This window comes from Tachypleus tridentatus, chromosome 13, assembly GCF_004210375.1.
Source record: "Tachypleus tridentatus isolate NWPU-2018 chromosome 13, ASM421037v1, whole genome shotgun sequence".
Taxonomy (NCBI): Eukaryota; Metazoa; Arthropoda; class Merostomata; order Xiphosura; family Limulidae; genus Tachypleus; species Tachypleus tridentatus.
Window position 1 is genome coordinate 26,414,706 of NC_134837.1, and position 110,224 is coordinate 26,524,929.

At 33.1% G+C, this 110,224-nt stretch overlaps 1 protein-coding gene across 1 annotated transcript; it reads right to left on the reverse strand.

Annotated features, from left to right (window-relative positions):
- Positions 1–3,462: 3,462 nt before the first annotated feature.
- LOC143239441 (uncharacterized) lies at positions 3,463–97,501 on the reverse strand. Its single transcript, XM_076480499.1, is given in 32 exon segments — positions 3,463–4,659; positions 5,605–5,764; positions 8,407–8,505; positions 11,896–12,109; positions 12,472–12,570; positions 16,756–16,824; positions 17,615–17,831; positions 20,169–20,257; positions 22,432–22,509; positions 23,227–23,304; positions 24,262–24,405; positions 26,010–26,106; positions 32,403–32,529; positions 33,904–33,989; positions 34,538–34,827; positions 35,703–35,792; positions 36,608–36,676; positions 37,456–37,606; positions 37,855–37,952; positions 39,478–39,543; positions 40,279–40,331; positions 40,334–40,393; positions 43,885–44,012; positions 45,071–45,112; positions 45,688–45,829; positions 48,356–48,462; positions 51,028–51,148; positions 52,399–52,618; positions 52,878–52,952; positions 54,797–54,884; positions 56,659–56,723; positions 93,038–97,501. Coding segments are annotated over 32 exon segments (7,512 nt in total). The 5' UTR covers positions 96,827–97,501; the 3' UTR covers positions 3,463–4,358.
- Between the last annotated feature and the right edge of the window lie 12,723 nt (positions 97,502–110,224).

Consider the following 110,224-nt stretch of genomic DNA (forward strand, 5'->3'; position numbering starts at 1 on the left):
AAAGCTACATGAGGGTTATCTGCACTAGTTGTCCCTGATTTAGCAACATAAGACTAGAGGGAAGGCAGGTAGTTGTTGCCACCCACTACCAACTCTTTTACTAATGAATAGTAGGGTTGACTGTAATATTATAACACTCCATGGCTGAAAGGGTGACCACGTTTGGGGTGACAGACCATTTGAACTGACTCGAGTTACTGTGTGACATGTTATAGTTTCCCATAATAATGGCATAGACCAGGGGTTCCCAACCTTTTGGCACTCGCGACTTGAAAATGTAATTGATGAAATAAAATTAATGTTATCCCAAGCTACTTCTAACAAGGCTACACGACTCCCCTGCTAAGGCTTTGTGACCCCTTGGGTGGTCGCGACCCACCGGTTGGGAACCCCTGGCATAGACAAACTGGTGCACTGCTTCTAGTGTAGCAGGTTTATTTTATTCAGACAACCTGATTCAACATATGATTTTTCACTTGATTGCTATTACTACAGATTTAATTACAGACATATCTAAAACAAAACTGGTGAAATTATACTAACTAGTGTGATCCACCACAAATTTATTAATCAGTTTTTTCCCTAATTGTTAAGTTTACATTCTATGTTATAGATGTTAATAAGTGGAGTTCTGAAAAGAAATATTGCTGTGATGATAGTAGCCAGGATACAATCCAGTCTTTTTGTGAGAAAGGGGATTTCCTTCATTAGAACTTGAATCAAACCTTTGATTTCTTTCAAGAGGGTCAGCCAAATCATGTTGACTTTTTGCTGTGTTAACTGTAGTACAAATTTCAGTCTTCTTATCTGGCATGATCTATTACAAATAGATTGATAATAGTCTTTTATGCTGCTGAACTTTCAACATTTGTTGGTCTCTTTGTTTCTCTAATGTATTGGAGTCCACATTCACAAAGGATGTTATAAGTAGTTTACGTTTTACATTGGGGCTTCAGCTTGTTTGGTGTGTACTGTGACCAAATTGTGTTATGGCTTCTGAATGCTGATGTGGGATAATTTTAAAATTTTCCATTTCCTTGATGCTTTTTAACAACTTTTATTTTTCCTCTGATCTTATCTCAGGAAATTTTATGCTGGGAGGTAGTTTTTATTGTGGTTACATCTTATTTATTTCTTTGACAAGGATTCGAACCTGAGATCTCTTGCATGCCAGTGAGTATTATACCAACAAGTAATGAATTGTTTAAAATGAGTAACAAACTAACACAGTCTTATATTATCATAAATAAGGCCCTGTAATGATACCAAATTATTTTATGGTTGTTTCATTTATTTCCTCATCTTGGATTTGAACCCAAGACCTCTCACACCAGGGTACTGGCTACCAACAATGCTGAAGGGTTAATCTCCAAGTGTGTGCTATTGGGACACTTTTTAAAATCTCAAACTAATATAAATACATAGGCAGTAATATAAGCCCTAAGTAATGTATAATTACAGCTAAGTGGTCAGTTTATCATTAGTAAAATATATTTTTAAAAAAAGAACATTACAATGGACAATGCACTAGTATATTGTTTTCAACATGATAGTACCTTCTGCTTTTGTTACCATAAGTTTATTAACATATAATTATGAAATAGTTCCAAATGCCCTCTGTTACTCCTTGCAATTCAACTGGAAGTTGACTTTCCCAATTTCTGAATAATCTCATACAGACTTAATAATATTCATATTTGGGCAAGTCAAGCCAATTTTAGAAATGTTCCATTAATTTTTTTTTCCCTCTTAAAAATACTGTTTTGCAGAAAGATAAATCCCTGCCCTGAGGGAATGATAAAATGGATAAAGAGTGTATCTATCTCAAGATTGGGTGAAAATTTTTTTGTTGGCATCCATTAACACTGGCTGATAATACAGTCTCTCATTTGTACCAGCCCATCATGTTTTACTGTAGATGCCATACGTTGACAGTGATATTTATTTATTTGTCATCAACAACTTGAATTTGGATCATCTGTAAAATGAATCTTTTGTTTGACATTTGATGTCCATTTCAACTTTTTTGGTTTAGTTCTTCTGTAGGTAAGGTTTAAATGTGTAATTAGAGCATAATCATTTGTAACATTTTTTACTAGATTTGTGTATTATGAAAGGAATGTGCTTTGAGTTTTTTACATCACTTTTGATTTGTTTGGGCTTTTTAATTCTACTGTTTCTCTTATCAACGGTACTAGTTTTATAAACCATAAAGTGTTTACGCAGCTCATTTTTGAAATATGAAATTTTGCCTCAATATGTTGCATGATTTCAACAGTTACAACTTACATAGTTACTGAAGTATTTAAATGTATTATAAAACATCAATGGAAACTGTTGTGAAAACGTTTTATTGTGCAACATATATAGAAAAAAAGGGATAACTTATAAACTTTGGTCACTTAAACCAGCATTAGATTAACATTAGCAGAATAAAACAGACCTAAAACTGGTGATGTAACCAAGAGAAGCAGAAAATTCTCACCTTTTCTGTGACAGCTTTCCATATTCTAGTATTACACAGCACCACATCTACACCACCATTTGTGATCTCATTAAAAAACAACAAATTGTGCTTTAAATCAAAACAGTCATAAATGCCATAAAGTTTAAAAAAACAAAAATTAATCCATCAGTGATATCAGTTTGGCTGCCTAGACTATAATCTCCAAGACTATTCATATATCATGATACAATAGTTATTTCTGTTAAGTCTTGGTACTGGAATTTTGGAAAGTGACTGTGGATGACCAGTGATAATTATCACTAATGTTTTATTTATGGATAAAATCTCAGTCAACATATTAATATTCTATGCTAGAGGTACATCCAATACACCACTGAACCCAGTGAGGCTAGATGGATGTAATGAAATGTTTTTTAACTATTTTACTCTATTTTTTATTCATAAATAAAATATTATTTGACAGAGTTCTTCTATGAAAAATATATGTCAACTTGGTTTTCATACCACAGTCTTCAAAGACATTTAGACATCCTGATATTCTAGCTTCCTTTGTGACAATGTTGTTATAACAAATTTGAAATGTGGCATCAGTGCCTTTCAACTGGACTTTTATTAAAGGAAAACATTTAGACACTCTGATGTGCTGGCTTCTTCTGCCACAATCAAGTATCAGAAGTCTCAAATGTCTTAGTGAATGTGCAACGTTGAGATAAAATCAGAATAAAAACTATATTTGTAATAAGTAAACTCAGTGCACAATAAGTCAACTTGAGGTTAAACATTTTCTCCAGGAATTTAATCACAAAATGTGTTAATTACGATTTGGCAGAGTTACTCCTTTAATAATAAGAATAAAAAAACAAGATGGTTTTTATAATGTGACTCTTATGATAGTTATGAACATTTTCATTTCCTAATATGGTAACTATTTCAGCTAAAGTCTTCCTTTTTTTTTTTTTTATAAATGTGGAATGTACAAGCAGTTAAACCATTAATTTTCAACTTAGCTTCTAAACCAGATTCTTAATCTACATATTATCACTCACATCAGGAATTTAGAATTTGAAAACAGTAAGAGAAAACAAGTAAATATTTAAACAATTATTACCAGCAAATTCCCAGTAATACTTATAAACATTTCATTCTCCACTTATAATAACAACCATATAAAGATCCTTAATTATATTATATCGAAAATGCAACTCATTTAAAAAATTCAGAAGGAGTTGAAACCTTGAAATAACTACATAATAAACATACATATTTGACTTTACAGGAATGTGCATTTGAGACAAAAAATATAGACTTATAAACCACGTGACTAGATCTAATTTTCAGAAAAATTGAGATCATTAATAAAGAAGTTATGGGAGTTCAGATTGGCACAAATAGTACAATTTTGTGACTAGGTTCACATTCTTGACTAGATCTTTTACACCACTACAACAACATACTTTGTTATAAAAAATAGACTTTCAACTTTCAGATATTCACAGCATGCAAGAAAAGACCCGTGATGATGAAGGTCTAGACTAGAAAGTGACTTTCAGAAATATGAATTATTTGCAACACCTCAAAAGCCACATACTACACTGGATATGTAGCATGTTGGAAAAAAGCCCACTTTTAAACAAAAAGCAACTTTGAAAACTTTAAATATTAGTATACATCTTTTACAACCTTCAGATCAAGATATAAAAGCTTGAAAAACATTATTACTTTATCTATCTACACCATATTACCTTCACCAACATGCACTCCCAAACATACTAGGTGAGCAAATCTGGAAGCTCTGCTTCAGTCACTGAACCAAAATTATAGTAACCCAAAACCCAAGCTTAAAGTATGTAGGACCAAGAATCCTAGGTTAGAACCCAGACTTCTCAGCCATTTAATTCTTTAGTGCTTGTTGCAAGTTTTCGTCATTTCGAATCTCGGACTTCAGCTTGACAAATTCCCTGGCTACTTCATCATTGGTCCGCTGTGAAAGTATTCGCAAAATTGTCCAGCCTGTTTCATCCATGTGTATGCGACGAGCGAGAGGGAGCCAACATGCACAGCTTCCTTGTTCTATAATGTCTCGGAGCTGCATAACAGCCACACCCACTAGTCTGTCGTCTCGAGCGAAGCAGTAGTCTTTGACACAAACATGTAGCTCGAACGATGAAGGCTCTTCTTCATTTCCAATAATACTGAAATAAACATTCAACTCATAGATAACAGCTTTATTTACCTTACATGACACGTTTTATTGGTGAATCAAGTATGAAAAGAGAAGGAGTAATCAGTCTGAAACTGATTCTAAAGATCAGTAAAATATATGGTACATGCAAGAAGGTAACTCTTGGTTCACAAGACAATTGTATATCCTCAAAATTATTTAATACATGTGACAATCTTAGGGTTTGTTCAGTTGATGGTGTACTAAACAGTGAAACAACTGAAATGCAAATGTTCAACCTCAATATAAAGCAATCCATTGTTTAAAGAATTAATAAAAAGTATTTCAAGTTTTGATTTTAAAAATAAATAACAGTAAAGTGTTTTATGATGAACTTAGTTGTCCTATTTTAGTGCTATTAATTATCAGTCATGTTAATATTTTAATATTAGATGTCTTTCCATATCCCTACTAATGATAAAATTTGTGAAAGTGGGCCAAAATTAAAAAAACAAGCACACAGTTGTCTGTACAGACATTCTCTCTAAAGCTGAAAAGAAAATAGTGTAGAACATTTCTAAACTCCAATAAATGTTTTCTGTATGAAAGTAAACTTTATTTCATATATCATGTTTAATGTTATGTAGAGTAACTCAGTCTGGCTATCATTAAAACAATCTGTGAGAGGTATGATGCACTAAACGTCCTAAGGATAATTCTTAATATTAAATCACATATCTGTATAATGATGCATTAGACGACATAGAAACATGATATTACATTACAAGTTATAACAACATGGCACAATTAAACTGTTTATTGGCCAACAATGTTTGCAGTTAAAAGTAAAACTTATTAAACTTCAATTAAATACAAGATCTATTACTGAAAAACAACAAGGTCTTATTCTATTATCTTCACATGAAACATTTCTTTTTGCTGAGCTCCTATACGTGATCAATTAGTTCATACTTACAAATGGAAAGTTTCGTTGTATTTTGGAGACCAGTTATTGTTTTTCGATTTAGTAGCATGTTTCCGTTTCTTGTTGCTCAGATTGGGACCTATCAGGTTGACTTCGACAAATGGTCGAAACATGCTGGTGTTTGGCCAGCGAAGGTCGTTTGCTGCAACCACTAGAAAACATTACCAACGTTAATTTGGCTAGTCAAAAAAAAGAAGAAAGAAAGAATAGTAAAACATAAACTATATACTTCTGTAATTATAAAAGTTTTACAATGTACTGTGCAGCAGTGTAGAACATGGAGCATGAACCTGTGTACGTGAAAGCAGTAACTCTGGCATCTGGTCAATTAAATGTAACTTGTATGGTTCTGCTATGTGAATCTGCAATATGCCAAGGGACATATTAGTATATAGTGTTCCATTTGTATTGTGTTAAATCTGTTACCAAAAATAACATCAGGTTTTGCAAAATGTAAAAAATAAAGCTGTATATTGCCCAGAAAGAAACCAAAGCTGCTAAAAGAGGAACCATCTTAAAAATGAACCAATACAAAAATGGTTACTGAGAACTACATGTATTGTATGTGTTGTTGGATATAACACAGTGGTGGTACTTTCCATAAGCTCAGAGTAGCATTAAAAAAATTCAATCTGGGATTTTTTTTTGGCTTTTCACCCATCATGCTAGTTCTCTATAAAATATTTAGTTTACTGAAAACTACATGTACTGTATGTATTGTTGCTTTATTTTACTTGCTTAATCTTCTTTAAACAGATAGCTACACATCTAATTACAATGCGTTAAGTGACACAAGGATGCACACATTACCATAAGTATTATTCCATTTCTATGAGTGACAGGACAACTAGTTAACAGATCTTCAGTTATTTTTCTAAAAAAGGTGTTCCTCTAGGAATGCTTATTACTATTTTTTTAATAAACAAATTATTATTTATTTACAATAGTAACTATTTCTGTAAGGAAGAGATGAATGAGAAATATACATTTTTACAGGTAACCAGAGGCATACCGTCAACAGTGGACCAGTATCTTTTTAAAACTGCCTCACTGCCACAATGCTGTGTTAGTATGGTTACAACCCATCAGTCACTAGTACAATCATTAAATATTTTTTATGGTACCACTAATCATGCATGTAGTTCTCAGAATTATCACTGGTTGAGATACTAGTCTATCTACAATTCTGACCAACAAGGAAGCTTCTTATCACTCTTAGAGATTTCCTTCCTGAAACAGTGAGATTTGGTAAGCAGTCATGTTAGCTGCAAGATAGAGAGAAATTCAATTTTTATAATTAACTTATAATCAAAAAGTGAAATTTTTCCGTGTAATAACTTAAAATCCTACATTCATAACAGTTCACTTGAATTTTCCAACGTCTGTATTTTAATTAAACTTACTATGTGTACAACAGAAACAACTGAAAATTTGTTTTCAGGAAAATGTAATAGTTTAGCACACTATGTTTCCTGTTTTATCTAAAAGGCTGTTTATTCACTTTTTGTTTTGGTTTTTACTATTTTCTTGGATACAGAAGACCTTCGAGGTCAAGAACATTAGTTTCAACTGCACATTTTAGACCATCTTAAAGCCATCCAGCTTTTCATGGCCTGAGGAGATCCTTGACCTACACTTATTTTTACTTGTCGTTTTCTGGTTTGGTCCCAGTTTATAAAGTTCTTCATACCCCTTGGGGCAACAAAAGCTTTTACCAAACAGTTTACCCTCTTTTATCTCAAGACAGCAGGTTAACCTGAAGTTGACCTAAGAAGGTCGAAACATTATTCTCTGTTTTAATATCCATACCAGCAATCTTCAGATACATTTATACTTCAAGTGGGTTTCTCATCATCACTAATTTACTCTCATCTTCAAAAGCAACATTAAAAATATGACAAAAGCTGAAAATTCAACTTTTTAAACATATTTTTAAATTTAATTCCACAGTACCAACTTTTATATCAAAGTGTAGTCAAATAATTCAATATCATGTAGCTCTTTTTGGACCAGAGTTATCAAAAACAGTAAACAAAGAACACATTTTTACGTACATTGGTGCATGTAATATTATTTAATTATTATGCACTTTATAAGTTTACAGTTTAAAGATTTACTTCATAAATTGATTAGGTTTTTTGCAACTGAAGTTAGATACATTTTGTTCCTCTAATAATATTTATCAAGCATATGTTTTTTCAAAGCCAAGTACGCACTGTTTATTTAAAAGCATATGTTTCATATACATTTTATTTATCTTGGCCTTGATATTGCTAGACAAAACCATCGTTGTAATAAATGAAATGTTTGTCAACTGTACAACTGTCTTTGATTTCCTTAATTCAAGTATTATGGAGTTTCACCAAGTACAACTGATTTCAAGTATTAATTATATAAAATGACTGTTCATTACAATTACCTACTTCTAATTCCAAGTAGTAAATATCCACATATGAAAGATACTGGTTTAAAACCTTTGAATTTAAAGGTAACTTTTTATACTGACAAAAGTTTGTTTTTGTTTTGTTTTAGTACAAAATGGAGTGTTTGTGTTCTCTCCACCACAGGAAACCAAATCTTGGATTTAAACATTGCTAGTCTGTAAACTTATCTCTAAATCCACTAATGAAAATACTGCCAAAGTAAAGAAGTCTTTAAAACCGACAAAGAAAATATTTTGATGTTCAACATATTGTTGTACATGATCAGAGTATAATTCAGGTAAATTATAAAAACAGTTTTTATCATTAGAAAATAAAACAAACGTAATTTAAAAAAACAAATTCTCGTTACCTTTAATAGTAATTTTATGTTCTCCAGTGCCTGGATGAGTGAAGAGATCAACTTGAACAGATACTTCACCCACACTTCCTTCCTCACTGGCTGGAATCTCTGTAAAATACCACAAACAGGTGTTTTATTATAGTACTAACCATGTTTGCTGAAGAAAAGGAAAGACCTGTTCTGGAATACTGTAAGAAATACATATTAAATGTTTTATTATTTTACAAAAGTTATGTTGCTTCACATTAATAAACCAGGCCACACATCACATTTAGAAGTAAGGTGAAACAACTCTATTGTTTATAGCCAAAAAAACCAAAGTTTCATCTAAAATATGGAATAATACATACTCAGGTACTATAATTTATAAAGCAAACTACATTTTCAAGTATATATTCAACTACCCATTAAGTATCCTACTTGTGAACAGACCTCTAACTGCTGAGGTAGAACAGGCATAAATATATATTTTGTGCATCTGTACTTTTGTGAGTATTTTTTCAAGGATATAAAACATATTAGAAATTGTCATCAGTTTTCACTGAAATATTGGTGTCACTCAGGATGTATAATACTTTTTATACATTTAAATGCCCTTGAGATAACATAGAGCAACATGTCCAGTTTGTTTTGAAAACTCTGTGCAAACTTTCTGGTATATTGAAGGAATCAGTAGATGCTATAGATATTTCCTTGATGATTTTCATTCCAGATCAAAACTTATCATCCTTGCATCTGATCTTACTTACCTGGCCAAATACAGTAAAGAGCTTTACCCTTTCTTGGGTTGCAAGGATGAATGGAAAAAAACGATTCCAACAGCTGCTCCTGATCACCTATTGACTCAGCTTTTACTACCGAGTGGTTCTGTACCTTCTGTTGGTTAAATAACACTTTACAGTTCCTTACAGTTATGGTGACAGTACATTTTAAGCATAATACAGAATGCTACTGAAGTTAGCTGACCTGGATAATAATTTTAATTGTTTCTAATTAATGTTGAAATGTATGTGAACAGTATATCTACACAGCACGCAGATGACCAGGTAACAACATGTTTTAGTTCTCCATGTCAAATATCATCTACACAAAAGATATTTAAATATGGGGCAACTATCCCTTTTTGGCAGCTATACATATCTCTAAACAGATGTGCAGAGTTATAATTTTCTTATGTGGAAAATGTATGTCTGATAGGTATTTTCCTTTTTCACAACATTGGCTTTTACCATTTTGCACTGCCCTCTATATACAAACATTTTTTTTTTTTGATTGCTTCAACCCTTCCACACCTATTTATCAGAATCAACATGTCTCTCATAAAAGTTATCATTCATCATCTCTCAACAAATAAAAGAGTACTACTATTACAGGATGTACGTGGCTCCTTCTATGTATCAATACCAAACCATCACTTTGATATTTGGAAGAAGACATAAACACTGGGAGATTTGGGGAAAAGGGTGTTCAGTTTGAGCGGTAGGAGGTACCTATCGGAAATACATTTTCAATGTAGGAAAATTATAACTTCGAACGTGTTACTTCCCCTCTTCTCCCAAAAGTGGTTAGAATTCCACATTGGAAAGAGAGAGGGACTAGTGTGAGGGAAGAACAGACATACACCCCAAAGCATTCAAAGGATACCTGTGTAGATGAGAAAATCAGATCTTAAGATCTGAATAGGAATAGCATCATTTCTGGTCAAGATTTACTCTTTGTCCATTTGTGTAACGTGTAAGGATTCAGGGCAGAAAATGAGAGGATCACATTTGAATGGGAGAGGATAAGTCAGGAAAGTGATACCAACCAGGTAAATAGGGAAACACAATGCCACAGAAGTGGGTGATGAAGTTACGGTTCAATAGTGGTACACAGAGGGAGTTACATGCATCATGTGATAGTAACAGTCTCCTACTGGTGGAGAGATAACCTGTGATAATTTGCATGAGAGACAGGCTGGAATCTTTGATTCCAATAAGGGTAGAAAGTTTGTGACATGCATTATAAAAACGTTTGTGTATAAAGGACAGCACAAAATGGGAAAAACTAATCTTGTGAGTAAAGGGAAGTACTATATTGGAATCTCTCTTTCTTCTCTCTGTAGTTGTTACTGTGTAGATAGTTTCAACCAATGTGCTAAGTGTGGGATAGTTGAAATCAATCATAGCCTTTGTTGGTTCAGGTTTAAGAAAGAATGACATGTGTAAAGTGCAAATGTCACCAGGAAAAGGTATGAACGTTAAATGAATAAACATGAACACATTTATTTATTTTTCATGATGCTTCAGTTTACTTTAAGATATTTGATTTCACACAAACTAATTCATATGTCATTATCAAAACCTTAGAATACTTACTTGTTGGAATTTGAATTATCTATCAAAAGCAATAAACTGAATCTTAAAAGTTGATACATGTTCAATATTTATCATATTTTTTATGATGAAGAAATATATTTATAATGTTTTGAAATACAAAATACAATCATTGTGACAAAAGCAACAATTTGAGATAAATTCACAAAGTTCTAAAGAAAATTTACACTAAGTTTAAGTCACCTAAAATGTCTTGAGTCTTTATATCCACAGGATCTACCTTGTTGGTTTGACATATTTTTAATGAGTTTTACTTGTAAACTGAAACACTTGCTTTTCACAGAATTCTTTTTTGAAAATAAAAAAATCCTTAAAATGTTACTGGAACAGCTATATTCCTTGTTTTATAAATGAAACATTAAGTTTAAATACAATAACTTACATGTTTAGTCATATAAAATTTTGATCAAAGTTGCAGCAGTAAAAAAAAAATAGAGTAAACAAAAAATTGGTTGGATGGAAAACCAACTTATTCTGTCTTGATTAAAGTGATTTGTGTGAAGGAAGAAACAAAGTACAAGATCACTTCTAAATATTACAGACACTTCAGTTTTCTTTAACGTATTGTGACACACAGTTCAATATTTTAAATTGTTTTGTTCACCTACTACAGATACCTTGGTAAAAGTTTAAGTATTTGAGAAACTGAGTGACACAATTTTAAATAAAACATGCTACCTTGTTTGGTCTGTGTACTACACAATTTTAAATAAAACATGCTACCTTGTTTGGTCTGTGTACTGCACAATTTTAAATAAAACATGCTACCTTGTTTGGTCTGTGTACTACACAATTTTAAATAAAACATGCTACCTTGTTTGGTCTGTGTACTGACAATTTTAAATAAAACATGCTACCTTGTTTGGTCTGTGTACTACACAATTTTAAATAAAACATGCTACCTTGTTTGGTCTGTGTACTGACAATTTTAAATAAAACATGCTACCTTGTTTGGTCTGTGTACTGACAATTTTAAATAAAACATGCTACCTTGTTTGGTCTGTGTACTGACAATTTTAAATAAAACATGCTACCTTGTTTGGTCTGTGTACTGACAATTTTAAATAAAACATGCTACCTTGTTTGGTCTGTGTACTACACAATTTTAAATAAAACATGCTACCTTGTTTGGTCTGTGTACTGACAAATGTTTTGATCAGAGTGTCAGTTGTCTGCGTATAGAGCGACAAGGCGTAACGTAACGACTGAAGTTCAGCACTCTTGTCTAAGAATGCCTTCTTCAGTCCATTTCCATTAGCATGAAAGTACTGTTTAATAGTATCCAAGGCCACATCCAACACAGCACACTGCTTAGGTGTAAGATTTTTCTCTACTTCCTGAAAAGAAAAGGAACAGACTTGTATTAATACAGTAAAACAAGTTTGTCAAGAAGTGCTTCTTTTACAACTTAAAAAAGACTGTCAAAAGTCATTTTAAATGTAGATAGACTGATAATTAGAGATGGTAAATAGCACGAACACAGAAACAAAAAACAAGGTAGGTGTTATCAATGTTCATGGCTCTACACCATAACATACATACAGAAACAAAAACAAGACACATGCCATCGATGTTAATAGCTCTACGTCATCATAAAAACAACAAAAACAAATTTCAAACAAAAACTTGTCTAATCTATGGAAGAATGTGAGAAAGGAGTAAAGTCCAACATGCTGTATAATTCATGTTATTTACTCACCATAACACCTAATGTTGGTAACCTGTTTGCTGTCACATGGTTTCTGAATAATCTAGACATATCTTCAATTTTGGCATTTGGCAGGTTGGGCAAGATCAGCTAAGAAAAGGAAAGAGTGACAGAGAGAAAGGCAGAGAACATGATTTAGTATAAGCTTTCTAGAGAACATGATTTGGTATAAGCTTTCTAGAGAACATGATTTGGTTCAAGCATTTAATTCAGTGGTTCCCAACCTGTGATTCTTGGACCCCTGTAGGTCCATGGAGGTAATACCATTTCATTAAAAAATTAAGTTTTTAATATTACTGTTTTTTTAATTGCACAATCAGTGATATATGTCTCTTATTTAATAGTGAAAAATTGGAAAATGAGTTAATTATAAGTTAATAAAAACAGTTTGTTCAGTATACAGAATTTTTCAAAAACCTAGGATCTTTGGAGAGGGGGGATAATAAATGGGGTTCCTTGTGATAAAAAGGTAAGGAACCACTGATTCAAAATCACCATTCTAGAGAATATGATTTTGTATATGCCAGGCCTCAACAAATCCTGAGTGCCAGGTCACCATGGAGACTTCACATTTCATTGTGCCACCTAGTATTTTCTTCCATTTCATTCAAATCTAGAACAATTCTGGGTTCTCAGAAGTCTGGAACTATGTTCATGTTTCATGAGTCCTAAATTGAATGTAAATATTAATGGCAGATTTATCACTTCTTCACTTTATTTTAGAAATGAAGTGTTGCAGTTGTATAACACATTACTAAATTTGTGCCATTTTGTTTTTCTTCTTTCTGTCAATTCAACCAATCAGTGCATATGTTTGGACTTAGATGGACCAAAGACAGTTAAGTTCAGACAACACTATCAAGTTTGTTCACATCATGTGATTATCAGCATGCAGTTGTTGCTATGTAAATAAATATATATATGCTGGTGCCTTAGTTATTTGCGGTGTTCCAAGGAAAGCAAAAAATCATGGATAACAGAAACAGTAGATAATTGATTAATTAGAGTACTAGCTAGTTCACTGTTTAATCTAATTCAAAATTCAATTATAATATTTTTGCTGTTGTTTAATCAAATTATCATGAAAATTTATAAACGTCATCGCAGTCATAACGATAAAAGCCAAGTCAGTCACGCTCAATTTCTCCAAAGTTTGAGAGTTACAAGAGTCCAGTTCCACTTACTGTCCTATAATGCTTCCCCTTTTGAGCACCCATTCCAATTTTAGTTGAATTTAATAACTAGCATTGGCATAAATAGCTCCTAAAGTTTAGCACTTTCATCTGCTGTAGACACAGAAGTGCATTTGCATTCTATTAGTGCTTGTGAAATATCAGTAAAAAGTTAGTGCAAATCTATGCTTGGGAATTATTACAAAAAAGCCTTTGTTAAAACGTACTAAAGGCATAAATTATATGTAGAGAAGATAGTGCGTAACTGGAAAACATTCCAAAAGAAATTTGTGAAGGATTTATTATCATATATCTATTTTAATATTGATGTTTAAGTTAAATTTATATTTTGAGATGTATATACCTTATACTGTTAAATTTGTATTGTGAAATTCCTGCCTACTCTATAAAGTTGTAGAAGATTCTTGACTGTAAGAATCAACAATATATGTGTGTACATAAACACTAGTGTATTATCAGTATTGTTGTGCAAGCTGAAATGTCTAGAAACTCTCTTATCACCTATAAATGTGACCAATGTGATGTGCCAAGAAATAGTTTATATTACTGGTTTGCTATAGTTAGTATACTAAAAACATTGGAAGCTATAACTGTGATTAACACTTAGTAATCGGGAAGTGCAGATATTTTGACTGGGAACATTCATGGATATTGAACATTACAGACTTCAGCGGATTCACATTGGACATTAATATTTTTACAAAAATATTATCATCAGTAGAAAAGTCGATACAGAGCTAGCTAGCTCTCATTAAGTGAATTGTACCTATATCAACTCAAAATTAGTTTACTTACTGTAAACCCCCAATAAGATATCCAGTTACAGACCAGATAAATGACTCAGCATTGTTTGTAAGCTTGTAAAACTTTGGTAATAACTTTTACAATAATAGTTATTACAAACCAAATTATTACTTGTATATTAAAATATATTTGTATGTATCAATCTTGTTGGCAAATATCATAAATTTGATAAATATTGACATTGAAATAACTTCTAAATTTAAATTATCATTAAATGCAGTTTCAGACTATTTCAAATAGTAACATAATAACTGGAACAAGCATCTGTGGTTAAAGGATGTTTAGGTGCAGTATAGAACAGCAGGCAAAAATTGAAGCTCAGTGAAATCTAATAAATTTTAATGTGTATTTTCTGTGTTTTTGTATGCTATCTTTTTAATCAGTAATACAACAAAGTTAACCAAGCCACAAATACTTTATATTCTTGTCTTAACAGCTTAAAATAAAAGAAACAAGGCTAGACTTGAACCAGCCAACTTATGATTTGAATGCTCATCAAATCCTGCATGTGAAAACCCCAGATGTAACATCTGGACTTTGGTAATCAAAATTAAGTTGTGAGCAACAATTTTTCCAAAAACATATATTGTCTAAAACGTTAATGATGCAATTATTTTGGAAAAAAAACAAACAAACATAATCTAGGATCATGGATAAGGGAGGCATGGATAATCAAGGAACTTGTGTAGTCCCCATTTCTCACTACAAATAGTAATGAAGTTTGGTGAGGCACAACTGGCTTCCGAGTTTTGAGCTAGCTGCTAAAAAAAATATTTGTTGAGGCCTGGTATATTCATTCTAGAATATGATTTAGTACAAGCCTCATAGAGAATATGATTTAGTTTAGGCATTTTAAAACATGATTTAGTAAAGTATTCTAGAACATGATTTAGTATAAGCAATCAAAAGAACATGATTTAGTATAAGCATTTTAGAGAATGTGATTTAGCATAAGCATTCAAGTAAAAATAAAACATGGTTTAGTTTATGTATTCTAGAGATTTAACATAAGTATTCTAGTAAGCATTCTAGAACATGATCTAGTATAAGCATTGTAGAGAACATGATCTAGTATAAGCATTCAGATAAAGACGAAACATGATTTAGTACATGTATTATAGAACAAGAATTACTATAAGCATTGAAGAGAACATGAAACAGGATTTAGTAATTTATTCTAAAGAACGTGATTTATGATAAACATACTAGGGAAATGATATAGTACATGCATTCCAGGGATCATGATTTAATATGTTCTAGAGAACATGATTTAGTATAAGCATTCAAGAGCATTATTTAGTACAGGTATTCTTGAGGACATGAAACATGATTTATTGTAAACATTATTTCTCTGAATAAATATTTTATTTGAACTTGGTAGTTTAGACAAAATAAACTATGAAAACAATATGCAAGAAAATGTCTTATTGTGGCCTTTCTATGTGGTATGTTTGACAAAATCAATTTTGAAGACAGAATAAAAGACACGGAAAATTGATTTATAACTTTTGAAAGTATTTTAGAAGGTTCTAATCTACCTGTTGTTTGAACCCATTTTTCTAAGTTAACATAATTTTAAGTAAAAGAATATATTTAGATGATATCAAAATGGCAATCTGAAGATATAAAAACTGTCAGTATTTAACAGGCTCAGAGACATTACCCTGGGAAACAAAATGTTTAGAAAAACTATGATTAAATGCAGCATTCAAATTTGAAATACAATTTCTGGTTCAGTAGATTTTCCATGATTAATTACTAAATAAATACAACAGGCAGGAAAAACATCACACATTTAATTTTGGTTCTTACAAGATTTTTCAAAAGCATCTCTGGGAAGAAAAAGTGCTAAATCAACTTCCTTAAGTTATGAATGTTAATTTTTAGATCCAAAGTATTAATAATTAATAAAATGAATGAAGTTTGATAGCTGTTCTTTACATTTAGCAGTAACAGTTAAGATATCAGTAAGCAACCAGTAGTGTTGGAATAACTATGTACATTGCTAATGTGATAAGTGATACTTTAAGGAAGAGGGAGAAGAAAAAACAACAACACCACTAATAAGATTTGATCCTCCTATTATTGTGCATAAATTACTGAAACATATTTCATTATAAATTAAAAAATTCATCTCTAAAATGTCTTATACCAACATCAATTGAACATTTCATAATTCACACCCTCAGGGTTATATTAAGTTTCCAAAGACAAAATATAGCCATGTTCCATTTATTCAGAAAAATATATTAAAAAACAAACAAACAAAAAAACTTACATTTTTTTCTGAGATTGGTGGCAAAACAACAGTTTTTTCCATTGTGTGCATCACAATTTTCCATAATTCCTGGAAAGAAAATCAAGTTCTTTAAACAAATATAGTATTAAACTATTATTTGTGCCACTGTCTTTTTAAGTTTATGAGCTGCATAGCTCTTTTAATTACTATATAAACTATATTATTGTGAAAGGTTTCTTAATTTAATAAAAAAATGTTAAAGGTATATGTTTGGAAATATTTAAAGAAGAAACATCAAAAACATTTATAAACTTGTTATATATATAGAACTAACAAATCAGTGAAAAGCTTAAATAATATTTCTTACAATTCCTAAAATATGTTTGGAAGTATGATTAAATAACACTTACAATATATTCACACATTTTAAACCTGCAGAGACGAGTCTAAACCTTGTTACATACATACAAACCTGAGTAATATTACATCTTGGGAAACTTTTAAGCTACATTTATGAATACCTAAAGATTGACACAAACCTGGAGTAACTTTTCAGCATATACAGTTATACATTCAAGTGCTACTAACACTATCATGCACATGCAATCATATACCCAAGTGCTACTAACACTATGATGCACATACAATCATATACCCAAGTGCTACTAACACTATCATGCACATACAATCATATACCCAAGTGCTACTAACACTATCATGCACATACAATCATATATCCAAGTGCTACTAACACTATCATGCTTGCAAACACAGTGTTAAAACACAGCCAAAGCTTGAACAGTTCTTTCTCATTAACACGCTGACTTAATAACTTACACCATGACCATTTCCAATATTACTTTGTGTACAAACTAATGGAGAATGGTAAAACACATACCTTGAGAAGCCTTTTCAGAACAGTTCGCTCACAAACTTGGGCAAACATGGTTAATTTTCCATCGAGAATGTCCATAATTGGATGAAGTATGTGATCAGCCTCGGCAGTCACTTCTGACCGCTGTGCATTCTGATTCATTGCCACTTGTCCACTTCCCTTTACAGCAGCAAGCAGCCCATTTAACTCTTGCATACTTTGTTTGATTGTAGACTCCAAACTTGAATTAAAAACAAACAAACTTAGAAACTGAATACAACTGACTTTCATCTAATTTTCTAACATTACTTTTAGGCATAAACCAACAGTATTATTATAGCTGTACCTTTTAAATTTACATTAGTAATAAACTACATATGAAGAAGCACAATAATATCACCTTTACCTATGTAGTTCTGGGCTAATTAGACACACAATTACCACACACACTGCATATCGATTACAAGAACCTGCTTCTCATGTAAAGTCACCATAATTACAGTTATTTCCAGTTCTGTCAAAAAATAATGAGTTATGTACTACTGTATTTTAATCATATTAAATGCTTTAGCGTATACTAATCAAATCTATACTTCTATTTACATGCTAAACAGATATTATTTTCTATCCATTTGCTTATCAGAATTAGTTCTTTCCAGCTATATACTAGCAATAATGCCAAGTTATTAGACTTTTAATTTGGAACTGAATTTTGTTATGCCTACCTGTAATATTAATGAACAGAAGAAATATCTGAAATTAAAGGCACACTGGTATTTTATAAGGATTTTCTCTTATATCTAGATCTCTGTAATAAAAATTAGTTTTTAATTAATACAATACTGAAGTGATTAACAGATTAATACAAAAGTTTGAAGTATTGAATAAAAATTAGACAAAGTAGAAAAATGGGTGCTAATACACAGATTAATATATTTTTTTAAGATACCAGAATACAGCATTTTTTCAGCTTAAAATGTACTACACGTAATCCACGTATGGTATATATATAAAAATGTATATCAATTTGTGTTGACATCACTAGTGGAACTTTATATTGTAGACTATGAGTACACATATATTTACTATTTTCTTAAGTGTGTAACACTTTGAAACATATTTTCACTGGATTAGAAGTAGTTACTGACTAATGAAGATTTTCTACTTCCATAATGCAATGCTTACTTGGTATTTGTAGCAGATTGAAGCCACAAATACATATGATGATTTTAGTTGTCTTTCACTCACCAGTATACCTGAATAACAAGTAGTAAACTAACTGATAGAATGGGCTTCATATTCATTTTTAGAAGTTATCAAATATTTCATGCAATAAAATATACATTTGACACTAAGTCAGGCAGCATCTTTAGGTTATTACTTAACAATTATAACATAATTAATTAATGATCAATAATAATAGTGCATTTGTGAACATGATTTTAGTATAAATTTATAACTTAGGAGTAACATGTAAACCAAATATTGGAAGTAGAAAATTACAAGATTTTGTATTTGATTTGAAATTAAATTAGATCAAAGGTTCTTATTCCTGTTGATGTTTTACTTTCAATCATTATTTTTCACATACAAAAATTCAATAACTTTTGTATTTCCAATATTTCTTTACTTACGTATATATTAACCAAGGTTACAGTTACTTCTAGTTGTATATTAACCAGAATTGCTGACTTTTATAATATATTAACCATAATTACTTATGGATTTGTACTAACCAGAAATAACTACTTACAAATACAAACAAAGTAAAGTTATGGTTAACTTCTAGGTTTTTGTATTTAAAATTACTAGTGATTTGAATCTATGCCTAACAAGAATTAATTGTTGCTAACTGTTTACACTTATTGCTAGCAGCATGTACCTAACAGACACACAGTTTAATGACTAACAGAATTAGTTACTTTACACTTTATAATAACAAGAACTAAAAGCTTCTAGTACCACACTAACCACAATTAGGTACTCTACAGTTATTCAAAGTCAATAATGGACACCTCTGACTTAGAGAAGAAGGTAACAAACTCCAGTTCAAAAATATTAAATACATCACGTACCAGTTTGTAAACATGTAACATGCCATTTTCTTTAAAACAAGTCATACTATTGTTGTAAAATAAAAATATCCATTTTTTTCTTTTTTTCTAACACATAAGTAATATAATTCATTCTAAATGCCTCGTATAATGTATTAAGGTATACCTCTTAGAGTTCCTTAATGCAAAAAATACTGAAATACATTTAGAAATGATTTTTTTTTTATAAACATTTAAATGTGGTACTCGAGAGAAACATTTTGGTCTAGCGGCACCAGAACTAGTACTTTCTGAGTCAATATGTCTGCCCTCAAACTGGTGGTGAGCCACATAAAAGTGTCTGTTAGGATGGATATAGCTCCTGGTTCACCAATTGCCTATCCATGTCCCAGTCAGAGTTACAGCAATATACTAGTAAAGAGTACCAAATTTTATTATATTAACTATAGTCCCATAATTGCATATTAGAAAGACATTCAACTGTACCCTAGCTGACAGGGTAAACTATTAAAGTAAAGACAAACCTGACAGCAAACACTGAGCTCAAATCATCTAGGACGGTGTTTAGTGACTGTTGGAGCTCTTTCAGAATGTTGGCTGCATCATTTTCAAGCTGGAAGAATATTAAAAACGTGTGAGCACTGATAATAAAAACATGAATTCTTATATCTTAGTTATCAGAATGAATCATCCAGTGAGGTGTAAGAAAACAATAAAATGGCTAAAACAGAATAAAAAAATACAATAAAATGTTTTCCTAAATGAAGATAAGTCAATGTACATTGGAATTATATCAAACTGGAAAAAATAATGTTTTCACACTTTTGTAATGTTAAATATTTTTATTAACCAATCAAGTAGTGGTTTTGATCTTCTTATACCAAGGGAAAAAATGATAACTTAGGGGGGGTGGGGAGAAGATTTGTGAAAAATTTTACATTTTTTTCAAGAATTAAAGATCATTAAACTTATGATTTACTTTTATTTGAATATAATTATTTGCATGTGGGATATGCAAGTAATATATGAATATTTTTATATACATAACTATTGTTATGGAATTTTCACTACATCCTGCACTTGCTTTGAGTTTTACTATTTATAGAGTCAAAATTCCTTCATGAAGATAACATACTTAAAAACTTGTTAACATACTTCTGTTCAATATTTGATCTGTTACGTTTTGAGGTGCTTTATATTGTTTGTTTGTTAAGCACAAAAATACAAAATGGGTTATTTGTGCTGGTATCAAGACATAATATTTAGTATTATAAGATTTTAGATTAACTACTAAGGCACTAGGAGTATATTTTATATAAAAGGTTGTAAGTATATCAGATAATGCAAGTTTATTATGAAACCCTTTTCCAACTCTATTAAACTATGTTATTATAAAAATAAATTAACAAACATAAAGGTATTAAACCATTGTAGCTTGAATGAACATAAAATACAGACTGAAGTAAAGGCTCCAAAAATAATGGGCAGTTTATGTTAGGTATTTTCCAAAAATTAATTATCTAGGCTCTCAAAAGTTCAAAAACTTCTAAGTAAACCTTAGACTAAACATATATTATAGTTCAGTTTTTCCTGAAGATCACTATACTTGTTATAAAAACTTGCTCTTTCCACTTTTCCTAATAAACTATTAACACATTTTTAGAAGTTTATCTAATGTTCATATTTGTTATTGTAAGGTTTCAGAGATTTGTCTTTCTTCCACATTACGATTCATGTATTCCAAAATATTATTGTGATACTTAAACCCATTACCTGGGATTCTTTATGAAAATTATTTCATTGATTAGCAAATCCTTAAGTCTGATTTATATGTATATTAGTAAAACTCATTTGTAATATGAGAAATCTCATGCCTTTTATTTCCAAAAACTGAGAAATCTTATATCTTTCTTATCTTCGTAAAACTGAGAAATCTTGTATCTTTCTTATCTTTGTAAAACTGAAAAATCTTGTATCTTTCTTATCTTCGTAAAACTGAGAAACTTGATACCCTTTTTTCTAAAGACTAAGTAACTTGATATCTTTTCCCCTAAACATTGAGAAATCTCATACATTTTTTTTCATAAACATTGAGAAATCTCACATATTTTCTTCCTAAACATTGAGAAATCTGATACCCTTTTACCCTACACACTTCCATTGTATCTTCTAGTGTTACAACCATGAGTACACACAACCCTTAAATTTCTTATTCTTTACCTTTCACCTCAAAAGGCTTCACAACAATTGTTATATTTGTTTCTTTTTACCATAAACCTAAAGAGCTTCTTCACATTTCTACTCACTACCAATTATCAAATGATTCAGAAGTCCATGTTACTAGCATGGAATGAAGTGTAATGGGATCCTGTGATTTCAATTATAATTTATTCGAAAAAAAAAAAAGTGGAAACCTTTGAGAATCTCTTGAGTGAAATAATTGCAGGTGTATAAAATATATCTTTAGTTAAGTATCGTAACAAGTGTTTTCCTCTTCTAAAAGTTAGGCTCACAACTACAGCTTTCAAAAATTCCTCACAACTAGTTCTATCTCTTTCTCCAACCATGGATTCACACTAGCCACTAAATCAGCCACCACCATAAACTTTTCTATCCTTTCCTTTTCCTACCAATGAGCTAATAATTTTACAACCATTTTCAAATACACTTTACTGCTTCTCCAACTATATTCACATGCCAAGTAGAACTGGTTACTCTAACTTCTTACTTAATTCATGGGTTAAAAAAAAACTTTTAAACCTCACACATATTATTTCATATTCTTACCTTTTCTCCTCCCATGGACTCAAACAACTTTTCTAATTGAACTCTTAACTGCTGAATGTTGTTCATTAGGATACAGGCCTGAAAAAATACCATTATAATCTACATAATATAACATGAGTAGACCTTCATATAAAAACATCATTTTACAGGTTTAGCTCTTCTGAAGAAAAACATGACTGCACAGTACTTACAGTATGTTGAAGTTTGTGGTTACGAATACCAGTAAAAAAAAACAAAACAGAACACAATTCAAATTTCTTGATGGTACTGCGTACTTATTTAAAATATCATTACATAGCTGTTATTGGATACTATTTGGTACTTGTATTTATGGCAAAGCAAAAAAAGGCTACCTGCCACAATCCCTAATTTCAAATTGTTGATCAGAATGAAATCAACCAGATGGCAGCACTCTACCATCCACTCTAAGGAATTTATGTTACTCTTACAATGCACTTACAGATTAAAGTATGGATAATATCTTGTAATATCACAATAATTTGATTCTGACTCCCCAGTTTTGAAATCCAGAGCTTTACTACAGGGTTAACCTGCACCTATTAATAGATACGCCCATTTACATAAAGCACCAGCAGCAACTAGAATCATATAGTTCAGAGTATTGTTCTTACTTTGTATTTACTTAAAACTTACGTAACACAAAGTCGATGGAAACACTAGATCAGCAAATAATTATTTATAGATAAGACGAAAAAATGCAATGAATAAAAATTCTTGAAAACACAAAATATTTGAGTAAATAACAATGAAATATTACAACACAAAATACCATACCGTTTTCTCCTGACTGACATATTTTTCAAATTCTTTTTTTACTATGTCTGCATATGCTGTTAGAACCTTATGGATTGTCTGTTGGGGGTTAAGAAAAACAAATAATGAGTTAACTGTATACAACTTTTCACTCTGATTTCTATATGATCCTTTTCATAATATATTAGACATTTTTAACATTCATTTATGTTTATAGTTTTATTAAAATGAGACCTGAGTAGCAACATTTCACTTAAATTAATCTATTCAACCTTTACGTAACAATATAAATACAGAATATATTTTATCATTTTCACTTTATAGTTTCACAATTTTAATGGAAACAAAATTTATTCTCCAAGATTAATTATGATTTGAACAGTTTTAATTTTTTTTTCACTTCAAAAACATGAAAAATTTAGATAATTTATTCACTTGGAATTAATAGCTAAACTATAAATGCAAGAGCATTAGTTATGTTATTCAGGAAAGTTTGTGATTTATAACTTAAGAAAAACAAGACTGGTATTATGTTCTTTAGAATGAATTGGAGTTTGTCTTTTCTATCATTACATGGTACTTTTTGATGAGGATTTCTTTGTAAACACACTAGTTTACATTTATATTGATACACATATATATGAAAATATATAGAAAGAGTGACAATAATAAACATATTTCTTTGTCAAAATCTGTCAGTTAGGTAGCTCTGGTAAATTATGAAATGAAAATAGTAGTTTAAATATATTTTGGTTATCAAGCACATGGAAGGTAATGATGCTAAGAAACACTTTATTACTGTTTAGTCAGATGAGTGGATGAAATTGCACTGCTAATTTAAGTTGAAACTGAATAAAACAGGTGATGTACTTGATCAGTTTGTAGTTTTTAAGATGTCTACATGAAATATAAAATGCAACCCCAAGTCTTTGAAAAATTACATTTTGTATGTTTTATAATCATTTTGAACATAAGGAATTATTATAACATTCCTGAAAACAGCTTTAATTAAGCAAATATTCAACTATTGATGAAGTCAAAATTAAGAAAACTGACCTTAGCAAACCTCTTCATGTACCTCTTTACAATATCAGGATCTGGACACTCCAGTTTGCTGATGACATCAAAACATTGAGTCAATTGGGTGAAGACATCTACCACAGAGTTTGAGAACAGTGCGTGTTCTGAGCTTTGTTGGAACTGAAATATATTGAAGAGATTCAATATCAGATGATGTAATAAAAATGTTATATATACTTACTGTGGAGTATATTAACAAACATACAAATAAACTGTGTAAGTTGAATGTTATGTTTTAAAACTAAAGACATTTTTTCTCAAATATAGGTACCAGTGGATAGAATCTGATATTTGTTAGGTCATTCTGTACAAAATACACAAACTTATATTCAATAATTTTAATACAATATTTTATAAAACTCATATTTACTATTATGAATAAAATAACAAGATTAATGAAAAAAACTGAATCTCCCAACATGATGCCAAGAAGTGACATAATAACTGTCCTTTTCAGACAATGCACCTTAAATACTGCTCTTCAACTGCATAAAATATTGACCTATAATTATATCTCAAAGTTTTTACACACAAAGCATTTCAGTTTACAGTTATATAGATAAATATCAATCATTTATGTTTTGTAAAACTTTACTAAATGAATGAGAAAACATAGCCTGAATGAAGTTTATATCATTTTAAAATTGTGGAAAGATATTTGAACAGACTAAAATACCGATAACTGTTCCCAGCTTGCTTCTCATCAGAGACTCTAAAAGTCCAGATGTAAAGTAACTTAAAAACAGCTTAATGCAGTCCTTAAGTTAATATGTGAACCAAATGTGAAACAGTAATCAATGCAGCATGATAACTGGATAAGAAAAAATCTTCAATGTGAAAAAAAACATTTTAAAGCACTAAGATATTCTACAGATCTAAGAAATAATGTTACCATAAGATTCTATAGGATGGCCCTACGAGACTGAAAGCAACAAAGATACAAACTACAATAGTAATGTGAATGAAAATATTAAGATGCAATGTGATGAACAGCAAAAACAAAACCCTGTATAGGAAGATTTTCTTCAATTAAAATAAATATGGAAACTAAGAATGACACAATAAAATATTATGTTTACAACATATAAAGGCACACTGACACAAAATCAGCATTTTTAAAATCTTTTAGTGGTACACTTAGAGTATGAACATTTATGTATTACCAGACTTATGTTTTTAAAGGAGCCTAAAGTGTAAATACCTGTCTATCAGTATGACTTATTTTTTTAGTTAATTACCTCATGAATGTTACAGTTGAAATAACTGTTAATTTCCTTATTTCTCTACTAATTTCAATTGTATGTATAGTTAAGTATAGTAAACTGCACCCAGTTAAGGACATTCATGTAAACCTGATCTTTTGAGGTCATAAACACATACTGATTCTTGTGCTTAGGAACAGTTATGTACAGCAAGTTATCCCATGAAAGCTGACATTACTTTGTGTCTGTATCAACTCCCTGGTGAATACTTCTTAAATGGTGAGACAGATACCTGTATAAGTCAGTATGAGGTACAGTTCTTTAACTTGAGTATATTATTGTGACAGAAGCAATAACACACAACAAACTTTCAACATAATCTGCAGATATATAAATGGAAAAGTCATAAGATAATTTTCATTGTAGTTTCTTTGTTTATCCATTAAAAGTTGTAATAAATAGCTGTTAGTAGTCCTTAAGACATACAAGATATCAGTATTCATTGTATGTGGTCATACTTACCCCATCTTTCTTATCTCGTAAGAAGGCACTATTGAGGTATTCCAAAGAAACGTCATCATTCTCATTTAACCACTGCATCACAAATGGTTCAAACCACCTGTACAGATAAGAAAAAAAAGTATACTGTCAAAATTTATAAATTTCCTAAACTGAAAATGTATTCCTGATAGGTACCTCCCTCTGCTCACAAGATTAGCTTTTCCATCATGTCTCTTGTGTAAATCGTCATGCACCATCTCTCCACCTATGGGGAAGCACCACCATAACTTGACACATGTGACTCCCTCTATGTGCCACTAATGAACTATCACTTTGAAGTTTGACAGAAAATGTAGGCACTAGAAAATTGTGTGGAGAAGGTTGGGAAGTATCTATCAGAAATAGATTTTAAATTTAGGAAAATCATAATTTTTGATATGATACTTCCTTCTGCTCATAAGATTAGATAGAATCCCACATTGGAAAGGAGGAGGGAATGGCTCGAGGGAAGAACAGACATACTTCTCTCCTCAGAGAGTCCAAAAGATGCCTTTGTATGGGAGAGAAACAGATCAGATGATCTAAGCAGGAAAACACAACTTCTGAATCAGGTTCTTCTTGCTACAAACAGTTGTGAACATACACAGTGAAAAAGAGAATACATCCGAATGGAAGAAGAAATGTTAGGAGAGTGATCCCAATCAGATAAACAAATAACTCAATCCCACATTAGGAAAGAGGGTAAAAGAAGATGTATTCTATAATGTAGAGTTACTAGAGTTGCAGGTCATACTTAATAAGTCAACTACGTTTGAAACCTCCTCGTTGGGTAATGACATCAATGTGAGGGTAGGATGAGGATCATATCATCTTTACCTCATGCCCTAAAATTGTGGATGTGGGGAATGACTGACTTTACATTATAACACGAAAATGGCATTGAGCCAGGGATCCAGGAATGTACCATTTAATATATGAGGGAAGTCCATTGCATGCAATCAACTGCCACAACCACGAGACTAGTCCAAAATGTTCAAAGGTAAATAATATTACTGTTGAAACAGAAAATGAGGGAATGCCCAGGACAGTGACAGGAACAACCCACGTACACCCTCAATGATCTATGATACAGAGGGAAAAATCTAGGAATGAGGATGGACAATCCCAAACTTGTGTGAAAACTTATTGTAATTGGCTCACTCTCTATTCAAAACCAGCCTGTGGGCCACCCTTATCCATGTGAGAGTAGAATCAGGGCACCCATTCAAAGGGATGAACTGCACTGAGATGTCTCACTCTGTTGTATATGTCATTAAGTCCAGCAGATGGTAAATTTTCTACACTGGCAGAACACCACCACTCTACTCTCAAATGAATGCTTATAGCTATGTATGCAGAACCCATCCAGCAGAATGTCTCAACAGTCAACTGCAGCAGCTTGGAACTTGTAAGTGGTAAGGACTTCAATACTCCACTGGAAGAAAAGAGCATTTCAAAAGAGTGCTGGAAGACCTGGAGGAACTGCTACACCTGAGATAGTGCAATGGGTGATCACAAAATCCTATTTTGAAAAGCAAGGATGGGCAACTAACTATTCCTCTCTGCTTTACCCATGCTATCCATAGGTGGTATGATCCAGGAGGGTCTACTTATGAAGCATATATCATGAGGTTACTGAACCTGAAGTGTTTTACAATATCACTAGAGTATGTGAATCAACATGGTATACAGTGCAGATTTCTGTACAAGAAAGAATAGCTGATAAGGCATCATTCACCACTTAGCAAGATTCAAGGAATAAAATTTGAAGCAAGGGCTCTTGAAAGAAAATAAAGCATTAATAAAGATTCATCATGTATCATAATCACATAAAAGTCTGAAGTATAGTAACAGGTGGCAGGCTATACTCCATGGATGTGAAAACCACAATGTGATAGAGATAATGGGAGATGAAAATATGACGGGTGGTTCACATGCCAGACCGCAGAATACTCCTCCAAAGACTGACCAAGAAGAGAAGTAAGAGAAAAGATGAGGTGGTGAATTTCACAGTAGGTAATGCAAAATAACATACATTGGGAAGGTGACAAAGATGAACAAACCAAATAAATGAAATGACAAACTCAATTGGTAAGGGTAAAGGAAGAAAGATCCTGAAAGGAAGATGGTTGCCAGGAAATAAACTGATGGGAATGGGAAACCCTGAAGGAAGCCTTGTAGACAATATAACAAAGAATGGCATGCACTGGGCATAAAAGTCTATCCAGATTAGGATGAAAAATAGAAAGGAGAGAAATGGTTAAAAAGGAGGAGTTACACTCTCGAGTTCCCAAGGTTTTGGGAAGAAAGGAAAAATTAAGATAGAGGAAAAGATAGTCAGGGTGGTACATTGTGTGAGTGACATCTGTAGCAAACAGCTCCAATTAATGCTGCCCACAGACCAAGAAGAGAATGAAATATGCCTTAAGGTATAGGTGAAACAAAGAAGATGGTTGCAATGGGCCCAAATGGGAGTAAAGAAGGGAAATATAGCACCACTTTAACATTCCAATCTAGAAATATCAGAAGTCTAAGCAGCTGGTATATCTGAACAAAATGGATGAAATATGTAAGCAATAGGGAAAAGAAAGACTCTGCTGTAATGAGAAAAATTGAAAGCATGGGGTAGGGCTGCTCAATGTCCACAAAGTCATGAAAGAAACTTAGAGATACCAGAAACTGTTGGATGAAGACCTGAAACCTCTAAGCCAAGAACAGGAGCAAAATACATTCCATTTCCATATGGATGAAGGAAGAATGGAAAGAGCTAAATGAAATGCCACCTGATATGAGAAACCCGATCTTCTTGCCAGAAATTAACAAGAACCAAGTGTGAAAATGGAGAATGTGGGGTGTAGGATGTAGAACCAGCAGCTGTGATTGATGAAGGAGGTCAGAGAATAAAGAGAGAGGAATGGGAGTGAACAACTGTAACTGGAGTAACTAAAGACATCACGGTTGAGTGGGCCATTAAGAAGCAATCAGAAGGATTTTACACAGAGTGTAGTAAGGATAAGGGAGACTACCTGATGAAGTAACTGGATATGAGGATAAACAAGGCATTCTAAATGGCAAGTTCAAAAGAACAAAGCTGGAGAGAAGAACGTTGAGCCCAACTGACATGGTTGTCAAATAAAACATCCAAATAAATGAAGTACTGCTTATATGATGAAGGAAGGACTTTTCAATTTGATGAACCAGCTCACCCGACCTGCTCTGAAAAGAAGCTGAGAAGTATCACAAACTGACTCTTGATTGGAGTGAGTGAGAAGAAGTCAAGCAACCAAGTAGAAGTGAAAGCACAACCAAATGGCACAAAGATGTAGAGTAAATGTTCACACCACCTGACAAAAAAGGTATTGTGCCAAAGCCAGCCCACAGAGTAAGGTGCAAAATTGGTACACCAACCCATGATGTACAAACCGAGGATAAGAACAAGAACACTCCAAGATAAAAATATGCAGATAAACATTTGAGACTTCTATATATATCTTGGCCATCCAAAGATCTGGAGAAAAAGCCAACTGAAGAGTAAGGTAGGATTCCATTGTAAAACATGGGACATGAACATAATGACTGAGATGGAACAGGTTGATCAAGCCTCCAGTCCTTAGTGTCTTTGGGAATAACAAACAGATGGGAGTAGCCCCTCAAACTGCATAGGACTAGTTTGACTGCTCATTCAGTGAGGAGGTCTTGTACCACCTCAGAAAGATATGGGTGTGACACAAGGGATCCTGAGGAGGAGAAAAGAAAATAGGCATTTTAAGGGAAGAGAAGTTACAAATGGGATGATGAAGTCTTCTGAGAATACTCTGTGAACCTAACACTGGAAATGAAAAGGCTCCAGTGATAAATGAAGGCCATCAGATGAGCTTCCACTGGACATGAACCCAGCAGATAGTCATGGAAATTATTGTTGGTGTACCATGTTTCACTGTAAAAAATGACAAACTGTGGAACAGGTAAGGACTGGGAAGGAGAGAGTCAGATGACAGGAACTGATCCCATACTTGGCTCTAACTGGGTCAAAAGGATCAACAAATTAGGATGGGTGGATTGTTGTTGGTCCAAAGTGATCCTTGACTCCAAAGACTTCAGAATCATGTCAAACACATAATGCCACTAAAATAGTCGTACAAAGATCCCATTGATAAAAGAAGCCAGGAAAATAGGTTAGTATAAATATGGCATCATGACCCAAAAGGTCCCCAAAACAAAAAAGCCATATGTGCAGGTCTGGAGTGAAAGATGACAGGTAGGACAACGTGGAAGTAAGGAAGGAGAGGTGTGCGTTTTTCCTATGACAAAACTGCACTGGGCTATCTGCTGTGTCCACCAAGGGAAAATGAACCCCTGATTTTAGCATTGTGAATCCAAACCTTTATCACTGTCTCAGCAGGGAACAGGAAGAAAAGGACATCCTCAGTAAAACCCCTCAGGATTCCTGTAAAGAAACAACAAAGAAACCACATGTACAGGGCAGGCCAACATGGAAGTGAAGAAGACCAGGATGTCTCCAGTAAAACCTTTCTGGGTTCCTGACAGGAGATGGATTGTGGTAAGATACAGCAACAGAGTTATCATGATAAGATCAAGATGAGAATACTGTGCACCTGTGAAATGAGCAGAAAATTTAGGACCTGCCCCCAAAACAGGCAGAACCAAATCCAACAACTGTTTGTTCAGATAAGGACATTCTGCCCTATGATGAGAGAGAGAGCGAAGTGATCCGAAGCCCAAAGAGGACAAGGCATACTGATGTCATAATCCAACAGGTAGGTGAAATGCTCAGCATGAACCTGAATATTGGGAGATGAGGAAAAAACTAAATGTGGTTTGGAGACAGAATCATGTAAAAGGGAAAGACTTGGATCATAAGAAGTAGGAGCAATATCACATACCTAAGACATAAACCGAAAAGAGCCAACAAGAGCTGAATAAAATCCTCAGGGAGAGTGTGGGAATTCATGGCAAACTTTGGAAGAGGAGAATAAATGATTGAAATCCTTGTTAGTGTGGCCAAGATTGAAAAGCTAAGGAGGAAGAGGGGAAACCGGAGAAGACAAAGGTTATCCTATGTGTCGATCAATCTCTCTGCAAATAATTGCTGATAAGTTTTCACATGGGTTGCCTGCACCTATGGTCTGAAGTACTACTTCAAACAAATTAATATGACTGACCCAAAGTGGTAACATGAACTTCGGAATGCATGCTCGATATTGAACAAATAAGTAAGACTTGTCTGCAAAACACGGATGAATAAATACTCTCAAAATGAAAATAAAACCTGCTTAAAAATAAATGAAATAAAGGCAAGTTACATTAATGTAACCCTCTCTGAGCAGAACTGGAATAAAATAAAGACATTAGAAATCAAGTACTGGCAAAGCGATAATTCATCAGTGGCACATAGAGAAAGTAAAGTGCATCACATTATGGGGGTGATCTCATACTGGTGGAGAGATGATGTGTGATGGTTTGCATAAGAGATATGTTGGAATCTTTGTTGCAGTAGGAAGGTGTGAAAGTCTTGTGGCATGTATTATAAAAAAGTTGGCAAATAGAAGGCAGCTCTAAATGAGAAAACCTAATCTTGTGAGTGGAGGGAAGTACTGTATTGGAAGCGGTATCTTTAACAGCAATGCCAACAAAATAGAAAACTGCTTTAGCTGTAAAACTTTAAACAAAAAAAACCTCTGAAGAAATGCAAATACACTAGATTATTCTATACATAAAAGTTGTCTTTTTAGCTACAATACAGTCATGGCTTATTTAGAACCAGGTAATTTAAATGATTGACTATGAACAATGATTACGATAATTAGTGTCATCAACTAGTCAAAATTATTAGAAAAGATGTAGTTTCAATATAAATACTTATACACAAAATACTTTTAAAATAACAACTATGTTTATTAACAAGATTTTACAGGTACCACAGATGCAGTAATGAAGTTCTCAGAAAGGTTCTAGTAGTTTTAATACAGACACTCTTATAACTCTATAAAGTAGTATGTTAAAGTAACTGTATTTTCTAAGCAAAGTTGTATATATAGTTTAACTATCTCACTAATACATTAAGGTATGCTTAGCATTCATACTGTAGCTAATACAGGATAAATGGAAAAGTTAATTGTATTTGTAAGACACTTTTAATTTGCAGTTGCATAAAACATAGTTTTATATTATTCATGTTGTAACAATGGATGATATTTGAGAATAAAAGCTATTGTTTTTACAGCATCAATAGTAATTAATGCACATGCTAATTAAAAACATTAACATTGAACACAGCTTGGTTATATCTGTTCCATTAACCTTATAATTATTTTGATTTTAACTAAACAAAGTATTTTACCAAGTCATACTTACGATGGGTACTCAGGCACAGTGTCTTTGTATGTAGGAATATCTTTTACATAGTTGTTGTAAAACCACTTCACTTTAAAATGAAGATTCATGTATGCTGAACTTTTACACATCCTATGCTGCTCATGTTCTGCGAAAGAAAATATTTTGTTGCATCGTTATAGCCTGATAAAAACTATGATAAAGGGAATAGAAATTTGAGTTAAACAAGAGAATTAATAAAATTAGTAATTTAAAAACCTGCAACTACGGATCATAAAAAAATAAGCAAATAAGTCTGGAGATACTGTAGACATTATCTACTCAAACTACAAACCCCTATTATGGCTCCATGCAATTAACAACTATAGACAGTCAAGATTTATTTAGAGCTGGGTAATTTAAATGATTACCTACGAGCAAAAACTGAATAGGCGTTTACTATTTCAAGGATAAAATTTGATCAAAATTAACAATCATATAATTCTTTGTACTGTAATAAAATAAACATAATTAGTAGCTAGCTGATATGGTTCATGATGATTTAGTGTTGCTACTGACTTTTTGATCACATTAGTTTGAGATAAGAAAAAATGTTAAGCTGTAGCTAGATATTTCATGAAGATTTGTTTAAGAATGTAGTGAGCACTTATAGTTTATGTGTAACTAAATTTACTATGGATAATGCAACGTAATGTTCAAATACGTGCCCAGACTAAGATGGAACCTTCAAGACATTACATAGTGCACTAACTTTTTAAGACACTAAAAAAAATTACTAAGATCATCAAATTGTTGCATAATGTTACAATTAATTCTTACACCTTTACATAAAACATCACAGTTAGAGTTAATAATTGTGATTATACATTTAATATTTGGGGGATTAAAGTTAAAAGACACACTTTGATTTTTGTTTGCAAATTTAACATGCCATGAGACTAAAAATACTGCTGTGCTAAGTGATGTTAAAACCACTGAAAACTTAATGAATATCTCAGACACTATTTTTATTACAATGTAATGTTACCAATACTGTCACACTTCTGAGTTCTTTACTTATAGTTTAGAAAGTCCATGTCAAAATACAAATTATCATAGCAACCCACATTCAAAATAACAAACATAATCAAAATAGTACAATAATTTAAACTACATTAATGCTACAACAAAGGATTATTAAACCTCAACATTAAATAAATAAACACTAGTAAACTACCCATTAAAATTTCTGAGATACAAAAACTAAAACAAATATCTTGAACTCTCTGTTTTTAATGACCATTTACACACATTTCTAAACTTTTGACTAAATCAATGAAACTCATCATGAGCACCTCCAAGGTCCCTAAAATGAACATCTCAAAATCTAAACACAGACGTTTAATGTCTGTCGATCCAATCCTGTAAACTCTCCAAACTTATTTTTTTCTCCAAAATGAGATCTTAAATTAAAAACTTTCAAAAATATGAATTTAAATTATAGTTTTGAGTGGCAATAAAGAATATATCTACATATGTTCACCTTCCAAAGCATACTTCATGTCTACAGCAAATAAACTCCACATTGTGGAAGCACTGAGCTGGCCTACATTAAGTTCCTGGGGAAACCTGAAATAATAGAACCATAAATTAACTATCACTTGGCTCATGGTACGGTACAAGAGGAGAACGTCCCAGATTCACTTTGGCACTTTCATGTACAAAAGTGTTGATGGAACATAACAACAAAGGTACTTCCCTAAATGGAAATGGAATTAATCATTCACACAAGACTACACATCTATCGAACAAATACACATACAACTTACTGATTCAACACATACAAAAGTTTATTTAGAAGCATCACATGGTCTCAGTCATCTAGGTAATATTGTTTTATTTATATACTACAATGAATCAGATAAAGCTGTTTCATTATTTAACAGTACTTATTAACATACAACATTAATGTCAGTAATGTAAGAGCAACAAGGTATAATTGAATGCTTAATAATACAAGTCCTAATACAGATGTAGTTTGGTATTTTACTTACTGTAGAGCATCTGTCTAGGAGTTAAATGTTTCATATGGCATAAATGTTCTCTACAAATCAAATAGTTTATGACAACAGTCCTGTTAGACAAGAATTAATGATATTTTAATAGCCATAACTTACTGGTTTAATACTGGAGCATAACTATTTCTATCTTCTTCTATCACAGACACCATAAGTGCTATTAGTTTATGCCAAAAATCGAGGTTATGCAGGCTTGGACCATGGTCATCTGGAGCTCCTTCTCGTCCATGACCATCATGGCCTTTTTGTTCTTGTGGATCCACTTGGAATTCTCGACTGTACAAATCAAAACAGTTTTCAAACAAAAATTGATAGGTGGACCTAAGACAAGCCTTCACACAGTCTTTGACCACAGTGCTAGCTCGAGGTGGACTTGAGAGTTCCTGGACCTAGAATTGCGAATTTCACAAATTTTGAAACAAAGTTATTTCTTTGCAAAAACTCTTACTTAAGGATTCTAAATTACACCTCAAGATGTGAACAATTACTAAATAAGACCTTTAAAACAATAATAGTAAATATAGATGAACATGACTAATATTGTAGCAACTACTAGCAGAATATACTTGACACATTACAATAAAAACAAGTTTAACATTCTTTTGCATTTCTAATGTTCATTATTTTAACAAATGATAAACTTCTCAAACATAAAGTCTTTTATTTTACCTATAAAAGGTTTAGTACTCTAACAATTTATAAACTATTCACATATAAAGTTATTTATTTCTCTAATAATGCCCAGTATTAGCTTTATGTTTGTTAGACTTAGACATGAATTAAGAAGTTACATGTAATAATTATTATTCTAATAAAGAAGTGATAATTATTATTTACACACAGACAAAGCATTTATATCTGTAACATTCAATGTAAAAAAACAAGACAAACTTATAAATATATTGGATATTTATTTAACATGATTCAAGTTGATGCTTTGGACTCATGAATTACTAGAAAACCTCTGTTTTTCTTATGTGATACATTTTCTGTTCTCACATAAATAATCACAAGTTTCTTGTACCCAAAGTGAATGTGCACTTTTCCTTGTGTACAGAATTCGTTCAATAAATATCTTTAGGCATCTATTACGAAGTTACTCTACTCTGAAATACACTTTGCAGAAATTAAAACTACTTACACGATACAAACAAGTTGGACACTCACTTTATGTTTAGGCATCTATTATGAAGTTATTCTACTCTAAAATATGTCCTGCAGAAACTAAAACTACTAACACAATACAAACAAGTTGGACACTTACTTTCATCCGGAAAAAAGTAATACTAGTCAACAAGTCAACTGTAGACTTCAGATCTTGAAGTTTCTCGGTGGAAGAAGCAGGAAAATTGTTCTGCACAAAATATATTTTGTTAACTACATTGTTTTAAAATCATATAATATCTTACATTTTAGTACTTTAGGCCATTTTTACAAGTGACAATTCTCACAAAATACTGCAGTTTATCAGGTGCATGTTCTTTAATATATAAAAGTGTGTAATTATGTATTTCACGCCATTTCTACTCTTTCCATAAACTTTGGTATTTTTTTATATTTCGAGTTATCAATATTTTCTTTTGTTTAATACAGAAATGGGTATTTAATATATACATATATATATATATTAAAATAGTTATAATTCATTAAGCACTAAAGTTTTCCTTAAACTAAGTCTAATTACTGTTTATTTTCTATATTTGACAGAACATGTTTTGGTTTTATTTCACTGTTGTATTATGTAAAAAATGATCCATCCTTTGGTGAATTATCATGTAATAAGTAATACAAAACACAAGAGAAAAATATTATTTTTATTAGTTTCAAAGTTGTAAAAGATGTTTTACATTTTAGTGTTATATGCTACATACACAATATTTCAAATACTGAATAAAAATCAATATTCTAATAGTAACTGCAGTAACACCAGTAACTGCATTTTGTTGTACTACATACAAAGGCTAATAAGTGCTTAATTTGTTGATATAATAATAATAAGTTACTTATGATAATATTAGTTTTTAAATTTTGATACAATGTAATAAATTTCAATCAAATAACAAGTGAAAAATCCATAGAATGAAACTGGTGTTCATTATTTCAAGGATAAAATTTTATCAAAAATTAACAACCATATAATTTTTATGAGTGAAAACAAGAGCAACTTACACGATACATTGAAAGATCTATTCTTAACGAGTTGTGAAGCTGGTCCAAAAGTTTAACAAATTTTTCTTTCTGTAAAACGTAAAAAATGCCTAACATTATATTATGATTTGGTAAAAGTTTCATTGTCCTTTTACACAAACAGTAACACACATGAATACAATATGCAGTTATTTTTTAATATCAAAACAGAAACAATGAGCCATTATGCTGATATCCAAACATAGCATATTCACATGCTGGAAAACAGTTTCATTGGGTTTTTACTAATTTTTATCCTGCACATCAGGTTAACTGAATTTTATTGTATTTTTGAGATTAGAAGTGGTCTAATTTTTATAACTGTGTATAAAATAATCATTGTTTTAAAAATGGAGATTTTAACAGTAAATATTACACAAATGTCAAAGAATTTTAAAAATATAAACACATGCTCAAAAGGTATAAAGACCACATCTCCTAAAGAAAAAAAAATTGTATATACACATCCCTAAAACTTTTTAACAAATACAAAATAAATGTACAGCAACTAAATAGAATCTAGTTTGAACACACACAGCACATTGATATGAAAGATACAGAAATAAGTCATAAACCTTCTAAATTGTGAGAAATATTTACAAAATATAAATGACTAAAATTATTAAAATAAGATTTAGATGATGTCCAAACAATATATACACTAAATTAGATTTCAATATTATAAAAAAATAAAGTTTGTCAACCATGTGCATACAAGTTACTCTTTACTAGATGTAAACCTCCAGTAAAATTAAATTGTAAGGAACAAGGACACCAAAGATGTACGTGAAAGAGAAATAAATCTTAAAAAAGCTATGTGACAAACATACCCCGAAATTTGATGCTGCAAACCTGTCACTAGCCGAGACAGCTGATGAAGCAGTAGTGTGTGCATAGTAAGCATTGATATTAGCCAGCAAGGTGCTCATGACAGCTGGAACACCTTGGCACATGTATTTAGTTGACAAACAATGGAAGTGACTAAGAAGAAAAACAAACAAAAACAAATTAGTGACTTGTTATGCTTTAAAGAATGAAAAACTAAACCTTTTGTATTTTAATAAATCAAGCGCTTTGATTACAATTCTTTAGTGATGATTATTAACAGCTTCATAAAGAAAACTTCCAACTTCTGAAACAAAATATTTAATAATGGCTAACAACTAATCTGCATTTTTGTCTTTAGTCTGTCATGAGTAACTTAAAAATAATTTTTCTTCTGTGCTTACGTCATTGCTTGATAGATTGATTCAATTCCATATCTCATTGCAAATTCATCCACAATTTCTTCAGATGGGTTGTCAAAGTACACTTTCCATGCATCATCCTATAGAAAAATAACTCCTAGTATTTTGAATTTTAAAATTATAACTTGTAATCATTCCTCAACTGTACAAGGTGTATATATATATATATATATATATATATATATATATATATGTCCCTGAATCAAATGGGAAAAAAAATTTCCTTTTTATACATTACTTTAAAATACAGAAAAATAATATATGCTATACCATTATAAAGGATATTTACACATCAATAAAAGATAATTCGGTTTTCAAATATTCAGTCAATTGCTAGTTATTTTAAAAAGTACAGTACATAACTTACTAATGAATTGTACTGTACTCAGTGCTATGTTACAAATCATACAACTTACATTGTATAATAATCACACGTTTTAAATATCTTTTGACTGTGCCACACCTACTTTAGTTCATAAATACAGAAAACCTACAAGTATTATCTTGATATGCTTAACTCAGCCCCAATAAAATCTTATTTATGGTTCAGAAATGCATGAAATTCAACCTTACCATACTATATAAAAATTATTTATGTAGTTTATTTATTAATGGGTAATACCCAGACTTATCACATAGATGGATAACAGTTACTATAAATGAAACATACTACACCAAGGTCTATCTTATACACGAACATAACACTTGTATTAACATAGATTAAACTCGGTGGTATGTAAAATGTTAACAAAACCTAGATATGGATTTACAGGTACACTTTTGACACAGTGATATGATTTTTTAAAAATTGATAATGTAATATTTTTAGACTATTAGGGAGAAATGAACTTGGGTGGACAAGAACGATATCTCGGGACGTTTAGCCCACCCCAGCGCCAGCCATGTAATATTATACATATTTTACAAGTGAACAAAACCTACATGTATTATTTGCTTACAAATGATTTCAATATAAAAGAACATTACACTTGTTTGTGTTTTACTAGTGTACTAGTCTTGGCAGTATCTATAATGGGTATGTACCTCAGTTCTAGCTTACAGTGGTTCTAATATGAATAGTATCTTACAACTTAAGAGAACTTTAAGCTGGGTCTCAAGTGCCCCAAATCCAGATCTATTTGATAAATGAACAACAAATTAGTAATCTATTAAGAAGTCACTGAACTACATCATATATGTACATTGTGCATAAATAGATATTATGTCTGGCATAGAGGTTCAGTATTTTACCACAGAACAAAAGTTATATTATAGTTCATTATATAGTCTAAGTTCAAACCAAACGTATCACTCCACAAAACGCATGGCCATTTATAAACACTCAAATACAAGCATTAAACTCATAACTACCTTAGAGATACATGAAACTTAATACTTCTCACGTACAAATTAACACAGGTTCAAACATCCTTCATATTTTCTGTCATGTATCTTAATGCAAGTAAAACGTTTAAATAATCCATTGAGTTCAAAGTTAGCTTGTAACTTAACAAGTCTTGCTTCTGGTTAAAAGAGATAGAATACGATAGATCAAACTAAAAACATTTCTGGACTATGCATGTTCTACAACAAATCATATCCTACCCCTTTAGCATCTGGTAGCTTGACAATTCCTCCAAATTTTTCTTCACACAAATAATGGAATAAGTTCTAAAAAAGTAGAAAATATGTACAAAATATTTTACTTTTTTTTTTAAATAGATGAACACAATAGATAAATAGTATTACAAATAACAAAAGCAACAACAATAGTGAAACAAATAATAAAATTAAACATTTATGTAATGGACCAATATATAACATTAAATTTTATATAAAAAGGCCTATAAGTGAAAAGAGATTCTGCAATCAGGGCTTCTGGCTGTCACAGCTAGCACTCTACCACAGAGCCATCCCAAAGCCTCTTTCGAATTAATAGATTTTTCATGCAGAGCTTAATATTAAATATTACCTTTTCACCATTTCCTAATGCAAGTTAAAAATTGTTTTGTAGTGCTTGTTTGTTGTTAAACCTACACAATGAGCTGTTTGTGCTGTGCCAACTATGGGTGTCAAAATCAGGTTTTATTTTAGTGGATAAACCCTTAGACTTACTGCTGAGTTACTGTGTGGGTACACAATTTGTTAAACTGTGATAGATTTCTTATGATTTGGTCACATGTACCTATAATGTAGTAGTACATTTGCTACACTCACAGCAGGAAGCCTTACATGTAAAAATTGATAGGGGATGGCTTGTATTCTTAGATAGCTCACAATGGTACAGCACTGGCCTTGGATTCAAGTTCCTGTCCTGGAGTACCTTTTCATTTATTGCCTTTATTTTTTTACATAAAATTACATTACTTTGCTTTTATATATCCATCAAATGACAATCATACCCACCTCATGTAAACAGGTGTATTGCACATGGTATGGAGCCACCTTTTCTTCCCCTTGATTTCTACACTGATATGCAGACGTATAGCACCTGACACAGCAGACTTGTCTGTTCTTTTCTCTGTTAAAATCATACAGAAACTTACCATTTCTTAAAAAATACACACACAATAATTACACAGGGGTAGAAATATTATAAATTTTCAGCAGGACGTGTGTCCTGCTGGACAGTGAAACTTGCTGGACATTTGAAATTTTAGCAGGACACCTCAAAATTGTCACCGGACATTACCGAAAACAAGAAATCAAGTAGAGACAATTATTATATAAAACAGAATCATTTTATTTATGGCACTGAAACATTACTTCAAAGCAAGTTGCAACAAGCCTTATATCCATTAAAAATGACACATCAATCAAACTGGTAGATTTAGTCATCCAGCACTAAGACATCAGCTGATGTAGACTCAGTATCTCTATTGTCTCTATGTGTGTGAGTTCTATGTGGACTTGCAAATCGTCTGGTTTTTTTACTGTCCTTACACCAGGATTCTACAGACTTGCAAAGTAATTCTGTGCTTGCAAGATCACAGGGCTTATTCTTAGCTGATTTTATTGTCATCAAGTTATTAAGAGAATCATTTATTAGTTTGGACTGCCAGTCATCCTTAATAATTGCCATTTGGGAAAATCCACATTCTGGTTCAGCAGATAACACAGAAATCACCTGCATGAGGCATACCAAGGCCAACACTGTTGATCCAGAGAAAGGTTTACTGTCATCAACAGTAATTTGACTTAACATGTGGGCCCACAATCCACTTGCACTACTAGCCAGGGACTCATCTGATTTGGCAAATCTTGTGGCTTTGAGCAGTGTCTCGTGCAAGTCAGCTTGGCAAATATAAGCTGCAATGTTGAAACCCTTAGCTTCTAGCAGAGCACCAAAGTGGTCCAACAGTATCTGGAGTTCATTATGGCCATAAGATTACAATGCTTCCTTGCTTTTAGGCCAGTTGCTTGGTTCAAAAATTTGAAAGGCACCAATAAAATCCTTATCAAATTCTTCAAATCTCTCATTCAGATATGTGACAATTTTACTTATGAAGATGGCAGTTTATTCAGCCACGGATTGAGCAACTGTCTCTTTTGTGGCAGTTTTTGAGCCTCTGGCCCTTGTCTGACCACTAATATCAATCACCTCTCCTTTACTTAACCACTTGCCAGTTTGTTCACATGTTGTGAGCTCTTTAACAATTTTCTGGGATCTCTCAACATAATTCAAATTGTCCAACTTCTCTTTGCAAACAGAGAGTTTGTCAGAAACAGTGTTCACAGTAGCAGAATTGTCTTTCATTTTGAGACTAAGAGATGTCAAAACAGGCAGAACTGCCAAGAGTATGTCCATGTACAGGATGAATTTAAGACTTGTCAAAGTACTGTATAATCCTGCAGCTTTCTGTCCACGTTCCCCTTTGTAATGCAGCTTTATTTGATACAAATGCTCTGCTAAAGCTGGCCAGTTATGAGAAACTGACTCCAGAGCACACTCTTTGTAGGCCACCCACCGAGTTCCTGTCCCTTTTGTTGGCTTTACCAGCTTCTTTGAGGCCAGCCCAGTTTTGTGGCAAATTGTCATAAAACTTCCATAGCTTTTCTAAAGAGGCTTGGATACAATCAAGGTTAGGGATGTTCTTTGTGGTCTTCTTAACTGCAAGTTCCAATCTGTGACTAATTCAGTGGATCCCTATCAAATAAGGTTTCTGCACCTTCAATCTGTTGACAAGTCCTTTATTTGTGCCAAAATCGACAGCTGCTCCATCAGCTGTCAAGCATACAATTGATTCAAGCCAGTCGGGAAACTTGCCATACATGGACAATGCTGCAAGTATAAATAATTAGTACCAAATATTAGTTACTTTCTGTAAAAAAAACAACAAAATGTAAATTTGTACTTTGGAAAATTCAATTGCTCCATTATCTGTTACTCTAGTTGTGCTAGGTTAAGCTCCAATTCTGTCAGTGGTAAATACATGGTTCTTCTTGGTTTAAATCAATTGAAAAATGCTTGAGTTTTCACTGATGTATATTAATAATGAAATTACTATGTAAACCTGAATTATAACAGAAATGTACATGAAATATTGTCCATTTTAATTTTTCTTAATTAGGAATTCAGGATAAATCCAGAAAATTCTCATCACAGGTAATTATGAAACCTTTACCTGAACTAAGTGCCTGTAGCAAGTGTTCAGAATCAGCCCTCTCAACTGACTGCAGACACAGGAAGTGGGTTACTGGGTAACAGTCACTGTCCAAGTATCTTACATAGACTATCTATTGCTCAATGTTGGCAGCGTCTGTTGAGCCGTCAGTCATAATGCCATAGAATAATGAGGTGTGCAGACGAGATCTGACATTAATTCTAATTGTTTCTGCAATATACTTCATAAAGATAACTGCTTGTTTGTCATTGGCATAATGTTCTGCTAAGTTCATACAAAAGTTGTGCTCCTGCAACAACAGAAGCTCTTGAAAATCGCTGAATGGTTTGACATTCAAAGCCATATAAAGGGCAGTCCTGAACAGCACAAGCAAATGATCTTTCTCAATCTGGTTAAGTTTACTCAATTCTTTCATCATGGGAGTTAAATCAGGTGTTTCTTTAGCTGTCTTAGCTTGACAACTTAGACTGTGGGCGTGACTGTTTTCATGCTCCTTAACATCACTTTCTCTCAGGTTGGAAGATCCTGTTATGAAGTTGTTCTTCTGCCTTCCACTACTTTGGTCATATTCCTGACAAATTGAGCAAAACATTAGTCCGGTAGCATTATTATACTCCAGCCATGGTTGGCCTCTGTTCCATTCATCCTGAAAACGATGAGTAGGCTTAGCACCAGTACTAGCAGTAACAGTTTTTGCTTTAACACTTGGGCTTAGGTCAACAAGCTTGGGTTTTTTCACTCGAGGTTCCATAGTATTGTCTTCCGATTCATTAGTCTTGCTCGTGAAGCCAAACTGAAATAGATCGTGAGACTTTCCCATTTTTTTTACTATCAGACACCATGAATGTTTGACAGTAACATGACTATTCGGGATGGCACAGATAAGGTGACCTAAAAAGCGCATTTTGTGACCGTGCACAACCGTTTTTTTAAAATTTGCTTATTTTTTGTCTTAAATTAAATCTTAAATTTTGCAAGTTATTTTCCACTCATTATAGAATATACTTTTAAGCAAAATCTTTGGGCTGTGCATACACAGCTTTTGCCTCACTTATTTTTGAGGGGACGATTTGTGTCCTATATGTTAGGAATATGACCACCGGTTACGATGTCCAGTGATAGATGGGAAAGTGTCGGTCAAACTTGATTTTTTAACGGACATGTCCAGCTTTAAGTAGAAAATTTCAAACCTTGATTACAGTCCTATAATGTTCAAATAAAAACACTTAGTGTACTTTTCTTTAGGTGTCTCACTTGACTTCACTTTATAATATTTGTTTTTAGAAACATCTGTTGAGTGTATTGATTGACTTAGTATAGAAATGTTAACAGTACAAAACAGATGATTAATTACAACTGAAGTGCATCACAGATAAACAACAAATACCTAGATTATACCAAACATCCATTTCTCCACTCAAAGTCCTCACTTCAATGATAGTTTGTCCTAAAAAGTCATCACTTTCTCTGGTAAGTTTCTGACGTAATTTGGACTTCAAGTCATTGTCCTCATCCCTGGTAATAAATCTCAATTCATCATCAAAAAAAACAATATGACATTACAATACAGACAGCTGATTAAATTTATCTTAAGCTAAAGCTAAGAGTAAAAAATAAAAAAAAAAATATTAGGAAAATAAATACAATGCTACTAGTATAAAGAAAGACACTAACATTTTTAAGAATAATGTTCATAAATGGTGATAACATGAGATGTTACACAAGTTCCTTGCTTGCTGCTGCAACTTCTAATTCCATTCTTTTGGTCACTTTCTTTTACAATGAATACTGTAGCAAATAAAATTTTTTTGTTGTTAAGCACAAAGCTACACATAGGCAGTCTAAGCTGAGCCTGCCACATGTACTGAAACCAGGTCCATAGCATATGCTTTGACACTTATCACTGAGCCACTGGGGGGGGCCAGATAAAAATATCAGATAACTCAGTATGATGCAATATGAGTCTGACAGGTTGAGAACAGTACATGCAAACAAACCATAGTGAATGTATGTAGCTAAAACAAGCCTCCTCTTATATATGTATATACATAGACTATGTACAGTCTATTATAAAATAATCCTAACCAACTGATGCTTATCCAGAAATGTGTTACTAAAATTATCATATCGGTTAATTTCAAATGTAACTTACCATACATAACATTTTCATTGAAATTCCTGTGTTAACATATCAGGATTAATTCTTTTAAACTGTAAACAACAGTCATTAACACATAATGGTAGTATTATGACCCACCACTTTAAACAACTTTTACAGATGTAAAATGAATATTTTGTTGACAACTTAAATATATTAAACTATGTAATAACAGTTTCAAAAGATAGATAATAGTCTAAGTATTTTGTGTTTTCTTTGTTCAAATGATGCTAAAAATAGATCTTGTATGAAAATTATGTTTATAGAGAAACAATTGTACAGGATGACTGGTAAACCCAAACATGAAAATATTAAAACTGAGTTAGAAAATAATAAAATTTAGAAATAATATACATATATCTCTTCAGTCTTGGCAAGATTTTTACTAAACAAGAAAAGCTTCCTTCATACTTACCATACACGAACTTTGATTCGATCGGATGAATTGTGACATTCACTGATGAAAGAAAAACAGAAAAATTATTCTTAGGTTGTCCCAGTAACTAACTGCTTGTAATTACTCAGTCTCTATAAACAATTGTGAGTTGACAATCTCATTTGTTTTGACACATACATACATAAAATTCTAACTTTTAGTTTCTGGGATGGTTATATCCTATTAGAATATCTTTTCCCCTAAATATATTTTCCTTAGAATTATTTATTACAAATGGTTCATTTTATTATTAGATACTTCACTATAATTATGGGAAATTCAGTATCATGTTTTATTATTTACTGATTTAATTACATTTGTCATTGCTGTTTTAATACACAGAGGTTTTTGTTCTGTTGTGTATTTAAAAATATTAAAATTTTTACTGAGAAACTGCCTAAGAATAAAAGCTTCACTTTCTATTTCAAGTGTTTAGGTATATCATAAACAACAGCTCTAGTGGTTCCACTGCTTTACCAGCTTCCAGTATTTAACACGTAACACACGACAACCAAGAAAGGAACAGGAACAACTAGAATCACTAACCATTGTTATTCACCTCAAATATCCAGTACAGTTTAAAGTGTTATACATACAAGTAAAACTTTTCATTCCAAACAGGATTGAGATCTTGAGGCATGGTGCGTGTGCGCTTTTTAGTTTTCCCAACTTGGACGGTCACATAAGGGTCACTAGTCCCACTTTTGTCTTTGGCTATAAGGCCTTGAGCACAGATAACTGTAACATGGTTTAAGTATTTAAGTCTAAGTGACTGCTTAGAATATACATGTGTAAGCAAGATTTACAAACTTATGAAAATAATGTTTCAATCTTACCCTTAATTATTTTATGTTTTACCAAGGATTTTCCAGACAAATATACTGCTAACACTACGAAGTAGAAAATACTACCTTTGAATACAAAGATCACATTACAAATTTTCAGGTGCTTATATACAAATCAACTCCTGCCAAGTACAAGTTCAGAGTCTATATCTATATATCTGAGTAAATTGAAAAAGAAGTAAAAAACTTGAAAATTTCATAATTTTTCTTAGAATATTATCTTGATTGAAAAATATAAAGTTCATATTTTTTCAGTTCTCATATTTCTGTAATTCCTGATGAGTTTGACAATTTAATATTAAATGAAAAATTATATCAGTTTTACAGTCTGAACATAGTTTTAATATAAAGTTTTTAAGCCCACACTTAGTTTTTGAATCTGTGTTGAAGGACAATTACACAATACACTCAGAATTTTCAATTTGACAAGTAGGATTTAGATTATGCATTAGAATATAGGCAATATTGTATAAAATAAATCATATATTTTATCAAAAACATGAACAAATATGTTAAATAGGTTTGGAATAAAGTTCATAAAAGCTATTGGAAATTTAACCTCATTACATTTTTTCATGTACTGAAACCTGTCACAGAAAACTGACAATAAAAAATTAAAACACTTTTTTTATGGATCAGACTGAATTTTATTCAATTATTTAGGCATAAAATTTGCATTTTTTAAAATTCCATTTGCTATAAAATTGTAATAATATCAATTCCAATGCTGGCTTAAAGTTGTGAAATATACTTATACCCCTTCAATCTTTATGTGCATCAAAATCTTAACAACATTAAAACAGTTATTTATTCCATTTTCTCAGATAAAAAATCCCACAATAAAAGAATTGTCTATTGCATACATTTAAGTCTAAAAGAAAAGTTGTCATTATGCAAATAATTATTCATTACATAAATCTAAATTGAGTCCAATAATATATTACTAAACATCTAATGGAAACATTCATAATGGTTACCTTTGTTCAACTTTCTAACCCAGAACAAAATATCAATAAAAAGAGTTTTATTTATTGTATACATTTATATCCAAATTCAGAAAACTGTCAACCATTATTTTATTTCATATTCAAATGTCATAAAACCTCTCATTCTATATATTTAAGTAACTGTCAGAAAATATGAAACTATTAAAATTTGATATTGTAAAATTGAGTAATTTCAAGTGACTTAAGAGCACAGAAAGAATGATAGTTATATTTTTATTTATCACTTACGAATACAGAATGTATGATGGTCATTATATCTTATTAATCTTTGAATTTGTTGTTAAAGCATTAAATTATGATTGATAATGAACTAAAGCTTACATATACAATAACCACTACCATTCCTAATGAAACCAAAGTTCCATCACACACTTGAAGATTACTAATACTTGCCTCTATTAAAGTAGAACAATGTGAGATAAATCTGTTCCATGAAATTCATTACAGTAATTATGTACCTAAGATTATGCCTAACAAAACAAGAAATCTACTTTTATAACTAAATAAAAGTGTAAAGAACATAAAAGCAACTATCTATTCAACAGATCCAAAACATTTCTATCACCATTGATCACATACATCTAATTCAGAGCCCACAGATAAAGTAACTATCATAAATTATATGCAACCAGATTAAGGTTTAAAATATATGTTTCACATGTAAATGAATTTTACCAAAATACAAGAACAAGTGGGCATATCAGAAGTTAGCAATACTGGAAATTAGTATTTACATGTCAGTGTTTCAAGATATAAAGTACAATTATAACTGTCTTAATGGTTCATCACTGACTGTTTCAGCTATCGTTACATTCGGGAGTTAATATTTTCAAGTCAGAGAACAAAATATAAAACATAACATATTTACTTGATGAGGCACTTTAAAGCCAAACCATGTTAAAATACATAAAATATCTTATAATGTACCTTTGCTATTATTGGAAATTATCTGATTTGTTTAAAGGTCACTATAAAATTATTACAAATGACTTAAATAGGTTCTGCTTAGCCTGGATAAAATTCATTGAATTTGTTGTAATCAATAATCAAAACAGGTTACCATACATGATAAAAAGTAGCCAACATAATACCTGTATTTCAGTTTATAAATAGCCACTTTCAATAATAATGAGTACATGTGTTAGAATGCCATGAAATACACATTACAGCAGAATATGTCATTCAAACTGTTAATTTTCAATGTAGATTATCACACATGACAAATAAAAATCAGGCTCCAGCCAACACAAATTCTAATATAAAACTAACTTCAAATTGTTAGTAATCTAGCTAGCTTACTATACATAACAAAAACATATATTAAACCAAGCTACAGCCAACACCAAAAAAAGGTTTTTATACATGATATGCAGCCACCATACATTACCAAGCAGTCAGAAGAAGAAGTCTACCTGTAATAGCAATCTTGGCCGACCACTTGGAAGTTCCTTCCATCATTGACTGTTCAGCCTGCTGCAAGGCATCTATGTGCGTGTCAGGATCAACACCAAAGGTCAGCCTGCAACACCACAACGTCACAACTACTACATCATGCAACAAAAAAATGTTCAGAAACAAGATGCCACCACAGTAACACTTCACGATACAAGAACACTGCACAATTACAATAGGCACAGTTCGCGAGGCACAAGAATAGATAGGTACAGCCCATGTAACCTACCAGTGATGGCTATTTTGGCTGACCACTTGGATGTTCCAACCAATACACTTTGTTTGACAGCCTTCATATGGCCAGCATGACTTTTTACATCCACACCAAAGATGTCCCTGTATTTAAATGGGGCAATAAGATTTTTTAAATAAAACTAAACCACCATCTCATGAGCCAGGATTATGAGTGGTTTTACAATATGAAGCAACTGGTTCTCATACATGTACAGCCTGCAAATTATATAAAACATTTTTTTTAATAAAGACTAAAATTTTAAAATTCTTAAATGCATTTATATCAAACATAGTTAATTTATAATTCAGCACAATATGCTGTAGCCTTCCTGTTAAAACTATCAATTATTCTTCATCATTTATCACTAAGTTAAACAGCGCTGGGAAATACAGGAAATATAGCTTTGTATTTCAGTTTCATAACCAGTTTATTGGTTTATTAAAAATCTACAAAACAAATGATATTTTGTTTACTTACATTTGCATCAAACAAAAATACATGCAATTGCTCCAAATGTATATTAAACTTTATGCTAAAAATCAGAAGAGTATCAGGTAATACTGGGCTATAATGCCCATACAATGACAATTTGGTGATTGTAACTCCATGGAAAAATCACCTCTCTTTCTGCCCAGCTTTATGTGGTTATGTAACTTGAAAGAGAAGTTATTGCACACCTGTCTCTAACATATTTCTTTTTAAACTGTTTTGATAATGTTCAATATAGAACTGATCTAGCCATTAAAGTTTTATTACAGATCTATACAAAACTTAAAACCATGCTAGCTTGCTAATAGTACCTTTAACTTGTCAATTAGAACCTCATGTACTTAAAATAACATTTAAAATTAGATTTAATCTGATCAGAATATAGGTTTTACTGTAACTTTTGAGTTACTATTTTTCTTTATTGTAGAATAAAACTGTAGTGGAGACACATGCTTGAAACACAGATGTCTTCTGGATATGACAAAAGTAGCTGTAAGTGGGTGTGTCAATAAATGATACACTATATATGATATTTTTAGAATAATAAATAAGTAATAAATATTATTACAGCATTTAAATAAAAAAATCAAATTATTCCATGAATTAGTGTAACATAATATAAAAAAACAAAATAATTAATTTTTATTTAGCTATTCCTGAGGTCTACTGTTATTTTCTTTAATACCATTTTACACAACAACTCTGTTACCTTGTATCATTATGTAACTAATATGTTTGCAAAGTTTTCTACTTATACTTTCACCAAAATTATGGAGCTCACAGTAAATAAAAACTTTCAAATTTAAAATGTACACTGCAGCTAATGGATTTCCATTGTAAAATTTATTTTGTTATAAATTAAAAATAATCTTCCTTCTCATACAATGAAATGTTAAGTGACATTGGTAAACATACCAATACCATGATGAGCTAAAGAAGCACAGTTTTGAGTGATAAAATTTTCATCACCTCAACAGTGTTGATTATAAAAAATGTAACATTATGAATTTTGGTATGATTTTAGGTAATGAAGAAATTACAATGTAAATTTTGCTGACTGCTCATAAATCCAGTTCTGCTTTCTTTATTGAGAGACAATGCTTGAAGTGTTTAGCTTTCCATTTAAAATAATAACTTCTATTTTCTTAACCTTCTTTCTTTTGTAGGCTCTATTATAAAATCTAGATGAAGAAATTAATCCAGACAATTTTTTACACTCAAACTCTCATAAAGCTCCATTGCATAACATTCTTATTATTCTCCTAAATGGACTGATGTAAGCTTAATGATATCCTCAATTGACTGATATAAGTTTAATTTTATCCTAAAGGTACTGGTGTAAGTTTAATGATAAAATCTGCAAAGCAAAGGTGTAAAAAACCCATCAGAATCTGATTCAGCAAATCTTCAGATTCACAAAACTTTCAAGTCTTTCTTATTAGCTTCTACACTTTATGTTCTTCAAATGATACTATTGATATAATGCTTCAAAGTCTATAACAATAATATATACGGGTGATATAATTATGAAAATAATGTTTTAATGCTAACGAAAATTATAAATAACAATCATAAATTCCTGAAAATTATCTTATAAATTTACAAATACTTTTTAATAATAAATATGGTTGAGTCATACAGTTTCAAATATAATACTTCCGAAAACAAAACCAAAATGGTTTTATGTTATTTCTAATGGTGTATGTCCAAGTCATAAACATGGATAACATTCACAAATCTAAGAGTGAGTGCTTCAAATGAAAGGACTCAAAAATCAGTATCTGGAAATAAGGTTTGATATTTATCAGTTATAGCATGCATTATGGGTGCAATTCAGTTTAATAAAAGAAATCACAACTGTGGCCAAATTATAAATAAAGTTAAATATGGTCAATATGGTTGGCATACCTAATGAGCTCAAATATTTCTGGTTTGTCTCTTTCTCTGATTTTCATTCTCTCCTTCATAGCCATGATGATGTTGTTGGCTTTGTCTTCTGCCCCATGTTTTGAACTTTTTTCTGCAGCTCCTGTTACAATGAATATCTTGTAATTTTCATCTTTAATCCCAAAAACAACTGGAACTGAATATCCATGTTATAATATAAAAAATAATACAGTTTACAAAACATAATTTTATTCCAACTGTCATGTAATACATTACATAAAATGCATAGAACATAATGATCATGAAGTTCACCCCTATTTGTGCCCTCCTGCTTAGAGCAAAGTTTTGGAAAAAATTACAAAACATGTCAAATTACCTGGACAATATACCAACTAGAAAATACAACCACAGAAAATATCTTCCTTTCCTTTCCAATAGAGGACTGAACATGAAAGATATATTTCATAAATGCATATTTTATTGTATTTTTAATTGACATGACCTTTTCCTTGTTCTGCCTTATAATTCTTTTCATGGATTTGGATATCCACCTGAAATTATGATCTATATGTTTTATCCTGCTATTTTTATGACCCATATGTTTTATATTGTTTTTTTCTAAACACAATATTTGAGGACTTGTATATGAATCTACTACTTAAAAGTAATTTTTTTCGAAACTTAACATATAATCTTTGAGGCTTTTATATGAATCTACAACTTAAACCTTTTCTTTCTTCTAAAACTCAAATGTAATCTTTGAAGATTTAATATCAATCTACAACTTAAATCTATTTTTTTCACCTTTTCAAAACAATACGTGTGGTGTTCCAATAGATACAAGATAGAATTAGTTATCTGTAGCAAAAAAATAACAAAAAGAGAAATTTCATGTTATGTAAAAAACATAAAAATAAGTCTAACCAGCCAGCAATTATACAGCATCAAACACTGAACTAATTAATTTATCTATAACATTTTCAAATACAAGAAAATAATAAACTAGAAACATGCAACTGCGAACATTTACGAAAACAGAAGTATGTGCAGAAGTAGAAAAACTACATATAAAAGTACACACACAAAATATGCACATATATATTAAGACTGTCAAAACCCATAAAAACTGATAAGTCTGCTAAACTGATATAGTAAGTCAATTACATCTAGGAGTGCAGAAATAAAAAAGTTATTTGAAATATAATTATAAAAACCTGAAACTGACAACTTAGCTAACCATAACTATGAAAATAGATTACTTTCATGTGTCAGCAATGTAGAATATATTAATGTAAAAAAAATTACACAAAATCACCAAACAATAAAACTAAAACAGAAAACTTTAAACATTCCCTAATGAGTATAATTAATAGTAATAAAAAAATATCATACGTTGTAGACAGTCTGCATTCAACAAGTCTTTACACTTCTCATGGCACTTGACTCCACATTCTGTACAGCGTACACCCTGTCTAGCAATTCCCCACAGTAAACCCTCACATTCATAGCAGTAGGTTGGAGACGTAGCAGTCCAGGGTTGAAAGTTGTGAGGAGTGGTGCTTGAAATTGGGTATATCAGTGCCTGTAATGTCTTCTTGTACACATGCATTTTCTGTGAATACAGATAGAAAACTGTCTAATTAAAAAGTGTATCAAAACACAAAGATAAACAACTTAAAATTACTTAGCTATTTCTTAAATAATATTTTTTTCAGTTTTAAGAAAAAAACTATTACTGGAGAAAAAATACTGAGCTCATAAACATGAAAAGCTATACACATGTGTTACTGCCAACACTGGAAACACATATATGAGCTGTGAAGTTATGATTAGAACTTTGAACTTCAAGCAGAGCGAAAATGTATACTAACCAATTCTTCATCATTTAATGACTGTCGAGGTACCACAGATGTCAAGCCAGCATTTCTCTTGGTTGCAGCCATGGTCTAAAGCGATCAAAATAGTTTTAATTGTCAATACAGCATAAAGTATAATCATATTTTGGTTATTTTACTATTAAAATTAATTGCTTTTTCAATCTTCTAAGATTAAATATCATAATGTCTGTTCCAAATGTTATGTTAACTTTTAAACCATGAATTAAAATCTTAGATTTTTATATTGAAATTTAGTATTCAAAATTAGTTTTTTTAATTCTTTAGTATAAAATTTAACTCTTAAAAAAAGATTTACTGGGTGTCACTTTAAAATAAGAAAATAACAAAGAGAGATAGGCACTGCATAGATACAAAACAAACTGGTCTTTATTACACCCCTATGATTTATACAGTTCTATTACATTATATTAATAATGTAAGAATGTAGTTAAAACACAAGATGTACTAGTGTTTACAAGTGTATTAGCAGTTTTACAGATAACAGTAAAATAATACGATTTGTAAATTACACTGATACATTGGTGTAACATGAAATAAAAATACTATACTTTGACTTCATATTCAATTAATAACTTTTTTTATTCTTGAATATAATATCTATAAGAAACCATAACCATTATAACGGGCAGAGAATGTTACATCATGCAAAAATTATAGTGAAGCATGCAGTTAGTTGAACTACTTTGAGGAAAATAGATGATCATATGATGACATTTAATAAGACAAATACCTTGAGAACCTGAGCCACAGGAAGCAACAAGAAGATGAAAGAAAACACCAACAAAGTGTTATTTTATTATACACAGAAATAAATGGAATAGTCAATAAAACTTTGTCAAAAACACTTGCTGTTAAGATTCAATAATGAAAAACCTGCATCAGTACAGTTAAATAGAATATTAACATAGCAACAAATGTAATTTAAGTCTGTTGGTGCTACCACAAAGTGGAGATATTTAATGTTTATATGCATAAGAAAATACATTACCATAAAACTTGTGATAGAATGTATGATGGATCTACACTATAATTATGTCACTGAATCTCTGATTCATGTGTGTAATTAAATAGATTATTTTAATTTTAAAAACAACAAAGGAAGGAGAACAAGATGTATACTTAAATTTCATTATTTAGTCTGAACAATAAACACAAATAGAATGGTGAATACATTAAAAAAATAACAATAGTTGGAAGTGTTTCATCTTGTGAAATATCTTCTAAACAATATACAAATAAAATAACTCATTAATCAGGATATTTAACAACAAAAGCACTTATACTACAACAATTATTTAAAACATGCTTTACAGTGGTAGTGGTATACCTCACTGTCATTGATTTGTCTTTTACTTTCTTTTTTTCAGTTCTTGACACATATTTAACTACATTTGACTATGTTCTGATATTGATTCAAACCATTTACAGGTTTAAATCAATATATTGTACAGCTATTTATTAAATGTCACTCACTCTTTTACTGACTAAAGCAAAAAAAATAGTTTTAAGATCCTTATTAAAAACAGTTCATTGACTACATGCAATAAAAACTTTACGTGAAACAAGGATAATAAATTTTGTAAAAGATTTTATAAAGACAAATAGAAATCAACATATACGTAATGTAGCTAGTTGTAGTAATATAGAAAGTTTTAGTGCTATAAAAGATAATGAAAAAAGAAAAACTGATATACCTCTTCAAATTTCATAAAAGCTTACAAACTTCAAACATGTAATGAACTACCATTAAGCAGGTTTTTTGTTTTTATTTTGTATCTAAAAATCAACCTGATACTGGGAGAATCATTTTTATATAAAGAGCTTAAAAAAAGCACTAAATTTTCCAGTCCTGTCTTCAAACAATCTCAACTTATAGCTGTTAAACTACTCACCAGTTCACTAACTAAGGGTATTGACTTCCTCCTGGGTCGAATGTCTGGCATGGAATCAATATTACTGTAGAAAGGGTTGTCTTCAAGTCTAGAACATACAAGTTAGTATTAATAAATGTATAGGGTATAATTATTTAGTATGCTATAACTCAAGAAAAATGTAAGATTACTTTAAAAATGGGGTGAGTATTTTTTAGCGACTTAGCATTACCATAGTTTATTGTTTGTAAACTTGCATAATAAAATAATGAAAATGTCACAGCACAAAACAGTAGAATATAATACTTTTAACAAAAGCTGTCTGTAGGTTATATGCACAAGGAGATTACCATCACAGTGAAATGTTTAGCAATGATAAATGGAGAAAGAATACAGTTACTTATAATATGTATACACATATGTATGAAAACTACATACAAAGAACTATGATGATGAGATAATGCATGTCATTTTCATCATGTGACAGACATGGATAAGTGATGTGGGCTAACACTATAGGGAATAACTTTTTCTATTGCCTTCAAAATATTAAAACCAGCTGCAGGGTATGCATTCATAGCTGTGAAGGCTAAACCAAGAACAGCATTTGTCAAAGAGACTTTACTGATCTTATTTGTAGATGTGACAGTTTAATACTGGAAAAAGCAATATTTTTTGTTCTTAGTTTTATTTTAGGTTTAGACATCTTCAAGGAAAAAAAATTTAACTAAAAAAGGTAATATTGGTATCAAATGGTAGTTTAAAGAAGACAAAATTTCAGACAACTAGAAACTAGTATTCATACTTTGAATTTACTTATGATCCATAAGCCACTTAAGTCATGAGTTCAATGGGAAGAAACATTTTTGTGACAAGTTTTTGAAGCTGTATTTTCTGTTGCTGTAGTTTTTGAGCATTCAACATGATGACAAGTTTGTATTGTGTTCTTTTGTCAATGTATATAACATGCTAACCTACATTTTTAAGGTACAACTTAGTTATAGAATTTCTTCAGCATATACTTCGTGTACAAGAAATGGATTTTACTGTGGAGTTATATCAGAGAAAATGTGCATTTAAGGTTAAACATGAGCTGGGTTTTACTGTGGGGGCATATATCATAGAAAATGTGCATTTAAGACTAAACATGAGCTGGGTTTTACTGTGGAGGTATATATCAGAGAAAATGTGCATTTAAGGCTGAACATGAGCTGGGTTTTATTTTACTGTGGAAGTACATCATTGCTGTAGTTTATATATCTCACCTGAATTTTTTTTTCCCAAACTCTTTGAACAAAACTATCATGTACATTGGATATGACTTGTTTAAAAGCCATATTCTGACCATGTGAAGAGACCAGAAACAGTTTCTATTTTGATTGCTTTTGAAAACTGAAAGGTCTAAGCTTATTGTACATTTTTCAGGATCCCTTTACGTTTATATTTTAGTAATTTAAACAATTGTTTTATTTATTTCACAGGATGAATTCTTCTCTGTTGCATGAATTTAAAAGTAATTCAAATTTTTTGAGCATGTAAATAAGGATGGTTTACTCATAAAATTAACTTAAAACGTCTAATATGTTAACATTTAAAGCCAAGAATAAACCTAGGCATAATATGGCATCTTACACTGATTCTCTCTCACAGCTGGACTGCTCTTTTCAAAGGGATTGGATAGTAATGGTCATTATAAATAAAAATGTAGGAGGAATAGTATAATAACTTCCCTAAAAATGACAATAACAGAATACTGTAACAACAATGCATATAGAAGGAATGCTACAAGAATGTACCTACAACCAATGAAGTACAGAGAAAAAACAGTTCCAAAACATGATACTAATAATTAAACAATCTAATGAAATTCAGTACAATCTTACCTTCCACTCCGAGGCCACAAACTCTTTGCTGCATCTCTACCAACTGGACGTAAAGAACCTCCACTCTAGAAACAAATACAAAATATAAATGATCACTTACATCTGTATTAAAGGAGAGGAAGTGGGTTTTTTTTTATAACAAAGAAGGTTAGCCTAAATTGGTATAAGAGAAAAACTGGTAGTAAGAAATAACAAACCAAAAGGATTCTACTGTGAGATTTGTTTGGTTTCAAAAGTTTTGTGAGAATGTAAAATGCATACTAAAGTAAAAAAGAAATTAGCATTGGAAATTCCAAACAGAAAGGTTAAAAATTCATTGGCTGTTCAAACTGAAAGAAAAAGAAGGAAAGTAAGAGAGTATAGAATAATTAGCATAATTAATTGAGGAATACTTAAAACTGATTAGGGATTTTAAAGGTGAGAAGAAAGAAAAAGACAATTACTCTGTAATTAGACATTAAAAGAAATATGAGAAAAGATGTCACTTGGTAACCACAAGTTGAGAAGGGAGAGAGAGAAACAAATAACAAAAGGTTTAACACACTAAGTTGAATAAATTATCATAGAAATTGGTTTAGTTCAGGAATAAGTGGAAAAGAAACATAAACTTCTGTTGTAAAAGTCTGTGAATGAGCATGCCAAGATAGGAATGTCATTGCAGGTGAAGAGAAAACACATTAACTTCAGAGCGAAGGATGAAAGTGAGATATTTTAAGTTCTCTCATGCAAATACGCAGAGAATCAATAAAATGCAAATACCAAACATAAGGCAACTGGAGTTGAACATAAAGTGGATACAGGAGTGGTATTAAGGGAGGAACTATATCTCTTCAAGAACTGGAAACAACATGTAGGAAATTTAAACATTGTTGAGAACTCATAACAAGTAACAGTATGTGAGCATAATATTCATAGTGGTTTCTGGACACCAGTGATTTGCTAACATTTCTGTAGGCAGATATATATATATTAATAGAATAGAAAAATCATAATAAATCTGTATCTTAAAATTGCAGATGTTCCATTTCATATTGCATTCTTGTCAATAGACAATAATACTGTTTGAAACGTGCCAAGCTACAATGGTAATACTCCATGCAGAGTTTGAAAATGTGTTGTCATATAAACATGCTATGTTCTAACATGCATGATAAACTAAGTTTTTTTTCTTTTCAGTTATCAACCAACAAACATTTATTGTTGGAAAAAGCTTTCCTTACTAAACTAACTATTCAGTGATGTCGAGAAACCTACTTGTTGAGAAATTTATATGCAAAAACGGCTTGTTTGGGTTGAGAAAATATTTTACATAGAAGAGCAAACAACGTTTCGACCTTCTTCGGTCATCGTCAGGTTCACAAAGAAAGAGGTAACTGACCACATGTTTGAAAGGGGTTGTGTAACTGAGTGTAGATTCAAATCTACAGAGCACATACTTAACTCTATACATCCCAACATTAACTTCACATGTGAACAGGAAGAAAGCAATCAAATATCATTTCTTAACCTCAAAATTACAAGAACCGACACACAATTCAAAACAGAAATCCACCCATACTGGACTATACATTCCTTGGGACTCAGCACATGAAACAAAACAAAAACTCAACATACTAAGAAACCAAATGAACACAGCCATAAAACTATGCTCACCAGATAAAATTAACGATGAATTAGACAAAATAAAACAATACTTCATCAACATCAATAAGTTTCCTCCACAAACCGTAAAAAACATTATTCGCACACACCTAGACAGAAAGCAAAATCAACCAACAAAAGTAAATATATCTCACAAATAAAAAAATCACGAAACCATATACTGCTGTATACCATATATTCCTGACATCAGCAAACAAATAACCAACATTTGGCAAAAACTAGTAACAAAATATGACATTCCAGTTAATACCAAATTTATTCAAAAACCAGGCACAAAACTGAGGTCTATACTATATAAAAACTACACTGACAAACACCACACCAACATTATTTACAAAATACAATGTGATAACTGCCACGACTTCTATATTGGAGAAACAAATAGAAAAATGGAAACCAGATTCAAAGAACATAAAAAGTCACCTTCACACGTTTTCGAACACTGCAAGTCAAATAAACACAACATAACCATAGAAAACACTCAAATACTAAATAAAGAAACAAACATAAACAAACGCAAAATTAAAGAAGCCTTACTTATACAACAACTTAAACCCAAAATAAACCAATATAAAGGAACGCCTTTATACCTATATTAATATAATAATATATATATATATATATATATATTCAAACATCTAATACCGCCCTCTACATTCCAACACTCAGTTACACAACCCCTTTCAAACATGTAGTCAGCTTCCGGTCAGTTACCTCTTTCTTTGTGAACCTGACGATGACCGAAGAAGGTCAAAACGTTGTTCGCTCTTCTATGTAAAATATTTTCTCAACCCAAATGAGCCGTTTTTGCATATAAACTAACTATTGATTTCTTTGTCAACAAATGGAAGATAATGTTTCAAATTTTAGATTTCTTGCTCTTTTATTTTTTTAAATAGAACTAAATTTTTGGTTCTTTGTTTATGCTGATTTACACAAAATATAGGGATGTAAGTTTCAAGTTTACTTTTTTCTTTTCCCAAAACTAATAGTAAGTGGTTTAAGGCTTAACCATACTTCAATTGTAATAGCTATGTGTATAGAACTTGTAGTGATGTCATTCTCCCTCAAACCAACATTTTCTATATGTAATGGATATATTTATAGAACTTGTAGTAATGTCATTCTCCCTCAAACCAGCATTTTCAGTATTTAGTGGCTATATTTATAGAAGTTGTAGTAATGTCATTTTCCTTCAAACCAACATTTTCAGTATGTTGTGGATATATTTATAGAACTTGCAGTAATGTCATTTTCCCTGAAACTTACATTTTCAGTATGTAGTGGATATATTTATAGAACTTGTAGTAATGTCATTCTCCCTCAAACCAACATTTTCTATATGCAGTGGATATATTTATAGAACTTGTAGTAATGTCATTCTCCCCAAACCAACATTTTCTATATGCAATGGATATATTTATAGAACTTGTAGTAATGTCATTCTCCCTAAAACCAACATTTTCTATATGCAATGGATATATTTATAGAACTTGTAGTAATGTCATCCTCCCTCAAACCAACATTTTCAGTATGTAGTGGATATATTTATAGAACTTGCAGTAATGTCATTTTCCCTGAAACTAACATTTTCAGTATGTAGTGGATATATTTATAGAACTTGCAGTAATGTCATTCTCCCTCAAACCAACATTTTCAGTATTTAGTGGATATATTTATAGAACTTGTAGTAATGTCATTTTCCTTCAAACCAACATTTTCAGTATGTTGTGGATATATTTATAGAACTTGCAGTAATGTCATTTTCCCTGAAACTAACATTTTCAGTATGTAGTGGATATATTTATAGAACTTGTAGTAATGTCATTCTCCCTCAAACCAACATTTTCTATATGCAGTGGATATATTTATAGAACTTGTAGTAATGTCATTCTCCCTCAAACCAACATTTTCTATATGCAGTGGATATATTTATAGAACTTGTAGTAATGTCATCCTCCCTCAAACCAACATTTTCTATATGTAATGGATATATTTATAGAACTTGCAGTAATGTCATTCTCCCTCAAACCAACATTTTCAGTATGTAGTGGATATATTTATAGAACTTGTAGTAATGTCATTCTCCCTCAAACCAACATTTTCAGTATGTAGTGGATATATTTATAGAACTTGCAGTAATGTCATTTTCCCTCAAACCAACATTTTCAGTATGTAGTGGATATATTTATAGAACTTGCAGTAATGTCATTTTCCCTGAAACTAACATTTTCAGTATGTAGTGGATATATTTATAGAACTTGTAGTAATGTCATTCTCCCTCAAACCAACATTTTCTATATGCAATGGATATATTTATAGAACTTGCAGTAATGTCATTTTCCCTCAAACCAACATTTTCAGTAGGCAGTGGATATATTTATAGAACTTGTAGTAATGTCATCCTCCCTCAAACCAACATTTTCAGTAGGTAGTGGATATATTTATAGAACTTGTAGTAATGTCATTTTCCCTCAAACCAACATTTTCAGTATGTAATGGATATATTTATAGAACTTGCAGTAATGTCATTTTCCCTGAAACTAACATTTTCAGTATGTAGTGGATATATTTAAAGAACTTGCAGTAATGTCATTTTCCCTGAAACTAACATTTTCAGTATGTAATGGATATATTTATAGAACTTGTAGTAATGTCATTCTCCCTCAAACCAACATTTTCAGTATGTAGTGGATATATTTATAGAACTTGTAGTAATGTCATTCTCTCTCAAACCAGCATTTTCAGTATGTAGTGGCTATATTTATAGAACTTGTAGTAATGTCATTTTCCCTCACACCAACATTTTCTATATGTAGTGGCTATATTTATAGAACTTGTAGTAATGTCATTCTCCCTCAAACCAACATTTTCTATATGCAGTGGATATATTTATAGAACTTGTAGTAATGTCATTCTCCCTGAAACCAACATTTTCCATATGCATTGGATATATTTATAGAACTTGTAGTAATGTCATTCTCCCTCAAACCAACATTTTCTATATGCAGTGGATATATTTATAGAACTTGTAGTGATGTCATTCTCCCTCAAACCAACATTTTCTATATGCAATGGATATATTTATAGAACTTGCAGTAATGTCATCCTCCCTCAAACCAACATTTTCAGTATGTAGTGGATATATTTATAGAACTTGCAGTAATGTCATTTTCCCTCAAACCAACATTTTCAGTATGTAGTGGATATATTTATAGAACTTGCAGTAATGTCATTTTCCCTGAAACTAACATTTTCAGTATGTAGTGGATATATTTATAGAACTTGTAGTAATGTCATTCTCCCTCAAACCAACATTTTCTATATGTAGTGGATATATTTATAGAACTTGTAGTAATGTCATTCTCCCTCAAACCAACATTTTCAGTAGGTAGTGGATATATTTATAGAACTTGTAGTAATGTCATTCTCCCTCAAACTAACATTTTCAGTATGTAGTGGATATATTTATAGAACTTGTAGTAATGTCATTCTCCCTCAAACCAACATTTTCAGTATGTAGTGGATATATTTATAGAACTTGTAGTAATGTCATTCTCCCTCAAACCAACATTTTCTATATGCAGTGGATATATTTATAGAACTTGTAGTAATGTCATTCTCCCTCAAACCAACATTTTCTATATGTAGTGGATATATTTATAGAACTTGTAGTAATGTCATTCTCCCTCAAACCAACATTTTCTATATGCAGTGGATATATTTATAGAACTTGTAGTAATGTCATTCTCCCTCAAACCAACATTTTCAGTATGTAGTGGATATATTTATAGAACTTGTAGTAATGTCATTTTCCCTCAAACCAACATTTTCAGTATGTAGTGGATATATTTATAGAACTTGTAGTAATGTCATTCTCCCTCAAACCAACATTTTCAGTATGTAAAGGTTATATTTAGAGTAAAACACACTTACTTACTATTAAGTAATAAATTCTAAATGCAAGTAATCACTGTGTTGTGAAAGTTGACAAAAGCCTCTAGAATATAAGTGAGGCACGTTCTCTGGTCCAAATGATATTTTAAAATGTAAAACTGTCAGGAGAAACTGTAAGAAAATCCTGTTTTATAGTGAAATAATAAATTTGTCAAAGTGAATTAATTCTGTTCTTTTCTAACACTATAAAACTTCATTTAGGTATTTTCATTAGTGATCTACTCTCATTGATGAGGTAGTTGTTCACCCACTCCAGGATCAATCAGTCTAGCTTTCTGGTTCACCAGTTGTTCTAAATAATGAGAAGGTTAATCCAAGAAAATAATAATTAACAGTATTTGGTTTGACAACAGATAAATACAGTGCTAAATAATGCTTATTCTAATTCTGATGTGTCATGACAAAAATAACACTGATGAAAAATTACACTACAACAATTACTACCATGCAATTTGCTAATTTAAAAATCACTTCAACTTACATCTCTGATATTTAAGCTGACCAAGGGATCCTGGTGTTGGGGAAAAAGCCTTGTTAGCATTGTATAAAGCAGATATAGTGTGCTTCACTATAATTAACTAAATTTTGTTGCTCTGTTTTTCCATTAAGGACATCACAAAGCAAAAACTAACTTTGATACATTGGAATACTTGTTTACAAATTCACATTTAGATCTTTACTGATGTAAATGAATGGTTTTGTGTGTCAATTGAAACTGGTGAATCATTTGGTGTGTTGAGAACTCATCAGTAAGACAAGTGACATTATACTTTAATAATTACCATTTTCAAAGTAAACCAAGTAGTTTATATCATGAAGAATATAAAGATTTTAACAACCTCAACACCAACAGTAACTGAGTCTTTAGAAAATTACAACAGTTATACAAAAGTGACAGCATAAGTGAAGTGAATTGTCTGTAGAAAGACAGAAGTTTACTGAATCAGAGATTAAACAAAAAACCACAAAAACAAAATAAAGATATACACAAACCTTTTGTATTTGAATAAAGATAAAATTACATCAGAAAATATTAATAGAAGAAAAATGATGAGTTATTTTCCATGTTGGAATTATTTATGATATGTTTTAGCTCTTCAAATCAAACAGTCCATCAATAAAAATGACAAATTTCAGAATTTATAATTATAGTGTAGTAGTTATCTTGGTAAAAGTTTGTTCATGTATATAAGACCAATGAATTTACAATTATAGTGTAACAGTTCTCTTGGTAAAAGTTTGTTCATGTATATGACTAATGAATTTACAATTATACTGCAGTAGTTCTCTTGGTAAAAGTTTGTTCATGTATATAACACTAATAAATTTATAATTCAAGACAATTTTGACCACATTTCTAGTCTCTCTGAAATTTGATGTTTCAGTATAATGTTCAGCTCTGATGGAGATTTGTTTCTTTCTTTTCTAATTTTAAAATATGTTCTTTCTACAGATGTTTTGCTAAGTGAACCTAATTAGTAGTAAAATAACCAAATTTTATATTTAAAAGGATTTATTTATGATAAGGGCTACTGTGGGATGTAAATAACTATATTCCATGGTTGACTCAATTTTGAGCTAACATTATAAGTAATAGGTCTAAATGAAAAACTTCCCATTTATTACAAAAGGTTACACTGGTAACAAGTTTTCCACTTTGCAGTCATGAGAATACGTTAATTAATTTTTACAACATTTAAATCATAAACAGTTAAAGTTGAAGAGAAATCAAAACTAGCCATTTTTTAGTATTATAGATGTAAAATCAACAATACAGATTTATTCCAGAAATTGACGTGTACCATAAAGATCACGCTTTAAAACCACAGTACAAAAAATGTAGTTTCATGACCTTGTATTTAAATTGAAGGACTGTAAGTAGTTATACAGCAAGAGGAAGAAATAATTAAATGTCTATTCATTCATTAAACATTGAAGGAAATATTTACCTTTAAAATTTCACATCTATTTCTCCCACCCAACCCCACCCCTCTTCCTCCAAGGTACATCTGGAACAAATAACTAAAAAAATGTGATGCTCACAGCATTCTAAAATTAGATAAAATCAAACAGGCACTGGTAATTATGACTGTAGTTTTACTTAGCCACCACAAAGAAGCCTCTATTCTATTTAAATTTCTTATTTTATTTAAAGGGCTATAAAAAAGTGTAATTTTTTTAAGCAAATGGGTATTAAACAATCTTTGAAAACTCTATTACTATTACTACAAAACCTATACACACGCACATGTATGAATTTCAGGCCTCAAAACAATATTCTATAATAAGAGTTCCATTTTACTTTACAACAATCAACTGCTGTTTATTGTGTTTATAGGTCTCACCACCAAACTGTTGTATTGAGTGTGTGTGATTTTTTCTTACAGCAAAGCCACATTGGGCTATCTGCTGAGACCATTGAGGGGAATTGAGTCCCTGTTGTACTGAAAATGTAAAGAAAAACAAGACAACATAGTTTCTTCTCTGTAATGCTCCTTTAAGTAGACTCTTTATGATACTTTCCAGTAACCAAAGTTTTATTTGTGCAGATAATAAAAACAGTTTTATAGGGAATATAAAAATTTATTTCAACTGAAACTTTATTGTAACCTATTTGAACTGATGGGTTCTGATACTGAGCAAAAGGCCTTGGAATGGGCTTACATTGTCTTTTTGTATTACAGGTTACTTTGGAAGATCTCTCAGTCGTTTGTATTTGCTTACCATGAAATGTAAGAAGGAAAAACTGGTACCCAAGGCATTTAATATATACATTAAAAAAAGGGAATAAAAAAAAAAAAGAATATTCAGGTTTAAAATAATTAGTATAAAACATATAGTTCAAAGGGATAATATGAATATCAAACTTTCTACTCAACAGACAGACTGCTGTATGAAAGCCATATCCCCAAAGCATGCCTAACTTACTTCTGTGAAGGCCATTTCCCCAAAGCATACTTATTTTGCTGTTATGAAAGGCATATTCCAAAAACATACCTTTTCCGTTTCTACGAAGGCCATATCTCTAAAACATCCCTATGTTAGTTTTATGAAAGCCATATCCACAAGGCATGCCTATTTTACTTCTGCACCATTATTAATAATTTTGAAAAAAGGAATAAAAATGTTCAATAAGAATGGTTAACTTGTATTCTTGTTTTAACAAGTTATATCTTTTATGAGCCCATATTATTTCCTTTACAAATTAGGACAAGTACAAATAATAGGGGAGGAAGAAGGCTCTGTGAGAACAACTGTTACTAGTTGCAGCGACCAACTGGTTTAATGTAAACTTGGGCGCAGTCGTTTAACAAAAGGCAATGAACTGAATTTAAATATGAAAGGATTATTTCCTTGTATCTTGAAGAGTACCATTATGCGAAGTTGGCAATTCTTTTTCAACTAAAACAATTGTTTTACATAAAAAATGGTTAATATGTTTTAGTTAAATAGATATCACCCAGTCATTCATAACTCTTGAATAATAGTTTGGATGCCAATGAAAACACAACATAGTAAGGCATTCATCGTATATACTTTTTTCTTTAACTCATTACCACTTAAGTTGAAACTTCCGAACCTCCCATGTTCGTTTGATATTATGAGAAACTGCGTTATATTATTCCTTTAATTCGGTGCATTTTCGTATCAAACTCGTTCAGCCTCAGTGGAGTGTACGCAACGAAAAGACCTAGCACTTGCTTTCGTCACACAACTGACACAGCGTGAGTGTAGTGCGCACGGAAACCACAACTACCTAATACGTTATTATATAAAAACGTAATTGTATAGAAGCGTGCGTCCTAATAACAATACAACCATTTCACATTAAGGAAAACAATAACACAGAGGAAGCGGGCCTAATATAGTTCGCATCGGCTTGAGCAATTTAGATCCGTGCGAAATAAATGGGTCTGCTGTACCACATACAGTGACAGTTCGGCGTACGTAACGAACATGTATCTTTGCCACACATAGTGAAAGTTGGGCATGCGTAACGAACGTCAGAAACACACTTAAAAACTTAAGCCACACAGACAAAGCACGTATACGTTAATACATATATGGGCTATATATTTACGGTTCTCATAATTTGATAATGTAACACCGGCCAAGCAAATGGAAAACCGATATCTTGAAACGTCATACATAACGTGGATAATACGTAACATGAATCAAACTTTGGTCGTGATAGAATCAAAACTGATGAGACAAGCTGCTGTACAACGCCATAACTTTGATAGAAATATTTCATCTTCTATATGGAAAATATAAAACAGATTATGTCATCCAGCGTAAAACGTGTGCGTTAACTGCCACACTGATACAGAGTCCTAAAACACAGCAGTTTACGAAAACAATTACAAAATAACCCACGACCTTAAAGCACAAAATGTTCATATTTTATGTCTATAAAAATAAAACTATAAAATAACTTAAGGAATAAAAACTTGATATCTTATTCTATAACATCAGTTATTTCGATATCAACGTTGAAATGTACTGTCCAGTTGGTCAAACTTCTATATGAAATTAAACCACTCTTTCTGATTAAAAAGTGTGAAGTGTGCAAAACAACGAATCGAGAAAGCTGTATTCTAAGTTACCTTGTGCGTGCACATGCTGTAGTTTTTAGAAAGTGAACCAGTTTTAACAATAACAATGGGGAGGGACTATAAGTGAGGTTAAGACACATCCTGGGGTAGCTGAGTCTCAAGAAACCCCCACCGCCGTCCTTTATATTATCTGAATACAGTTAAAACAGTCCATGCAATAAGAGGTTTAATTTATTACATTAATCCTCGATTTTGATACAGGTACGCTGTGCATGCTCGTGACTGAAATAGAAACTTAAGACTTGTTATACACGTAAACTTACGCGCGCGCACACACACACACACAATTTACAAAAAAATGAACTTGCTAGTTTAGTACCCTCGACTTTGAAATTAATAAATTTTGTACCTATGCACTCTCGTAACAGTAAAATGAAACGCATGTTACAATCTGATACATAGTAGATTTTAATGTTATTTTATTTGAATGACTTTCAACATCTACTGGACTTGTACACCACTTAATCGTCCATCGTATTCAATCTAGTGGCTACAATTATCATACGATGTTGGTCGACACCGCATCTTCCACTATGTATGACAAACTTCTGTTATCAGAGAATAACAAAACACATTAACAAGCTTTGAACAGGTCTTCCACTATACATGAATATAAACCATCAAGACCAAATCCAATTAAACCGAATACACAACCAATTCACGGACAACAATCAGGCAAGCAGTGGCACGACTACAGTTTCATTCTCCATGGTTCGTATGAAATCCGCAACAGACTTAAGTACATGCGAGTTGACGTTAGCCACACTATTATCGTACTGGCCGTACAGTTTAGAAAACTTTGGTTTCGTTATTTTTCTTTGCTATTTAGATTTCAGGTAAGCTAGACGAGGACTATCTACCCTAAAAATCCAGTGAAAGGTTGAGAAAATATTTTACATAGAAGAGCGAACAACAATATTTTCTCAACCCAAACGAGCCGTTTTTGCATATATATTTCTCTACAAGTGGGTTTTCTCAACATCACTGAATCCAGTGAAAGACTAGAGGGATGGCAGCTAGTCATCACCACCCACTGCCAACTCTTGGGCTACTCTTTTTATCAACGAACAGTGGCAATGACTGTCACGTTATAACATCCACATGATTGAAAGAGTGAGCATGTTTAGTGTGATGGGAATTCGAACCCGCGACCCTCAGATTACGGGTCGAGGGCGCGCCCTTATCACCTCGCCATGCGGAGCCTCCAAACACAGCTATTAAACAGTATGTCTTAAAACGAGCCAAAAGCTTCGATCTCCACGCTACTACTTCTATCAGCAGAAAAACGGAAAGGCTGAAAATCGTTATTTTTTGTTTTTTCCAAGAATCGTGGAGTAACATATACGAGTTTTAATTTAGTCACCAATGAGACGATTTCCATCTCATCTAACGCTATAGCACTTTTTTATTTTTAACAAAAAAGGTAACAACCATTCAATATTTAGTAAATTACAACAATATACAGAACATACAGATCATAAAATATTATATACAGGATCTCTACCATATATATTTAATGCTTAAACTATGATTTTACTCTTCAATTTAACGATCATTGTCGCTATAATACAAATTTAATTTCTTTAACTAAGTAACGAATGGTAATTAGTAGGCTTACGTATTTACGTGGAGTCAGCTTTGGGAGGCTCGGCACGGCCATGTAGTTACGGCACTTGATTCGTAATCTGAAAGTCGCATGTTCGAGTCCCCGTCACGCCAAACATGCTCAACCTTTCAGTCGTGGGGCGCTATTATGTTATGATCAATCCCACTATTCGTTGGTGAAAGAATAGCCAAGAGTTGACGGTGGGTAGTGATGACTAGATCTCTTCTCTCTAGTCTTACACTGCTAAATTAAGGGCAGCTAACGCAGATAGCCTTCGTGTAGCTTTGTGCGAAATTCACAGACAAACAAACACACAGCTTTCGGGGAATCTCTGTAATTGAGGTTTCGCGAAATACCCAGGTTCCCTAAGTGGTTAGGTTTTACCTTTGCGCAAACCTCGGAGCGGAAACAATTCCTTTCGTACCTATTAGAAGTCGGTGCAATGAGAAGTTTAGGAAGAGTTAGGTGACAAACACACAAACCCTGAACCTTATTACACAGATCAGACATTCGACTGATAACTCAATATGGATGCATTTCCTTGTTTCAAACTTTTCGCGCAAGACTACGGTTTAGCGCTATTTACCTATAACCATCTTTAATTTTTAACTGGTAAACTATAAGGTTTGGTTTGTTTGGAATTTCGCGCAAAGCTACTCGAGGGCTATCTGCGCTAGTCGTCCCTAATTTAGCAGTGTAAGACTAGAGGGAAGGCAGCTAGCCATCACCATCCACCGCCAACTGTTGGCTATTCTTTCACCAACGAATAGTGGGATCGATCGTCACATTATAACGCTCCCATGTCTGAAAGGGTGAACATGTATGGTGTAACGGGGATTCGAACTCGCGACCCTCGGATTACGAGTCGAGCGCATTAACTACCTGGCCATGCCGGGCCAGACCATAAGGAAAGCAGCTAATTAACAGCGCCCACCGCCAACTCTTAAGACTATTCTTATTTGCATGACCAGGTAGTAGGATTTAACCGTCTCTTTCAGAGTGCTCAACTCCAAAGTAAGGAGATCGTTTTTGAGGCGGTGGGACACGAACCCTCTGATTCACCGTCCAAGCATGTTCACTCTTAGAAAATGCCCAGCTCATCAAGGGTGCATTTAAGTTTAATTAAGAGAAACAGCCAGTATCCAGTAGAAATCATTTATTTCCTCAACGTTTCACCTCAGCTTTATCAAGAGGTCTACACCCCACTGAACAGATGCTCTGTACTAACAGTGCGCTTTACAATTCCTGAATCGTAATGGATTAAAACTGCACCTGAAATATATTTTATAAAGTGCTGAATACATTATCCTGGATCCGAGTTTCATTATAAAGCACAGCGTAACCAATTATGACTAACTTATATTTAATTATGAATCACATGAAAACAGTTTACATTCAAACCTTAGTCTAGGTTTTCTTATGTATATGTGTGCAATTGTTCAGTTTGCTACAAAGATGTTGTATACTTTAACAGCGCATTTTTATATATTCATAATATTAATTTGCAAGCTCACGCCTTCTAGTTTCACTTCATGAGCTACGTGTACCCCCAGTAGTTTGTTTGTACTGTACATACAAAACATATCGACGAAAAGCATCAAGAACGTGCTCTAGTTTCTTGAACAATGTAGTTAAAATTCGATTATGTCTACACGAGCACTTAACTAATACATAAAAATTAAATACTGCGACCAACTTTTATCGTAAACATTCAACCGTTCAACTAATTTGTGTTTATTAACAGCAGTATTCATATGAGGTTATTGCACTTAAGCGTACAGAGCTAAAACTGGGACTATGGAAAGGAATATATTTTTTCTCCTTCCCCGTTGCGAATTATTTGAATTCTTCAAGTACAACATAAAACCAGCCGCAAAGCTCTGTAATGAAACGTTCCTTTCAGAGGAAGCGACAGGCAGGCTAGACCGCAAAGTAAGATGAATATTACCTCATACGGTATTCGAAAATGCAATATGCTAAACTAGATGTACGATTCCAGTCACAATTTCCCCGAATTCATAAAATATGTCTGCTCAAAAGCATCAACATTCGGTGATAAGTTATAAGAGAAGGAAACCAAGAAATTTCCACCGAAGCAATAACTTACTTATCTTCACGTGTTCAAACATCCATAAGGAAACGCAGGTATTCAATAACACTTTTGCTGAGATAAAAAAAAATATTTATATTAACTAATGATTAGTTAAACGTTTTTATCACTTTATTAAAGGCAGCTTTTATCCAAACTTGGTTTATCAGCTAATACCAACAAACATCCACATTATACAATTCCCTAGAATTAACTTGGGTTAATACAATATATACTTCCACGCATACTCTGGTATAAACAACTACATTTGCATCTACGTTAGCAATATAAATTTTAGGACCTCCATTCACTTCGAAAATCACAACTACAGCAAAAAAACGAAAGTCAAGAACCGAAAAAAAATCTTCTAAGAACGTTCACTTTCATGTACATGTTTCTAAAATTAAAAGTCGTTTGTAAATACATTTACAAAATACATATAGAACAAAGCTTTATGAACACTTACAGAACTATAAGTACAAACATACGTTTTCGCGTTACATTACATCATATAATTATGCGACTTTTAACAGTGGATAAAATTTAATGTAATTTCTTATCATTTCTTTACTGGATACACGTGTATATATATATAAAATACTGAATCAAAATGTGTGTTTGTGTGTGTATTTTCTTATAGCAAAGCTACACGAGAGATATCTGCGCTAGTCGTTCCTAATTTGAGATTTGAAAATTTTATAACGAAAAAGTATTCTCGATAAATAATACAAATACGACCTTTGTTTTTTATTCTTCAACTATACATGGATAATCTGATTGATTTAACAGGAATTGTTAAACCCTACAATAACAGACATGCATTGACTGCAGTCCTATTAATCTATGATAAAGACTATTTTAAGATCTGTTCGACAGAAAGGTGTTTGTTTTCTTATAACAAAGTCATATCGGGCTATCTGCTGTGCCCACCGAGAGGAATCGGACAGCTGATTTTAGTATTGTAAATGTGAAGTTTTACTGTTGTACCAAAGGATTGTTTGTTTTGAATTTCGTGCAAAGCTATATGAGGGCTATCTGCGCTAGCCGTCCCTAATTTAGCAGTATAAGACTAGAGGGAAGGCAGCTAGTCATAACCACCCACCGCCAACTCTTGGGCTACTATTTTACCAACGATGAGTGGGATTGGCCGTATATTATAACGACCCCATGGCTGATAGGGTTAACATGTATGGTATGACGGGGACTCAAACCCGCGACCCTCAGATTACGAGTCGAGCGCATTAACTACCCGGCCATCTCGGGCCTGAAATGGAAGTTTCAACTCAGCTTTATTATTGAATTATGAACAAAAACAAAACTTGTTCACATGGCATCCACATTTCGTAAGACGTGCAGTAAAATTACTGAAACAAAGGGAGTTTACAAGATGTGTCACTAAAGACAGTTTGTTATTAACACCCTCCACGTTCTCTTCCGATAAAGTGGAAGTACCTTTGAGAAAAACAGAGGTTATATGTAGCCATAAAATCAAGCCAACTTGAATATCGGACCCAAAATAAAAGTATGCAATATAAATTTGTGATGGATTAGCCCCTTTGTTTTAAATGTTTGAGAAAAAGACAAAAAAAAAACTTTAAACATTAATCAGTGATGTTGAGAAAACCCACTTGTAGAGAAATATATATGTAAAAACGGCTCGTTTGGGTTGAGAAAATATTGTACGATGAGGAGCGAACAACTGGAGACAAGGAACAGTAGTCATGAATATTTCAAAACTCTTTTTGTTCCATTTATCGGTTAGCGTAAAGTTAATCAATGAACTATCTGTGCTCTGGCCATCACGGTTATCGAAACCCGATTTTTAGCATTACAAGCCCTCAGATTTGCCGCTAAACTATGGTTTTATTGCATGCATAATTAGGCTGGCTATGTCGTTATTATGCGTGTTTCTTAAAGATATCGATCCATAAACAATATTAGCGTTACTGTGGTGTGAAACACACAAAGACGAACATACTTTCACACATTACAAGAAGACAATAATGCCAAAACATAATTTGAGATAGAAATATCAAACAACGTAATCTACAATGTGAAGTACAAATACAAATGTGAGCATTATTTTTTCTCTATTCTATATTATACAGATTCGAATTGATCAGGTTATTCTTCATGTGTTTGTATTTACATTAACAATTACAAGTCGCAGGTTGTAACCAATGCTGCTTTAACTACACGTATTAAAATTTCCTACCACCCCAAATATTTCATGTGCTATTCATGCTGTACAATTTTAAATATCACACAAATAGCTCATTTACTATTATTGATGCGGTGACTACTTAAAAAAAGTTAAAAACGTTAAAATTTCCCCATCAAACCAAAACAATGTCCTATTAATTAACATTTCTATAACTAATGCTCAGTATTAATTGCAGTAGAAAACATTACCAAATTCATGTCTTCATGTCACAGCTAATGTACAGTTTTTAACAACGGTAAAATTTCTTTCTTACAATAAATAATTTACGTATTATAAATAATTTCCGACTATTGGTGATCAAACCGAAACTTCTCATTTCTCCAAATTTCATATCACTTTTAAAGCTCAGATTTAAGTAGGTCCGACGCTGAGTTTATTTTGCTGCCTTGAGCAGGTTTTCAATATCCTCATGCCCTTTAAATTAAGTTTCATGTTTTTCTGCACAAACCGTAGGGATAGACCAAATAAACTGAGAAAACGTTACAGAAACATTTAATATGTAACCACCGTACCAGTTCTCAATCTTATGCGATAAAATATTTCATTCTTGACTTCATTGAGACAAAAACCAGTGCTGATACTTGTTTACTACAAGACCAATCACCGTGCAATTTCATGCTCGATCTAAAGCTGTTTCCAGTCCAAGCAGTCTTGGTTTGTGTTATGGTTGACCTCAGACAAAAAAACTTAATCAATTTTAGCTTGAAAAATAAAAATATTTCCCCACTAGAACAACGGTAACGGACATAATAAGGAGAATTTTCAATGCTACAGTGATGTTGGGAAACGAACAGTGATAAACTGTTCTCGCATATGTATTTCAATGAGCATCCATCCGCTGGTACAGCGGTAATTCTACGGATTTACGACGCTAAAATCAGGGGGTTCGATTCCCCTCGGTGGGCTCAGCAGATAGCCCGATGTGGCTTTGCTATAAGAAAACACACACACACATTTCAATAAGCTTACCAGAACTATTTCAGAAACAACTCTTCGTGAGTTGGTCTGCGATTCCTCACACTGTCTTTCTCTGCTGTACAGGCATCAAGAACACTTTTCCAATACATTTTAACGTTTCACGGGGGTTATGATAATAATTTTTAAAAAAGAGATAAAAAGTCCTGAGAACTGGTTTTTCAACCTATCGCAATATGGTGGCCAACACTGACTTTACATGATGGACAATTGAGTTGTTATCGAAATTAGAAGTTTTAATAATGCTGTTACTGCAGCCTTTTGGACAAACAAAGCCATATTCTTCACCTCGAATACAATCTACCTCGTTTGAATTAAAAACACTTACGACCAACGCTGCTGTTAGTGTACACCATGTCTGTCTACTGTATAGTCAACTAGCACCTACATAATTTACAACTGTCGCAACAAGTAAAATTTTTGCGTCACGTTGTCTGTTTATCTTAGAAATATTCACTATTTGCACTACGTTCACCAGTTTTGGTGTTAGTGGCAAACACATTAACCTAATGGAACGTGGCCTGGTAACTTCGCCATTTGATTAAACCAACTTAGAGACGCACGTGCTTCAGCAAGTATCCTAACTCTTTTATTGACAAGTTAGTACTAAAGTAAAGGAAAAGGGAATAGGCTGTTTGCCCGTAGTTGTTGAAGTCTCCATTCCAGATATGAATATGTTGAAGGTCATACATAATTCATCATAACTTTTGTAAGCAAAATTAATGATTTCTTCGTCAGTGATTTCCATTTTCTGCAAGCTTCCTCACGTTCATCAATGTCCTGTTGATTACTGTAGTTGTGGCACAGCTCAAGAAGTATCAAAGATCGTCATTAAGCGAAGTTAATTTCATACAGCAAGTCGTGCCATATCACACAAACAAACCAAAAAACAAAGAAACTAAAAACTGGCTAGATTAGCAGCAACTGCTTTCGCTTCTGTAGGCAACTTCGTTCTACTGGTACCTGTGAATATGTTGTCAGTCACAATGGATACAGAGAGCTCTATATTTCTCGTAGTAGTAATTGAAGTGGCAGGAACATATCGATTCTACTTTTCCATTTCAGGTCACTCAGTGGCTCTACAGTTAGCCGAGGTACAGACGGATTTGAGCAATACCATACAATGATTAGATGAAACAGAAAAGTAAACGCGTATACTTTTAACCAATTTGCTTGTCTGCTGAATTTCACGTAAAGCTATTGGAGGACTATCTCCTAATTCTGAAGTGATAAAATAGAGGCGAGTTAGTCAACATCACCTACCGTCATCTTTTGGAACTATTTACCAACAGATAATGGAATTAATCGTAAAATTATTACGCCCCACACTTAAAAGAGCAAGAATGTTCAGCGAAGAGATTTTAAGTGAAAGTTTCTTACAGCCACGCTGAGCCTCTCTGAATCAAATCTAACGACATTTTAGTGCGTTGTACACGGTGCGTGGTTGCATTCGTTCAACAAGAGATTCAGAGAGTATACATTGGACAGTAAGAAACTCTCAGATTTTAGTCTCCCATTTTTTTCCCTTTTCGAACACCGTTACGGGTTTTCATGGTGGCTTCCTTTTCATGAACCTACACAATGTTCAGAACAGATAGATCACACCTGCACTCGGTGCATCTTTCATAGGTTAAAATCCAAGTTACAGCTTGTTGAAACTTGCTTCACTATATTCAATCACAGGTGACTCAACAGTTGTAAAAAAACCGAATGATCATGGTAATCTGTTGTATTGCTTAAGTCTGGAGTACATTCTATCGCTAAGTGTTGGCATTTATAGCAGCATTAAACATGTCCAACAGTGATTTAGAGATTTGGTCAGCAGACACTGACCGTACTTAATTCGAGTCAAGCGCCATAACAACGTGACCATTCTGGGCCTATTTAAAGTAAGATGGCTTCAGAAACGACAATCGTTTTTATGGTATGAATATTTTGAGTTTGAAAACAAAACAACAACACCTGTAACACATATTAACACCTCTATAAACAATTATTATAAAGGCGATGAAATGAAATAATAAATGCTGGAAAACGTATAGTTTTATTTCCGATATTCGCGCAAAACATCTCACGAGCTATTTACACCAGCCGTCTCATATTGTGAGGAAAGGCAGCCAATAATACTCATCGACAATTCCCGAGTTACTCATATCTGCGTAAATAATGAGAGTTGACCTTATGACGCACCCACTTTCGCGATTTTTTCTTTTTTCGGTAACGGGGCACGAACCAGGACTCATAGATAATAAGTTCAGTTCGTTACCCACTGAACTACGCTCAGGCGACGTACAGTCTTTGCGTAACAAAACTTAAACAAGATTTGTTTGTGCGCGCGTTTGCTTACATACATAAACACAAACATGCATAGATACAAAACATTGCGTGGGCACCAGAGATACAAAGAACGTTAACAAACGTTTGTTATTTAAAATTGGATTTAAGCATCGTATTGAAAGAATAAGCTACACAAAGCAAAATGTAACAACAGTATCCATTTTGTTTTCTCGTTCTCGTAATAAAGGCAGTTTTATGTAAATAAATCATTTTGAAAACAAACAGGGACATTTCAATCTTGTCTGTAATGAACAGAAGTATTTCTTCTGCTAAAAAAACAACAAACTAGCACTGAACTGATGTTTCAACAGTTATGGTTTCCTCGGTTGGATGAAAAACGTATAGGAACGAGGTACCGAAATACTAGTTTTTCTATCAGCGAGTCTCATGTTCTCCTGTGTTAACATCTTTTGAAGTCGTCATGGCAACGCCATTCCACCGACAATGCTGACTTCCTTTCTTGAATAATTTGCATGCCCTTTGGCCAACGTCGTCAACATAGAAAACAATTGCTGTCTACTATTTTTCTTTTATTTTAATTTTATTGTTTTTTCCCCGCCGCGAGCAAGTGATCGATGGTATTCTATCTAGACTATGAACCACAACAAATCAAAATCCTTTTACAAATTTCTGAGACACTGTTAAAACTATTTTCAACAGTCGTTAAATTATTTCTCCGTTTAAATGGAATGGTGCCTATGGTTACACAGTTCTCTTTTACTTCGTACACGGAACATTATTATTTTTTCTTACACAGCAAAGTTACATTATTTCATATAATTTAGTTTAAAATATTTCAGTTTAACAATTGAAAACATTTCACGTCGGTTGGCCGAAAAACGTAACAATATAACAAAACGCGCAATTTGCGCTTATTTTAAGCAGCTGAGAACTACAGTTCACAATGTTATACATAATATCGTAATATGTGCCATATGAAACAAGTTTACGATTTACATTTTAACCGTAGTTCAGTCTTCAAAATAGCAATGTTCGATTTAAATACAGCACGTTAGTTTGTGTGTTTTGAATTTCGTGTAGCTGCACAAGGGCTATCTGTCTCTATTTTAGCAGTGTAAGACTAGAGGGAAGGCTGCTAATCACCACCAACGAATAATAGGATTGACCGTCGCATTATAACGCCCCTTCGGCTGAAAGGGCGAGCATGTTTGGTGCGATAGGGATTCGAGCCCGTGACCCTCAGATTACGAGTCGAGTGTCCTAACTACCTAGACACACCGGCGCAGCATGTCAGAGTTGAACACTAATGTTCATTTAAAACCAACAACTATTCAGGCTCTAACCCAACACTATTAAACATTATTCAGCTCAACACCCTAGATTCAAACTCCAACGCAACACTTCTATATTAAACACTGTTCACATCAACTTCTCAGATTCAAACTTTAACACAAAACATTCAAAATTAAGCATTGTTCAAGCACAACACCTCAGATTTAGGCTGCAACACCATATATGTTAAACACTGTTCAGCCTAACGTCTCAAATTTAGGTTCCATTACAACACATTTCAAACGAAACATTCTAATGTACAGTTGAAAATACTTCACACATAAATTCCAACATAATAATACGCTCCACATAAAATATTAATGCTCAGTTTTAAACGTTTCAAATTTGGATTCTAACATACAAGCTCTACAGATAAAATATTCCAATGTTCGGTTCTAAACATTTCAGATTTCGATTCCAAAAAAAAAAAACACGTTTTAAGAGATAAAATAATTTAATATTTAGTTTTAAACATCTCAGAAAGATTCCAACGTACTCTATCATATGCATTTGATTCTAGTACAAAACGCCATAGATGAAATACTATAACAGTTTTATTAAAAGAACATGTCAAGTCTACCCATTAGTTATTACACCACGATATTTACGCGTTATTTTCGAATTTGTTACTCCAGTTTTATAAAGTGACAATACTTAATGAACTATTCAACTAATTACGAGAAAATGCAGCCAAAATACCTCGTTTTCTCCAAAATAGTAAGATTATAACGAATTTTAAAACACTTTACACAAAGAGTAACTATCTGTTCCATCAATAATTAACCCAAAGTTTTACTAACAAATTTTTTCTTTCGTGTTCTCGACGAACACCCTAAAGACAAGGCACACAGAGGAAGGTAAACAGTTCTCTTCGTGTCTTTAGTCCCAAAGAGTTCGATGAGATCTATGTATAGCTTTTATTACTCTATCGGTTAGGCCTAAAAATCAATACTTCGCACGCCTTCTTGAGATAGGAGCAGTGAATTAAGGTAAAGCCACTAATTTTTTTTTTTTTTTTTAAATATCAAGGCAATTAGTGTAGGTGATAAAATATCAAATTGTATACTTTTAATTCAGTACTATAATTAATTACAATGCTTATTTTCTGTTCGTTTGTTGTTCCACCGCGGGTATCAAAACCCGATATTTAGCGTCATAAGCCTTAACACACATTATTGTCTCCATTAGATGGGGGGGGGCAGAATGTTTACATCAGTCACAAGAAAACAGATATTGTTAAGCATCCGGTTTCTCAGAAATACAACTCCAAATCCACTGCGACGAAGCTAAGCATATCTCCTGGTAACATTAGGAAGATAATGAACTTGATGGAAATATGGGCTTACGAGCTTGAAGCCATGCCTCAAAGCTAATGGCTGTTCCAAAAGGAAGATGTCCGAAGAAACTGTATACAACAAGACCATCCTCACTTTTCAAATGCTGCACTAATGGATTTTCTTGCCCTTTGACCTGCTTAGATATGGTGTCGTACAGAGAATTCTGCATTACTTTCTTAAAATTTTACCAAGAATTAATTTCTCTTAAAATCTATATCGCTCGCCCATTACCAAGAGCTCTGCTACCTACTTTTGACGTCACCATATTGACTAGTTTAAACGGAAAAAAAAATGCCTCCACACCAACATTACAAGTTTCATTTCCTAAGTCTCTCCAGGTATCTTCTACATTTTACTCAACATTACTTTACAAAAATGTTTCCACTAGCTGTATAATGTAGTGTCGCACTGCGTCGTGATACTAATACGCGTTTGAAAAAATTAAGTCTTCGAAGTGTTCTCCTATTTAACGTTTCTTCTAAGTTTTATCTTGATTACTTTGATCGCTCTTTTGACGTCATATTCCAAGTTTTTAACGATTTTCCTGGTTTACCGCCCTCAACGTGAAGCTAGATACGTTCCACACTTTCATGTGCGTGTTTTTCTTACAGCAAAGCCACGTTAGGCTATCTGCTGAGTCCACCGAGAGGAATGAAACCTCTGATTTTAGCGTTGTACATCTGTAGACTTACCGCTGTACTAGCGGAGGACCATTCCATGTCACAACTAATGAAATATTTTTTACAACTCAGACTACCTAGAAAATGATAAGTTTCATGTGTCTACATACACACACACACACACACACATCTAATTTAAACAAGGCATGACAAAGGTCAACAGAACAACTAAAATAAAGGATAAACTAAAACTCCACACGAAAATCACAACACTGGTGACTATTACGGCAACAAAAGTGGTGACATTTTTTTTCTGTATGGTGAAAAATCTCCTTTTATTATTTGTCATCCACCGTGTAAAATCTAACCTGGAATTTTAGTGTTGTAGGTTGTTAAGCCTGTCGTTATATCACCGAGTTTGTTATCAAAGACATAGCTACAGAATGGGTTACCAGTGCTCGTCACATAGCGGGTATCAAACACTAAATGTCAGTGTTGGAAGTTGCGAGGCTTACTGGTGAGCCACTAGGAGCGGAGCAATATGAAATTGACATATTATTAATATTCTACCACAAAGTTTGGATAATATTAATGATAATAACAATGATTAACGAAGAGTTTATAATAATAATAATTGTTAAATAATAAAAATTCGATGCAGTTAATTATCACGAACCCTCTATATGTATGAAAAAAAAAAACACGTTACAATATTCCAAACTGATGACTATGCACACTATATTCGTAAACACAAGTCACAATATGATTGCAATGTTTAGTGTGGGTGTTTTCTTAGAGCAAAGCCACATCGGGCTATCTGATGAGTCCAACGAGGGGAATCGAACCCCTAATTTTGGCATTGTAAATCCATAGACTTACCGCTGTATCAGCGGGGGTGTCAAAACGTTTACTAAGTATATTGTATCCATCTATATATCTTCTTATCTTGTATTATGTAATAATAACCTAAAAAAAAGCCAATTTAAGGCTTTTCCCGTAATTTCTCTAGTTTGCACGTCAACATCAGATGTTTAAGCTCGCGAACGTAAGGAACTTGCATGTTTATGCGCCGAAACTTGCTAATATGTTTTCATGTGCTTAATTAACATCTGTAAATTAAATAACAGCTCGAGACAGTAGTGTACATGGCTTGTATAACAGCTCCCAGAGATACAAGATTAACGATTCAGATTTAGTAAATTATCCTCTGAAACGTGAACGTGCCGTACTATATATATAAAACATTACGTTGTCAGATGATCGAAAGCTAATTACTACACGATCACTTTATTATAAAAAAAATTCTTCAGATAACACTCGTATATTAAAAACACACATACAACGCTTCCACATATCTTACTTTAAATTACAAACGTTCAGTTTACACGATTTGTGATATAAATTTTTACACTTAATACGCTGATATAAATTTTTACATTTAGAGTGAACAGTTTACTATCAATTCTGATCATTTCTACGTCCATTTCACCTACGTGATTAATATTTAACGCGTTAGATGCTGATGACATTAAATATTCATAGCCTGAATATAGTCTCATTACGTCACAGTTTCACACTAAATAACATGAACATTCACTTCCCCAAAAGGGTTTGGTTTGTTTCGAATTTCGTGCAAAGCTACTCGAGGGCTATCTGCGCCAGCCGTTCCTAATATACCAGTGTAAGACTAGAGGGAAGGCAGCTAGTCATTATCACCCACCGCCAACTCTTGGGCTACTCTTTTACCAACGAATAATGGGATTGACCATCACTTATAACGCCCCCACAGTTGAACGGTCGAAAATGATTGGGTTCTTTTGAGGATGTATCCGAGTTTTATGCGCATTTATGTCGTAGTTGCAGTTCATAAGCGAAGTGGTCTATTTTTATGCGAGAAAATTGTTTTGTTAAAAAGGTTAATTTGGTCATTTATGTTATTGCAAGACTATGTTAAATGGAAGATACAAAAACATAATTTGAACGGTTTTATTTTATATATAGTACAGCTGGTAACTTGGTGTAGCGTGGATCTAATGGGTATATATCATTGTTCCACGTATTTAGTGTATGTGTAATTTTTTTTACTTCAGTGTTTTTCGTTTTCTTCTCTTTATTAATATTAATTTTTCTGTTACTATATACATTACTGTATATATTTCTTTCTTTTATCTATACCGTTTTCATGGATATGTTCCCTTCTATGAGAGTGGTTAAGAAACAACAAAAGCCTCCACAAGAAGAAACGAGTGCCAGATGAACATCCTGTAACACTAAATTTTCTTTCGGTTGTAATAAAAACAGGTTGGATTTTCGGGTTTTCAATGGAGTGTGGAAATCCGGACTTTAATTTTGCACCTGTTTTTCGAAAAATAATTGATGTTTACTAGAATGTTGTGTTTTGTTATAAGTTTTCTCCAAATGTTGGTTATATTTTCGCTGATATCTGGAATATATGGTATGCAGTACTGTAAAGTTTTGTAGTTTGTTGTTGATCTAGGTGTATGGGTATAATTTTTTTCAACGGTTTTTGGAGAAAATCTGTTGAGGAAGTGTTGTTTTATCGCTAATTTTATCGGTTGAGCATAATTTTGTTGCTGTGTTTATTTGGTTTCTTAACATGTTGAGTTTTTTTGTTTCATGTGCTGAGTCCCAGGAAATGTATAGTCCAGTATGGATGATTTTTATTTGGATTTCTGTTTTAAATTACGTATCGGTTCTTGTGATGTTGAGAAATGCTATTCGGCTCTTTATGTCGTGTTCACAGGTGAGCTTAATGTTGGGGTGTATAGAGTTAACGTGATTGAAAAACTAAGCGTGTGTTCTGTAGATGTGGATCTGCAATTGTGTCGCCAACATATCTGTTTGTACCAGTAGAATGGTGGGTGTAAAGCTGAATTGATAAACAAATTTATTCAAAAACCAGGTACAAAACTAAAGTCCATTCTAAGTAAAAATTAAACAGACAAATACAACACCAACATTATTTATAAAATACAATGCAACAACTGCCATGAGTTATATATTAGAGAAACAAGCAGAAAAATGGAAACTAGATTCAAAGGACACACACACACAAACACCTTCACACGTATTTGAATACTGAAAATCAAATAAACACAACATAACCATAAAAACACCCACATACAAAGTAGGGAAACAAATATAAACAAACCCAAAATTAAAAAAGCCCAACTTATATAACAACTTAAACCAAAATTAAATAGACGTAAAATAAAACCTTTATATCTATACTAATTAATAACCTAACATCTAACTGCAACGCCCCCTACAATCCCGTACCCGTTTACACTCTCGTTCCTAAGACATGTATGTGCCCGGAAACAGCGAGTTGCAAACTCTGTTAGCCTGAAGATGACCTAAGAAGGTCGAAACGTTGTTCTGTACTTTATTTTAATACCTATACCAGCCATCTTGAAAATACAAACATAGAAAAGATATTTGATGATTTGTTAATTTTGAGTCTCTGAATCTCCGTTGATTAAAAAGTTTGTTTTTGTTTAAAAAAAGTTAGTGATATAACGAATAATCCTTAATTGAGAAATAATTTATGTTTAAAATTGATTTCATATTTTTAGTGGTATGACATCATGCACTTGGTTCTAGGCTAGGTGATCCTACACTATGTCTTTACTTTATGCTTATTATACCAATACTCGCAACACATACAAGGTTCCACGGCACCCCTTTGCATTCCCGTCGCTAAAGTTGTAATGGGTAGACAGTAATCGAATTATTCTCTCTGGATAAATACATGTTGGCCTTTATGACTCTGACAGATCAAGTGTGACGTGGCACACACTGGCTTTTATATAGGTTAGGTTGTCTTTATACAAGTTTTGCTTCCTTAACAGTACTCTCAGCTAATACATATATAAACCATATCAACACAGGCAGAACATCGTATGCATAAGAATAAGAAAAACTTACGTTCGCTGAAATGACCAAGTTCTTACTGTGGATCTGTAGACCCTGCTTGTCCCTAACATGGCGCCGTATCATGGGATAGAACCATTTATACTTTTAACATTAGTATTATTTATTCGGATTAGTTTAGCCCTAGCAACAACAACAGCAGTAGCTATACAAGCTTCTCCAACTTTGTTAATAATCCGAAAACCAGAAAGAAAAATGGGGAACAAAACTAATTGCTTTACTGCCGTCAAGAGAGAAACTGACCTTTCACGTAACGCATGCTATCATTCCACGCAATCTAGATTTTCTTAGACAACTCAACTACTATCAAAGAGATACCCGGCGCGTAATAGATATACACATAATTAGAAATACTGAGGTTCTTTTCCGACGCTGAAGCATTTATTGGTTGTGTTGTGTCAATTTTATAGACAGCTTATTACACACAATAATGCGGACATTAGATCCCCCCAATACACTATGAAGAATTATCCGTAAACGCTTTTCTTTAAATAAAAACAAAAATAAAATAACTTTCATAGATATGGTGGACGAATTTGTTTTTGTTTTTTAAGCGCAATGCTACAAAATGGGCTATCTGAGCTGGGTCCACTGTGGGAAATCGAACCACGGATATTCGTGTTATAAGGGTAAACCTTAGAACTGAGCTACAAGATAACTAGGACATAGTAAACAACAACAATAAAACAAACACTTTTAAATATCTAACGAGAACTCTGACTATTCTGTTTTGATATGTCTACCCCCGAAAAAAGTTTATTTTAAAATATTAACGGGAAACAAAATGTACGCAAGAAAATTGGACACCTTGGTCTAAGTGTTATTTACATGTTCTTGTATAGCTTTGCAGCAATTGTGAGAGCTTTCAAAACTCGATTGATCCTATTATGATCAAAAATGCATTCACACACACTTGAGCCAATCCCAAAATCCATAAAACTCTCCCTTGATGTCTATTATGAAAATTCCAGAAGTCAGAACGTGGTTATTAACTTCGAATAATCACTTGTATAATCCAACCCAATTCTGATATAAATCTTTGGATCTAACATCGAGTACTTCCAAATATGATATGTTTTCACCCCCCCCTCCCAAAAAATGTTAATTTGCTAGTTTTAGAATTTTGACGTTAACCTAAAGAGTGGGGTATGTTTTTGCCATGATCTCTCAGATTTACTGTATAACTCTGCTAAACACTAAGCAATGTCTAACACAGTTTATAGTCGAAACGCCGAATTTAGATGTTTGTTTTATATAGTTTATAACACGTTAATACAAATCTTTAAATAAATTGGCTGATTCAAATTTCGGAACACCCATAACCTTCTCCTTTCTGGGGCTTCTATCATGAGTATATTTATTTTTATTCGATATTTGTGTGACGAAGGGAGGGGTTAAGCCTATATAAAAAATAAAGTCGTCTTTTATCCTAAAATTGTCGGAGGACATGATGAGCTTTGGTATTGCCCGACATGCCTTTTCGGCAGTAGCGTGCAAAGCATACAGTGAAACTGTAAATAAACTACTGTGTCCTCGTTATCAGAATCCTGCACAGGGTCAGAATAGAAATAATTGTTAAAAATGTTACCGGTCTTGTTATGATGTCACACAAACTGACCACGCTTCTTTGAACAAATAAATAATTAAATGACGACCTTCCAATGCAGTTAATCATTAATATATGAAATCGTCGTCAAAGCCAGCTATCTACAAAGACCAGTGTTACAAAATTAATAACTAATAAAATTACTTGTAATTTTTCTTACTCCACACAGGGGGCCCGGCATGGCCAAGCGTGTCAAGGCGTGCGACTCGTAATCTGAGGGTCGCGGGTTCGCATCCCCGTCGCGCTAAACATGCTCGCCCTTTCAGCCGGGGGGGGCGTTATAATGTTACGATCAATCCCACTATTAGTTGATAAAAGATTAGCCCAAGAGTTGGCGGTGGGTGGTGATGACTAGCTGCCTTCCCTCTAGTCTTACACTGCTACATTAGGGACGGCTAGCACAGATAGCCCTCGAGTAGCTTTGTGCGAAATTCAAAAACAAACAAACAAACAATACTCCAGACAAACATATACTGAATCATAAACTACTGCAAAGTCAACAGATAATGAAACCTAACACAAGAGTTTCGAAAACACAGCGGTACAAATCAACATAGATCAGACACTATTCTTTCGACACACACACAACAAGAAAATCCAAATACTGAAGATGTTTCTTTGTAATAATTTGTTTTTATGTTAAATGCAATCCTATAAGATTTAATATATAACTGTGCTTATCACTGCAGAAATCGAGCTCTAAGTTTTAGCGTCATAAACCCTCTGGGCTTACCCCTGAGCCTCCCACCCGGTGATGAAAAGAGGAGAGATAGCCTACTCTATACCTTTGTGTTAAACTTCAAACAAATAATATATACGCATTACTGCAATATTAACAAACAATACAACTGGCTTTGAAACAATAGACAGTATTCTAACGTAAAAATTAACGGACATTGACACCTGTTGAGTGTGTGTTCTAATATCATGCGCAACTACAAAAATAGACATTCACACCTCTTGTGTGCATGTATGTGGTTTAACGTCATGCGCCACTATAAAAATTAACAGGCATTGACACCTTTGGTGTGTTGTGTAAGAATGAGAGTAGACTCACGTGACCTCTATCAATGAAGTATTACAATGTTCTAGAAATTCTGTTGAATTAAACAAGCTGTAATTACTAAATATTCGCTTCTATTCGGCGAAAGGCGTTGGTTTCGTTTCGAATTTCGCGCAAAGATATGAGGGCTATCTGCACCAATTGTCTCTAATGTAGCAGTGAAAGGCAACTTGTCATCACCATCCATCGCCAACTCTTGGGTTAATATTTTACCATCGAATAGTAGGATTGTCCGTCGTATTATGACGCCCCCATATCTGAATAAGCGAGCATGTATGGTGGGACTGGGGTTCGAACCCATGGCCCTTTGATTGACAGTCAAGTTCGCTAACCATACGGGGTGAAAGGCCTCATTGGCACAAGATATTGCAGAAGCAACAAGGTTGATGTATTATTACATATTCTTCTTTGCCTCAACTACAAGCTCTGAGAACTGTCATAAAACTTATCAGGAATATTTATATTTAAAAATAAAAGGTTATAACTTCAAAACTGAAAGTGTTAGTTTCACTGGAAACTTTGAATGTGAATATTTGATTAACGATGTTGTCCTGTAAAATAGACTATCTACAACAAGTATCACAAAATCAACACACAACGAAATATATTACAATGTACTGATATTACCATTAACAGCAAGGGCAATTAAATGCTTTGCAAAGTCATTAAACTTTGCAAAGTTCAAAATTTCATTGGATAGTCAGCACTGTTACACTAAAGAAAACCAAGCCTTACTAATCTTTTGTCATTCTTTGAAAATATTACTGCATATGCAGATGAGTAAGGGTAAGCATTTTGTGTATCTGGATTTTTAAAAAGCAAATGACAAGGTGCTACATAAAATACTGGTAAAAATCTCTCTACAGACATTGATGATAAATCAGCTAATTAGATACAAGAGTGGCTAGATGGAAGAAAGCATAAGATTGTTAAAAATGTAATTCAGTGAGATAGGATAAATCTAAAAAGTTGGATACCTTAGTGCTCAGTCTTAGAACCTTTAGTCTTTCTGGTTTACATCAAACATGTAGATGAAGGAATGGTCAATAAACTAAATCTGCTGATGATATTAAAGTCTTGTTGCTGAATGTGAGTAGGATGCTGTTGCTTTACAAAAGGATTTAGATCACTAAGTGACTTGGATAAATAAATAACAGATTATTATAGTTTCAATTACAGGTATAATTTGGATAGTAATACTCTTTCAACAGTGTCATGAAAAAAAGGGATCTTGTTGTAATGGTTGACCAGTCTTTTAAGCCATCCAAGCAATGTAATGTTGTTAATGGTAGGAAAAATATGATTTTATGTTGTATCTACAGAAATATTGAATACAAGTCTAAAGATGTTATAAGTTTATTGCATAGGTCAATGGTTAAGCCACATTTGGAGTACTGTGTTCATTCTTAAGCTCCTGAACTGAAGAAAGACATTGAATTGTTGGAGGTTTCTTAGAATTGTGGCTTGGATGAAAAGATTGTCATATAAGGGGAGGTTGAAACATCTTAAACTGTTTTCTTTTGAAAAAAGAAGAAGGGTTAGAATGAATCCAATGGAAATGTTTAAAGATTGTTGATGGAATTTATAGTGATGATGCATCAATTTTTAATATACTTAATAGTGAGAATAGTAGGACTATAAATTTTGGCAGGGTAGGAGTCATTTTCAGCTCAGACATTTTTATTTTTCTAACAGGGTGGTTGGTCTTTAGAAATGGTTACCTTTGCATGTTGTGGAGGTAGTAAATTTAAGAAAAAGCTCGACTAACATATGATAAGGGCTACTATTGAGTTTTTTTAAGTTTTAGTTTAGAGCAGTGGTTCCCAACCTTTTTTATGCCCTGCACCCATAAAAAATTTAATATGTTCTCGCACCCCTCACAGTAATTATTTATTTAAGAATAAAGATGAAGGTGGCCAAAACAAGATTTCGGTTTGCGCTAGTGACGGTAGAAACGATAGTTTATCGTAACAAGGTAAAAAGCTACGTCTGTAACAAGAAAAATAAGAGATAAAAATCGAACGTAATTTTTGAATATGTAGGACAGTACCCTTAATGTAAACAAAAAAAACAACAACTAAAATGTTATCTCGTACCCCCTGGAACGCTATTTCGCACCCCTGATTGGGAACCACTGGTTTAGAGGATGGGATAGCCTAGCCTAGATGAGCCAATCTCCCTTGGTGTCCGTAATTAGCTATATGCATTACCAGGTTGATTTTCAGTTTCACTCTTAAGTGTTTAGCTTGCTCTGATAAGAAAATAATATTAACTACACAATCTTTTCAACCTTCATCCCTAAACAACAACATTAAAATATAATCAGAACAACACAAGTTGACTAACATACGTGATTTCTCAATTTAAGTCATCATCATAATGCACTGATACTGGGTTCATTTATAACTTGTAAAAGAGGCTCAAATGAATTCTAACAGAACAATTTAATGGGTGTGTAAATGTAATTGAACTGTGGCAAACTAATTTTTATGACAGTTTCTAACTCTAAGTTAAACAGATTTTCAAGAAAATTCACTGCATGTTTGAGAATTACTACATATACTTCTGTATCTCAAAACAATTCCAGCCAGTAATGCTCAATAATATTACTAAGGGCTCACAAAATATCCTGCAGTCTCGCTCGTTAACTTCGAAGCTAAGCCTAAATGGTGACAACATTCTGTGCAACAAACTAAATCTAAAGTATCCGCTAGCAACTTCAGAAGTTTGAAATATGTTATTCAATTATTTCCATCTCAATTTCGCTGAGTAATTCATTAGGTTACTTTGCGACAGTATATCAAAGCCATTCGTGTTAATTCACGAAAAATACAATTGCCTCTCATATATAACTCTTGGTAACGTCCTGATAGGTATGTATTCTATATATAACCAGCAATATCGTTCTAATTAATTAAATACTAATGTAAAAATCAACTCGCAGATCCCCCAACACACAACACAGACAACTTAGAACCAAACACTTAACTTTGCATAACTTAACCTTCAACTTTATTTCTACATAATGATCTTCTAATCTCGATTACAAACTCAATTTAAAACCTAACAATCATAAATAAGCTTCTGAAGTTTTCATTGCATTAAACTCTATTCTACACATGGAAATATTTTGGCTGCTATACTGCCGGTTTTCACGTTTAACGGTTAAGCCTTTAGACGAGGGTAGTCAACAGTCGCAACCTTATTATGAAAACTAAAATCTTGTGACGAAACATTAAAGCTGAAGACGACGGCAGCATTACTAATGTTTGTTAACAAAACAAATGCCCCACTGTAGCAAGTTAAAAGCACGTTACAAAAAAATAAAGGCTGAAGAAAGCTGCAGTTTTAGAGTTCAAAATTTGTTACGAAAAATAAAATAAAAATATTAGATGGGTTCTATTCATTTTCAATCGACCCTATAGACTTAAAAATACTTATAATAGACTAAACCTAGTTTTATGTTAAATATTTTATGAAGATTATTCCCAAAACTGTTAAAAATAGAAGCTAATTTAAAAAAGTGCTTTAGAAGGCCTAAGATAAATGGGTTCGCGTGCTCTCTCTCTTTTTTAAATGTATTATATACACTACAAGCAGATGTATTTATAATAAATTGTACTGTTTAGTTGTAACAATCTCCTAAGATAACGGCCTGGCATGGCCAAGCGCGTAAGGCGTGCGACTCGTAATCTGAGGGTCGCGGGTTCGCGCCCGCGTCGCGCTAAACATGCTCGCCCTCCCAGCCGTGGGGGTGTATAATGTGACGGTCAATCCCACTATTCGTTGGTAAAAGAGTAGCCCAAGAGTTGGCGGTGGGTGATGATGACTAGCTGCCTTCCCTTTAGTCTTACACTGCTAAATTAGGGACGGCTAGCACAGATAGCCCTCGAGTAGCTTTGTGCGAAATTCCAAAACAAACAAACAATCCTAAGATGACTAACGCAATACGTTTGAGCAAGAGTCAACTTTATCATCCTCTGAAAAAAATGTTTAAAAATCAATGCTGATTACAATAACATCTTCCGTGACGAATGAGGGAAATGTGAACAGACACTAAACTCTAAGCACACCAAACAATTATCGTAAATTATCGTATATAAAAACCAGAATTTGTCCTTTTAGAATATTAGGAAGCTTATTTACACAAGCAACAAAGCCGCATCGGGGCATCTGCTGTGTTCACCAAGGAGAATAGAGCTCCTGCTTTTAGCGTTGTAAATCCGTAAACTTACCGCTGTCTCAGTGGGGGAATATTTACATACGTTAATTAAGGCTAATAACTTGGGTTAGAATACAAGTTAAGTTAAAAGTATATACGTGAATACTTAGAAAACAGCTTATACATATAGCTTTAGGCCATTACTATTGTAGTAATCGTCATTAGGATTAGGCTACTTCCTGACGATGGTTACGCTAATGTTGTCGAAACGATGCTGGTTAAAAACGTGATTTTTAGCATGGAGAATGGCAATTTATTCAACTACTATTATTAATCCTAGACGGCTAGTTCTAAGATACTGAAGTTTATTTGTTTATTTCGAACTTTCGCGCAGAGCTACACAAAGGACTATTTATGCACAGCTGTCCATAAATCTGAAAGGTTTAGGAAAAGTAAGTATTCATCAGCACCCATTGCCAATATCTGGACTACCTACTACCTTCAGATTCATAATCATATTTTCTTGGACTAGTAAAAGTTTTTTACGAAGCCATAAATCCATTGAGTTTTTCACAAGAGACTGTATTTAAGACGGTTTCCCATTTCTCTCTTCAAGTAGTTTTTTTGTTCAACAACTTAAATCAATAATGCGATTGTATTGTTGTAGAAACGAGACGCAAACAACAAACCTTCAGATTCGCAGACCTGTACATTGACCACTAGACCACGCCCGGCCTTGATATAACCTAGCAGTTTTAAAAATAGTGTAATCGTTAGTTTCAATGGTTGCTTTGCAACCTATTACTGAGTGAAACCAAAGGCAACATGAGCGACTTAACGAAAACCTTTTTAACAATGCCTTACTTTTTAAATTAATACTTACTATTAATTCTTCCAACCTCTTATTTAACTTCAAAATGTTTCTAATTATTTGAGTTAATGTTTCCAGCGATGACATTGACTCTTTACTTCCATGTATTAATTGAATTTTAATGGCATACTGTGAGCCTTATCATTATTTTAATCTTCCAAGCACAATTCGCTGGCCAAGTTAACTTCTTTAACACAATAGAAAATCACTTAATACCACCTCTAGAAATTCACTTTTAACACATCCAAGCCTTTTGCTGAATAAAGGCAAACATTTTAATAGGGATCTAGGTAAAACACTGTTACTGCTATATGGGAAGTATCATAAACATGATACAAATTACAAACATGTTACCTATTAACTGTCCTTTAGCCACATTAAACTATCTGCTGTGTTCACCATAGAGTCGAACCCCCGATTTTATCGTTGTAAGTCCGTAAACTTACTACCATTGAATAGTTCAGTGAAGAGAGAAGAATTTAAAAATCATACCTTTTATTTTCCTATTATTAATAACCTAGAAGCTATAGGTTATACGAATAACGTAGTATGATATATGTTAAGAAATACAACTAATGTCCACGTGAAACAATTTAATTTCTTAGGTTTTACAGTACTTATATGTATTAGTTTCATCAGAGCCAGGACTATTTTAATATACAATCACACCATATGCATTTGATTAAATGGATGTGATACAGAATACGGTAGGTAGTTGTAAACAAAACTGAAGGATTATAACAGTGTAATGGTGTGTAAACAGATTACGGTACAATATTGTTAAGCAAAACTGAAGTACAATAACAGTGTAATAATGTGTTAAAAGATTATGGTACAATATTGTTAAACAATACCGCAGAACAATAACAGTGTAATGATGTGTGAACAGATTACGGTACAACACTGTCAAAAATACCGAAGAACAAAAACAGTGTAATGATATGTGAACAGAATACAGTACAATATTGTTAAACAATACTGAAGTACAATATTGTTAAACAATACTGCAGAACAAAAACAATGTAATGATGTGTGAACAGATTACCGTACAACACTGTCAAACAATACTGCAGAACAAAAACAGTGTAATGATGTGTGAACAGATTACAGTACAATATTGTTAAACAATATTGACGGATTATAAGTGTATTGATGTGTGATCTGAGCTCGAATTACCGTCATCAATCCCACGCTTAAAACGTGTAACCCCAAGCTGCTGGACTATCTTGCAACTGTGTGTGTTTGTAGGGGGGTGAGCTTTTTCACAACTCTTTTGAATGAAGTCTTCGAAAAAAAAATTAAGTTCAAACCACCACCTTACAACGCACACACACCTCTAAAAGTATTTAATTCTAGCCGTGCGAACGACACATCATTTCATGTGACGTAACTACATAATATTATATTATTATCATCATCTCACGAGTTATTTACCGACTCTTCAACCATTCACAGTGTTGGACTACGTGACATGATATAGCTAACATGTTAGAAATAGAAGAAAAGAAACCAGCTAGTGGCATTTATCAACTTAAAATGCCTTATTTTCTCATAAAGAATTGGAAAAATTCTCATTGGAAAAATAAAGCAGTATGCTGAAACAGTTTTGAACACCTTGCGTGGTGAAACAACGAATGTGTTTGTTCTTACAGACAATTGAAAATTCCACTTGATTGTGGATAATATTTAAAACCTTACAATCGTCTTCCGTGATGCATTACGTATTTAACAAAACTAAATGTAAAAATAACATCTCAGCCTTTTTTACATTACCAAGTCTTTCCAGTGAACAACAGAATCATCAGCTATGTTGGAATACGCTAATCAGTACGTATATCTGAGTTGTTTCGAATTAGCTTAACCGAAACGTTGAAACAACTTTACTTAATATTTATACTGAAAAGTGTTAATATCATGAATCGACTAGTTTCATGTTAGTAGGTAAAAAATGCAGTTACAGTGTTTTTTCCTTGTCTTTCTAAAGTGCTTAAACTCAAACATACTAACCACTAGTGCCAACCACTTGCTTTTGGTAGCGTTGCGACCATCTTCATCTTCCTGGTTTTGTTTTCCATTTCCTACTTCTTTAACATCATCAAAGGATGCTCTCGATCCACGACGAGAGGAGATGCGAGACGTTGAAGCGTCTGAGTATTCTGTAGTGTCACTGTCAGCACTGCACAAACGAGATCTGCCTATTCGTTCAAGAATAACATTTTGTTCTGGCCTCATCGCTTCCGTTGATGCATGTTCCTGTAATGGCGTGCTTGTGGTTAGTACAAGCTCAGGGATACTTTGGGCCTCAGGAGTGTTATGACTGTTTCTTCCCTCTAGCAAAACCTGAGGGTATTCCTGTATATGATCATCCAAAGGTAAATCAACAGCATCCCTCTCAGTGACATCTAACAAGTCTGATCCAAGATCAGAAGACCAGTTGACACTGTCATCCAGACTGCTGTTTCTGGTCGTTGACAACCAGTCCTCTGTAGACCATCGAGATAATTGTTCTCTGACAGCGTTTTTACCTGGATGATTCTGTAAGGCTTCATCAGTGATTTCTGAATCGCAGGTTGTGTGCAGAAGAACCTCAGATTCACTACTTTCTACAGTCTTTTCAAGACCATTATGACTTTGACGAGGTGCTTGGCCTACTTCAATTTCATTTTGATTTACACCCTTATTATCCTTGGTAATCAACATTTTAGTTACTTCTTTTTGGTCCAACTCGCTCATTGGAATATCGGAATTATCGTTTTTGTTCAAAACATGGTGTAAATGATCTTTTGAAAAATAAGAGTCACTGGTGAGAGGAGGTGCTTCATTAAGTTGATCTTTATTTATTACTTGATTTACGAATGCATTCCATTGATCTTGTTTCTTTACATCTTCCTCTAAAAAATTGTCCTCATTTACTTCACTAACAGGTGAGACAGAGCTTACTTTCATCTTATCTTGTAGGGCCCTATTTTCATCCAACAGTAGATTATTTTGTTCTGGAGGACCCTCGAAGGAAGAACTGTCGAATGAAGCGTCCACTTTTTCCTCATGCACTTCAGAAATGTCCATTTCTTCTGGACTCTCAACAGGGGAAGCACATTGCAAATTATTTACTTCTGAATAAGTTATTTTCAACTTATTACTTTGAAATACATTAACAGGATCTTCATTCATTTCTTGAAGAGATTTACGATCCATTTCATTACTACGTTTTTTACAAAGTACTTTCTGTTCCTTGTGCATTTTCGTTTTGAATTCCTCTTCTGAATTAACAGCAACCATAACATAATGTTCAGTTTCTTGCTCATGTGTTTCAAGAGGATAGTTATCATTTGAACTAACTGCAGGAAAACCGAAGTTTTGCTTTTGGTTTTCGATGGTCGATGTCTGAAGCATTTCTGAAGGATAAACATTATTTGAATCAGCAGAGAATTCCTCCTCCTTCTCTAGAAAACCAACAACATCTACAACCTTTTTTTCTTTAAATGTTTTGACAGGTTGACTGTCTTTTGAATCAATGCCGGATGTGACAAAAACTTGATTATAAGTATCTGAAAAACAATTATCACTTGAATGAACGCCTTTATTGAATTCCTTCACTTGTTCCTCACTTACTGTGGAAGGAAACTTACTTTCTGAATGAGATGATTTGAGATCTCTGTAATAAGTCACTGCTGGAGAGCAACTATCATTTGAACCAACAAACGGTCCTGCTTGTACTTCTGAAGATTTTTTACCACTGGAAACAACAGTAGTTTTTTTCTTATATGAGTCTGATAAATGGTTAGTCTTTGGCTCATCAGAATTATCCATTGGCAGTTGAACTTCTGGCATATATGAATTATCTGATCTCATAAATTGTACATTATAATCTTGATAATGTGCCAATGTGTCCTCTTTTATATTGTTCTGAACATCTTGAGAGGTATGCACACTACTTTGTTCTTTGCCTTCCTGTCCAACACCTCGGATGTTTCCTTGGTAATTGCAAACATCTAACTGATCGCCGATGGCTTCATCAAGAAAACTTCCGTGCCCAGAGCTCTGTGTAGGTACATTGTGAAAATTCGAATACTCTTTGTTCTGCTTCATTTCCAAAGGGGGATTAACAAAATCTGTAGATTCTCTTGATGGTTCACTACCTTTATACATTTCACGAACGTTACTTTCTCCATCTTTACTTAACGTAACACTGACTTTGGAATCAGATTCAGAGCCGTGTTTTGTAGGAGAAGCAGAGCGTTTATACAACCAACTACTAGAAGAAAAATCCATGCCTTTTTCATGAACTTGTTGGATATGTTGGATATCACACTTTAATGGGGCTTCTGGAAGCTTCCTACGAATTTCGCTGTTTATGGGCATGCGTTTTGGTATTACTCCTACATTCTGCCCCTGAAACTTCGTCAAAGGTTTTTTAAGGCAGTTGTTTTCAACAAAGTACTTCTCGGAATAATCCAGCAAATGAGACTTCTGACCAACAGAAGAACTGGTACTTCTCTGCTGGTAATTGGGTATTTTACTCTTTAGAGCATACAAAGAACATACATCAGGTAATTGTTTTCCAGTTGGTTCCTGAGTTTTATTTTTCTGTTCTGAAATATTTAGTTGGGGTCCACAAACAGACCCAAGATACCGCTGTTCAGCACGCTCCCATTCATACAAACAACCAGTTATATCTGCTACAACCATGTCCTCTGATTCACAGCGGATATAGTTTTCTGGAAAGTTATCAAAATTTGATTCAACAGGCAAACTTGAAGTGGCCTGGATGTCTGTCATGTCTGCGCTGTATTCAGAAGAAAACGTTGTCGGGCTTGAAAATGGTGGTTCTGATAGAGGAGAGTGTTTTAAATAAGCTTCGTTGTGTGTAGCACTGAGTTCAGCAAGTCTCTTCCTCAATAATTTATTGACAGTCATATCAATAAATAAAGATTCTGAATCAACGTCTTCTCTTTCGGAATGACCAGTCGACACAGTTGATGATGAAGTGATATCCTTCTCTTCATCAATGCATATGGAGCTCCTCAGGGTGTTCAGACTGTCTATTTGCTTTTGAATTTTGCCTAAATCTTGAGGAAAATTTTGTGCAGCTCGGAGAAGCACTTCAGAAATTCCACCAGCAGTGACAGCAGCCTTTTGTAGAGATTGAGCCATTAGGCCTAGCTGCTCTAGATCTCCATCGCTAATACGAGAAGCATTTCTTCTGTAGTCACTGTAATCTAGCGAAGAAAAAATGTCCTTTCTCGCTACTGAATCTTCACCACTTCTGTAAGTGTCATCATTTTCTTCAGCATTTAGTTCATTTGAATCTCCACACATCGAAGTAACATCACGGCTTCTGTCCAGTCTAAAACTATTGTTCAACAAGTCAGCTGGTTCCACTGTGAAACCGGAATGTGTGCTAGTGTTGTCGACACTATCTGTTGAAATATATGAACTGAGTTTAGTCCTTAAGTCATTACCATCTCGCGACAGAATGTCGTAGACAGCTGAGTCAGCAGAATGCACTGAGTCTTGTTCTGCTACTTCCCCTCCACAATTTATGATAGACAGAAGTTGGCCAATAACCGCTTGCTGCTCATATAAAAGAATTTCCAACTTTTCTAGTTTTTCCCACATCCTAACGTATTCTTGCGATAATAAATCGACTGCTCGCCAAGCATACCTCAATTCTACCTCCAGCTCGCTAAGCCTACCTCCCATTCTTTCCATGAAGGCGTCCACAGCTTTCTCCACATGAGCATTCAGTGTGCTATAATAAGATGGACTAAATTTACTTTTCTTCCTTCCGTCCATGATAGATTAGTTGTGTGTGTTTTTTCCCCTCGCAGAATTTTGGATCATAAAACCTTTTTGACAGACGTGAGGCACAACATGGCAAAGGACGTAAGTATACTTTTGGCAACATCTAATACATATTCCACACTGTTCTCATTCACGAAGATACAGTTTCGTTATTGTACTTGCCACAACTTCATACTAATGACAATGAGGAACCAACACTTACTTTCTTTAGCTCACGACTCCACTAAGAAGAGTGAGTCGGCTTCGTTCTATATAAGTTCTGGGCGTACTAACACGCAAACACAGAACAGATAACGAAAAAAACATCTTTCAGAGAAGCATATGAAACTCTCCAGTAAGGCAGACACCATACTAACAGTCTTGTAAGTGAACATACATCCTTACAGAAACAAGCAGGCAAGGTATAAATTATATATACAACTAAAACGTTACCTGAAGAAAAATATACTGGCAACACCACACGATAGGCAGCTAACTATAAAGTATAGCTTGTTTGTTCTCTCAAAAATTCAAAGTATTGTTATTGGATTGAGTTAGATGCACGTAATCTCATGATACAGTAGAAGATAACATTCACCTCGGTGTACAACGCTGATTCAACAACAAGTTTTAAGAATGTTAGCGTGTTGTCCTGACGAGCATCCTCGTGCAGGGACTGCCACTACGGTCAACAAATGGTGAGACTGAAACGCCAATGGCTGAACGATCGTAGGACGTGCCATTACCAGCACGCGGGGAGAGGCGGTGGTTTTATCAATATCCTGAAATATATTTTCACTTGACGACTCACAATCTATTGCACAAGCTTAGCATTTAACACTCGTCATTTTGATGCATACGTTAATGTCTGGCGCTTCGAGGTTACTACGACAAAATCACTACCTGTGAAAGTTTAATATGCTGCAAACTGATGTCTGCAGCCTGTTTAGTCTGTAGAAACTATAAAGAATCAATACACCACTTCTGAACACTATTGTCTATTCTCGTCATTTTCTATTGAGATTATTATTTTTTAAATACATATTACAACACGTATATATGACTAGCAACTACGAGTCGTTTTGACACACTACGATCTAATGATTTACAACGCCATTTTCTATTGAGATTATTTTTTAAATACATATTACAACACGTATATATGACGAGCAACTACGAGTCGTTTTGACACACTACGATCTAATGATTTACATTTCTACAATCAGGGATCGATTCCCCTAGGTGGACTCAGCAGATAGCCCTATATGGCTTTGCTGTAAGAAAACACACACACTACACGAGTGGTGTTATTTCAGTGACCAATGACAGCTGTTCGTTATTAGATATCTAACAGTATATTATATCCTAACAAAGCAGAAGCCATTACAACATTAATATTAGACTGACATATTCTGCTGCTCACTCATCAAGTGATTACATGTTAAACCTAAACTGACACACTGTTCACTTATCAACTGGTTACACATTACACCTACACTGACACATACTACCACTCACTCACAAACTGGTTACACATTACACCTACACTGACACATACTACAACTCACTCATTAACTGGTTACACATTACACCTACACTGACACATACTACCACTCATTCACTAACTGGTTACACATTACACCTACACTGACACATACTACCACTCATTCACTAACTGGTTACACATTACACCTACACTGACACATACTACCACTCACTCACAAACTGGTTACACATTACACCTGCACTGACACATACTACCACTCACTCACTAACTGGTTACACATTACACCTACACTGACACATACTACCACTCATTCACTAACTGGTTACACATTACACCTACACTGACACATACTACCACTCACTCATTAAATGGTTACACACTAGACCTACACTGACATACACACTATTCACTTATCAACTGGTTACACATCAGACCTATAGTAGCATTTACTACCACTCATTCATCAACTGGTTACACATCAGACCTACAGTGGCATTTACTACCACTCATTCATCAACTGGATACACATTACACCTACACTGACACATATTACCACTCACTCACTAACTAACTGATTACACGCGAGACCTACACTGACACATATACTGCTCACTTATCAACTGGTTACACATCAGAACTATACTAACACATACTGCCACTCACTCATTAACTGGTTACACACTAGACCTACAGTGACACATACTACCACTCACTCATTAAATGGTTACACACTAGACCTACACACTGTTCACTTATCAAGTGGTTACACATCAGACCGACAGTGGCATTTACTACCACTTATTGATCAACTGGTTACACATCACAAGTACAGTGGCATTTACTACCACTTATTGATCAACTGGTTACACATCACAAGTACAGTGGCATTTACTACCACTCATTCATCAACTGGTTACACATCACAAGTACAGTGGCATTTACTACCACTCATTCATCAACTGGTTACACATTAGACCTACACTGACACATACCACCACTCATTCATCAACTGGTTACACATTAGACCTACACTGACATATACCACCACTCACTCACTAACTGGTTACACATTACACCTACACTGACACATACTACCACTCATTCATCAACTGGTTACACATTACACCTACACTGGCACATACTACCACTCACTCATTAAATGGTTACACATTAGACCTACACTGACATACACACTGTTCACTTATCAACTGGTTACACATCAGACCTACACTGACACCACTGCTCACATCAACTGGTTACACATCAGACCTACAGTGGCATTTACTACCACTCATTCATCAACTGGATACACATTACACCTACACTGACACATATTACCACTCACTCACTAACTAACTGATTACACACTAGACCTACACTGACACATATACTGCTCACTTATCAACTGGTTACACATCAGAACTATACTAACACATACTGCCACTCACTCATTAACTGGTTACACATCAGAACTATACTAACACATACTGCCACTCACTCATTAACTGGTTACACACTAGACCTACAGTGACACATACTACCACTCACTCATTAAATGGTTGCGCACTAGACCTACACTGACATACACACTGTTCACTTATCAACTGGTTACACATCAGACCTGCAGTGGCATTTTCTACCACTTACTGATCAACTGGTTACACATCACAAGTGCAGTGGCATTTACTACCACTCATTCATCAACTGGTTACACATTAGACCTTCACTGACACATACTACTACTCACTCATTAACTAGTTACACATTAGACCTACACTGGCACATACACTGCTCACTTATCAACTGGTTACACATCAGAACTATACTAACACATACTGCCATTCACTCATTAACTGGTTATATGCTAAACCTACACTGACACATATACTGTTCACTTATCAACTAGTTACACATTAGACCTTTACTACCACTCATTCATCAACTGGTTACACATACTACCACTCATTCATCAACTGGATACACATTAGACCTACACTGACACAATACCACTCACTCATTAACTGGTTGCACGCTAAACCTACACGGACACATACACCGCTCACTCATTAAGTGATTACACATTAAACATAGACTGACACATACTACTACCAATAATCAAGTAGTTACACATTAAACTTATATTGATAGTACTCCTGCTAAAATACACACACAGAAGAATTTAGGCTCATACTAGTTCTAGATTCAGGTCAAGTGGTTTTTACTAAGAGAAAAGATGAGACAATTGTTACATTCTAGTCATATGATCACAAATACATAAATTGTGGCTAAGACAAATTCTACATCCAAATTTAATGATTAAAGACAGATAAACCAGAGCTCAGACAAGTTCTACATCCTAATAGTGCTAATACAGACACAAAAATCAATACTGAGATGTGTTCTAAATTCTGAGAGATTAGAGATAAAGAAATTTAGGCTGAGAAAACTTCTACATTATAATCATATGATTATAAACAGATGAACCTACAGTCAGGCAGTCACTAAATCTTAATAAAGTGACTACACACAGTTAAACATACATAAGACAGACACTACACCTTGATAAAGTGACAACACACAGTTGAACGATACTGAGACAAACACTACATCTTGATAAAGTGATTATACACAGATGAACCTACACTGAGATGGGTACTACATCTAATTAATGATTACTTACAGAGCAGCATAAGCTGAGACAAACACCACATTCTATTCAAAATATTACAGAAAGAGAAACCTAAACTAACAGAGATACTACACTCTGATCTAGAAGTTATAAAAAAACCTAAGATGTGATAAACTCAATATTCAATTTATTACACAAAGAAAACGAAGCCTCGGACAAGACAGGTACAATATTCCAACCACATAGTTACACAGAGAGAGAAACCTAGGTTTCGAAAGGTTAAATACTAATGAAGTTGTGCTTTTTCTTTTCATATGGTGAGTTGTTGTACACAGACTACAGAAAAAGCTCCAAATATCATTTTATGAAACAGGTAACATAAGAGTACAACACATGAAATGCATACACTAACATCTGTACACTTATGAAGTTTACTTCATACAAAGCAATTCTCATAAAATCTAGCTGAAGATGGACACAACCAAAACTAGAAAAAATGTCAATGACCTGTACATTTTACAACACTGTTTATAGCTGAAATGTAATTTACTTTACATGATGGAATCTTCCATCTAATTGGCATCTTTTGCATAGAAGATATAAAATTCCAGGTCAGGATCCACTATGGTTCAGGTATGGCCATTTCTAATTTTAAACTCCAGGGACGTTAGCCAGCTAGCAACACCTGGTGCAACAAGGGCTTTGTGACTCTGTAAACTGAATATTGGGATTTGCTCCCTTTTACGAAGAACATGGCCATTACTTAAAGTGTGTTTAATTTCTAGTGACAATACATATCAGCTACTTGACCCTTGGATATCCAACCCAACAAGCTAACCGCTATGTCAGGCCAGCCTCATATGTTGATAGTTATAGTCTAGTTTAATACGTTGTTCAATTTACTTGTTGGGTCCAACAACAACATACATTCCAGAACACTTTTACTTTCAACTCAAACTGCTTGTCATTTGTTAAAAAAGTTTAACTCAGATACAGATTCTTTATTTTTGGGACATGTTTGTTTTTTAACTTTGTGCAAAACTGCATGAGGGATATCTGTACTAGCCATCCCTAATTTAGCAGTGAAAGGCTAGTGGGAAGACAGCTAGTCATAATCACCCACTACCAACTCTTTGGCTACTCTCTTACCAATGAACAGTGGGATTGACCATCACATTATAATGTCCCCATAGTTGATAGGGTGAGCATGTTTGGTAGGATGGTAAAAGGGACATGCTACATGACCTTTTCACACATGAGAATTTTAAACAGCCAACAACCATTTACATACCAATAAAAGTGAAAGAACTTTATCATAAAGTATGGTAATCACATTAAAAATATTACTTAATGTTGTTGTGATGCGAGTTTACAGCATATAATCATCAACACTGAATGGAAGAAAAATTCTTCACAAACTATTTGTCATAATAACATTAAAATTCATAACTTCTAAAAAATATCCAGTTTTGTAAACAGGTAAATCTAAACTAATCAACTGAAATGGTTATATTAACCAAGAAATTAATTGGAATTGTTTTTCAGGTTCCACAACACTAAAAACAAACAGGCTTTTAATAAATGGTTTATTTACAAACAGAAATCTAATTACATTAAAAATGCTATTTTTTATGGATTATACGTTAGAAAAGTCGAGCAATGACACCCTTTATTTCAGAACATGCTCCGTCATCCCATTTTATGAAGGTTCTACTCAAAGTAGATGTACTGGTATTAAATGAGAAAGAAGGGTAGTGTGATGTTCCAGACAGTCATTAGATAAATAAAAAAAAAACAACTGAAAGATTACAGAAACTGAATTATCAGCTAGTAAATAATATAAAGATATATAAATAATGTAGGCACAAAATTATCTTTCTGGAAATTTACAATTTGTGTAACTTTCACACATTCATCTATTTCACGTGATTAGTGATAATTTGGACAAGAACAACAATTTTTCATGTTATTTCATACCTGAAATCTATTGAAGCGAAAATATAAAAGTCGATAAAAATAACATGTTGTTCGGGAATAAAAACGTGCCGGAAGTAGACACATAGAACGTTAGCGTCTTACTTAAAAGGTATTCGTACTTTATAAAAGGGGTGACGAAACATCTTTCCAAAAAGACTAAAAATCGAATAAGTTTGATATGTATGAAAACTCCAATGCCACTAACATTGAAAACCATACGTCTCGTTAAAAACAACAACAACAAAGAAATACAGAAAACTACGTAAACTATTGAGTTAAGTAAAAGTAACATACTGCCACAGTGTTCACATGTAAGTAATGATTTTCAAACTTCCATACTCGGTATTGAAACAGCTTTATCAAAATGTTAGTAGGATACATCTTTTTTTATTATTTATTATTTCGACGTTTAGGCAAATCTACACAAAGACTATCTGCGTTAGCTGTCCCTATAATTTTGAAGTGATAGTCAACACAACCTACCGCCAATTCTTAGATTATTTTTACCAATGAATAGTGGGTTAGATCGTTACATAACAACGACTCTACGACTAGGTTTGTTTTGAACTTCGTGCAAAGCTACAAGAAAGCTAAATGTGCTACCCGCCCCTAATTAAGTAGTAAAAGTCTAGTAGGAAGGCAGTTAGTCATTATCAACCACAGTCAGCTTTTGGGCTAGCCTTTTTACCAACAAATTTGAGGGATTCACTGTTACATTATAATGCCTCCAAGGGAGGTAAAATAAGCGATCACATTTGGTGGGATGGTAATTCGAATCCGTGACCATCAAATTTCGAATCAACACCCTAAGAACCTATTGAATTACGGGTATAAAATAAAGTTCGTAATATTTTCTTTCTAAATCTACTAAACCATATCGAACGTATATTACATTATATTTAAATGATTTAAAATATGCAAAACATCAAGTCAAGCGACAACCACAGCCGATGTAAAGATTCAGCAGAAAAGAATGTATACGCCTTAATTGCACTGGAAAACAAATATGGATCACCTTGGGGCACCAGGACAATCTAGAAAGAGATTTGCAACAAGTACTCTACACGAGGTCAGCAAAGAGAGGCAGTTTGTAACGGGTAAATCCATGAACACACAGGTCAGTTGTAAAAGCCAACCCTGTTCCTGCCCAAGACAACAATACGGAATATAATAAAGAAGGATTTCCATCTGGAAACGAGGCCAACAGAATGTGGGTGCACCAAAATAAGACTTCCAGTCATACCATCATTCAACTGTTGTATATTCAAGCAGCTAAAAAATGAAACAGTTATTCATGCTATTTCATGCAAAGACATATCGATCAAGTCAAATGTGAATTTCTGTGCGATTAAACTGTTGAAACGGGAGCAAGGATGCTGTAGTCATCGTATACTAGATGGATTACTGAAACCATGTAGGAAGGAATGGTGTGCTCTGGTAATGCCAGTCTTACGATAGAACCGTTTGCAATGACACTAAGCCAAAGGACTAATGTTAAGAGGCACAGCTGTCGGATATAGCATGACGAAACGTGATCATTCCTTAAAATCGTTAATATACTTAACTTCTGTATATCATTTTTTAGATATAAACACTTATTAAATATTCTCAACACTTAAGAATAAATACAATTTGGACAGTATTATTATATCATTACATTTATTTTATTAAATGCGACTTTTTCAACGTGAAAGAAGTACAATCTTACACTATCAGCTAAATTTCAAAAGCTGACCATAAAAATACCTCGTGCTTTTAAACAGCTTACGATTCTACCTGAACCGATCTTTCATTCATGAAGACATAAGATAAAACCAACACATTGATCTGTGTTCATTTTCTCGAAATAAAGATAATAATCTGTGAAAATCGATCTCCGAACCTTTGAACCGTATGGTGGGAAAAATGAATAACAAAATTAACCATGAAATTCTACACGTTGAATTCTTCAAATTATACGGCAAATAACCTTAACAGGATGAAAGGAATTCGGTCGTCACATCATGACTGAACGATTTAATACGGATTCTTTGTTTCTACAGGTTATATCAAGCACTAGTGCTGAATAAATTTATTTCCTGTATTGTTTAAACAGTTTATGTATCGTATTATAACTGAATGAATTTATTTTAATACGCGGTTTCAATAGGCTTTGAAATTTTTGTCGATCACAGAGCTTAGGTAAATATGTTCTGATTGCATGGATTAAGATATTATCTTTAAAAATAATACATTTCACGAACTGATCTTTATTATTTGATCTGTTATTATAAATTAGCTGGTTATAAGAAGGTGTTGAGGCGTCTGGCAGAATGGGCAATGTACGTAGCTTACAAGCTGTAACACACACACGTGCATTCTGCAGACTTCACCGACAAACAGCAAAACGAATGTGTATAGCAGCATGGTAAGATAAACAACAACAATAAAGTGGATAATCCAGAATAAATCAGATTCACCAAGTTTCTGAAATCTAGCTTAAAGGCTTAAAACAAATATGTTCTTCTGTATGTATTGCCTGCAGTTATTAGTTGTACTCGTGTCCACATCTGTGGTTCTGCAGTCCTTGGGTTCGTTCGAAAACAGTTCTTGCGCCGAGTTCTTTCACAAGATTTGAAATTTGAGTAAAGCTACACAAGGGCTATTTGCGCTACCCGTCAATAATTTAGCAGTGTAAGACTAGAGGAAAGGCAGCTAATCGTCACCACCCATTGCCAACGCTTGGGCTACTATTTTACTAAGGAATAGTGGGATTGATTATAACATTATAACGCTCCTACGGCTGAAAGGCGAGCATGTTTAGTTTATCGGGGATCCGAACACGCGACTCTCAGATTACGAGTTGAACGTCCCCGCCCATTCTTCCAGAGAAAACACAAGTGTTTATCTTTAGCAAAGCCACATCGGGCTATCTGCTGAACCCACAGAGGGGAATTGAACCCATCATTTTAGCGTTGCAAATCCGTAGACACACCGCTGTACTAGCGGGGGTCTCTCACTGGTAGTATGTATTCGTATTAATACAATTTTTTTTCTCACATTGTCAGTTACCTCGTATTAAATACATTTGTTCTCCCACTGTCAGTATATACTCGTATTAATATATTTCATAGACGGTTCGAATTATTTAACCGATATATCTTTTCAATTATGATATTAATCTCATTTCTTTCCCTTGCGCTATCTTTATTAAATGGCCGATTTATTGATCTACTTTCCCTTTATTCTTATAGTGCAGGAACCCTGCTGGTCAACGAAGACAGCCTACTGGTTCCCACAAAAATCTGCAATTTTTCAGCACTTTGTATATAACACTTATATTTTTAATGTAGTAGTTATTCAACGCACACACGAGATTATACAAGTTGCGTTAAAAATAGCTTATGAAATTGCACACACGAAATTCAGTTGCATAGTTAATAACATGTACAACTCCAAATGGGGTTATTGAGAATAGACGTCTTTTTTGTTTTTGCAGTTTGTCGTTTGTTGAGTTATATTGAAGTCTTAATTAACAGCCAGACTTGACAGCTGTCGGCAGTTTTCGCATGTCCTATCAAAATGCGTTTTTGCATCAGTTTTCGGACACAAAACGTTGTCTTTTTTGTTGTTTTTTAACCATCGGTAAAAAAAAAATGGAGAAAGAAAATTTTGGAGTTCCCTTTTAATTTTATATCAAATTTTTGTTCACTTAATGTCAACATGACTGTGTTGAGTAAAAGAAAAAACAACAAACTTATCAATGCTACTTTTGTATACCAAAAAACATGTTGATCTATTTAAAAACAAATTTCTGAAAGTTAAAAAAAAACACCACAACTTCAGTCTATTTTTCATAGGTACGTCCAACTTCTCTCATGCAGATAAATCAGTTTACAACGTTATATGCTTCAGCAAGTCTATTAAAACAGAGGTGGGCGTTATACCTCCCGTGAATGTCTGTCGTTGATAACTTCCAGGCTTGCCTAATACCACTGATTTCTTTCTACTGCTTTACCAGCCACGTGGCATTGTCACTTCATCTTTCACAGAAAGAAACGCTTTGCACGTGACGAAAAAGTCAAGAAACTGATTAACAAATCCACTAAGGAAAAAGGTTTTATAAAATTTTGCACGAGTTTATGTTCCCTCAACTAAATTAAGAACTCCAGGGGCTAATCTTACTTGACCGAATAATGGGATTGGACTGTCACTCTTATAGCGCATCACGCCAAGACTGGCACAAAATGTGTAATTATATGAAATTATTATTTAAGGAAAAAATGTCAAAAGAACAAAGTTTTTAAAAATAGCAGTGTTGGATGGAAATGCATAAATTATCAAATACTTGAATTATGGTTACAAAATCAACTAACTTTATAGATTTTAAACAAGTTTAAGAAACTGTTGAAGTTTCATCTCAATATGCAGTTTGAGGTACTGAATAACAAACCTATGAAGGTTTCACCGAAAGTTACTTATTTGGTTAAAAGTTATTCCCACTGCTGCCACAGTATTTAATGTTCCTAAGTTGTCATACGATTTAAGGTGGTAAACAATAAATATAACGGCCAGTTTAGCTTTCATCTTGCAAACACGTGAAGTGTTGGTTGTTTCTTGAGTTTTGTCTTCACTACTACTTTCCTATTTACTAATTATTACTTAAAATACGATTTATAATCATGAAGTCCTACAACTGGCTCAAACAGGATTGGTAATAACCAAGTGCTACAAGTTACTCTAGCAGGATTGGTAATCATTAAATACCACAACTGGTTGTAACAGGATTAGAAATTATCATGCACCATAACTAATTGTAATTGGATTGGTAATCATCAACTCCGATGACTGACTCTACCAGAATTGATAATCACGAAGTCCAATGACTGGCTGTAATAGGATTGGTAATCAGTTGTTTTTTTTTTTTACATTCTATTAATCAAAGACAAAGTATTTTAAATATAACTATTAATAAACACAGATTATTTACTTTTACATCAACAAACGTTGATAACAGCTGATTGACTTTCACATAAAACATATTTTTTTCATCCAAATAAATTTTAATAATGATGGACCCTTAACAGATTCGGCACTTGAAATCCTTTTTAAACACGATTAGAGTGAATCTACAAGACCTTTATTTTTTTTCTTTCATTTCATTAGCTACATTTGTATGTCCAGTAAAACCAAGCATGTGGATCGTGCATACCAGATTTGATTTTATTATTCAAGACCTCTATCAGTCTACACTCAAAAACTTAGAGCCTTCCTATGAGTTGCTAAATCATGGCTAAAAATCTTTGGTCATCCTCTTTTATACATACCATATTTTAACAAAAAATGTAGGGCATAAGTCTTTTTTTTTATATTTGTTACTTTGTGAAAACATGATTTTATGTAAGTAATGATATTCTCCATACTATCATATTATTTGTACATAGCAGTATCAAACCCAAAGTTTATAAAAAAAGTTCCTAAATTCGAGGTGTTGACCTGGAGTACTGTTCCGAACACAAATAAATGAATTACTTCTTAAGTATTATTGATGGATACGTGATGATCTTCAACTATTTTTCATTGTTCAGTTCACAAAGAATGATAATGAATCCAGGACAACAAGAAAACCAAAAAAAAATTAAAAAAATGACGACACAGGATATTTAGATATCACTTGTTCATTATAAAAAACAAACAATGAATAATTACAATAATTTTCTCCATTATGTGACCTGTATATATCTAGGCCTACTACATTACCTGTTTAATCTACTCAATTATATGAACTGTATATATCTAGAACTATTTTGTTACAATTTTGAATTTACTTCAAATTATTATACCTTATAGATGAAGGTTTATTATGTTACAAGTTTAATTTACTCTGTCATATGAATACATGGTAAGCACACGGCTAGACAAACATGTTGCAAACCAGCAGATTCTTCTGTTAAATATACTGCGAAGTTTTGTGTTTCTATATCACGATTAACATAATTTGCTAATACTACAATTCAGATGAAAACACAACGTTTTTATGTGTTCAAGAAGTTTTCAGACGCAAGATTTGACGTACAGTGGTTAGATTTTCAACACACCAACATATCTTTGTCAAACTTTTTTATTGCTAGTCTTAGGATAAAAATCAAAACCTTCTGTAAGTTAAGCAGTTACTTCAGAAACACGTTTTTTTTTTTTTTTGAAAGGCTTCAACTGACAGTCGTCAAACTTTGTTCAACAATGCTAACATGACGAGATGACCGAATTTAAAACAAATACTGAACATCACAACTAGAGAAGTGCTTATTTATTTGACAACAGGGATATATGCATGACGTAATAATTTAACTAAACATGAAAACAGAACAGACACAATTAGCATCCAAAGTTAATACTTCTGTGCAAATATTCGAGCACATTCCTTCTTAAGTAAGGAGTTCGGCTGCCGTTTCATAAGAGAACCCTAAAATTAATGTTGTTTTTTTTTATCTTGTTAAGGGAGAAATTTTCTTGAAACTTTTCATTATAAAATGAATTACAATCGCTGTTATTCACATACATTGTTCCAGAGAAGTACAAAATAAATTTTTAAACTTTGTTGTTGGAAAAAAAATTCAGTTCAAGTCTCCGAGTTTATCCACATTAAAACAATTAAGAAACAATTCTGTTCATTTAGTTTCTGCGTAAACGGTTCTACAAATATTGTGAGTTTCATCTTGTAAAGTTTCATGTAACATTCTCATTTGAAACCATCACTATCTGATGATAAATAGTTTTTCGTTTTGGTATAAAACCCGAATGGTCTGTTTTGTTTTCTCTGTGGAAAACAAAACTGCAATATTATTACGTATATATGAAAAACTCGTAAAAGCTTCACAATAGCTGTGCTATTAAACTTAAACCCGCAGTGTCACTTAAATGTGTTCAGGCGGTAACGCTAATGGTGGCGTCGCGGACAAACTACCATCTTTTTATAGTTTCATGCCCTCTATTATTTTTCCGTGTCTGTTGTTTTGCGAAAAATAATTTCAGCTATAAACTAGACCAGATCCAACGGTTCTGTCTGAGCAAATGTAATTTGATACAACACAAAAACTATTTCATAATATGACTGTTAAAATATATTACACTTTAAACGTAATTTTGGTTGAAGCCAGTGTACATCATAACTTATCGGTCAACCCGATATGGTAAAACTAAAAATAAAACAGAAACTGAAGAAAGTCAATTAGATAATTTGTTTCAACAGGAAAATAAAACACTAACAAATAAAACAGTTCTATAGTTTTGTTTCGTATATCAGTTCTTTATTTTGTAA